Below are 135,008 nucleotides of genomic sequence, written 5' to 3'. Positions count from 1 at the left end.
CTTACAAAATCATTTTCAATACAGTGAACACTTTGTACTTAATTATAAATGGTAAGAAATAGGATGTAGCACTTCAGGGGTCACATACAATGGCTAATATGGGCTTAAATGTAAATGATTTGGTCTTGTGTGCCATACAAGACGTAAATAAAATATTTACAGGAATGAATAAACCAATTACGATACACAAAATATCCATTTATTAATTAATAAATTAACAAACATATGTCACAACCTTTTGCGATTGCTTGTTGATACATTACCTCACCTGATAGCAGCTAAAAAGTAGGACTTCTGGTCCTGGCAGGGATTGTCCTGCTCAGAAATACCAAAACAGATCTTCTGACTCACATTGCCACCTTGGTGCCAGCTTTGGTGAGTAAGTTCAGATTTGATAACACTGAGCCTAAACTGGCAGTGGTTCTGATGTCTCCTACAGGTTTCCGGCCTCAGACTGCAGCAGAAAACACATGAATCATTTGACACATTTCAACAAGGCATGTAGGATGAACATGCTAAGTGCATCATAAAACAGTTTTATCGAGGTCAAAAAAAACAAAGCAGAAGTCGTTGTCTGCATGTTGCTGTTCATATAGCATGGACACCAGCATGTGTATGATTTAATGCAGGCCTGTGGAGACAGATCTGTTATTGGACACTCACCCTGGGTGGTTATTTTTTACGCTGCTGCTGCTGGCTGTTTGCCAGGCGGAGCACATAAACATCAACGTCCTGCTTTTAGACCCTAAGGCTAAGGACAGCTGAATGAACCAGGAGACTGTAGACAATATAAAGAAGTTGGTGCCTTATTATCATAATATGCATTTGTTAGAAAAGGTAAAAAATAACTTCCAAAAAGCTGATTGATAGAGCATCATTCAGGATTTATTGAACACACAATATAACAAGTTAATAATACGTTTTAAATCAAGTTTCAGTTTAGCTAATTGAGAGCTTTTATTGCTCAGTGTCACACAGCATTTTCTTTATTTGAAGTGTCTCAGATTTTTAGATTCATTATTTCAACTGTATTAAAACCGTACATGTATATCACGTTGCAGTGAGGAATTTCAAAGAACATACAGCGTGCCACCCAGAGGCTGCATGGTGCGAGGGACTGCACTGCAGTTTAGATTATTACCAGTAGGTGGCACTATACTTTCTCTAAATCTGGGTACAACAGAAACTGGCCAACATGGCTCAAACCACACAACCAAAGCAAGTGAAATGTGTTTTTGCTGAATGAATTCAGCTTCACATTATAGGATAACGAGCGCAGCACACACTGACATACTACGCGAAACGAACACATCTTTTATAAATGTCCCGGCACAATTAGTCCAAACACTTCTCTTGTGCTTACTTTCTCTGTTTACAAGGACTCATAATAGCTTGCAATACTTTTCAGGTGCTACATACGTTTTCAATCATATATTTAAAATGTTCTAAATAGTCAAACACGAAAGCACTATAAACGAGTGACTGAAAAAAGTAAAATAAAAGGCTTTAATATACTTTTATCAGATCAGATGTATAGACCAATGGCAAATAACTATGAATAATGCAACATTTACACGTTATTATTAGGTTTTTAATATGGTAGAAACCTATGTAAATCATCATCATGTTAAATCAACCTCACTGCTCTACTTCTCTTCTCTCATAGGTTTTACAGCGGTGGAATGTTACCAAATACATTTACACAAATACTGCACTCCAGCAAAAATATAAGGTACTTGAGTATTTGTTAGTCCTATACAGAAGAAAGAACTGTACTAACCTGTAGCATTACGCTGACAACTACAGTGACGTGTTACTTTAGATTGTTGCATACAAAACATATGAAGAGCTTATAAAATTACAAGTTGCATTCGTAAGAATTATCTTATTATATAAAATATAACAGTATAACAGTCACAGGGGACATGTTTCTGCACTGAGAACTTTACCTTAAAATACTGTAACTAACGCATCTTGTTACTGAATATTTTCTACAGTGTGCCAATCGCACTTTTACTTTAGTAAAAGATCTGATAGCTTATTACATTACCGATATTTTATCTGGACTGATTTGGATTTCTCTCCCAGAAGGTGACAAGAAAGGGAGGACAGTTCAGGACTGTGTCCCCCAGGACGTCCTCCAGGATGCCAACATGTACGCAGAACAGAGTCCCCACCGTCTCTCTGCTCAAGTGCTGTGTGACGTCGTAGCGGAGGCCACAGCTCTCCGCGACCGTGGTGGGGCTCCTCTGTGCTTGCAGTGGGGTGGCTGTGGGGCCAGTGGCTTTGACGTCCAGCATCTCATGTTTAACTTTAGATACATCCACGGGAAACACCACATATGCACGCTGAAAGGTCTCTCCAACGTTGCACTTTAGCGCTGTAGACCAACAGTATTCTCCCAGGTCTCCTGGGAAAAGAGACAGGGAGGCCTTCTCATCATCTTATGTGCAACATAAAAAGGTCCCTGTCACTCAGGCAGATATGAATTTACACAAAACAACAAATTTCCCTCTTGACCATGTCTCAACATTCAGGTATTATTTGTAGGACATCCTGAGCTTATGATACTTGATTTTGCAGCATCTTAAAGTTGAAAGAGAGACAACTTACCTTCTGTAGAATCTGTAAGCCGGATATTATGGTGGTCCTGCAGTTGCAGTTTTTTGATATACATCATTCCTGTGCACTCCATCAAACAGTCTGTAAGCTGTGCCACCGTCCCGGCGTTTGGATTTAGCAATGTTTCCTTCTCTGAACACTCAATTGCATCTACATTCATCAGAAGCGGGTACAGTATGATCAAAGACACCCACACAGTGAAATACTTTGACATTCTGCCCTGATCAGTAAAAAACAGCCAGCTATGTACACGTATATCCCCCGTCCTCTTGCAGAGTTGTTGTTTCACTGTAGTCCAGGATCAATATCTTGAGAATCATAAGTTAAGATTTCACGGTTGCCAAAAAACATTTAGAAAGCTTCTGTTTAATCCATGAACAGCAACTGAAAATGTTGGAGACCTCTCAGAAGTGCGCAACATATTGCTCTTCCCCTCAATACTGTGCCAACAGTTCCTCCTCTGCTATTTTCCTCCCTCCACACTTAACACCTAAGTGCCTGGCAGGCTCAGGATCCTGATAGGTTGGCAGGAAAATAATATTCATTTAGTCCACAATAAACATTGTCAGGAGAAAAACAGAAAGATATAAACTTTAGTTTTAAATGTTTATTCAAAGACTTGTGAGCAAGAAATCAAGAAATTAGTACACATGATTAAGACGGTCATGAGCACAATAAAATCTTTTGTATTTCATGTAAATACATAAATGAGGTTATATATTAAAAGTTGACGTGCACTTGGGAAAAAATGGTGAGAAAATGGTGAGGTAACTTTGTAAATTGAATCAAAGCATACAACAAAAATAAAACATAATACATGTGAAAGAAATGAAATAAAACATTACTGAGAACTGTAACCGATCATCACAAATGGTCAAAGGGGCAACTGCTGTTAAGAGTTCTTATATAAAAGGTACGTCAATAAAACAAAATGTTTTGGATTCATACAAAATATTTTTTTTCTGCAGACACAAAAAAATACTCTTAAATAAAATAGTCCAAATCTTTGCAGTCGGCTTTGGTCTGCCGAGCTTTTGTATCTTTAATAAAAACGTTTAATTAAATCATTTTAAGGGCCGTGGTTAGTCACACACAACAATAAAGCAATAAAATGTTATATACAAAAGTATGTTTTTAATTTTGTTCTAATGCTGATTTTTTTTGTGTGGCAAAGCGTGTCTTCCATATACCAAAGAAACAGCTTAGTCATCCCTTATTAATGTTACACTCCCGGGTGAAGGTTGTCACTTTTATCGTTTCTGCCAGTTGACACTTGAAAATGGAGTGCGGCCAGTGGACGTGTGTTGGAAAGCACAGAGCTGATGTTCCTCTTACACATGACGGGAAAATTTAAGCTTAAATAACAGGGAGTTTATCAGGTGAAACCAATCTTCTAAGATTGCTTTCCCCTACAAATAGTTTGACCCTCAACTCAACAAGCGTATAAATAATTATTTATTCAAATTAAAAAATGATCTGTTTTGTTTGACCTCAGTTTGCTTGAAGGGATTAAAAAGACTTTTTACCCATAAGAGGAGGCAGTCGTTTGTCAACTTGCCTGTGAGAGGATTTGGCTCGGGACAGTCATTTTTGAAAGGAACACTCCGTAACAGTTACTAGCTTTAAATAGCACTCTGTACTCATGGGATTTATTTAAAGATAAACTGGCTGCATTTATCACACTAGTGTCAGCTACACTTCACATCAAGCTCTTAGGGCGAGAGACATTTACTGACAGAAATGCATTTTTCTTTTTTTTATCGCCCAGAAACAAAAGTTAAATTTTAATTTGAAGTTAGTAATGTTTTATTGAGCTTGATAATGTCAAATGTTTTAGCTCAAAAATAATCCGATTTATGATGCGTCATGTGCCGGCACTTGAATCTTTCAACCTAGCCGAGCGGAGAGACAGGAATGCAAAACTGAGCTTTTAGAGCGCCTTTGCTTTGGTTCCCACGCTCAGTGTAGAATACACGTTGTAAGAATCTGTGATAACACCTAGAATAAAGAGAAATAGTCTACAAAATTAGCATAGGTGTTGGTGAGAAACAACAGGCCTGCATATATTTTAGTTTATGTTTTTGTGTGTGTGTGACAGGTGTCACGTACTCAGGAGTGTAAGTCAAGCTTTACTCCTCGCTGGGCGGCTGGAGGTCTCCATGTCCACAGCTGCAGCTGCTGGGTAGCTGCATGGAGGAGAGGACGACGGTGCCGGATTCATCCACATAGATGACGTGCACTGTTTGCTGGGAGGTTGGCTGACAACAAGGCACCTGGTCCTGCAGAGGAGCAAACAAAGGAGGAGTCAGGCAAGGGAACACAGATGATTATACAGCTGGAGCAGGCCGAAAATAGTTAAAACGGGGGTATTATGCTAATTTAAAGCGTCATATTTCACACTGTGATACCTGTGGAGTAGCTTAGCATCAGTTACAGTTTAAAAACTCTGTGCAGGCCCTCATACAGCCTCTGCCTGAAACGACTTAGTCAGCTCTTTCCCTTTAAGAAACCCGCCCCTACAAGCCCACTTTCTTCTAATTGGCCAGCTCTCCGAAGCCCGCTAAGGCCGCACTTTGTGACGTCACAAAGTGCAGCATGTAGAAAAAAATGTGTGAAACCTGGCGTTCAACCTCGGGATTAATCCAACGTACTTTTACCTACAGATCTGAAGCTTCACCCATGTTTAGTGTGGACATCCAACACTGTAACGTTATATATAAAATGTCTTAAAATGTGAAACAGCTTAATACCCCTCTTTAACAAAAGCTGTTTTAAAGTTTTTATATCAATTTGTTATTAAAGTAACTTTTTTCTGAAGATGAAGTTATATTCATTTAAACTGAATGCAGAAAACATTTATTTTTAGTCATAATGGTGATGTTACAAGCAAAAGAAAGAAAGATAAGACAGATAAAATCATTTTAACCGAAGCAATGAAATAAAGAAAAGTGAAGAAATATATAAAATGACAAAATCTTTATTTCAAAAGATGCAGGCTTGAATGTCTCAATAAAAGGTGTGCATAAGATTGCCCTAACTTAAAAACAGATGTACACCATTTGAGCAAGAGGGGAATCAATTTGGACCAGGAAGTTCTTCATAGTTCGTTTCTTGATTTAAGTCATGCACACTCTTTCTGCCACAGTTAGACCATCTTTTTTTTCACAATGCCCATCTGTTACCACACTGCATTCATTTCTGGTTGAGCAGCTTTAGGGAGTGCCTTGCCTTGTTAGGTAAAGGTATTTGTTGGCAGAAGGAGAAAAAAGGCTTATCTCCTGGCAGCTGTTTCACCTCCAGAACACACCGAGCTAAACTATGCTACATGTTGAAGACACGGAAACTCAGCTGCAGCTGAAAGTAACTAAGATAGATTCAAGTACTGCAGTATTTCAATTATATGCAACTTCATACATCTTTTACTGACGGTTTTTAATGACTATTTTAATCACATAATTTCATGCATGCAACAGAAGGCCGTTTTAGAACATCACACACACCTATGACAGCTTTCAGGTCACTTAACTGGATGTATTTGCACTTAAAGGAGAATTTCTATAAATGTAAAAAAGTATGTAAATGTAAGAAGCTCAATGTAACTGTGTTTTTATACCTGTGAGCCAGCATCCGGGACACTGGACCGGGATGATGGACATTGCACAATGTTCCCTTCTGGGCTGCAGAGTGCACACTGAACGATGGTTACGCTGACAGGGAGGATCACCCAGCTGTCCCATCCCAGATCTGGTGAACATAAGAATGGATGTTACATGCAATTCATGTCAACTTACAGTACATAAACATGCACAAACATCGCTGCACACCTTTCATGAAGATCTCAGAGGCCATGGAGCAGCACTTCGGGCTCGTGCTGTTTCCAGCGTCAGGTGATGCAGGGTTGCCAGAGACGGCTGGAACTGGAAGCACGCGAAAAAGATGGAGAGAGAGAGAGTGAAGTTTGAGCTGACTTGAAGCTGCTAACTCTAAAAGTAATAATATTTTTTGATTCCACCTACCGGCAGCATCCCTGGTGCTGAGAGCAATATTGCTGAAGGTGGTCCTCCATTGCTCCCTGACGATGTCCAACCCACCATTAGGCAGCCGTGGCTCAATCTGCAAGTTGAGAGCCCTGAGGAGACCCTTCCTGATGGACTGCAATGACTCACCCTGGCACCTGAACATGACAATATGTTCACAATATTAATATGGCTCAACAGAAACACAAGAAAATCCTTTACAGAAATGCCTCAAAAACAACGTAATCTCTTTACAGACACTTTGTTGACATAGGTGATTGATAACACTGCTGAAGCTTTCGCAGTCTCTGCACATCATTCCTAGAAAACCAAGCGGGCGAAGTGACCCTGAACTATACACAGAATCGAGTATTTTCCTTCTACCCACATGGAAAGGCCTCAGCAGGCATTTCAATATATATTAATAACACAGTGAGCTATAAAAAATGTCCATAATGCATTGCAAAGTATTTGAGTTTAAATGTTCACTGCATGAAAAGACAAGACAATACTCGCACCTGTGATTGGAGACAGCAGAGTTTGCAGAGGCTGCAGGTTCTTCCCTGGATGGCTGCAAGACAAATGCAATCACCACTGAAGAGCTCAGAAGCATCGTCATGACAATGAACGCACAGGACATGGTGCAGAAGCCGGATGGTTGCTCAATAAGCTTTCGAGTTAGATGCGGCGGACGAAGGCTGCGGTTGGTTCGGTGCCTCTGACTGGTTGGAGGAGGAGATACGAGTGACCGGTTTAGTGATGCTGCGCTAGGTACTGTTTGTCAGGGCTTGGGAACCTGGGTTTTTATCTTTCTGTAACCCAGCTTGGCCTTGAGATACTTAACATTGTTGTCTTGTCCACTATTCTGTGTGAGAGAATATGGGAGGGTGATCCGGCGGAGAAAGAAAAGGAGACTAATAGAATCCAGATAAACAGACAGGAATGAGAGGTGGGAGGGAGGCACAAAGGAGAAGGTATATGTGCATAGGCTTTCATGTGGTGATTAGATACGACACTGGTGAAGCAAAAGATCCTCGGATGATGCATAAAACTTGAGCACCTGTGGTAGTGTGTGAACGCACTTCAGCCAAGCAAACTAAATTAAGATTGTGACCACATTCCTTTGATAGATGTATTCCTTAAACATATAGATTTAGTCTGAAAACTTGTTGTACTTGAGATGTTGTACAATGCAACTTTACATTCAGAGGTGTTTCCATTTTTTGTCCTCCCTGTGACCTCATGCTGAAAAAATACACTCTTCAGCCACTGCATCAGGTGCACTTGTATGATGTAATGTGTTCCAGTCAGCTCTGCCATCAATTCTGCCTTTACAAATATAATAATGTTCATTTTCCTTTGACCATCCCATTGACTGAACATTTTTTTTCACCTGTCAATAAAATGCAGACCAGTACAATAACACCACACAATATGAGCTCACTATTATAGCAAACTATTGATTTATATTACCAGATTGTAAACATGCACCTAAAGAAATGGCGGTAATTCTAATGAACACCTGAGACAGAGGTGAAAAAAGTGAACTTAGGAATAATGAAATTAGCCTTAACAAGAGAACAGTTGTATTAGATTCCATGTGACCATAAAGGTATATTATAGAAAGGGGATACCGAGTGCTTATTCCATATGAGCTTCTGTTCTCTCGGGCGCCCCTTAATGGCAATACATGGTAATTACAGGAGGACACTTACTCTTTAACTAGACGTCTACTGTTGGCTCCCTTTGTCACGGTTGTAAGTCTTGATTTTCCTCGCTGACGGTCGCTATACTTTTTAGTTTGCCTTCATCTGAGCGTCGAATTCGTTTCTTTTTCTTTTGATTTTCACTTATTTTTGAAGTTGAATCTGTAGTCATCGATCTTTTCTTTGTTTTTTCAGCCATAGTAGATTACTGTTAACTCGCAATATTCGCAGAGACCGGAAAAGCAGCCGCTTAGCTCCGCCTACCCTCTCTAGCAGACCAATCACTGCTGGGTGATTGAAAACGCGTCACTAACTGGGCGCCACTTGTGATTTTTATTGCAAAAGTCGCCACAGACACCCAGTCTGTAATAATACTATATACTGCAAATACAAAGGCTTTCATCAGTGGGCCATAGGCTCAATCACCATTGTGTTACCTCATTCGGCAATAGATAGTGACTTAACAGACATTTTATTTACATGAAAATCTTCAAGATTATTATTTTAAAATCAAAATTTAATACTAAATATTAAAAAAAAATGTCTATGCTTCTATGTTCATCAAATATAAATATTTCTTGTGCTTTATTTTATAAATGTCCTCACACATATTGCTTCAGAGAAGCATTGGAAGGAAAGTGAACAGGAGATTCTGTTGTCAGGATTCCATAAAAGTAAAATCATTCACCTGGTTGTTTTTTATACACAGGCGCGATCAGACCCAAAGTACCACCAAAGAACAACCTCAAGGTCTGCAGTGAGAGACCCTAACCCTTCATACTGTGGATGCAAAGTGTTTAAAATCACAAAATCAGTAAATAATATCATACATAGGAAGAGCCAAAGTACAATTGTTCTTGTCCATAACAGGAAAAGCAAAGCCTCATACCAAATGTAGTTCTTCTATCCGTCCTGCAGCTAATCAAGGGATCCCATGGTACCGTTACACAGAGACACATACACCTGGCAAATAAGGAAATAGCAGCATATAACTCAAACTTATAAAGACATATAAAAGATTTAAAAAGTGATATGGAATTAACAGTACAGAATAGTCCGAGTCATTATACAAACAAGCTGTGGAACACAAAGATATAAAGATATAACACACATGCTGCTCATTCCTTCTGCATTACAAACGCCATACTTCTGGCCTGACATTAAAGGCCGAAATCTCAGCTGGTAAACATAATAATAACAAAATGATTCCCCTGCAGTGGTCATTCATTCATTCAAGGACGGGATCTGAAGGGAAAAATGCAACACAAGCTCTAATTGGTGCTGCAGGTGATGGTTATATCTGAAAGCCCGGAGCAAAAAGCTTGACTCCACTGATAGTTATGTGGACCCACCAGGGCCAGAGGCATGCAAGGAATGGTAACTCGAGTCCTCAGGTTCCCTCTCCTCTGAGTCCTCACTGAGGCCTTAACTGGGTCACAACAATTTTTTCCCATGCAGTCCAAAATACACAATTTATCTGCTGCAATGGATATCAAACCATATTTCATCAACAGTGCCACAGGAATTCTTGGTACAAGTTGATACAAGATTTCGCAATGCTTTTTGTAACCAGTAAAAAATGATGATTCTGAAGCGAATATGCAAATTATGGTTGCTAGAAAATAGAGTTATAATATCTTTGCATATCAACAATATGATAATTTTTTTTTTAACAGAAAGTAAATGCAGAATCCACTGTTCTGATTGCATTAAAAACTTATTTTTAACTTTGATCTTATGCATATAGTGCTACATATTTCGTGTTTCTAAAACATATTTAAAAAATTGCATAAAGTAAAATGTACTATGTATGTAATATATGCAATGGCACCCTGTATTATCATACGTATCACATTGTCAGACTCTTTCCAAACAGCCCTTGTTTAGATTAAACAAATGTGAAGACGTGACCACAGAGGCAGCTGTGGCTCAGAGGTAGAGTGGGTTCTGGCTCCTCCTGTCGACATGTCGAAGTATCCTTGAGCAAGATACTGAACCCCTACATTGCTCCTGAAGGCATAGCCTCCGGTGCGTAAATGTATGTGAATGGTTTTCTGATTAGTGACCTTGCATGGCGCTAAAATTAGAGTATGAATGTGTGTGTGAAAGGGTGAATGTTACATGTGGCGGCTGTGGTTCAGTGGGAGAGTCGGTCGTCTTTCATTCGGAAGGTCGGAGATTCGATCCCCAGGCTACATGTCGAAGTGTCCTTGGCAAGACACTGAACCCCAAATTGCTCACGGTGGCAGAGCCAACAGATATGAATGTGATAACTGATTGACAGTTGTGCACTTTAGGTAGCAGCCTCTGCCAATGGGTGAATGTGACATGTAGTGTAAAAGCAGCTTTGAGTGGTTGCAAAGACTAGAAAAGCGTATATATAAGTATATAAGTACAGTCCATTTACATATAGTGTAAAAGGGCCTTGAGGGTATAGTATATATAAGTACAGTCTATTGAACACGTCTACTGTTTAGTGTAGTGTGTACCTGTCAGAAAAAAGAAGAACTCTTCAGAAGGACGAAAAAGAGAAGAGCAGGTATAATCCTAAACATTTCATTACTACTGCTTCTCTTCGATTTAAATTATAAGCGAAATATTGCAAGCACAGTTACATGAGAGCTTCATTTACCAATAACTTTTCAGACTTCGGTTTTAGGTCTAAAAATATGTCAATAGTCTAGCTGAGGTCCCATGTCACATTCAGGTGTGTATAATTGCGCTTTCTGAGCAGCGTGAAAACTGTATTGGCCTCCCTTGGAGTGACTGAAATTAATAATGCTCTTTCATATCGGGGAGAAAGTTTTTTGTTAGAATGGGAGATTATGTGTCAGGGAAATATGAGTTATCTTTGGTGTTCCACAGGGAACTTACTTGGTCCCCTTCTTTATTTATTATGTGTTTCCTTTGGGTGATGTTATCAGACAACATATTAACAGCTACATTTAAATGTATGCTGATGACACACAGCTGTGTATTTCTACTTCTTTGGTACCAGTTGCGGCTGGTGAAAAATATTCTGGGTGGGGCTGTGCTGTGCCATACTCAGTTTTTAACAAGTCCATGCTGTATCCGTGCCAGCAGTTTTAAAAAGTAAACACGGGAAGCAAAGTAGTGCATTTACATGGCTACATCCAGCTAGCCAAGCCTTTCTGGTGTACCAGTTGCGAGAAAATCCTCTGGTGTAGGTTTTACCTTTTTCAATCGCTTGTTGGTTGATTTTAATATCTGGCTGATCCGGTCCAGTTTCTTTAATCCGTAATTTTTCACTTAAACTTCTCCTCTTGAACAGATTTTGAAGAAGAGAGCGTACAGAGTTGTTTGCGGTGTCAGCGCCCATCATTGTCATTTCTATCACTCGTAGACTGATCAGACTTCAACCACCGAAACTAACCGATCTCAGAATCACCCTTCTGGGATTATTTTCTACGACGCTGATTGGCCAAATTCACGTTGATATGCGCGTATCTTGCCCCAGCAACAGTCCCTGATTTGCTACTCGTCTCTGCTTTAGGGGCGCTTCAGCCTAACGCTTGTTTCCCACATTTCCAATGAACATTAATTAATGTATATATTTTTTATAAACATATACATATTACATATTTAAATACGTAATTTTGTTAATATTCATTTTTTAAAATAAAAAGAATAAAAATAAAAACACACTCTCCACTAGGGAGGGCGGCGCCCTAGCGCCCTCTATTGGCCAGCCGCCACTGTTTGGTACCAAATGATGACCACACCTTTACTATTTATCAACTGGTTTGGCTGTAGCTAATCTTTATTTACAGATTCTACATAGAAATGTCATCTGAAGACGATTAAGCTTCTTATTTATCTCTATAAACAGACACCTGCATGCTAACAGTCAGTTCTAGATCTAAAATTCAACTAAGATAAATTCCCTTGACGCCTTGTGTTCAGATTTCCCAACTTCCTCGAATGCATCAGATATTATCCGACCTCCATTCAACAAACAAGCATTTTAAAAGTAGTCTTCGTCTCCTCTTGAGGACAGACCTGACAAAGCTTCATTTTTTCTTTTTACTAATCTGCATCATGACGTTGAAATTTCGGCAAAGTTAAGACCCGTTAAGTAACAGTGCAGCATGTGGAAAAGGAAGTCTTGGCTGGAAGTTGTTTATCGCTAACTGCTGGCTACACGCCCGGCATGTTCACTGTTGTTGTTGGATCTGACATTGGGCGGATTGGATGAAGATCAACTCTCTCCAAACTTGGCAAATTAGCCCTTCAGGTTCAATCAGAAGTCACAATCGTAAAACGCAGAATTGCAATTTAAATCCCATATAAAGGTCACCAAAGTTTTTTCTTTTGATTAGGATAAGCTGCCCTATCCTAATAACGTGCCATTGTTCGTTATTCATTTGATTGTTTGAGTTCATTGCACAGTGTTAGCACGTTTCAAGCACATAGAGTTACTTCCCCCTGTTTAAAAGATGCTAAAAAGAGTTTTATTGTTAATATAATTATTATGAGACTGTTGATACTTTTAATTAAGATTGCATTGATGTATTTTGACAGTGTGATATTTTTTCTTTACTTAAGTAAAGGTTCTGAATACTCAGTAACACAGTAACCCATCTGTCATCACAACACAAAAATGTGACACGCTCTTGCCTAAGATCTTCTACAGGTCTAAACACGCAGTGAAGATCTCAATCTCTGGTGTTAAATTATTGTCAGGTCTCGACTTCTCAGGTCTGGACCACTTTCAGATCTGACAAACCATAACTCAAGTTTAATCGGTGAAGCAACGATTGTTAGGACATGAAAATGCAGACTAAGAGGATTGTTTGCATATGACCATGAGCATCTCCAACACATGGATTGCTCCAAAGATTTTGCCCCGTCACCTTTTTAATCTTAAATTTAATTTCTCTATTTTACAGTTTTTCCCTTCTTATCTTTTTGATTTTATTTCTATATTTTCTTTATTTCAGTATTTATGTATCTATACACCAATCAGCCATAACATTATGAAGTGCATAACATTGATTATCTCGCTACAGTGGCACCTGTCAGTGGGTGGGATATGTTCGGCAGCAAGTAAACATTTTGTCCTCGAAGTTGATGTGTTGGAATCAACTTTGACCATGGCCAAACTGTGATGGCTAGACGACTGGGTCAGAGCATGTCCAAAACTGCAGCTCTTGTGTGTGCAAAGGTCAGCACCTACCAAAACCAGTGAACTGGCGACAGGGTCATCGGTGGCCAAGGCTCATTGATGCGCGTGGGGAGTAAAGGTCTGCCTGTGTGGTCCAATGCAACAGAAGAGCTACTGTAACTCAGCTAGTGCTAAAATAGTCAATGCAGGTTCTGATAGAAAGGTGTCAGAACACACTGTGCGTCACAGTTTGTTGTAGGGTTTTTAGCACGCTGCGTGGCCATGTGGATGGCTGGGTGCGTGGGCTTCGCTTACCTGGGGAAGACACCAGGATGCACTATGGGAAGAAGGCAAGCCGGCGGAGGCAGTGGGATGCTTTGTGCAACCTTGGGTCCCGCCATTCTACCTTTACATTAGTGACTTTAAGCAGCGAGGGTTAAAGGGACGGCTACGGCGTTTGAAAAAAGTTCTACTCCCACACTGGTTTGCTGTAAACAATACAACGTCAGAGTGTAAGCAGGTAATTATATAACACTCTGGACCTGTTCATGCTCAATTTTAAGGGACATTGTAGCAGTTTTAGTAGCCGTTGTTACAAATCATCGCTTAGCGACATTAGATTTCCACCACTACGGCAAGGTCTCTTTCAACAGGCCGCACTGCAGAAATTGTTCAGGAATGGTTTGAAGAACTCGACAGCGAGTTCAAGGTTTCGACTTGGCCTCCAAATTCCAATTGCGCATCTGTGCGCTGTGCTGGACAAACAAGTCCTATCCATGGAGGCCAACCCTCGCAAATTACAGGACTTGAGGGATCTGCTCGGTGCCAAACCTCAGCACACCTTCAGAGGTCTAGCGGAGTCCATGCCTCGACGGGTCCGGGCAGCAAACGGGGGACCTACATGATATTAGGCAGTTGGTCATAATGTTATGGCTGATTGGTGTATATCCGTATGTATACTTTAGTTTGCGTCTATCCCATGTGCACCATAAAACGCCCCTGTTAAATGCCATTATTCCCCTGTATAAGTGACTTTTGCTAAAAAGTGCACTGCATTCTGTTGTAGAAGTTTTACATGACACTATATTTCAGTGCGTAAAGAAAAAACGGGCTTGGGGTCGAGTGAGAAAGTCATTGCAGGGAAGTCATTAAGTATTACCGATAAAAAATGTGTTGGTTTTAGTCACCTCATGAGAAGCGTCGAGACTAAGTTTATAATATTGTCATCGATATCCTTCAAACACATACACAAGCGCACACACACCTACACACACACAAACACACACACACACACAAACTGGAGGTCAGTGTGGGATAGTGCAGCTTCTGACGTCCTAAAACCGAGCATGAATGAGAAGAGTCCTTGAGCATCAGACGTCTCCCACAACTTCCTTGTTGTAGCAGCACTGGGAGTCACACCACCGACAGCTGCTCCTGCAAGGGGCCTCACAAAGGGCCTTTATGCAAGGATGAAGGATTGTGGAGGATGCAAGGTGCAGCTTTTTCACAAGCAACAAGCTCAGAAGATGATTTCAACACACGGACAAAAGATAGGGAGTGTTTGTTTTTTTACTTTCATCAATGTGTGAGCCAATATGGATTGATGAGAAATGTAGCAGGGTTTAATGTAGCAAGATGGAGCAGCTACATTAACAGGGATTCACCTGTGGGAGATGGTACTCTTTAGATACATGTAACAGTGTAATACAGTCCCAAAGTCTTGTAATGAATTCTACCTTTGTAAGCACACAATCTGTGTTTCCTACGTCAGTGGAGGCTGCAAGATGAGCTGCCCTAAAACGTAGCTCACGAGCTGACTGAAATCTGTCATCAGGTTATATGAATGAGTTATAAACAATGGCGACGCAACTTGAAACTCTAAGAAAGTAGTCGGCTTTTTTTTTTATGGAAAAACACATCTAATACAACCAAAACCTACCAGACACATGTAGACTGATATAACATACGGAGGCTTGGTGAAATAAAGGAGCAAATAGTTAAAGGTTCATAAGCTCCATAAACACACGTACTTACATGAATATATACATAGTTTTTGAATTCGAAGCTTAATCCAAAAGGCAGCTGGACTTAGTTGAAGTTCTTGAAGACGTTTCGCTATTAGTGTGCGAATAGATGTGTAATCATATTACATCTATTAGCATACTAATGACCTACAGAGGCTTATGTTTCTAGCTCCGTCCACCAGTCAGTCTAGAACTGAAGAAGCCTTTCGGATAAGAGGTGAAACGTCTTCAGGAACAAAAGAATAGGCTGGTCACTGTGATATTACAGACCAGGACATGCCATGCTGCCCACACTAGTGAGCTAAGTTAAGCCTATTTCTATGTTTGAGTTATGATCATACAACGTTACGGTGAGGCAGCATTGTTATTTCGAGATAACAAGATAAACAAGGAGGAGTTTGTTAAAGTATGGACTCTGTAAATGGCAGAAAACTGCCAAAAATAGGCCTTTTTTTTTTTAAATTCAAGGCAAAATGGCTGACTTCCTGTTGAGTTTGAGGTATGGGTGCAAGAGAATTTTTTGTAAGTCTTGACATGGTAAATATGCATACCAAATTTCATACATGTAGGTTAAAGTAACATCTATGGGGAGCCCTTTTTGTAATTCTCTAAGGGGCGCTATGGAGCCATTTTGGCGATGTCATGCCGAGGCTCACAAAATACCACCTTTTTCGCCAGAACTGACACGTGTCAAGTTTCCTTGAACAAAGAAAAATAATAATATTAATAAGAATAATAATAATGCCTTGCAAAACAATGGGGTCCTCTCACCCGTTGGTGCTTGGGCCCTAAAACAACCCAGAAATGACTCATTATCACGGGAAAACAGAGTAAATAAAATGTGTGGATGCATGTCCGCTTTGGGCTTCCGTACATGCGTATATGTGTTTGTATATGGACTGCACTTATATAGCGCTTTTCTAGTCTTGCGACCACTCAAAGCTGCTTTTACACTACATGTTACATTCACCCATTCACACACATAAAGTGCCCAACTGTCAATCAGTTGGGCACTTTGATTGACAGCTGCCCGTGTATACTGCACACATATACAGTATATATGTATACTGTATGTGCAGAACTTATGTGTATGTATATATACTGTACTTACTGAAACATAAAACAATATGTGGGCTATAATAAATAATTTTCTGTTACTTAAGTAAAGGTAGAAATATGTCTTTATTTCTTGAGAAGAGATTGGTGCAGACAAGTCAGCGATCAGTCAACAGACAATAGTGAAATAGTGATCATGAGTTACAGCGATGACTCAGCTCCTGAGCCGAGGAGCTCCTCAACCTCCCTCCTTTGAAACAACTGCTGCCCTTTATCAGAGCCCTCATCCGTTTATTAAGCATGGTATAGTAAGGTTTAATCCTAATCCACTTGCATCTTGTTTTGTTTAAGTGATCACGGGGCCTGTCCGAGACACTCGGCTCTGCTGTTCACAAGCTCAACCAGTGTGTGTTTGTGACCGCCGTGTGCGTAGAGCTGCGGAGAGTAGTCATCCAATTACAACATCGCCAACCACTTGGACGTTTGCTGCTGTGCCGGGGAAATCGAATTGTCTAAGAGATAATTATTTGAAGTTGTAACAGTGTGGCTGGCAAGTTTGTAGAGAAAGGAATGGCAGGGTTTCTTGCTCTGCATGTGCTGAAGAAGTGAGGAGAGGTGATGAAAGAAAGTGGCCAGGTAAGGGCAAATCTAGCGACTTGCTTTTATTAGACTGTGGATTGTTGTGTTTTATAATATGATCAGTAGAATTAACTTTAAATGGGCCCTTCAGACATCAAGGGAAATGCTGTTTATTGATAACAAGAATTGAATGTTGGTTTCTAACGAAAAAAATTTCTCATGAAGTACCAGTAGATAAAACAAAAGAAAAATGCGTCTGTTATTGCAATATTGCCAGGTTGCAAAACACAAGGTCAGATATCTCACACGGACTTGCATGTGAAAGTATCTTTGACAGAGAAACCAGCAAAGGATCATGGGATGTGGCATGGGAAAATCAGAACAGCAGCTGAAGAAATGTGACAGAGGTACTGAGTAGTAAAAGCTTCCAGGTTTTAGGAAGAAATGTTCCATTTTATTGCACAAATTAATCAGTGTGTTTACTTTGTTTCATTTTCAGTGAGCATATCAGTTCCAGGTAAATGTGTCATTTATTCCATCACCTCTTTACGCTTGTGTTTGTAAACTCTGTAAAATAAACTCTCAGTTTAATATCATGTTTGCAATCTCCTATCAATATTTCATGCACTCTGTGAAGCTGCCACTGGTAAGTCTTTCAGTCTAGATCATTACAAAAAAAATTCAATGTATTGGTGGTGGAAAAGAGAGAGATTACCTCAGCGTGGTTATGATGTGTCTCCGTCTTCTTCAGCGATCAGAGCAGCTCTGCTGATCCAGCGCTGGTACCGTCAGTATGTGGCCCGGCTGGAGATGAGACGCAGGTGCACGTGGAACATCTTCCAGTCTATTGAATATGCAGGAGAGCAAGACCAGATCAAGGTGAGTGACATAATGACAGAAACCATGTTTGAGAAACATTTATTTGGCGTGTATTTTGATTTTATAGTTTGACTCATGTCCCATCTGTTAACATGGAGGAGGCGGGCTTTATGACCTATACTGCAGCCAGTCAGCAGGGGGCGCTCCAAATGTTTTGGCTTCACTTTTAGGGAGCTGTCATGTCATCCATCTTTTTATACAGTCTATGTTTCAAAACTAATAGTTACTTCTTATCATGCTGATTTACGTCCAAGTGTTAATTTTTCTGATACGTTAGTTTAATTAGTTATTTGATGCTGTAAAACGGATGATTGACAGCTCTGTTGACAAATACGGCTCCTGCAGCCGATTAGCAGAGTAGAGGAGGAACGGAGAGAGGAGACGTAACTAAAACAATCGCTACAGTCATTGAAGTTTCCATACCTGTGAATGTCCGCTTCAGACCAACACAAGAAGCTGTTCTGCTGTTAAATACACTGATATGCAGGACCCTTGATGTTTTTTTCAGTAAGTTAAGTGTGTGTTTTGGTTAACGGAAGTGGCTATGCTCCACCTGCCGATGTCCACTGCGCAACTCTGACTCCAGATGACGTCCCCATCACTGCGGCTATTTTGGCATCAATTTCGTACAATGAGAGTAGATGGAGACTTTTTTCTCCAGCACCAACACGAGGTTTACGCTTTTGGTTTGGAGGGAATTACTATGACAACTGTTGGATAGATTTGGTTCAGATGTCTCTCCTGACTTTTCCTCTAGTGCCACCATAAAGTTGATACTTTCGGACAGTATTGAAAATGTTCATTCCCAAACTAATTGCAAAGAAGTTTGACTCTTCATGGTTGCCGGAGGATAAACTGTAATCATTTTGCTCGCCCCCGAACTATTAATTATTTGTCCGAATCTTTGCTGTATGACTAAATAACTGCTGGTGGAAATCCCAATCAGACTCAGCTGTTCTTTCTCCTTAGTGCCAATTAGCAAACGTTAGATCGAACGCTAGATCTTTAAAATAAGATGGTAAACAAGGTTTATAATATTCCTGCTGAACACAGTTTGTCTTGGAATCTGCAAGTTTTTAAAAAATCTTCCTTTCCTTACTGCAGCTTTACAATTTTTTTGGCTTCTTGATGGACCACTTCACGCCAACCAGCAGTGAAAGTAAGACTGACTCTTAGTTATTTTAGATAACCTACATTGAGCTCATTATCCGAGCTCACCTCGTCTACTTGCAGCTGAAAAACTAATGTCGCCTTCCTTTTACCTCACTTTTCCACCTCCTTTTCTTTTTCCCTCTGCGTTCTTTTGTAGGAAACCTCATATCTCACATCTTCCGTAAGAATGAAATCTGTCGCGATACAGAATGGGAGAGATATTTTTGTTACAAAAGCATTAAGGTACCCGACAGCTACACTGGCCCACATCTGGCTTTCCCTATGACCTTCTGCGGGGTGTCGAAACTGATGGAGGCCTTCAAACACAAACAAGTAACTACAAAGACACGTAAACCACAATCACAGCTGATACGCAAAGCAGACAAGAGGACACAAGTAACTAATGGTTGCCTGTTTCCTTCAGCACCCTGTTTATTACTCTTTTTTTCCCCAGTAGCAGCTCCATGCCCGATACGTTCTGCAGCTTCTTGGAGAGACTTGGAGACTTCTAAGAATCCTTCCAAATATCAATCAAGTCTCGGCCTGCCACACCAAGGAAATAACAATATGCGGTACAGAACAGCAAGCCCTTCCTGGATATATTTTGCTCTAAAAAATCTCTCGCACATTCTTTTTTAATGCCCTTACCTTACACACAGCGCGCCCTCAGATAATATTGCCTTATTCATCCCTTCGCAGGAGATTTACATGGACAACTTGAAGATCTGCTGTTGATTTTCTATAAGGTATACACGACATGCAAGTTATCATATTGTCAAAAAGGGAATGTCATTTTAATAAAACTTTTTACCCAACCTGTCCAGAATGGTTTGCCGTCCTCGGAGAAACCATACGTCTTCAATGGAGACTTTGTGGATCGTGGCAAAAGCTCCTTGGAGATCCTGCTCATCCTGTTCGGGTTCCTGCTGGTCTATCCAAACGACGTGCATTTAAACAGAGGGAACCATGAGGACCACATTGTTAACCTAAGGTAAGCATATAGCGCAAATTAGTGTTTATTCAACCTACAGCTGATGTACACTGCAGTGTATACTAATGTGGCTTTGTACTTGTGTTTTCTTCAGATATGGTTTCACTAAGGAAGTTTTGGGAAAATATCGGGTAGGTCAAACTATTTTGTTGCTCTGCAAGTTCTGCATACTTACTTCAGAATAACACATTGGCATTATTAGTAAAACTAATTTATCAAAAGTGAAAATATAAAACATGCAAACAGATTCTGTATGTGTTATATTGTAACATATTTGGGTCTAGTCATGTTATAATTTGAAAGCTCATCATTTTAATTTTGTAACTGAAATCATAACCTTTAAATGAATAAATCTAATGTAGTAAAAAGTGCAAAATTTCCCACTGAAATGTGATGAATTAGAAAGAAAGCTTCAAGTTTGGTGCGAACCGCATGAACTTCTATTTCACCTCATTCAAGCCTGCATGTGTAAAAGTGACCTTCAGATTGTAACTTTTGTATTTCGCGTGATGTGTGCGACTAAAGCCAACTCTTGGGGCCAGAATTCTGTCCTAAGAGCTGTGCCAGGAGCACTTAGATACACAGTATCTGACTTACAGCTTGGAGGTTATGATGCTGCTAAATGCATTTCTATAAAACCCTTCTATATGTATCTGGACATGTTAGTTAGCTGGTTCAAAATACAGTTGTTTTTGTAGTCAACAGATCTCATGAAAAGACAGACGAACAATAAATTGCTGTATCTTATTTGTTTCTCCTTCTCAGCAAAAATCAACAGTGACTAGTATTGTTAATAAATCCTTAGAATTAAACTAGACCCCTCTGACACACTTTTGTGGAATAACTTGTTCCGGAAGAACAAATGCCCTAAGGTCTGGGAGCCACAGACAGGCGAGTGAGAAAAATGTGTTGATTTTGGGCTCCAGCCAAGCTAGCTGCACTGTGAGACTGTACTTAGAGCATTATGCTAATGTTATGATGCTAACACGGTTACGATGACAATGCTAACATGCTAATGCTGAGCAGATCCCTTTAATCTAGCATGCTAACATTTGCATCATTCAAACATTTCACCCTTGGCAACATTGCCCAAATGTAAAAGATAATTAGATCACTCTCTTATTTTATGTGAGTCACCATCAGCTCGTCTTCTCTGCAGCTGCATGGGAAGAAGATCCTGAAGCTGCTTCAAAAGATTTTCAGCGGGCTGCCTCTGGCCACAGTGATTGATCACAAGGTGCTGATTGTCCATGGTGGGATCTCTGACACAACAGACCTTGATACGATCGCTAGAGTGGACAGACACAAAGTAAGAGAGGCCCTTAGCATCAATAAAATGTGTATGTTTAGGGCATTTTACAAGCATCAAATCCAGAAATATTATAATGATCATGACATAAAGTACATTATATTATGTATTTTTGAATGTGTGCAGTATGTCTCAGCCCTGAGGCCTCCCCAGCAGACCCACCATGGAATCCATGGCACAAAGTCTCAGGCATTGAATAACCGGGAGGTTGGTGGACCAGCAGAAGGGCGGCGTCGGGTGTGTTCTCTTACTTACCATGATTCAACCTTGGCTCAAAGGCACTACCTCCCACGGCGCTCGCTCAACTATCCGCCCACTAGCAGTCATCTCAACAGTTCAGTGGAAGAGGAGCTGAAAAGGAGGCGCAGGATGGCCGGGTTTGACCAGTCCTATGGAGAACCGCAGAAGTCTGACTCAGAATCAGACCCAGAGTCTGGTGAAACGACAGACACAGATGAGCAGGAGTGGAAACAAGTAAGGGACAGGAAGGATATTGAATCACAGTGGTTATTGTTTTTGAAAAGGTTCTTCCATATTTACGATCTGTCATGGGGTTAGTTCACAGCACGGATCTTTTACAGTGATTCATTTGGCCTCCCAGATAGTGGACATGTTGTGGAGTGACCCAATGCCTCAAAGCGGTTGCATTCCCAATGAGGTGCGAGGTGGGGGCTGCTACTGGGGACCAGATGTCACTGAGGAAGTGCTGGGAAGACACAACCTCCTGTTGCTCATCCGCTCCCATGAATGCAAACAGGAAGGCTATGAGTTCTGCCACAACCGCAGGGTAAGCACGGATACACATGAGGTAGAGTTAAAGGTGGAATGCTGATAACGGAAACAAGAAGTTTTTGCTTTGTCAAGAGACACTGTAATCTGATAAAGTAAGGGGATGAATCCTGTATCAGTTCTGAACGGAAAGATGTGGGCTTGCAAGCAGTGGAAAGCAATCACAAGTTCCAAGCAGAGTTCTACAATAGCCAAAGCAAACCAAATGGGCAAAGGCTAAACTGGGCAGCAGTTGTGGTCAACAGCCGGCAGACAACAAACAGGAACAAAGGCTGGACTGCTGAGAAGGTAGTGGATTAAAGGATCGGGCAAATGGTTGGACAAAGAGGGAGGGATGGTATATTAAATATGCAGGGGAGATACCCGCCTGATGCTCTGATGGGTGAGGGTATCAAGTGACTGGGATTGGTAGGACCCTTATTCAGGGCAACTATAGGGGAACTGGGGAAGGGAAGACATATCTGAAATGAAAGATGATGGATGGATGAAAAAAAGTTGAAAGAACAAGAAGGTCCTCGAGGTAGCCAAGTCTTTCAGCAATCAGGAATAAATGAATCTGATACAGTAAGCAAGTCTTAAGAAACTTACTATCCGTCTTCTGTTGCATCCAGGTGCTTACTATATTTTCAGCGTCTAACTACTATGAGGTGGGCAGCAATAGAGGAGCCTACATCAAAATGGGCGCTGATCTGGTCCCACACTTCTTCCAGTATCAGGCCAGCATGACCAGCAGAGAGCTCACACTGAGACAAAGGTACATATACACACTGCCACACGAATTGCAAGGTAACAAAAAACTATAAAAAAATTAAATCAAACCCTTTCAGTTGAGGGATTTACGGGGCAAATTGGGCAACGCAAGGATTGGTGGGAATGCATGATCAAATTTTATTGGTTTGTTTCCCAGTGATTACATGAAGCAAGAATGTTTTCTCTTCCTGTTCTTTGTCAGTGTCGGGTGGACAGAACGATCAGCTCTTCAAGCTCTGAGGGAAAAACTGTTTGTACATAAGTCAGTTCTCATTAGTGCCTTCCAGGAGTTTGATCCGAACCACACAGGTAAACACGTGATCACCAACTAGTGGCAGTGAATCAATATGAAAAGTGGTTAAAAAAAGAGTATTGATAAGAACTCTGGTGTGTATTGTTGTCTGCCTCAGGGATGATCTCTTTAAGTCACTGGGCCAGTGCCACAGAGAGAGTACTGAAGCTGGGTCTGCCTTGGAGGGTGCTGCGCCCTCAGCTTGTCAGCAGCACCCAGTTTGGCATGGTGGACTACCAGCAGTGGATAAGGGAGCTCTCCATCACTGATCCCAAACTAGAGGTCAGTCTTGTACAATTGGAGTGTTTGTTTCTTTCTAACTCGTAGAGAGTTGCAAAATCTTGATCAATTTGTCTCTTTCATCTCAGATCTCAGATGACAGTATTTTGGAGACTATGTACAAGAACCACTCCAACTTGGAAACCATTTTCCGAATCATAGACGCAGATCACTCCGGTGAGTAAGCAGCTTAACCTGGATCCCAGGATCTTGGACAATGTCTTCCATTTCCTCAATTCCAATGATTGGTGGATGGATGGTCAAGATGGTTATTAAGGTCTTTCTATGTTTGACATACTCTCAAACTGGGGCGGCTGTGGCTCAGTGGTAGAGTCGGTCGTCTCTCAATCGGAAAGTTGGGGGTTTCATCCCTGACTGCTACGGTCACATGTTGAAGTGTCCTTGGGTAAGACACTGAACCCCAAATTGCTCCCGGTGGCATAGCCATCAGGTAAGAAAGGGCTTAGACACTTAGGCCTCTGCCATCAGTGTGCGAATGTGTGTGTGAATGGGTGAATGTGACATGTGGTGTAAAAAATCTTTCAAGTGAAAATGAATCTTTAAAACGCATCGCACTCAGACCCAACTCCGACTTTCTGTGCTGCAGATTTTGTAAGTGAACGGCTACATCCTCCTCTTCTGTTTCTTTCTAGGTTTAATCTCCTTTGAGGAGTTCCGTCAGACCTGGAAGCTCCTGAGTTCTCATCTGAAGACAGAGATCAGTGACAAGGCCATCGCAGACCTGGCGCAGAGCATCGACTTCAACAAAGACGGGAGCATCGATATCAATGAGTTCATGGAGGCTTTCCGCCTGGTGGACCTCTCTGCACATACTAGACAACCTGGCGCCGGATCTGTAGATGAACCTGCTGATCTTCTGCATAGAGAATATCATCTTGGACAGACCTGTTGAACTGGGTGTGTGGAATTCAAATGTTAATATTATCTCTTGATTCAACACAGTTTTGTTGTGCAACCTAGAATTTTGCTACGATTATTTTTGCCTCATTTTTAAACACTTTGGATTTGAGACGTAAAAAAGATTTAATGGATTTAAAGGATTTTAAAGTTTTTTTGACGTTGACAATGTTCAGCCCAAGTAAGAATCAATTTAAGGAGCCCTACTGACTGTACACATGCAAGTATGTGTACAGGCCTGACTGCATAAAAGTTGAATTCAATCTCCAGGGGGAGCTCAGTGACATCATTCGAGTCACATATTGCTTTTATACAACAGTTAAACAAGCGGCAAATAGTAAATGATAATAATCAACATATTGTTTTTGCTCCACCGGCTTAACCGAAACTGGACTATTGTTGCCAAGCAACACAAACAGTGCCCTGCACTCTGCATGGTGCTTGATGTATTTTGATCAATAAGAATGCAGCCCTACAGAAGGAGTAACTGTCCAAATATTAGTGATGAAATGTGCATTCTGACAGGTCTGTATAGGACAAACCTCAAGCATCAAAATGTGTTTATCTATCTGAGAATTAAAATAGTCAATAAAGCAAAAAAATTTGCCTCTTCAGTGTCTTTTTACTGTGATATCTTAAAGGCTCACAGCGAAGAATGTAGCCTTTAAAATATATTTCATTAAAAGTCAGGTAAAGAGAATTGTTTTTCTTTTATGGTGTACATGAAGTATTTCCGTAATGTAACATTTACTGGACATGTGACTACAGTCATCTGTCTTTCAGTTGGAAGGCAGTGTAGCTAAATTGTACCTGTGCTTTGAAAAACAGTGTGTAATTCATTCCCTTGGTGCGTGGGTGTCAGTGCTCTATGAGGGGATATAATCTGTCGGAAAGCTGCTTAATCAGTTCAACTGCCAATCAGCCTTTCATCCCTGTGGGGTTGTGAATCCAGGACATGAATCCTATCAACCCAAGCCCTTCTTTGATGAGATGTTGGAAAGTTCTTGTGTGAAGGTAAACATACGAGAGGTGTCCCATATTACCTCTTAGGGTCAAACAATGATAAATAGGGTCAACAGAAACACTCAGAACAAACAGGGAAAAACAGGCTAACTAGAGAGAGAGAGACGTCGCACGTCACTTGTTTTCAATTTAAATGAAATTTATTAATTTTCCAACAACAGCATAAAAAAAGAAATACAAAGATGTATTTACAATGTATTCAATCACAACACACGCTCGCTGGTCACGTTCATAGTCTCATATCCATAATCTGATTTTACATAAGGGAAGCCAGCTATTATTAGGCGATGTTAAGTCTTTCCATATCAGTCCAGAAAGCACAGATTAACCAGTCATTGTCAAGATGAATCCAATACCATGACCGAGAGGATGTGTTGCCTTGTGTGGGTGATGGGCATGCCACTTTTTCGAGGACAGAGTCAGGGCATTTGTTTGTGTGTATGTGTAAGATGGACTCAGCTCAGGATGCCTCCTCTAATGTGTCCACTGTCACTGAGCCCGTGCTCTATGAGTTTGATGTCTTCCAAGTCATCTTTTATGACGCTGATCAAATGACTTAAACCCTCCTGCTGCTGTTTCAGGTGCTGAAAGTGAGAGATAAGAAACAAGTGTTTGAGTTCATGCCAAAAGTCTCATTCAGAGGTCTGGACGTACAATTACAGGGTACAGCCTTTAAAATAAGATGCACTGTGTAAGTGTGCCGACTAACCTGTTTAATTTCTCTGAGAAGGTCTGCATCAACACTGTAGCGCTCTTCAGATCTCACAGCTCCGAAGTGATTCTGCATGCGGATTTGGGACATTAATTCATTCAACCGACCCTGAAAGAAAAACAGCACAAACACTGTTAAACATCTTTTAGAGCAGTGGTTCTCAAACTTTTTCTGTCAAGCCCCCCCTTGGAGAAAAAAAAAAGTCCAGGCCCCCCCCTCGACCTCGTGAAGGAAAGCAAAGTGATCAGATTAAAGTAGATTGTGAATTAAAACTTCATGAGGTGAAGAAAAGAGAACAATTAGAGTGTGGAAGTCTACATGTAATGTGCTTCTCACAGAGATCATTGAAATATGCGAGTGCAACGTGTTTGTGTACTGTGCCACCCGAAAATGAGTCCGGGTTGTCCGACGTCAAAACATAGTTCCGCCTGCTACATTTTCCAAACGTTGGCGCGCCCCCCCTGTTATTGGGCGCGCCCCACAGTTTGAGAATCACTGTTTTAGAGCATTTGATAGTAAACACACAAGTTTAGACATCTACCTTGAACTGTGTGGGGGCATTGAGCTCTGACTGAATGGTGTCCAGCTGCACCCTGAGGTGCTCCTCATCCACTTGGATAGCATAACCACTTTTCCTCTGAATCTCCTGTTTGATCAGCACCTTTCAGAAAAATGGCAAAGGAGAGGCGATAAATAGACAGGAAATACTGGAGCATAAATGATAAAGCAGGGAAATCAGACAGTGCCAGGGCACTCATTCAAAGTCTATAAAATGTACAGCAGGTGCTCATCACTGGGCATTTAGCTGCTCTCTGAAAACAATGTTAGAAAGGTGAGGCAGCTACCTGCAGCACCCTGTGGGAGAGGTCCATCAGCTTCCTCTTGTACTGGGCAATCTTGGCCACTGTGGTCGCCTGGTTCTTCTGCAGTTCGCTGATGTCGCTTGAGATGATCTGCAAGACCATACGTGATTTCATTTCATTTCCTCCCTGCCCTGTGGCCTTAACTTGAGGTGTGTTATTTGCATCATATGGTTATATTAGTAAAATGTTTTTGGCACAATCCCAATTTAATACTGTGTTCTGAAGAAAATTCCCACACAGTTTTTTTCCCTGTGTGTAATGAGTGGTGAGTGACCTTCACATCTGTCTCACATAATAGATATGGGATATAAATATCCAGAAATCCAACCCAAGGTTACGAGCAATATAAACAAGTTATTTTAGAACTAGAAATGCAGCATTTGCAAAAGCTTGTTGGCAGCTAGCATGAACTGGACATCTGTGTTCTCCGTCCTTGACACAACAAAATCTGTTTAAAAATTCCTTTCTTTGTAATCGGACTGCGCTGTGTCAAGTACAGTGTGTCTTTTTTTTTTACATTTAAAGAACTTAGACTTACATCCACTCTGGTCTGGTGCTGTTTGGTCATCTGCTCCTGGATCTGCAGTCTGCGGAGCAGCTCCTTAAAACCCACCATGGGCACTGGGATTAACCTGAAGAAAGTTATGACCAATGACCAAAGTTAGGCTGTACTTTGTTTTTTATGTCTGTAAGAAACTAAGGCCTGGTAAAAGCTGTGGTCAAACTTCTAAACATGTTGTATTCAATTCACTTTATCATATTCCAGTTATGCAATATGACTTAAGGGCACTAGATATGGTCTTAAACCCTTTCCCCCAAAATTTGTGCGTTGACGCAGGTTTTTCAGACCCGGGAAGCCCCACTTATAGATGCTGATTGTCTCATTGTCAGTGGAGTATAACTCGGTCTCTTTTCTGCTGCGTCACAAATGCGCCTGGAACACGGTTAGTAAACAGTGAAGATGTTACGGTGGTTAGGTCTTTATTGTATCTATTACTCATTCAGTCTGTGTGTCAAAATCGGCGCCGACAAATTTGGAACGATGTTCGAGCGCCGCTCGGACGGAGGATTTGTAGACAGAGCACAGCATCGCGCCGGAAAGGGGGTGGAGATTAGCATGTCATGGGTTTCGTGTTCCCATCAATGTCAATTGGAGCGGAGGCGACAACTGCCCGAGTCTACTGCAGAGTCATTTGACTCGGGTCTGAATGCCGATTGTAGCCTTTCCCATTAAGCAAGCCGAGTGTTAGTGGGTTTTTAGACCAGTTGGAAAAGGGCTTTAGTCGTGTTTGAGACACATTGTTTGGTCATGGTGGGGTAACTGTGTGCACCTGCTATAAAGATGGGTAAAAAATTTAAATGCAGCAACTGGACAGTCTTGATGATCGTGCAGTCTTTTGGTACTTCCCCCCCCTTCCTCGCCTAATCAAAATACCAGCCCTTTTAGAAGTCTTGAACAGATGTTCTTAACCAGCTTACTTCTCTGGATCAGGGTTGTCCACTTTAGCCTGCTCCCAAATGATGGGGTCCACTCCTGTTGGGAAGAAACAACATCCTCAGTTGCAATTCAACATAATCAGATCACATAACAATTTATTGATTTCAGCAGGCGGGGGGAGGGGGGGTGGGGGCGACACAAACATTTACCTGCAGGCGCATTTTGCAGCAGCTGTTTGAGCTGCGCCGGAGACAGCTCCGTGCGTGTGACAGACATGGCCACCCCGATCTGTGTGAGCTGGACCTTGATGTTGACCTGCTCCAGAAAACTGAAGAGGGTGGTGGCTGGTATCCGCTTGGAGGTGCCATTAGGAGAACGCTCCACCAGGTAAATGATCACCTCCGTCCTGAAAGACAGAAGAAGCCCCATGATTTTTAATGATGAATTTGTATATTATCTGTTACAATTCCTGACAGCTATAAACCTTTTGAAAGAAATGATCAGAGCATGTGTTGGAGTGGTAAGGTATGGTGTGTTATAAAAGCTTACTGGTCACTGGAAAGGGCTTTGACCCCGTCTACATTGACAGTGAGTGACTGGTTGCTTCCCAGGATCTTGTGGATGGATTCGACCAGCGCCTGCTGCTGCACTCGCACATCAGCTTCCTTTTTATTGAGAACCAGGACCACCAAACCATCCTCATCCTTACTCACGGGGACGCAGCTATAGCCCACCGCCTAGAAAACAAAAGACAATGAGGAAAACCATTTCATACTCAAAGTCGAATAACTCTACAGAACCATCGAACTTACCTTGAACCTGCAGAACGGATTCTCCAAGGTGAAGTCAACAGGCGGGTTGTTGTTGCTGAAGTAGCCCTTCCCAGTGCCCCAGTAAGCCTGTAGTTGGTTCCATTTTGCTAAGATGGAATCACGCTCATCCCCTAACAAGGTGGGAGCTGACAGAGCAGTGACCTGCTGGTAGAGCTGGGTGGGCTGAGGCTGACCCGGCTGGACCTGCTGGCCAAACAATCCTCCTGTTAGAGGGAAGGAAAGGAAAAATAAGAGGAGAGGTGATAGTTTCTCATTCTTTACTTATTCATAAACATCTTTATGTCTGTGTTGACGTGCGAAAACCACTCATTTATGTTTGGTTTTAATATGAGGACTATCATTTACTCTTTAACAACTTTTTATTTATTTTTTTACTGTTTCATTTAACACCGTTTGATTGATGATGATGTTGAGGCTGAAATCTGTAAGTTCCTGCTTGCTGTCACCCTCTGCAGTAATAAACGGTGTACAGCACAGTGTTAGAGATGTTGTGTAAGCCTGCTGTTTATCTTCATCAGTGCAAAAAATTGTTTTCAACTTTAACTTTATTGTCTCAGAGGGGAAATTCGTTTTGCAGCCAAGTAAGACAAGAAACATTCAGAAAACACAGACACAAAGACTCGGTTACGAAAAACATTAAAACTAGAATTAATTAAGAATGCATCAAGTGACAAAGGAGTGTGCATCATTCAAACCACCATTAAAACAAACATTTAAAAAACAAATAGTTCCTGGAAGTGAACAGGAAAGTATTTAATCTACAGGGTCGACATTTAAATTGAGTGATTAAAGAATTTCTCATCCTGTTGGACTTTGCCATTGGTAGTCTAAATCTCCTGCTGGACGGCAGGAGCTCAGCTTCGAGGACACTGTAAGATGTCTCAAGCCTTAAGTCCCTTTCCCACTGGTCAAAAAACCTGCTAACACCCACAAACATCCGGCCTTTTTGCTTAATGAGAAAGGTTACAATCAGCATTCAGACCCGGGTCAAATGACTCTGCAGTAGACCCGGGTAATTATCGCCTCGGCTCCGATAAGCGTTGATGGGAGAACAAAGCCCGTGTTGTCACGCTAATCTCCGCCCCCTTTACGGCGATATGCTATGCTCCGTCGGTAACTTCTGCGACTCCTTGTCATCTCAGCTACGAATTCCGCACGTCAGAGACCGAGCAGCGTTCGAACATCGTTCCAAATTTGTTGGCGCCAAGTTTGACACACAGACTGAATGAGTAATAGATACAATAAAGACCTGACTACTGTAACATCTTCACTGTTTAGTAACCCTGTTTCAGGCGTGTTTCTGATGTCAGACAGTGACACATCAGATAAGAGACCGACAGGAGTATACTCCACTGGCAATGGGAAAAGAGACAAAAAAACCCACATCAACAAGGTAAATTTAGGAGGGAAAGGGGTATTACATGTTACTCTCTTGGAGAATTTTTATGATCCACTGTAACCTGTTCTTGACCCCTAATGAGAGATTACCAAACCAGGAGATTATGGCAAAGGTGAGGGCAGACTCATCATTCATCAGCCTGCTGCACACTCCAAACCAGTTGAGTTTCCGAAGAGAGTGCAGTCTCTGTTGTGCTTTTTTAAATACTTCTGTATTTTCTTTAAATGTTCGCTCGTTGTCAATAAAAACACTACTTGTAACACTAGACTTGGTCGACCATCTCACCCTTAATGCCGTTTAAATTAAGGCTGCCTTCTAAAATCAATGCACGTCTTTAGTGTTACTTACATTTAATTTAAAAAAAAAAAAAAGAGTTATGACACTACTCTATAAAATCGTCCTCCACTGCACCAGGTGCCGTGTCCCTCCCTTGTAACAGGCTCACTATGACTGCATCGTCTGCACACTTCAGAATGAGTCTTCCTGGCTGGGAACTTCTGCAGTGTACAAAACGTACAAGACAGGTGAAAGGACGCAGCCCTGTGGCGAACCAGTGGAGGAGAACAACGCGTCAGACTAAGAGCCATTAACCCTGACACACTGGGATCTGTCCACAACAAAGTCTAAAATCCATCCAACAATGCCAGGTTTTTATTGTGCTTGTCATGTTTCAAACAGACAATGTGGGCATAATCATCCAGGACAGGCTTTTTAACATTTCACTAATGTGTTCATACATTGAGACTCACCTTGCTGCTGAGTTGGTTGGATATTAAAGCCTCCAAACCCACCCAGCCCAGTCGTTCCTAATCCAGTTCCAAATCCTGTTGTCCCAGTAGCTGTCCCAGCGCCGAGCCCAGAAGAGAACCCAAACCCTTTGTTCTGCGTGTTACCAAACAGGCCTCCTAAAAAAAACAGAAGAATGTGCGACCTCAGTGAGAGAATTTCAGCTGCATTAATGCAAATGGAAGCTGGTTCAGGCTACAGGGTTGGGAAACGTGCTGCCGGTTTTGCAGAAGAGATTACTGTAGGAGTGAAAGGAAGGACACATGCACAGCGTGGAGCGAGTGAGACATCTTGTGGTGTCAGTTTGCAACGGCACAGTTTCAGGAACAAGGTTTAGAAAACGGATAAATAAACGTCAAAGAAAACCAGTTTACAAAGCCTTCATTTTAAACATTATGCGACTCAATGATTACCGCAATTTACCTCAAGCTTCCTATAGGACCCCACTCGAGGGTTTAAGTCTCTAAGCGTGGGTTCACACCAGCCTTGTTTAGTCCGATTGAACCGAACCCTGGAGCGTTTATGCCCTCGGTGCGGTCCGTTTAGGGAGGTGTCAACGCTGGAATCGAACTCTGGTGCGAACCAAACGACGGGACCTGGTTCGCCAGAAAAGACGGGTTTCGGCCTGTTTCTAAACGAACAACAGTCCGGTTTGATTCTGATATGAACATAAATGGACCAAATACAGGAGGCAAACCAAAAACAACAGCGCATTGTGGGTTGTTAACGGGTGCTGACACTGGCAGAGTCGGCCACGCAGGACAGAGGACAGGAAAACTCTGACTACCAAACATTTAAGTCCGCGATCCCTCTCTCTTTGTTTACTTCATGGAGTTTTACCACATGGAAATTCGGACCAATCAGAAAGCAGTTTCTTCGCACCTCAAAACTTTGGGTCCGCTGGTAAAAGCTGCTGCGTGAACACAAACCAAACTCGGGGCAAAACGCACGCATTTGGTCTTTGATTTATTTTATCTCGTGCGCATAAACAAAAATAACAATAGAAAAAAGGGAAAGGTCACATATTTTGTCAAGACTGAATGAAGCCATACTGCTGACCTGTGGTACTGGCAGGAGCTGCAAAGCTAAAGGTGGACCCAGTTGCAGGGGCGCTTGTTGCAGTCGTCCCAAAGCCGCCGAACGTACCTGAGAATAAAAGCAAATAATGCCAAATGAGAAAAAGGGGCGACACAAAAAGATGTGAAAAAAAAGGATGAAATTACTATTTGATAATAGAAAATTAAAAAAACAAACATGATTTTGCTTTTAGAATTAAACCAGAATTTTATTGCCATTTAGCATTTTTTATCTTTTAACTTTATCTGTCTTTCAAAGAAGGTGAAAATGTGGGCTTGAACAGGAATCAAATGATAGAAGTGCATGATGCAAATGTTATTCTCCTCATGCAGATGGAAACAGCAACGCGTGACATTTCATGAGACAAGCATGTGAGATGAGAAAGAACTGCACCATATAGACGTGAAAATGGATGGAAATGTGTATTTACAGACACAGACTGTACTGATTAGTTAATCACAAAGTCATCTACCTGTGCTAGCCAGGCTATTACCAAAATTGAAAACAGTGCCAGTGGTGGTTGCTGTACCAAAGCACCCCACATTAAAGCTGACTGCTGCTGGGTTGGCATTTAAACCAAACCCCCCAAAACTAAACCCACCAGCCGTGGTGTTTCCAGCTCCCAGCCCCCCAAATCCTGCAGCCAGCAGAGGCAGGCAGCGAGAAAGAGAGAATGACATGGAGGAGTTAAATGGTAAAAGGTCAGGCTTAGTATGGCCTATAGACTGTATATAAGCATCAAATATGTTATCCCTTGTCTACAGATTCGGTATTCATATGCAAAATCTCTTTATAGATATAACTGCTGCATTAGCTTTACATCTAAAACAAAACCTGCTTCTTATATACAGTCTACGGTATGGCCTCATAAAAAAAATCTACATGCGTTTTCCATCACGTGTATCTTACCAGTGTTGGTGGAGCCAAAACTAAATCCTGTGGCTGGTGCAGCAGCAGTGGTGGTGGCTGCCCCAAAACCAGGGGCTGTAAGAGCTTTGAAGAAAAAGTAGAAACAATATAGGCAGTAAGTTAAAAGGGCACACAATAAGATTAGAGCAACACAACGAGGAAACAGAAATTATATGCATGTCTTTTATCACATATTGAAGTAGTCCCAACAATAACAGCAGCAGAGAGGCAGTGCTGAGGAAAACTCCCAGGGATACAGACTTTGACATTATAGGTTAGTCCTGTTTGTAGCTGTCTCATCCCCTGTGTGGGAGACATTCTCAGATGTTTCTCATTGAACAAGCTTGTGCACTGTGCTTTATTTGAGGTGGGGAAGATGCTTGTTGTTGCCTTGGGGGACTTCATACGATACACCGAGCTCCTGTCTCCATCTGTATGCATGATTGACCCATTAATACATGTTACTAACTTTGTAACTTCCCCACCGTTGTTATGCTCTCTTGTCTTGCAGGTTTCTGCAGATACTTGTTGCCGAAAGCCTGCTGCCATGGACCCGCTTGACTCCCACTTGCTACAATCACAGTTTCTGGAACAACTTGGTCAAGTGGCAGATGGCTGTGCACCAATGAGTCGTATTCAGCCCAGGGTTTCTGTCTGTTAAAATGAATTTTCTCCTTGCCACTGTTGCCAAATGCTTGATCAATGGATGATTAATGTTGTGTCTCTAGAGACCCGCTTTATATGTAAAGTTAGACAGTATAGTTGCGACTTGACGCTAAGTAATTAAAAATTGCTTGCTTGCTTGACATGCCAGAAACAACCAGGTTCATCCCTGAAGCTCATGCAGGTGGATGAGACATTCTTAAACAAGGCTAACAAGAGGTATAAACTGGTGCAACGACTATGATCGACAGTGCAGCCAAGCAGCTGTGATTACTTCAGGTGACGAGCGAGGAGAGGTGCCCCTCTTCAGTGAGGATCAACACCTTGGACTTACTGCCGAATCCGGATGAGGCGGTGGCGGTGGTGGTGGCTGCGGGGCCAAAGCCAAATGCGGTTGATGCAGTTGTTTTGGGACCAAATGAACCGAATGAAAACCCGGACGTGGCTTCACAAGAAGATAGAGAGTGCTATGAGTGTTGGGTGGGGTTACAATAACGTTACAGCTAGAGAGTACTCTCACTAGTGTCGAGCAGGTGTTAGCTAGCTTGTGAGTATCCATTAGCCAAAACAGCTATTCGCTGGGAGCAAAGTAACGGACATTAGCTAATAAATGAGCGCTATTCATTTAAGCGTACTTTAATACTGAAACGAGTAACAACATATCTGGCTAAACAGTTAACTATATGTCTCAGAAACAAAACAAAACAAAAAAAAGAACATTTCACTACAGTTAGCATACATGTACCGTTAGCCGGTAGATGGGTCCACCTAACTGACAGAAGCTTGATGAGCGCTGCCAGTTGAACGTTTGAATTTAATGGTAACATACGTACAACAAAATTATTTTGACATAGCACAAGTGTCATATTTCTCGCGTCATTAAAAAATCCGCAAATTAATTAAATAAGGCACTTACTTGCCGCTGTGTTACTCGTGGCACCGCCAAAACTGAACGCCATGTTGACTATCACCACCACAAACACTACTTCTTCTTCTTCTGTTGATTTTGCGGCAGACTAATTCTTCTTCTTCTTTGTGGTGTTTCATGGCGGTTGGCAAACAACGTTATGGTGCATTACCGCCCCCAACTGGTATGGAGTGTAGATCAGGATTCTAACTACTGTATTCAATACTTAATATTAAGAAAACAAAGTGAGAGAACCTTAACAAAAAAAAGAGCAAAATCATTTAAACATATAAAATAAAAAGAATAATAATAATAATAAACATACCACAAACACTTCTTCTCTTTCTTTAATACAGGCAGTCATCATCCAACTTAACGGCACATTAACGCCACCTGAAGTCTACATCAGAGATTGCCAGCTACCACTGCAGAGATACCAAGGGGAAGAGGGAAAGACCTGATTTCAAGAAATCTGATTACATTTTTGATGTATTACATTATTGAATTAATCTGAGTACAAGTTATCTGATTTCATCTTTTAAAAGTAATCTGATTACATTTTTGAAAACGTAATCAGATTTCTTGAAATCAGATGATGTTTTTTAAAGTACTACATTACTGAATTAATGTGATTACATGTTATCTGATTACGTTTCATAAAGTAATCTGATTACAATTGCAAGAGTAGTCTGATTACATGTCATGTGTAACAGTATATTGATTACAAGTATTCTAATTAAAATTTTACAAGTTATATCCAAAAAATTGTGAGATTCTCAAACTATACTATATGATTCATTCAATGGCAGAATCATGGATTTATTTTCTAGTGATAAAAACAATGCTCGCGTTTTACCTTTGATTACACAAACTGAATCTTTTTGTTGCTTCTTAATTATTTTCCTTTTAACTTTGACATTGGTCGAACAAAAGTGCAGCCCTTACTGAATCTGAAATAACATTTTTATGCTGGTATCAAGTTTGAAGAAAAAAAATTCAGGTCCTTAAAGCATAAAAGAATTTCAATATCCAGCACTCAGTATTCAGAGGCTTTATTGACTTCTGTCTACATTCTGCAATGCTGCCCAGCTCTGCCTTTAAGAGGACTGTTAAGTGCTAGAGATACTATGCTGGGGCTCAACAGCGTCTCTTCTGCAGTCTCCTTTTTCCCATATCGTTCACTCTTACTTTCTTTGTTTGAGTCTTTCTATCTTTATCTCCCACTCCTGTCAACTGTCTCTCTCTTTGTGTCATCTTGTCACTGTTACTCTGACGTTCCCTTCTATCTTTCCTCTCCCATTCTCTCTCTTTCATCCAGTTAGTACGACAGGAGAAGTGCCCTCGCCTGCCATGGACAGAGCACGCTCTCATCAGGCATTCCTTATGTTGCTCCACTCAGCAGCAGCAGCAGCAGCAGCCATAGTGTCCTCCTTTCCCCTCTCTCCACTGTGGCTGTGCCTCTTCCTCCTGTCTCCAGGGGTCGTCGGTCTGCCATCTGCCCCCTCTGAAGTGGTGAGCCACAGAGATTACAGTCTGATCCCTAGTGACGCTGAGATATTTTTAAGAGATGATGTTAGACATGTGAAATAAAGACTCGGCCACCTCTTAAATCGACAGGGGAAGAAATGCGGAAGTGTGAGATTAAGACATTAGAGATGGACTAATCCTTGAGCTTTTTATGTGATACAGGTAGATGTCTGAAATAAAAAGGCCAACAGTAATAAATTAAGTGGAAACAAAGCTCTTTGAACCAGCCGATCTAAGCTACTTGTGGTAGCGAGAGCTGCAGCATGCCTGTATTTAACACAAAGATGTACACAGCACACACTCAACTGGCATTTGGTTTGTGGTTTTAGTCAGCAGTGCTCTTGCAGGGTGTGGAGTTGAGAGAGAGAGAGAGGGGGGCGAGAGAAAGAGAAGGGTGGAAGGGTGTAACACAAAGTGAAGGCCACTGAGATGCCTTCTCAGCCCAAAGCTATTTCCTGTGGACGAGCTGCCGGGACTATTATTGGTTGTTCCAAGGGCCTCGGTGGACATGTTACAAAGGAAATCCTATATGTCGCTACAAATGGGAGACATGTCGCACAAAAGCCAGGATGGATAACCATGAAGAGATTTTACAAAGAGTAGGATTAACTTTAGAGGAAGGGGAGGTGTGAATTGCTGCATTATTTGGCCATAGATGTTACTGTTCAAAGGTTGAAGCTAGGGCTGGCCAACATGGCAGCTAATATGATAAGAATAACAGACCTGTTACATAAAACCAATAAAAACACTAAATAAGGCAGTTGTGGGTGTCACAGTGAGGTTGGTTCTTGCCAAGCTGCCACAAATGTCTGTATAAATGATACCATTTTTAAAACAAGTCCTTATTAATGGACTGAACTTTAAACTTAGTTACTTTTGTGCCCCTGGTTCCACTCTTTTTGTCTCTTTTACAGCAGACTTAATTTGCCCCAGCTCAAACAAAGTTTTGCAGAAGAGAACTGCAGACTAACTGAATATCGTCTCTATTTCTGGGATCTAATCAGATCAGGCTGTTTGATCTAACCATTAGTGCGTAAAAAAAAAAATCCAAAGTTTATCATCGTCATGGAAATAAATGTAATTTTTTTGGGCTTTTATTTACAGGACAGCTGAAGATAGACAGGAAACGTGGGGAGTAAAGAGTGGGGGATGACGTGCACCATATGATCAACAGATAGTGAGTTGAACCTGCGATCAGCGCGTCGAGGACTGTAGCCTCTGTGCATGAAGCGCCTGCTCTGCCAACCGAGCCAAACCAGCGCCCCATACGTTTTACTTTGATCCACTATGGAGATCTGATGTGGTGCTGGTGTCCTTTTTACTCGCTAGCCATCCAAAAGAAATGAACAAACATAATACTGGTGAAAGTGGGGACGTGTTTTTATCCATGCAGGTATACAAAATAAAACGTAAACTCTACATTCACTAGATATCGCAATGCATCCCGAGGGGGACGGGAATATCTGCCTCAGATTTGGTTACCATGAATGTGTGCACAAAATGTTCAGTATATTACACAGTATAAGTGATAACTTTTACTCACTGGTGGTGCTAGAGCAGGGGTGGGCAACCCTGCTCCTGGAGGGCTACCTTCCTGCATGTTTTAGGTTTCTCCGCACTCTAACACACCTGATTTGAATGATCTGCTCGTTATCAACCAACTGAAGCGTCTCAGGGGATTGGTAACGAGCGAAACATTCGAATCAGGTGTGTTAGAGTGCGGAGAAACCTAAAACATGCAGGAAGGTGGCCCTCCAGGAGCAGGGTTGCCCACCCCTGTGCTAGAGCAATACTCAAGCAACTACTAAAGTCATTGGGAGTTATTTTCTGGGCAACCTGAATTTATTGTTGCAAACTTTTTGCTAAGCAATAGTTAGTAGGATATTTCAATCTATACCAAAGTGGTGGATCAACGCAGGAACCATGTGCTTTTAGGATGGCTTCAAAATATCATCAACTCAGAGATTTGCTAAAGAATATATCTTTAAAAAGTGAAGACTGTCTCCTATCACAGCTTGTTCCTTTCCTAGTCCTAGAGGAGCCATCAGATGCTAATTTAGCTTATTGTCAGCCTTTCCATCTGACGCACGTCAAGTTCCTTAAGGGGAAGTTCCTGGAACTAAAGGTTCCTGGTACTTTTGGTTGAAAAGCACCTTTAGATTGCTTATCTGCTCTTTTTTGTAATGAACGATCAGATGAAGCAGTTGTGTCAAACTTTAAAGTGTTTGGATTTTTTGCATTGACTGGATGAATAAAAATACAGCGAAGACAATAAAAATGGAGGCCTCTGCAACATCGTGCAAGTGACGACAATTAAGTTCTCACTATTTGTTTTACATTGTTTCCTAAAGAAAAAGGAATTAAAGGCATCTCTTTGCCCTTAAAGCACCACAGTTTTCACCTTATTCTCCATTTGCTCTTCAGGAAGCTTATCGGTGTTGATATGCTTAATTTTACTGATGTAGAGGGCAGCAGAAGTTATAAATCACACTTGAGGTTAGTTATTTAACAATGTAGACGTGCAGCAATCCTACAATTCCACCTTTAAATGATCACTTATCACAAAGATCTGTCTTGACATTTATATAAATTCAGTTAGGGCTCTAAAATGGGACTTTTCCATGCTTAAAGTAATAATCTTTAAGTTCTCAGTTTCGTTTATTTGGCGGCACCTGATGGCGATAACATACAATTACGGGAGCAAACGTCCCAGATATTCATATGTCGACGGTTGGCTCCAGTTGTAACTCTTGATTTTCCTCGCTGACGGTCGCTTTCCTTTTCAGACTGTTTGCCTTCATCTGAGCGTCCAATTTGTTTCTTTTTCTTTGGATTTTCACTTATTTTTGAAGTTGTATCTGTAGTCATCGATCTTTTCTTTGTTTGTTCAGCCATAGTAGATTACTGTTTACTCGCAACACTTGCAGAGACCGGAAAAGCAGCCGCTTAGCTCCGCCTACCCTCTCTGGCAGACCAACCACTGCTGGCTGATGGAAAACGTGTCACTAACTGGGCAAATGTCGCCACAGACACCCAGTCTGTAATAAAACTATATACTGCAAATGCAAAGGCTTTCATCAGTGGGCCATAGGCTCAGTCACCGTTGTGTTACCTCGTTCAGCGATAGATAGACTTAACAGACATTTACTTACATGAAAATCTTCAAGATTCTATCTTTAACTAAGATGTTATTTCTGTACAGAAAGATAAACACAATTAACCGTTATCTGATAACTTTATTATCAAGTTAAAAAAAGACAATGAATTACAATATTTACAGAATATCCAGAGATAAATGGAATAAAATTGTAAACAATCATTCTAGGCAACATCACAACCCACCATCAGGTAATCAGATTTATATGGGAAGAAAGGCAAAAAGGAGAGATTCTAGTGTCAAACTATGGAGACAACAGTCTGAAAAGAGAAATGCATCGGAAAACAAACTAAACATATATACAAGTATCCAGTGTGTTGTCAGCAGGGGCGTAACTTTGGGTAAACTGGGAATAATACAGTCAAAAGACTGCACACAGTGAGGGATTCATAGTCATTTTCTATTCAGATGATCACAGAACAACAAACAGTTTGGGGTTGACAGCTTGGTTACCCAGAACATCCCACTTTATCATCTGGTTAGCACTAGGTTTTCAAACTGGGCGACGAGCTGCCTCACAAAGCTTATTTCTACAACAACAGTTTTACTTTGAAAGAGCTACAAGCTGGTCCTGAACAGAAAAAAAAGGGTTCAGGGATTCAGCACCAACTCAAAACGGATTTCTCAGGTGTTACACGGACTGAGGAGCAAAGTGGGGCTGCTACAATCCCACCTACTGTTGACTGGGTAGACTGTGGGCAGGCCTAGTAGACGCTCCTGCCCTTAATGGTCATGGATAGAAGATACTGGAGTGTCACATGTTGGATTTTCATGAGTGAGCTAGATCTCTAACGGATCGATAGGTTGAATCCATTTGGTTGCCTATCCAAGAAAAGGACCAAGCAGTTTGGGTAAAACCCCCCGGAGGATCTGTTTTTTTCTTTCGTCCTTTACTCTGCCGAGTTTATATCTTTCACAATAAAAGCCCTGGCAGTTAATTAGTAGAAAACTGCATCGTTTTCCATCCTGTGTTTTAATATGGTACAACCACACTGCTCTTCCTTTCTGCTCTTTCCCATTACAGTACAAAAAAGGAGATATTTTTCATTGTAATCAGACATCGTACGACAGTGTAATAATGTTGAATCGGGGACTCAAAAAGCCCCTTAGGGTCAGCTATCATCTTTAGATTTGTTTTTTTTTCTCTTCTTTTAAAATGAGAACACCTAAAGGAAAAAAAAGGGTTAAAGTATCCTTTCTGAAACACCACAGTTCAAACACTTAACAAGTAGTTTTGTTTTCTATACATGGCTGCAAGTATGTTCAACTGGGTTACACACGAGAGACTCTAATTCCAAAATGGTTCAAACCCAGATTTCCCAGCTCCATGGATGGTTTAATGCTCATGAAATACAATCACAGCAGCAAACACAGCAGGCTTGGTAAATCTCGGTACCAAGAACACAGTTATTGTGCTCCTGGACTAATTCAATGTGGTATTTATGAGCCGTTTTATTTTCGACTGTTTGTCTTATTTGGATTGGACATTAATTTGACTTATTTGCTATGTATTATCTCATAAGGCTTTAGGGCATTCGAGCAGCAACTTCCAACAAATACAATCTCTGCCTTTTGTCAGTATCAACAACAATGTAACGACTTTCTAAAAAGTAGCACACAAATACAGGCGAGGACAGCTGTGTCAGTACAGGATAAATCTTTTTAAAGGGGTTAAAGTCGGGGGGATTTGACACCCTTAAAGAGTCAATCTTTAACATGTAGCCCCACTGGCAAATTTACTAAGTACAAGTTGGAGGGGGGGAGGATTTTATCTGGGGCCTTCTGAGCTGGTTACACTTGTCTTTCCGGTGTACCTCATCACATCACTGCACGAGCCGCACGTTTTTAAAGACACGGTTCAAAGCCTAAATTTGAGTTGAATCGCTGATGTCAGACTGTCACCATTTGGAGCCTAAACATACAAACTTGGCCAATGTGGAAGGAGCCTGGATTAAGTTGACGTGCCGACACTCGTCAAGCAAACAAACAAGGAGAATTTTTCTGGCGTGGAATTTCATTTGTGGTGCTCAAAGCATTAAAAGAAGATACTTAAAAAACAATAGCAGCATTTCTAAAATTTTCACTCCTTATAATAGAGCAAAACACACACATCACACTGTCAACAGTTTTCATGAGGACTATTTATTTGGTAGAAAATAGTGCTCATGAAAACGTCTAATATTTTTCAATGCTATGAATAAAACAAAGAAAATTCCAGTCGCTTCTATTGCATCGGCAGAAAGCCGCTCGGCAACTAACCAAGCTGAATCCCATTTAATCTAATTTGATCCTAATTAAATAATTTTAAACACATAAGAAGTAAAATTAGCCTTTTCTTTTTGAATGGGAAACAATGGCATATAGTGGCCATCAGAGGAACTACATTTTAAGGCACTTGCTGTCTTCACCACGTGGTCCTTTGACATGAAAAGTTCCTGGAGCTTTTGATCCGAGGAACCACTTTTTCAACAGTTTGTCGTCAGCCCGTTGTCTGCATGGCCACGACAGTGTTAACTTTTACTCTTCATTTTTGTGAGCAACTATCTAACAACAATGATGCCATAAAAAGCTGTTTAAAGGCATCATTATTTGTATTAGGAATGCACAATATCGGCACGTTATCTGCAGATTATGGCTTGAAAATGACACATCGGCATCAGCAGATATGTCATTTTTCTGACAATATTTCCGCCGATAAAACAACGCTTTAATGATTCCCTAAAAAAACCTTGACGTAATGCGATGACATTAACTCGGCACGAGTGTGCACACGCACTGCCTGCACCACACCTCTTACGTCAAGCGTGAAGAAGGGTGCAAGATGTCTGCGGTATGGCAGTTTCTGGCCACTACAATAAGAGTAGGCATGATATCAATTCCACTACAGGGGAAACTTGATGTTCTCTGCTGTTGGTGGAAAAAAGCATGTGCCTAATACATCGATATTAAAATCGGCAAAAAGGGTTGGAAAATATCGGGAAAAAATCGAATATTGTGCATCCCTAATTTGTATGACACTGCAACAACAGTAAGCATGGAGGAGCCTGTAGCCCTGCTGCTGTTGATCATATGGGTCAACAACTTATTGGGTCAATGAAAAACAAACATACTTTGTTTTTTTGCGGTTGCAGATTAACAGAAATGGCGACTGAAATAAAATACTGCAATTACTTGACCAATCAGAAATGTTCAGCGCTGCAAGTCCCTCAAAAGCTCCTGTACTGTAAGAGGGGAGTACTTGTGGTTAAAATAAAGTTCCAAGACCTTCATTTAGACCCTAGCTGCGGTGATGGAGTTCCCCTGATGGAGGAAAAATTCAGCAGTTTTAGGTATTATTTGTGGATTCATGTACAGTATGCTGACAGTGTAACAAAGTTAGCACTGAAAAGACAAGTGTAATCTCAGTCTGTTGATCATGCTTATAAATACTATGCCACGGTTGTTAATTAAAACTTGTAGTTATGTTCCAGGTAATATTGTTTAACCATGACTAACCACACAATGATCTTTTACAGGGTAATGGAGACTTAAACTACCCCTCTGATTTCAGTGTACTCATCAATGAAATAACTGGTCATTTATCACAGTAAAAGGTTAAGGGTGCCACAGGGTGAAGGCTTATACGTAGTATAATATTAAGGGACCTAAAATATAGCAATTTGCTACAAACATTTGGGGAAATTCTCAGTATTTCTATCATGAAGAAAACACGAGTTATGATTTTACTAAAATAGATAAGGTGCAACTCTTCCTCAAGGAATACTACTACACATTTAACAGAAGATGAAAGAAGTCTCAGATTTCATCAAGAAAACAAGGAAGGTAGCTCTACAGCGGGCCTGGGTTGTCAATGCTTTCAAATCTTGTTTGTTCCTTTTTCAGTGAATTTACAGAAACCCTGATTTGGACGAGAAGGGGGAGTTTAAAAAGTGCTTGAAACAATGAAATTTAGTTTCTCATTTTGGACAACATTCTTACTAAATAGCTTCATCTAGGTGGGATCTTTCACTGTAGATTTGACCAGAATGTCAGCAATAAAGAGTTCTGTTCACTATTGGTTACCAATATATTAAAATCTGTCCTAGGGGACTGCTCATTTTAAGAGCTCAGCCGTTTTATGCAGCACAACCTAATACTTAAATATGTAACACCTAAAATCTAGTAATGCGCCAACTCATAACAAGTCACTTTTTTCACTTTCAATCTTTTTGATCCTTTGACGTCCTATTTTTAAGATCCAACTCAGTGCTGATCCTACTCAATGTTTTCAGTTTTTAGCACGATAATCAAGAGGCCACAGTCAGTTCAACCAAACTGTTGATCCTTTTTGGTGTCGAGCGTTTCTTTGTCTTCCACATACTGGCTTGGACTGCTCAGTGATAGTTTAGCAGGGTTCTCTTCCTCATTTCTGATGCCGGACAGGTCCAATCCTGCGTCCATGAGGACCGAGGAGCCGGTGGAAGATGAAGCTGAGGCCTCTAACGTGGAGGTGTTGCTGGTGTCCATTCGACTGTTGTTAACCATCCTAAGACAAAATGGAGACAAAATAGATGACAGAATGAGCATAGTTTTAAAGAGGGGGTTTTATGCTGTTTCACATTTTAAGACATACTGTATATATATAATGTTACAATGTTGGATGTCCAGACTAAACGTGGGTGAAGTTTCAAATCTGTAGGTAAAACTATGTAGGAGTAATGCCCTGCTAAAACAGTCTAAGTCTGCTGTGAACGCTTGCTTCTCCAGACGCTTCACTTTGTGATGTCACAAAGTGGATGAACTCTATATTTGGGCATCTGCCTGAGACACAGCAGAACTTCCTGCCCCTGGCACAGTTCAAGGACACGCCCACCCAGCAGCTCAGTCTGCCTCGGAAATGTTTTTGCACTCCACCACTCTGCTCAACGGCTCTGTGCATCAAGTGTTTCTTTGGAAAAGTAAATACTGACATCTTTCCATCACAGCCAAAGGACAAGAGCACCAGATGTTCATCTCAAATTGAAAAAAGTGAAGTTTACTCTTTGCCGACCACTCTGTATCAGTGCCACAGGGTAGGAGGCGTGCGTCAAACACTGAGATCTGCCCCTCGGCTTCCGAGAGCTGGCCAGTCAGAAGAAAGCGGGCTTGTAGGGGCGGGGTTTCTTAAACAGACAGAGCTGACTGAGTCGTTTCAGGCAGGGGCTGTATGAGGGCCTGAGTTTTCTAAACTGTAAATTATGCTAAGCTACTCCACAGGTATCACAGAGTGAAATATGAAGCTTGAAATTAGTAAAATACCTCCCCTTTAAGTATGCAGATGTACAGTACAATGCTCACAGTGAACATGTTGATGAGGAGGTATGTTTTAGACCTTTTAGGTTTTAGCATCTTAGCTTAGATATCAGCATGCTAACATTTGCTAATTAGACTAAACGCAAAATACAGCCTAGAAGAAGAAAAAATATATATACTTAATTTATTCCCATTATTATAAACATGCTACACAAACGTAGGCCTGAAATGCACACATGCACAAAAAGGACCCTATGGACATGTATTATAGGGGAGATGTCAGAGTGAGGGGGCTGCACACGGACATGCGCCCGGTGCCTTCGGTGCTTTGCTCAATGATGATAGATGCACTTTATTGATTGCAAACTGGGAAATTGAAAAACAAAGAATGGGACGTTTTGTGAGTCTGACATAATGATGGTGCCGGAGAAAAAGAGGATAGCAAAACAATTAATTCTTTGGGGAAATTAATGTCTGATCTGAATTTTTTGACTCTCCAACAGAAATCAAGATCATAAATGTCAACCTCATGGTGTTGCTAGATAAAATGTTGGGCAACTGCCAAAATCATTAGGATACATCCTCTGGGGATCACATATCACAATGTCAGCCCGATTCTGGAGCCACTGTCTGCTGTCTGCCTTTTTCATCACTTTCTGTCATTTCAGATCCTGCCAGTCCTTCCGGCCCACGCTCCCAAGACGTGGGCAAGGCTTGAAGCCAATTTGACATAGTGACCAAATGATGTAATTACAACCGTACCGTCTCGTTATGCACACAGGCTAATAAAAGATGGTTTATAGGTAAAAGACCCTTATAAGTCCTTAAAAGATGCTTATCAACATTAAATGTGTTAAAAAGACTAAATACGTTCATAATAAAGGGTTTATTAACCTAAATAGGGCACGGTTCTCCAGTAGCGGCAAAAAAAGCATAATTAACTGTTAATAAGCGCATAGTTATTTGCTAATTACTGCATAATAAAGTATGTATTATCTCAATAAAGCAACTATAAAGCTTATAAGTAAGTGACTAGGACTCAGCAAATGATAAACAGTTATAACAACTTATAAGGCTTTTATTAACGCTCTTAAGCTTCTATAAATTGTTTACAAGTGCTTATAAATGTCTTATAATCTAAGAACAAACATGATTATATACTATTATTAACACTTACATAGTCTTACTAACAAATATTTAATGTTATTAAGCATCTTATAATGTCTTATAAGGGTCTTATTACCTATTAACGCTTATTACAAGGACCTTAATATAAAGCATTACCAAAAACCTCCTCCTCAGGTTCTTTAGTCACTAACAGCAAAATCCAGAATTATTTTCCGCGGCATAAAGCATCAGAGCAAAGGGGGGTCCGGGAAGTGGGCCTAAAGCAAAAGCTATTGCATTTGCTCTATGGACCAAATAGCAGAAGCTATCCCGAAGATCTGGGTAATCTAACAGACAGTTTTGGCAGCGTGCCACTTCTAGCAGCTTATATTGGAATAAATGGGACCCACCACCCAAAGCTCCTTAAAGAGTTCCTCCAGTTCTCCTTAAAGATCCAACCTACCTGCCCTACAGTAACCCCTGCATTCCTCCCATTACCTGATTTCTGCCTGTTTTCTGATCCATGGGCAAATCTTAACTCTTAAATCTACCTGTTTTGGTTGCAAACCTGGTTTTAATGAGGCACTACACCATGAAAGTCTGCCCCAAATTTCATGACAATCCATGAAGCGCTACTAGGCTTAACACTGTTCCTTGCAGTACAGCTTTAAGAGAGATTACTCACTGGATGTTTGTCTGGATGCCTTTTCTACCTTAAAGGACCATATTGTTTACACAAAGACCAGAAAGACTGGTAGCCAGGACCATGGTGGCTTATGGTGTACTCGAAGGAGAGCACAAAAGCTCTGACACAAAGAGACAGAGAGGAAGACAGAAAAAGAAATTACTAACATGCCATGTCGAAGGACGTGCCGTTCCCACTCGAGGCTGTTGGTGAAGCAGCGGCCACAGAACTCACAAGGGAGACGCTTCTCTGCGCCGCTTGGCCCAGAGCTGCTGCTGGTGCTGCTGGTGGGGGACGCAAGGACCTCTGGGAAATAGAGTTTAAATGATGAGAATACAGTGATTGCAAAGTGTTTATTTCCTGTTGGTGACACTATTAAAAAAACACAGATATACATATTGCTGTAATTTATTGATTAGTTGGCAATGAGTAGTCCGTTCATACTTAAACATCCATCACAGAGTAAGCGCTGAAAGAGCAGTTTGCAGGTTGCTACCTTAATACTCAATCTTGTCTGAAAATGGCTGTTAATCCTTAATGTCACATTATTTTCAAGACATAAGGGCACAAAATGAGAGGAAAAAGTGGCTGTTTTCAGTAAAGCGTCAACATGGCGTCACAAGAGGTACTTGCGGTGTCCAACTCTGCCTGAGCTCAACGTGCAGAAGTAGGTGGCAGTGAGTCTGAGCGGTAATACCGTATTGTGTAGGTACTACTTTTGGTAGTCGAACATTGCGTTTCACCAGTTCTTATTGTTAATGGATGGTTAATTTTTGCATTTGTGCCGGTTGCACAAATTCTAGCTTGATGGGACATAAAGCTGCCGTTTCCAGACAGGGAGAGGAACGAAGCGAGCTTTCCTGCCTGGGTGTGTTTTGTGCAGGGACTTCCCTACGGGATACACAAGCACCTATCAAACAAGTTTATCAGGAAGCTGTCACTGCTCTCTCTCTCCCTCTCTGTCTCTTTCTCTCTCTCTCACACCGCAGTGGCACCTTAAAACCATCACCGCTACCATTATAGAAGGCAATACGAAATACAGCTGATACAAGCCGACACTCGCCCATTAGTAACTGTAACGGGTAAGTATTAATGCTCCCACTTGCTACTACTCATAATTTGTTATAGCCTGTGGTATGTGATAAACTGTTGTGATGCGAGATGAATGCTTACACCCCCTTCCCACAAAAATTAGCGTGTTGACGCAGGTTTTTCAGACCCGCACAGTGGACCATCTGACGTCACAAACGCGGCAGAAACCTGTCGCCTTATTTCTTCTTCCCCTCGGATCAGGAGAAGCTCTCTCACCTCGCTGTCGTGCCAGTGTTGCTGCATCTTGCATGAGACAAAGAACAACTTTGCTGTTGTATGTTGTTCTTCTGCATTTAAGCGACAGCGGCTAGATATTCAATGCGCTCATAGCATCGCGCCGGAGAGGGGGCGGAGATTAGCGTGTCGAATTTCTTCATCTTCACTGACAAGACGGGCATTTAGATGCATATTTTAATGTTTAAAGATGTTTAACCCGTCATGAATCGGCAGGACTCCCGCATCAAAACAGACAACCAGATGTGACGGAACATGAGGAAGTGTAAGTAAACGTACACATTGCTTCACTGGGGTCTCCAACCTGCAAGTTTCTCTTTAAGAAATGATTGTTGTCTCGTCCGTGGAGCAGAAATGATTAGTAATATTCTGCTATCAAATCTACTTTTTCCTTCAGTGAGCAACCAATATGAGTCAAGTACACTCAGTGAATTAAAATGTAGAAGAATGAAATGAGAAAATCAGTCCAGAATTACAATGAGACCTTGAGTATTTTAGGAGCAGAACTCGGCTCATGAAGAATAGCTAAATCACAGTGAAAAGGACATGTATTTAATTTCCAAGGTGAAAAATAGTCCTGACGTATGTGTGTTTTCTTACTTCAAAGCACAGAGAGAGCAACAAACATCACTTTGTCTGTATTTACCTTGCAGGGCAGGCCTCTCTTCCTCCACCTCCTTAATTTCCTCTTCCTCCTCCTCCTCCTCTTCCTGCTTGATGTTGTCCTCTATGTCTTCGTCATCCAGCTCTCTTTGCTCCTTCACAATATTCTCCATCATATCCATCCCTTCGTCCTCGTCGTCCTCCACTGCAGCAGCTAATGTCCCATCCGCCACCATCTCCATCATTTCTTCCTCCTCCTCCTCGTCCTCCTCTTCCTCTTCCTCCTCCTCTGCGCTGCTCCCGAGTTCCTTTATCATCTCCAGCTGGTCCAGGTTGACTCGACCCATCAGCTCAAAGTTACGGATGACCTGATCAGAAACATGAGGTGTTAATCTGACTGGTTCAGCGGGTTTTGTTTGAACAGACCTATCTTGCAGATCTCCCTTTTTTCACGCTTAAAAAACATCAACAACTTAAAAGAGGAACTACATTTAAACTCAGCCTCACTTATGTGTTCAGGTCTCCATTTCTTCTTCTTTTATAGAGCGAATTGCAACTAAACATCCATCAATCCATCCATTACTCTTTCTCACATCATATCATGAGTTATCCCTATAACAGGAGACTCAGAGATGAAACCCTTCTCTTCTGGTTGTTGTAAGAAGATACCAAATCGTGAGCAATCTGATAAGTATGCACAGCCATCTTTTTCCACTATACCCTTCAGAAGGAATCCTGCTGATATTTTTATCTTCTTATCTGTTCAGGCGCAGCATTGAGTTTAATTTTAGCATCATGAGCCTTGATAGCTGTCCTGTTGTTTTAAAATAAGTCCACTCTGTGTGGTCACTTTAAGGAGAAGTCATAAGACAGTTGACATACTTTACTTACTGTGTCGTCCAGTGTAAATAGCATTTCTAAATTTCTAATCTGATAAGGTTTATTACACGTTGAAACCATGTACCTTATACCACATACAAAACAACTGGAGTTGCAAGGGAAACACTGACAGGGGGTTAACATAAAACTGTTTTCACTGGTAGTCCCTGGGGAGTAGAGTAATAACTGATGTTGAAACTATTTATTATTTTAATTTCATTTCACAAGTTTTAAGGAAAAAGCTTTTTGGGCAATAGTGCAAGAAACTGAATCTTAAATCACTAAATAAACAACCTTTCCCTACTTCTTACTCTTCCCACCTGGCATCACTTACACATGTGAATACAAGTCATGGTCGTTATCTAATAAGTTGTCTTGTCAAGTGCTACTATTCTTAAGGTGTTTATATTTTACACGTAGAGGAACTATTTTTATCGCCTGGTTCTAAACATTCTTTCTTTAAAAAAAATATTGGTACTTTTTAAGTTCTGGATGTCTAAAGCTGGAGATATACTTGCTTTTAACGACTCGTTCGCGTGCGCATGATGGCTGCCGCTTGGAGCGTCAGCTGTTCACGTCCTCAAAAATTCGCTGAAACGCTACTTGCACGCGAGATGCAGTATGAACAAGAACGGTAGAGACAGTAGATACATCCCCTCTGTAGAGACAGAGGTTGACCAAATCCGCAATTATCCACATCTGTTCAATGTGTCATTGTCGCTACACAGCGACAAACATGCCTGTCAGATAAGTTCAGGTGACTATGGCAAGCCGTTTTAACATTTAATCGAACCACGCTCCTATCTGTAATTACATTTTAGATAGCCATAATAGCATTTCTCCTAGTCAAAATTGTATTCTCACTAGTCAGAATGGTAATTAAAGATACCCGCAATAACATTCTTACTAGTAGAAATTGTATTTCAAGATATCTACAACTTTGATTGTACTAGTCAAAACTAAATTTAAGATATCTAAAAATCCTTAAAAAGTATAAGTGGCCGTTTTAACATTTAATAGCTAGACTGGATATGTATTGCAGATATCTGTAATTCAATTCCTCCTAGTCAAAAAGAACATTTCAGATATCCACAATGACATTCTTCCTATCCACAATTGTCATTTCAGATATCCACAACGCCATTCTTCCTAGGACAAATGACGTCACTTTTGCCATTCATGTGTATTGGGCTTTCAATTTCAGATATCCACAATTACATTCTGGATATCTAGAATGAACATTCTGGATATCTGCAATAGAATTCTTACTAGGAAAAACTCCCATTTCAGATATCTTCAATCCAATTGTTACTAGTCATAATTTTCATTTCATAAAATGGCGTCCTGTCTACCCGTCAACAGATATCAACAATACTTTTATGGATATCTGCAATTGTATTGTTTCTAGTCATAATCCTAATCGTAGATATCTGAAATTACATTTTTACTAGTCATAATATGAATTCTGGATATCCATAATGACATTTTTACTAGTCACAATGTATTTTGGATATTCAAAATTACATTCTGGATATCTGGAATAGTTTTTCATTTTGGATATCTGAAATGAAAATTATGACTAGTAACAATTGAATTGAAGATATCTGAAATGGGAGTTTTTCCTAGTAAGAATTCTATTGCAGATATCCAGAATGTTCATTCTAGATATCCAGAATGTAATTGTGGATATCTGAAATTGAAAGCCCAATACACATGAATGGCAAAAGTGACGTCATTTGTCCTAGGAAGAATGGCGTTGTGGATATCTGAAATGACAATTGTGGATAGGAAGAATGTCATTGTGGATATCTGAAATGTTCTTTTTGACAAGGAGGAATTGAATTACAGATATCTGCAATACATATCCAGTCTAGCTATTAAATGTTAAAACGGCTTGCCATAGGTGACAGAAGAAGTTGCGGGGAAATCTGCAAAACTAAATGAAAACAAGTCTGGGGCCGTTACGTCCGTGCACAGAGTGTGACGGCCTGTTCTGTCCACCAAACACGCAAAAGCTTTCGCTTTTTTCTGCCCTGATCTCAGAAGTAACATAGCAGTAACCTCCTTGAGTGTCGCCATCTCTGTTGTTTACATCCCGCACATACGGCAGTTGCATACAGCCTGAGCTCTCTGGTGCGCCCTCTAGAGGTATCCTCCAGTAACACGCGTAGTGCATAGACAAGTATGTGAATGTGAAAAGTATGTGAATAATTACGTTCATGACGCAGCCGTTTGTGGTTAAAAAGCAAGTATATCAGGCCTAAGAATCAAATCCTTTCAGGATACTTTTTATTATTATAATTTTTTGTATTCTTTCCAGCAGCTGATTACTGCTAACCCGTCTAATTTAGAAGTTTTAAATTTGATTTGTTATAACATCCTGACACTGTGGGAATACACACAGTTTATTGGCCCAGGCCTTCTGATTATCTCCCATAAAAACAGCATGGGCTTTATGGAATTAATTGAATGAGTGTTTAAGCTGTAAACATCTCATGTTACAGCCATTACGCAGATTATTAAAACCCCTTCTTGTAAGTAAACCATGCTGAATATAACTCTCATCCAAATGAGGCCACTGTTCACAGTCGTCACTGCTTCCTGCTTGCATAAGGTAAATCAATTTAAGGGTAGTTACACAAAACTTCATGTGCTTCATATTCGGACTGAGTCTGACCTTGTGCTCAAGGCGTAGATGCTCCTCTAGCTGGCTCCGCCGACTGCTGTCATAGTAACAGAGCTGGCACTGGTACGGTTTGATCTCAGCGTGCTTCTGCAGGTGCAGCTGCAGCGCCTGGTCGCTGGAGCATGTGAAGGTGCATTTGTGGCAACGGAACACCAGTCCCTGAAGGTGGCGTGACAGCTTGGAGCGGCTGACCTCCAGCGGACCCACGCGCTCCTCTGAGGGAGATAGAGGAGAGAGTGATGAGGATTATAACGTAGGAGAAGAGGAAGGGAAGTAATGGTAGAGCAGGGGAGAAGAACAGCGAGACTGGAAAGAGGAGATGTGGGGGTGCAGGAGAGGTATCACATGACATTTGTCACATATACACGTTCTAATGTGTGTATTTGATAAGCCCTTGATTTGTAGAACTTCCTTAAACCATTTAGTCACACAACATTACAACTGCCAAGTGTAGGGTTGTGAGGTTTTTATTTACCTATGACGGGGTTTAATTTGTGGAAATGTATTTAGTCGTGTTTATCATAGACTGTATAAAAAGATGGACGACATGACAGCTCCCTGAAAGTGAAGCCAAAACATTTGGAGCGCCCCCTGCTGACTGGCTGCAGTATAGGTTATAAAGCCCGCCTCCTCCATGTTAACAGATGGGACATGAGTCAAACTATAAAATCAAAATACAAGCCAAATAAATGTTTCTCAAACATGGTTTATGTCATTATAGTTAGTTCTTATCATGCTGATTTACATCCAAGTGTTCATTTTTCTGACAACTTTATTTTTAGTTAGTTATTTGATGCTGTAAAAAGGATGATTGACAGCTCTGTTAACAAATACGGCTCCTGCAGCCGATCTGTTCCCGATTAGCAGAGTAGGGGAGGATCGGTGAGAGGAGACGTAACTAAAACAATCACTACAGTCAATGAAGTTTACATATCTGTGAACGTCTGCTTCAGACCAACACAAGAAGCTGTTCTGCTGTTAAACACGCCGACGTGTGCCGACATCTTTGATGTTTTTTCCGTAAGTTAAGTGTGTGTTTTGGTTAGTGGAAGTTGCTCCACCTGCCGATCTCTACTGCGCAGACTCTGGCTCCAAATGACATCACCATTGCAAAATGGCAGCGCCCATTAGAGAGAGTTAGAGACAGTTAGCTTAGCTTAGCATTAAGGGGGAAACAGGTTATCTTGCTGTCTAAGAATGTTAAAAAATCTGCCCATATGTACTGAGAACATGTTCCTATTCACATATTTTGAAGTGCATAAATGACAAATGGTGATTTAACTGAAGGCTACGTGACTTTCGCGACATGAAAAAATGCTAACATTAGCCGCTCACTTGTAAGAAGTAATAACTGTATTTTCTTACAGTGTAGGTGTCGCCAACCTGGTGAAAAGAAGTACAGGAATTGTTGACAAACTGATGTCAATATGGCTTCAAGGCCACTTTGCTGACTATCAAATCAAAATAAAATCCAATAGTAACGCTAATACACTATCTGTGGCTAATTTAGGAGGACTTATACCCCTGTTTCCAGTCTTTCAGCAAAGCTCGAGCTTGTCATGTAAATGTCCTGAAAGGTAACTATGTCCCTGGTTGTATTTTGCATCATGTGTACCTCTGTGCAGGACAATGTGGTCGATCATATTGCTCTTGTGTTTGGTGTGGTAGAGGCAGAGAGGGCAGCGCAGGTCTTTTGGAAGGTCGTCAGGTGCATTGTTGTTGTGACCAGCCTCCGTGTGCATGGTGAAAGTATTCCTGAGGACGATTCAGAGACAGAAAGGAGGATAGATTTATCCGGTGTTTATTCTCCTTGGGATACACTTCACTGTTACTTTTTACACGAATCCTTACTTGTAGCAGGTGAAGAAGGAACAGTCTTTGCACTTGAACAGCTTCTTGCCACCGTGGCGGTCTCTGTAGTGCCGACGCAGGCTCTGCATGTATCCGGAGCTGAACTCGCAGAACTCGCAAGTGAGGACGCCGTCTGGTCGATTGTCAGCCACCGTTGAGCCACCAGGTGTTGAGCCGGAAGACATTTGACTGCGGGAGGCCAGCTGGTAATGACTAAGCTGCTGACGAACATCCGCTGGCTCCAGATAGGATGGATCTTAGAGAGGGGCAGACAAATTTAAAGAAATTTAAACTTTAATTTTGAGTGTTTTTCTTTGTTCTATTTGCACTTGTACTTCGGACTACCTCTGCTGTAAAGATTATTCACAGTGCACAGTTTTGCCTATTTTATGTATGTTTTCCAAATCGATGAATCTGCCTTGTCCGTCCTATCAGTGAGAGATGTCAGATTGATTATGTCTTTCAAAAGAAAAGAATTACCACCCTGTGGTTGTTTCCTCTGCCGACCTGTGAGGTTACACTTAACCTCCTTCTCTGTCCAGACTCATAGAATATAATCAGTGAAAACTTTTAAGGAAAATAATACAAAGTTATTGGGATTACGTTTCTTTTTTTGGCATTTTAAGTACATTTTGAGTAAGTAAGGCTGCACAGCGGTGCAGTAGTTAGCACTGTGGTCTCAAAGCTAGAAAGTTCCTGGTTCAAATCCCGGTTTGGACGTAGGAGGCCTTTCTGTCTGAGTTTGCATGTTCTCCCTGTGCATGTTTGGTTCTCTCCTCACACAGTCCAAAGACATGCTCATGAGGTTCATTGGTGACTCTAAACTATGTGTCAGGCCTGTGATTGACTGCCGATCAGTCCTCTCGCCCAATGACACAAAGGATGGATGGATTGAAATGTATGTCTCCAGTGAATTATATCGAGCTGTTGACATCCAGAGAGTCTTTTTACAGAGTACAAATGACTGTTGGAGATACATTATCAAGTACGGGACGAACTGGAGGTCATAGTGACCTTGCCCTTTGACCACCAGAATTCATCTTTCAATCCAAGTTTTGCTTTCAAGAGAAAGGGGCATACAGACCCCTGTACACAGGCATTAATGTGTGGTAAACACTATTTCATTTAATTTGATCCTATAAGACATTTGTTCAATGTTGTGTTATAATTAGAGCCTAAAAACATGTTGTTTGAGGTCAGAGTGACCTTGACTTGATCCTTCCAGCGTTCGTCCTTGAGAGTAAGTGGACAAATGTGCCGGATTTAAATAAAATTTCCTCCTGGATTTCCTGAGATATAAGTTCAGGACAACAGGACGGACGTATGTGTCTACAGACTGAAAACCCAAAACCATCACTGCCAGCGGGGAGGAATAAAATGCATATATTGCGTAAACAGTACATAAGGTTTTAATAAAAGACCGTCAGAAGACAGCTGATCCTTTCCTCTCTGAAGGAGACAAATATCGCCCCTCCTAACAGACGTATAACTATGAGAGTCATCATTTGTCCCCTACTTCTCTTCCACCTCATTCCTTTTCTCAAGAGTCTATAATATCAGTGAGCAAGCTCATCTTCTCGCCCTACTTTGAGCCTCCGACACATCAATAAATAAACCACAGTGACACTAATAGAATATCTATCCATGTGAAAAATGCCTCATTCAGCAGTCGCGCGGATACGAGCAAGCATGGGAGGAAAAAAAACTTTTACTTTATAAAAATGCTTGAGATCCAATTTCTCACTTGTGCAGAGGAGGCAGAGGAATTCATACGAATCAAACAATGCCACAGTTGATTCATGCTTTTAATATCCAGTCTGCATTGTGGGGATGAGATAGCAAATTCTGTCACGAGGCGGGGATGTGTCTTCTTGAATGGATTAACGGCCAAAACTGTCTATAACACTGCATAAATGAGTGGTGAGATGCTTCTGTGAGGAGTTGGAGAAGACAGGGGAGGAGAAGGGCATCCTGAAGATATTTCAAAGATGACTTAAAAAAAGACGGGACGTGGTCAGAGTTGGAAAAAAAACCTGGCTTTATAATCACAGTTTTTGGCAGGTGCAGGTGTAACTATTAAAAATGGAAATCCAAGTTAACATCATCGCTAATTAGAGTGTTTCTAACGTTAACCTAGTCCTAACAGTCTCTCTATTCCTCTGCGTTTGGACTTTCATTCTGGACATTCAGCTGAAGGTAGCTGCTTTGGCACGGTAGAGAGACATCCAATATGTCAGCTCCGCTCTCTCTCAATGCTTCACTTGTCTTGGTAGGGCACAGCTGACGGTGGTGGTTGGTGCGTTGAGGAATGCAGCCCGGCTTCAGCTCCAGGGAAGATTCCTCAGCTCCAGCAGCAAGGTGACAGCTGCTGCCAAGAACAGTCTGCGAGCTAGAGCGGCGGCTGCACAGCCTCTGAAACACCTACAACACGGCATTTGCTGCTACGCCGACCTACAGTGGAGCAGTCCCTTTGATCGAGGGATTCAGTTAAGAAGGGTGTCGTGATCAAAATTAAAGACCGTCTAGCAGTTAGCTCCTGAAATCTTATAACAATATCATCTAGTCTGTGACACTGTAACACAGGGTTGTTGATGCTTACTGCTGATACTCCATATTTATAGCACTTCTAATGTGCTCTGGGATGAAATGGCCCAGAATATGTACAGTTTTAATCCAGCAATGTATTTTAAGTTTATAATGTAAAAGAAAAATGATGTTTATGTTGTGCTCATGCTTTCTTTTTCTTTCCTAAGAACATGTATTGTGCGGGGACGACGGTAGCTCAGTTTGTAGGGACTTGGCTTGGGAACCAGAGGGTGGCCGGTTCAAGTCCAGGTATGGACCAACCATGGAATTGGGGCTGATAGCTGGAGAGGTGCCCTTAAGCAAGGACTGCATATCCATGTGCAGCCCTCCCTCTGCCATCTCTCCATTAAAACATGCCCATGTCCTGTTTGTGCATGTGTGTATTTCAGCATAGCATGTTTGTGCTAACAGAGTGAAACATTTAATTTCCCCTCTGTGATTAATAAAGTATGTCTTCTTCTTCTTTATACATGATAAAGCTGCAATGATGAGTCGGCTTGTTTACAGGAAGTTAATCTGCAACTACTTCAATAATTGATTTAATCATTTTTAAAGCAGAAATTATCACTTTTTAATAGTGAGGATTTTTAAATGGATTTGAAGTTTTCCTTTATAGTATAACTATAATTATGAAAATCTTAAAGGGCCAGTTCGTATCATGCTATCATGCTATTATGGCGAGCTAATGCCATTATGGTAGAAAATAAATGCAATTTGGCTCTGTGCCTTTGGAGGACGCTATCCACTTCTCCAATGGGCCCTGGAAAACCTCCGCCAGACTATGTAAAACGCGTCATCTGGCGGAGGCCAGGGAGCTCGCTAAACTACACTTCCTCAATCTAAGACGCCCGCCTCTGATGTCATGGCTCAAAATCGTCAGGTTTGAAATGTAGACTGCAGACCTGATTTTTTAGACGATCCATCAGAATATTCTTATCATATTTTTTGGATTCTGTACCGCTCTGAGCCATTGCCTCGCCAAAAACGGTAGTCCCACCAGACTGGGAGTCGAACCTGCAATCGGTGCGACGATTGCTGTAACCTAAAGTAGTACATCTCTTGGTTGTGGAGAATCATGATGACTATCTGTCAGTATTTTCCAATATTTCACAGAGGAAAAATTGTAATTAAAAATCATATGTATAAAAACAATGAAATTACTCACTATCTAGACAATATGATAAGCATTTTGTGTATTAGATTTAATTGGTTTGAGGGTTTTTTAAAAATCTGGCTTGACCAGCCTATCATATGATCTTTTATTTATTTAAATGACTTTCAGCAGGATCTCTTACCATCTGGGGCCAGGGGAGTCTGCTCTGTGTTACTGGGCAGCCGGGAGGGCCTGGGGGCGATGTGGGCAGCCTGGGTAGCGGCCCGGAGTTTGGGCAGGGTCAGAGCCTCGCCGTGGTCTCTCAGTGAGTGCTCCTTCAGCTGGCTGATGGTCATAGAGGAGAAGGGGCACGACAAGCACTTGTATGTGTGCTGCTCACCTGAAATGAAGTCAAGGATCACAAGTCAACAAGTTGGTTACTAATGTCATTTACAGTTTAGGTTAGATTAGGAGTTACACGATTTCTTGAGAAGAAACACAGTGATTATAAAGCAATCTTCCAAAACAAACAAAGCTAATTCTCCTCTGAGCTGATCTGTAACAAACATGTCAACTTGTACTCTCTAAGTGCTCCCCTTGGACTAATTAGTGTGATTTTCTTGTAAACTCTAATTGTCACATAAACAAGAACTTTTGAAATACTAAAGTCAGTCATATCCTCTCCCCAACACATATATATTTTCCTTGCAGGCAACTTGGAAGTTTTGATTTATTTATTCTACAAAAAGTAACACTACAGTGCTAAACACCAGTGCTACAATTAATGCTAAATGACTTTAATTTGCTGGTATAAAAAGCAAGTATAAAAAGCTTTGAACGTAAAGACAGATAAAATGTAGTCTCAAAAGAGGGAGGAAGCTGAAGATAAAATGCTGAGATAAAATGTTACTTTCCATTTTCAGTGAAGACAAAAGCAGTGAGCAGTCAAACTAGCTAGCTAGCTAGCTAGCAAGCTAATGCGGACGATTTCAAAGATCCCCCCCAGTGACGTCCGGTATCAGCTGTCCATTTGTTCTGTCAGCTTACAGAAGAAGTGACATTTAATAAATCTAATTATGTGTAGGATATTCAGCTATGGATATAATAAGGTGCTTTTCGACCAAAAGTACCAGGAACTTTTAGTTTCAGGAGCTTCTCTTTAAGGAACTAAATGGTTCCTGTGGCCGATCGTTGTCTGCGTTTCCACAGCGGCCTAAAATCCCAGGAAGATTATGCAAATCAGGCCAATGACGTATGGAGACGCACTAAAAGTAATAATAGTAGTAAATAATAATAGTAGTAATAGCATATAGTAATAATAGTAAATCGGTGGCGGTAAGAAGAAGATGAAGACCATAAGACAAAGATGATGACATATAACGCAAAGAATGGGCCAGTATCATCGTTTGTGCGACACTACAGGTAGCCTGTTAGCATGGAGGAGATTCAACTTGATCAGTCCATCTGTCGTAGGCTTTCTTCTCTGACTCCATCACAAAGCACGGTGATAAACGATCTCGAAGCACGGTGATAACAGCGAGCTTGCAGCTGCAGTCTTATAAACATGGCGGGTGAAATAAAACGCTGCGAGTACTCGACCAATCAGAAACGATCAGCACCGCAGGCCCCGCCCTGAAAGTTCCTGGACCTTTGAAAAGTACTACCCTCTGAGCAGGGACTTTTTTAGAGGGTAAATTAACTACCCCGGATCTAAATTTAGACCCTGGATCCTCAAAACGTTCCTAGTTCCTGGGTAAAGTTCCTGCTGTCGAAACGCACCTATAGTAATGATGCTGCTTTGGCTACTATTTGTGTTAGCGTTGGTAGTTTTTCAATGTGCCCATGGGTGATTTTCAGCGTCTCGCTTCCTGTAGCTGCTTAACATTTTTGCTTAACAACTTAGTCCACTCAGCATCCTGAGGAGTGGCGCCATTACAACCAAATCTGATTGGACTGAAACGTATTCTTACCAGTCGTGATTTAATAAGGAAACTACTTCCCCGGCAAAACCATGTTTGGAACACATCGCTGCAGGCGGCTCCTCTTTACTATCTTTAGCTTGTTGGACTGGCAACCAAAGACACTAAAGGATTCACTGATGACATGTAACGCTGATTGTTTTCACAAAGTGTACCAAAACCACCAAACTTCAATTTTTCAAATATAAATCACAACTAAAAAGTGGCGACAATTATCCGCAGCAGTAGTTATCTCTTGCTCCTGTTTCTTGCTCTCTACAATCAGACAGTTGAGGGAGCACTTAAATGCCTTCTGAAAATTGGCCTTTCTGGTTCTCCAGTCTTAAGATTGTTTCTTTTGCTCATGTATTGATCGCTCAGGTGGGGCTTTTCTGCATTTGCTTGAATGTGTCTGGGTTTTTGTCTGCTGTCTGGCTCCCACAAAAAAAATAAAAAATCACTGTCGACAAATCAGATTGAACCAGAGTGTGTGCGTTTACCTTTGTGGCGTGCTCAAGGTTTCTGACCATATTCCCAAAGAACAAATCTTATAAATTCAGGGACTATTTGTGCTATAATCTGCTTTTTTTATGTGTTATTATGTGTTTTTAATGTACTCAATTAAAGGTAAAGCCGCTTCTCCGTATAATCCACTGCTTCCATTGTGCTCCATAAGCTAAATCAAGCACAGTATCTTTATATGGAAGGTGATAAACATGAGGCTGCTATTCCGGCTTGGGAATACCTTGTTAGTCATGGATACAGCTGTAAGATGTGATTAAATGTATGTGTGCGTGTGTGTGTTTTTACCTGTGTGTGCCTTGTGCAGGTGGCTCTTCAGGCGACTCACGTAGGCAGATTTAAAGGGGCACAGTTTGCACTTAAAGGGCTTGTGGTGCCCGTGGTGAGACTGCACATGTCTGTCCAGACTGGTGAGGAGACAAAATATACAAAAAAAAAAAACATAAGAAGGGAGGAGACAAGATAAGAGGATAAAAGAAGCGATGAAATGAGGACAAAAGGATAGAAGATGTAGAGAGAGAGAGTGACAAGGATGGAGAGCAGGAAAGAGAGCTTCCACTTTGATGATTCAACAGCGGGCTTTTTCTGCAGCATCTAAAGCGCTCCATTCTGTTTACCCCACAAACAACACATTTCCAATGACTACAGAACAAGGAGCCGTGGGGTGAACTCATCTACCCACAATCCCCTGGTGGGACTGAGTGCGTGTGTGCCTGTGGGGACGGTGGCTGTGTTTTTAATGCCAGCCTCCTAGGTGGCACGGGAATGCAGCTTGTTTCTGGGTCAGGGCACATACAGTACAGAGGGATTACACCTGGGAGCTCAGAGGAGATGAGGACTCTCTCTTTTTTTTCCCCCTCTCGCTCAGTGTCTCTGTGATGGATAAAACAAATCACCCTACCAAAATCTCTGCCTCGCTGTAATGTTTGTCTTGCTCTCCTAGGAGGCAGGAAATCTTAGAGAAGATTGAAGATTCAGAGGGTTTGTGAGAGGGTAAACAGAATAAGGTGTAAAAGTGTGCTCTGTGCAAAATGAGTTTACATCCTGGTGATTTGTAGAGCAGCTGGTGTAAGACAGACTGGTAAGGTATAGAACAGCAAGAGTTTCAAGGGCTCCATACTGCACAGATTGTAAATGATAAAACATTGTCAATAAATGATTTCTTATCGATTAGCCATTGTACTTCTGCTTCATAACGATGGCTGAAATGTCCAATGGTAAATGGACTGTAATTATATGGTGCTTTTCTAGTCTCCCGACCACTCAAAGCGCTTTTACACTACATGTCACGTTCGCCCTTTGACACTTACATTCACACTGATGGCCTAAGTGCCAACCTCTAATCAGCATCTATACTCATTCATACAGGATGGGGTTGGGGTTCAGTGTCTCGCCCGAGGACACTTCGACGTGTGACTGTAGCAGTCAGAGATCGACCGACTCTACCACTGAGCCACAGCCGTCCAACAAGTCATCCCCCTCAAATCGAGATAAAACCTGATCCTATTTGTGGTCAGTGTTTTTCAACTAAAGCCATCAGTGTAATACAATTGTATGATGATCTTACTATGTTGTAGTTTTAGTTGAGTCTGCCATTGCTGCACTGGATTTAAATTTGACTTCACGTGCACGAAGGATTCACAAAAAATGACGAATATAATCAAGTGGTAATCAAGTGTTAAAAATTGTAATTTAATCTTATTATTATCAGCTTCAAACTTCTCTGTTTCCTCACATGACTTTTCGGTAACTGCTGATACAAGCCAAGTACTTCCTCAGGAAGTTCTAAGCCTAATCCAACAGGCAACTGGACTTGGTTGAAGTTCTTGAAGACGTTTCACCTCTCGTCTTCAACAAGTCCAGCTGCCTTTTGGATTAAGCTTATAGTTACCATGACCTGGATGACTGAGAAGCTTCACAGACATCTTCCTCAGGAAGCTGCTTCACATTAAAAGCATTCAACTGGCAAACCAAAGGCTGTTATTGTGGAGCAGAGACAGGTCAGATCTCACTGCAAACAAAACTGCATTTTAAAAACAACTTTTAATGAATTATTTTTGTCAACAAAATGTGTTTTTAAAAGGGAGTAAAGTAACAAAGTGCAGCAGCCTCAGTGAGCTGATATATGAAGTGGGAAGCCTTGAAATTGTGCTGCTTTTGCAATTATTTTCAACTTCTTTTTTTTTGTTTAATCAGAAAGGGTTAGATAAAATATATATAAATATATATAAAAAGAAACACGAGTTGCTGTTGTTTTCTGGAAGAGAAGCTGCTCAAATGTCTTAAGAGTAGTTTAAAACCTCACTCGCTGATGGCCCCGGTTACCATGACAACCGGTCACCAAATCAACCAGGACTGAAATTTTAAGGATTTAATTGAACTTATTTAAAAGCAGGAATACGAGCTTGGACGGTTAGAACTGATCAATGTTTAAGGATAAAGATCAGTGGATCAACACAGTAACACAGGTAAGGTTACCCAAATTAGGTAAAGTCACCCTCTACTGTAGAAACTGTAAGAGGTGTCAATCACAGACCCTGCTGCTCCCTACTTACTTGTGTCTGAAGGGTGAGACGAACTGGCAGTACTGGCAGCTGTATTTGTCTTCTCTGCTGAACAGCGCCATGGCTGAGTGGCTCCTCTCATGGGACCTCAGTCCCTGCATGGACATGAAGACTCGGTCACACTGGGCACACGGGTGACCCCCCCCTGCTGCTAATCGCTGCTTCAGTTGATCCTCCGCCACGACGGCCCTCGCCGCAGCCACGAGGGCCGCCGCCCGTCCTTCAACAGGGTCCGTCTCTGGCTCCATTGTCTCCTCGGCGACACCGCCGGAAGCCGTGGAAACCAAAGAAGCACTCATCATCGCGGCTGAGGGGCTCTCGAGGCCGTCCGCTTCAGCTGCCTCATCCCCCTCCAGGTCGCCATTAGTTAGGCTCTCTGAAGGCAGCGTCAGGGGGACCTCGCTGACTTCCTGCTGCAGAACAAAGAGGAGAAGTGTCACATCTTCAGTTACCTGTTTGTCTGTCAAAGCCTTTTCATTATTCCGATGGACAACACAATAAAAAAAGGAACACAAACGGAAACATCTATTTTCCTAGTGTTGACACTCAACCAACGACCAGGCTACAACAATAGCTGCTAACCGAAGTATTACTTACAGTCTGGCACCCCTTTTTCCCTCATTGGGCAAATCATGTCAACATCACAGAGGCAACAGTTAAGCATCTGACTCACAACTCTGCTGGTATCATTTGTATTAAAGTGACAGCTGTCTCAGACACCATCTGCAATGTGGACAGAGTACACCGAGGCTGAATAACTGAGTACTTAAATTTATAAGATAAACAAGTCGTATATCGTCGCCTTTGTCCTAAAAGCTGACGTGAGATCCTATATAAGGGGTCCAAGAACAAATGAGTGAATAACATAATTTAATTGAGTCTAATCTAGGCAAGCCTTAACAGTGACCTTAGGCCAGCTCTAATCTCTATTTACAGATTCTGCATGGAAAAGTAGAACCTGTAGGCAGGGACGTGGATTTTAGGGACGGCAAGTGTTCTTGTTTCCGTTTGTAGTACGCTTGTAGGCCGAGTTGTATTGACCAATCACATTTCAGCACCTATCTGACGCTGATTTAGCTTCTTATTAATCTCTATAAACAGACATCAGCATGCAAACAGCTAACAATCTGTTCTAGATCTAGAAATCCAACTTGAGATAAATTCCTTTGACGCTGTGTCACGAAAGCCGTTCAGCGTTCAGATTTCCCGACCTCCTCGAATGCATCAGAAACGATCGATCCGACCTCCGTTCAACAAACGAGCATTTTAAAAGTAGCTTTCTTCTCCTCTTGAGGACGCACCTGGGAAAGCTTCATTTTTACTCGTTACTAATCTGCATCCTGATGTTAAAATTCCCATTAATTTAAGTCAATAACAAGAAAAACTCTTTTTCTGTAAACAATGCAGCACGCGGAAAAGGAAGTCTTGACTGGAAGTCACTTATCACTGACTTCTAGTTAAACCGGACACGTCTGCCATGTTCGTCGTTGTCCCCAGACGCTATATCCTCGGCGGACTACAGCCAATCAGATCCGAGATTGGGGCAGCTCTAACCCTGACCTGAAACTGCAGTTTGACAGTATTTACTGACACACCACATTTGCTTGATGTTGAATTGATTGCACTGTCCCAAAGGAATGTGACATAAAAATTTAAGTCCAAGAATCCTTGAATCTGTCCAGGCATGTTGCTACATATTCCAGACTGTCCTCCATGTTTTCTTTTTATCTATCTCAACAGCAAAACTCTAAAAAATAAGGATACATTCAATTGTAGTCTTAAAAGAGTCCATCACAGTAGGACGCCAACATCTTCATACCACAACACAAGCATGAATTATTTGTCTGCTTGGCTACTGGGTCAGCTTCATTACTATATCCTTCTGATGCTAAATCACTCCAAACAGAATTGGGATGATACAAAACTACTCATACAACAAACCAGAGAGCTAAAACAGCACAACTGTCAACAATAACACCATCCAACTGCAGAAAAATAAAAACCCTTCCTTCATCTGCTGGGTTGCAGGCTGGTTTCTGTAGTCATCACAAGTGGACAGACAATCACCATGACTTTTTTATAGCCCCGAGGAAGCTCATTCTTTCTGAGGAAGGACCTGACCCTGCACTTCATGCAGCCATAAATAAGATGTGGCATCCACTGGCCCATCCTTGCCATCCAGTCTGCTCTGACTGCACTGTCAGCCTGTTCTTCATCCAGCTGTGGCAGAAACCATTGCAGTTATTGAATTAAAAGTGTATTCATGATGCTATATAAAGCAACATTTCTTTTCACCGACTGTTGTGTCTAAAAATATTGTATATTCAGTCTGGTAGAGGTGTCGTACATTGTCAGGGCCTCTGTTTTGCAGGCCATGTAGCTTGCAGTTAACCCTGGCAGGGAAAAACCATTAGCTATTTCATCCCATATACTGAATATGCTTTACTCTCACACTCAGTGGCCTTAAACAATGTGATCTTAAATACATTAAAGGCAGGCCGAGTGTTTGACAGAAGAACCCGGTTGGATCCTTAGGCCTGTTCCCCTCACTGGCAGCCTCAGTGGAATACTAATGTTTGAATGGTTACCCGCCGCTGCCCTAAAAGTTATGGCTCACCACTCTGTCCTCTGCCCCCCCCCACTCCCCAACCTCCACTGCAATGGGACAGCATTGCTTGTTTTCTCTAGAGGAGAAGCTGACAGACTGTCTACCCAGAAGCCTCCGTCACTAATAAACAAAACGGGAAACAGAACCCAAGTCCAGTAAAACAGATCACACAGAGCGAGGAGGAGTTACATTACAAGGCAGAGACACTGTGGGCAGACAAAGTTGATCTTTGAAGTGTTTAAAAAATATAATGTTGATATCACTCAAGCAGAGTAGGAGTCAATATGGTATTCCTTTACCATATTAAGAGAACAACTCTCTTGGCACTGTCTGAAGTTAAAATCAACCAACCAGCAGCCTTTAATTCTGATCTATGTTTCCCCTGTTATTTAGGCTGTATGCTATGCTAAGCTAAGCTAATCAGCAGATATGAACATGATATACAATTTATAGGAAAGCTCCAGCTGACTAATTTAAGAAAGTAAATCATTTACCTTGACATGTCCCTCTTTGACCTCTCCGTACTGGACATGCTTCCTCAGGTGGTTGCAGATGGCTCGGAGGGTCGGGTGCACCTCTATGCAGAAGTTACACCTGAATCCAATGGGAGCTTTATTTGAAGGGTTTTCCTGTTCAAAGAAAACGAATGACAAAATGATGTTTTCGTAGTATTTACCTCTTGTAATTAAGGTACTTATTTTGAATGATGTAACCTTTTCAGGAACAGTATCAGTGAAGTTTACACAGAGCAATTATCGCCTTTGATTTTGAGAGAATGACACTGTTGTCAATTAGCTCACCTTCTCAAGTTTGGTCTCAGGTAGTTCTGTGGCCTTCTGTTTGCTGAGAAGCTGCCTCCTCCTCTCCTGCCTCATGGCCCTCTTCTGAAACTCCTCGTTGTGGTTTAATAGATGTTTGGCCAGAACTGGGAGAGCCAGGAACTTCAGCTCACAGTGAGAACACTGGTACAACTCAGAGTCCTCGTCCCCAGGACCTTCCGATACCACAAAGTCCCTCTTCAAGTCGTTGCGATGGTGGTCATTGTAGTGCATAGAGAGGAGCTCACCTGTGCTGAAGGACAAGCGGAAGCATTTTAGACATTTGAATGGCAGCCAATCGTCATCTCCGTCCTGCTCGGGTTCAAGTGGAACCTCCAGCACTTCCTTGTCTTCCTCTGCCATTGAACTGACAGCAATCTTCTCAGGTTCTTTGGCATAGATAACGGTAAAATAGCGACCAAGCTTGCTGGCATGCTGCTTCTTGGGGAAGACACCTGGGTGGCGCTTAATGTAGTGGGAGACAATGCTCTTCCTGCTGAAGGCCTGGAAGGCGCAAAGGGAACACTTTCGGCTTTCCACAGCCAAACGCAAGTCTTCACTCATTTCTGAATTCTCCCCCTCCGTTGGCGGGGGAGGCAACACCTTGTTGGGCTTTTCAGTCATAGTCTTGGAAGCTGCCAGACAATGGGTGTAATAAGCATCAATATCATGGCGCTTCTGGTAGTGTGCTGCCAGGCCTTTGCGTATAGGGTTGGTGTATGAACAGAGAGCACATTTAAAGACATTGTTTTTCCCCTCTGGCTGAGCACGGACGTTGTTGTGCTTGATACGGTAGTGGCGAGCGATGCCTTTCCTGGTGGAACAGAAGTACTTGCAGAGCTGACACTTGAACACAGCATGTTTCTCTGTCTTATTGATAGGTAACTGGGAGAGGGCAAGGTCCAATTCACTGACCTCCTGGACTTTTGCTATGCTTGACATGTTACCAGCACTACATTCAGCGACTGGCTCTGTGTCTTTACCGGGGCAGAAAGTTGCCAGAGAGGGAGTGAACATATCAGAGGCAGACTGATTGTGATATTTCTCATAATGGATTTTCAGTTTCTCCAGTGTCCCATGTGTGTACGGGCACATTTTGCATCTATATGCCCCATAACCCTGCCTCTGAGTTTTGCATTTGTCTTCTCCTTCATTTAAGTCGGGGATTTGCTCTATATCATCTGCAAAGTCCTCTGCAGTGACCTTCACTAGCGGGTGTCTTTTCTGATAGTGAGTCAGGACACCGTGGATTCGGGAGTTTACGTAAGGGCAGTGACGGCATTTATACACAGAACTGGGGTTGATGTCTGCCTCCTGTGCAAAATCTGCAGCCTTAACTTTCATGCCTGGGTGCTTCTTTCCATAGTGAGTGAGGAGGCCATGGAGACTGTTGTACTCCGACAGGCATACAGTGCACTGATAAGGATTGTTAGAGATGGAAAGACGTGGGTGGGAAGGGTGGGCATTGCTTTCTTGAGGGGGTGTAGCAATGACGAGAGCTCCATCATCTTCAACAGAATCGCAACTGAAGGACATATGATCTTTGGTGACCTGCTGGTGGATCTTTTCCGCTGAGCCATTTCCTTTGATGATATCCAAAAGCACAGATTCATCTCCTTTTATGACCCAAGGGTGGACTGCCTGATAATGATTAGTGATGTCCCATATTGTACAGGCCTCGAAGGCACAGTCTCTGCATTTGTAATGTTTAGTTTCCATATTGCCCCCTTGTTGAGTTGTCTCTGGACCCGCCCATAGCTTGCTGGCCATATACGTGTAATCAACATTGTGCTCAGGATGGCGTCTTTGGTAATGGAGCAGCAGGCCTTGGGGTTCAGCATGGGAGTAAATGCACCACTCACAGTGGTAGCCTGCCTCTAGAATGCCGTCTTGGTAAGCCCAGTGTAAAATGGTCATGGCTGTGGCTTTAACAGTAGGGTGCTCTTTCTTCAGATGCTTCTTCAGGGCATAGACGTACGGGGATGTGTAGGAACAGTGTCTGCATTTAAGGGAACGCAAGGATGTAGCATTTTCAGCTTCTGGTATGGCCGGTATCATGGCGGAGGAGACACTGCTCGACTGAACCATCTGTGCACGCTCGCGCTGACTCCGGACAACCGCGGTGTGACGACGTACAAGATCAGCGTTGGCCTTGGTTTCCCTGTGCTTCTTCTGGTAGTGAATAAGCACTCCTTTTACAGTGCGGTTGCCATAGTCACACTGCTGACAAAAGAACAGCTCATCTTCACCTTTTTCACCACTTCCTGGTTTAGGGCTTGAGTTGTTGGATCCATCATGACCATTGTTTTGGAACTGCTTCAAAAACTGTTTGGGAGCAGCAATTTGCAACTCATCCATTAGTTTCATCAAACCAGGGGTGGGAGCACCATGTTTGATATATTTTGCAGTCACTTTAACCTCTGGATGTCTCTTTTGATAATGGACCAACACGCCAACAACTGATCTGTTGCTGTAGACACAATGTTTACAGTAGTACATTTCTTCATCTGATCCATACAGTGCTGCGCTTTGTTGTTTTGGAGGCGTAGCCATGCTGAGGTTGAACGAAGAGTTCGCAACAGGCTGTGGTTGATCCACGGAGATGACCTTCATGGTTTTCTGTATGCGGAAGTAAGACGCTTTCTGCTCTGGGTGTTTCTTCTGGTAGTGAACCAAAACCGAGTGCATGTTGGGACTCGCAAACGAACAAACATCACAATCATAGACAACAACATTGCTGCCCATAGATTCTTTGAGAGAGTCGGTCTCAGAGCTCACTTCAGGGGTCTTGGAGGCAGTTTTCAGGACTGGACTGGAGGACGACCTTGGGGTTGACGTGGCTGAGTTAAAATTCTTGGGGCCAGAGTTTAATATTTCCCTCAGAGTTTGCGATTCACCGCTTTTGTGGGACTGCTCCACCACATAGCTAGAGAAGATCATAGCATTGTTGATTTTCACTGTTGGATGCATTCTTTGGTAATGGGGCATCAGGCTCCTGACATTGGGGCTCGTGTACGAACAAAAGCGGCACATGTATACCAAATTTGGTTGGTTGAAGTTGAGCACATTGCTCGCTTCAGGGTGGTGATCCATGTAGTGTTGGTGGAGATCGTTGTAGTTTGTGTATTCGATGTAGCACTCCAAGCAGCGAAAGACTGCACTCTGGTCTTCAGGGTCCAGGATGTACTTAAAGCTGAACTTAATGTAAGGATGCATCCTCTGGTAATGAGTGCTGACGCTACGAGCGGATTTGTTGTGGTAGTCACAGTGTTTACAGTAGAAACGTGTTGTTCCTGGTTCCTCTGAATAATCAGCATTCTCTTGAATTGTACCGTCACTGGGGTCAACGGAGATATTTTCGCTATCATCTGAGAGGGTCAGTGATATAGGAATGTTTCTAGGCTTTGACTTGGGGTTGCTTTTTCGCTTCCCTATTCTGCCTCCTTCGTTGGAGATCATTGATTCTCTTGCATGAAGCTGCTGGGTGTTGTAAGTGAAGACAGGAGTTTTATCGTCATGGTTTCTACCATCTTTATCAGCACTGTCGTGATTTTCTCCTGCATCTTCATCATCCATGTCGTCTAGGTTTATAATCATGTCCTGTTGACTTTGGCTTATCTTACTTTGAAGGTTACTGGCAATTTCATCAATTCTAGTTCTCTTCTTAACCGAGGACAAATCCAAAGGCAAGTCGTTGATGGACTTCCTGGCTCTTTTCCCTGTTACTAAGGGCTTTTTGGTGGCGAGTCCTAAAATAGAGGTCTGGGTTTTTTGCAGGAAGATCGGAGAAGCGTCTACTTCCGAGTCCGGCTGGTCAGTCAGCTGGCTTTCAAAAACAGTAGAATCCAGGTCATCACAGTAGGAATGCTTATGCTGCTGGTGAACCCTCAGACCTTTCAGAGTGGTGGTGGAGAAGCTGCAGAGCGTGCAGCGATGAGGATTCTGCTGGTCATTTGGTGTGCTGGTTATCTTTTTCCCATTGACTTTGGAGGTTACACTGCCCCCATTAACTGGCTCTGCGGCATTTTCATTCTGAGGTTCTGGGCTGTCACTTGTTAGGTCCATGGTCTCTAAATCTGAGGAGTTGTGGGTCTGTTTGTGCGTGCCTAGTTTAAGAGGGCTGGTGCAAATAAATGGGCATTCGTCACATTTATACACTGTGGTTTTACCGGAAAGGTGAATGTTTTCGATGTGGCGGGAGATACTCCGCCTGTGCATGGTGAGAAAGGAGCAGAAGGGGCACTGAAAACGGTTCATGTACTTTCTAAATGGTATCCCTTTTGTCTCTAGTAATTTATTATCGTCATCAGTTAAAAGCTGCTTTGCATCTGCTGACAGGGTCCCTGTATAGCTAGGATCGTCATCAATATCGCCCAGCTCCTCGTCGTCATCGTCCTCCAAGCTGCTCCTAGAGTCGTCCTCATTGAGCAGATTGGAATCCATCTCTCCGGCACTCTTTGAGACGTCGGATGAAGCGAACCTCTTGGACAAAATTGAGGAACCTGTGCTGTTGGGAGTTACAGCGCTAATCTGTGCAAGCTGAAAGGACGAGATCTCCGGGACTGACCTCTCCAACGCCTGTTTTGCTGATTTTCCTACCGATTCTACCTTTTCAGAAACATCGCTAATTTTTGATCGACTTGGGCTTTGGGAAGCAGAGGGAGAATCTGGTTTGGGTGAGTTTGCAGTCGCCTCTCCTTCAAGGTCTGCAATGCTGGAAACTATTTTGACCTTGTCACTGTGTTCTTTAACCACGTGATTAGTCCAGCTGTCCTTCTGGTCAGTCTGATAGTCACACCATTCGCAGGCAAATGTTCCCTTCATAAGTCCAATGGCTGAGTTGGATTCCTCTCCAGTCTCAGCATATTCAGGAGGATCTCCAGCACCCGCCGAGGGAACTTTGTTATGATACATCAGTTGGTGTTTCAGTATCCTTGCTTTGCGTGGAGACTTGTATGTGCAATACTGGCAGGAATACACTTTAGAATTGTCCTTGTGCATTATAACAGTGTAACTGGGCTGCTTCGTTGTCTGTAAGGAGATGCTTGCATCGGAATCATCCTCGACAACATTATGCACTTTTTTGGTGTGGTTTCTTAAGAATGATTTCGATCTGAAGTAACGGACACAGAACTTGCACTGGTAAAACGGCAGGTGAGTTTCAGCTGTCGGCTTCTGTGGTGTTTGGTTGGAGTTGTCAGTAGAGGTGGGGCCTAGAAAAGATGAGAAAGTGTGTGAGATGTCTGCGTTTGTCAATAAAACCAGCAATAACTCAATTCATTTTTACGCTCCATAATAAAATATATGATCATCCCACTATGAAGGGTTCTTTGTAACGGAAATGTTTTTTCTTTAACCTCAATAAATTTACTGTAACATCTGATTTAATGTGGTCGGCATACTCATTCCAGCTTTAGGAGGCGTATAATCCTTGTCATCCTTATCCTCCCCTTCCTCCTCCTCCTCATCCTCGTCCTTCAGAGAGTCAGACTCGTCGGCATCTGCAGGCTGCAGGAACACAGTGTGTACTTCCTGAATGTGGGTCTTCAAGTCGTCATATGACTCGGCACGGAAGTCACAGCCATCACACTGCAGTACCTCCATCACTAAAAAGAGGGAGCACTCCCTGGAAAATCAGGGAAACCTGCAAGAAAAAAAACCAGACAGAAACAGTCATGAGGAGATGCGGCATTTGTCACTGAGTGAAGATTGAAAGTGAGACTTCTGTTAAAGCATCCATAGGAGTCATGAGCTTACAGTGCATGCTAAAGGGTGTTTTTACAAAGCTTTTATACTGAGGTCACTTCAGGACTTCAGGACTAAAGCTATCCTTAATAACTCTTCAATATTCTCAGTAGTGAACCTGCCCTTCCATAAAAATAAGCTTGCTGATGATCTGGTATGATTACCAATGGACCTTCCTGCTGTGAACAAAGAATAATCAAGTTCCGGATGGATGACGCATCTTTTCCACATAACAGATAGGACAACGGCGAGGAAAATGATACGATGTTTTTCAAACGGTCATGATTATGTGCTTGAAATACATCCTCCTAAAGCAGAGCCGATCTTTTTAGAGGCTCTTTAAGTTGCAATTATTTGCTACAAAATGCAGCACATTGGTGTAGAAGTGGCGCTGGAGTGACTAGATTTGGTGTTGGGATAAATTAAGACGCAACATATTTTGCTTTCATTTTTTGATTGCTTTAATGTTGGATAATGTGTGAGATTTAAGATGGTAAAATTAGGTAAGGAAGGTAAATTGATGCTGCTTTGATATGAAGACTAAAACACACAGATAGAATCTCAAAAATTGATATGAAAATGAGAACATTTTCAATCATTGAAATGCTGGGAGCTGTCCACAAGCCGCACAAAACATGACAAATAGGAGATTTCAGCAGATGCTGATGTTACTCCGAATACTAAGAAGGTCCCATTTTTTAGCATAACATCATTCCAAGAACAATGGAGGGACTGAGGAGGGATTATGGGCTGATTTGTCCCATTTTTATTACCTTGGGATAAGCAACAGCTGGAGAGCAGCTCCACAGCTCAGTATTTAGAGCAGACTATTCCATCAGATTGTATCAACTGCTCTGAAATAAGATTGAATGAATCAACTGAGGGATGAAGGCTTTGTGTCTCTGGGCTTCTCTGCAGTTTGGACTTGACCAGAGGGATGGGTGCTGATGATGTGGCACAGCTCTTTCATCATGGCTTTCCAATCAGTTGTCTTTTTTTTGTAATAGGTGGTTAAAGGGCAAACCTTGACATTTGAATCAAAACACAAACAGTGTGATTTTTTTTCATACTTTCTTTGAACACAATAACGAGTGAAAGAAGTCAAAAGGTAAAAAAGACTAAAATACAGCGAGTTTGTGTCGGGTTTAAAAGGGTTGAATGGATCAATAGTCAGTTAGAGAGTAAAAGATCAAAATACAAGTGCCGGCATCAGTCACAAACACTGCTTCTTACTAAATATGAACAAACTGCATCAACCAAAAGTACCCCAGCTTAAAAGGAAGTAAAAGGAGTAGACGCTTAACAGGAACTGAATCAGCACCTCTGTGACCCAGTCTGTACAAGACTGCACATGTGAGTTTACAAAGCTGAGGCTTCTAACAAGGCTCCCATTCATATTGGAAGTGCTCAAATCCAAAGCCAGCACACAAAGACTCAAGTAAAATTACAATGTTATCAGTATATGGCTATGTTGTGGGATACATCAGGTCTGTAAGTTGCTCTCCATAGATTGCTGATGGACTTAGAGTACATCCCCGGTCACATGACTCTGCAGTAGACCCGGGTAATTATCGCCTCGACTCCCATCGGCAATGATGGGAACACACAACCTGGGTCGACGCGCTAATCTCCGCCCCCTTTCCGGCGCGATGCTATGACTCTCCTCGTCATCTCAGCAACAAATTCTGCCCATTTCCATCCGAGCAGCGCAATACAGACCTAACCACTGTAACATCTTCACTGTTTACTAACCCTGTTTCGGGCGTGGTTGCGGCGTCAGACGGTGACGCAGCAGAAAAGAGCCTGAGTTTACTTCACTGGCAATGGGAAAAGAGACAATCAGCATATTAGTGGGTCTTCCTGGGTGTGAAAAACCTGCGTCAACGCGCTAATTTTGGTGGGAAAGGGGTATAAGAGACCAGTGGCGGTACCAACTCTTGTCCCTTGTGCTATTTCCATATATGAGGATAACTACACCCACAAACCACTTAGCAGGTTTTAATAGTGGCTTCATGAAAACTATGGACACTTTGCAGGTCTGAACACATTTCAACACCAATAAAACAAAACCTTCTATGCAAGCGTTTCAAGTTGGATCAAAGCTCTTCTGAATACACACGAGGCCAATTTCCTCATTAGCTTCTTGATATAATGCCAGGCGTTTCTTTATTCTATCCACCCTGCCACCTCTGCACGACTATATCAGACTCAAACAGTTTACATATGGACAGCACACACCAGGTGTATGCACACGAACACATTGTGCAAACTGCATGTCAGCTCCATTTGCGACTGTGGCGGCAAGGACAGCAGCCTTAGCATGCGACAACTCTTCCGTGTTTTTGTATTGACTGCAGCGCTCCTTTGCGTACTGACAAAGTAACAGACCCTTTTGCATTTTAAAACATGTCTTTACCTTTACTGTGCATCTTGACATTATAAAATTATAACTTGGGAGACAAAGAAAAGCTGACTTGCAACAAAGATCCACTCAAGCTAATGACATCCCAATTATGTTCTGCTCCGTCCTGACATCCCAGAAGACAACTTTCATTTGAAATCAAATTAAATGTAACACACTGACGTGAATTGTTCTTGTCAATATCAGCCATAAGAAGCAGGTAATCTGCTAATCTGTTATCGTATCAGCTGGGGGAAAAAAAAATCCATACTGTGAACCTCTCAAGTATTCATTTGTGTATTCCATTAGGGGAAGACAGAAATATTTTGCATGTATTCAAAGAGGATTAGTGGTTCACCCAGCAAGCATGACCCTTTGTAGATCCATTTGTTCCATGATGAAAAACAAAATCACAATACATTATGATTTGTGTCGAGAATCCAACAAAATCCAATCTTACGATAACAATCATCTTATATTGCTGCCAAAATACCGCAGGATAAGGATGCTTCATCGATGGCTGTAAGAATGTACCAATATAAAGATGAAAGGAATATAGTTCCATCATTATCGACTCTAACTGCTTCAATTTCTCTTTAAATCTTTATTAGGTTACATTATAGTCTGTATAAAAAGATGGACGACATGACAGCTCCCTAAAAGTGAAGCCAAAACATTTGGAACGCCCCCTGCTGACTGGCTGCAGTATAGGTCATAAAGCCCGCCTCCTCCATGTTAACAGATGGGGCATGAGTCAAGCTATAAAATCAAAATACACGTCAAATAAATGTTTCTCAAACATGGTTTCTGTTATTATAGTTAGCTCTTATCATGCTGATTTACATCCAAGTGTTCATTTTTCTGACAAGTTTACTTTTATTTAGTTATTTGATGCAGTAAAAAGGATGATTGACAGCTCTGTTGACAAATACGGCTCCTGCAGCCGATCTGTTCCTGATTAGCAGAGTAGAGGAGGAACGGAGAAAGGAGACGTAACTAAAACAATCACAACAGTCATTGAAGTTTACATATCTGTGAACGTCTGCTTCAGACCAACACAAGAAGCTGTTCTGCTGTTAAACACGCCGACATGTGTGATCTTTGATGTTTTTTTCGGTAAGTTTAGTGTGTGTTTTGGCTCCACCCACCGATCTCGACTGTGCAGACTCTGACTCCAAATGACGTCACCATCGCAAGATGGTAGCGCCTATCACGGGGGCTATTTCAGCATCAAATTTGTACAATGAGGTCAGATGGAGACGCGTCGTCCATCTTTATATACAGTCACTCCTACAACAGCAGCATGCTAAGCTGCTTTAGAGCAAAAGTAGCATAAATTCAGTGTTCCTTTATTGAGCATTAAGCTTTACAAAGAACAAATATTAACTTTTTGTTCGTCAGCCTGGTGTTGTATTTAACATAGACGATACTGTATCAGTACTTCAGACCGAACTATTACAAACACATCAATAAGCAGGTCCAAAAAGTAAGCTATTTTACTAAATGTACACAATCAAACAAAATGTGTGTGCTGACATGGCCATTCCAAACTGAAAGGTGGGCCTGTATCATAGTCACACAGCAAAGTCTCTTTACAGGTCTGAGGGACGACTGCTTGAAAAAAGCTGTATTAAGCGGTTTGTGGCTCCAGAGGGAGATCTGATATAAACGTGATGTCACTTGAGTCGGCATGTGGTTCTGATGAATAAAGTACTCAAGACCAAAGGCTCAAGACCGAGCTGCAAAAAAACAATAAACTGCCTCAGGTGATGTCACTTGAGTCAGCATTGGTCGGGTCTGGCGACTAAAGGTTAAAAGTGAACAATGTGCTAATGTGGAGAACTGTATTAGGCCTTTTGTGGCTCCATAGGGGGCTGCAAAAATCCAGTTAAGTGCCTCAAGTGATGTCACTTGAGGCTGTTATATTAGCTGCAACTAGCATAATGCGTGTGAAGTAGCTCAAAGTGCTGACATAGATGTAACTAAGTTAAATTTCAGCCATTAGTTCGATACTTTATTTTCTTATCAGTTGTAAGACTTTAATTTGGAGAAAAGTTCCAGTGTAGTTTATTTTCACAATAAAAGCCAACAAAAAACATTTAAATACTAAAAAAAAACACTGTTACAAAGTCACCTGTGATTTAAAAAGAAGAAAAATCTTTAGCACAATGGTCAATTTCACTCCACTGATGTGCAACCAAGATATTTCAAGTGACAGTTGAGAATCTCGCCCTGCTTTCCACACCCAACCAGCCAGCCGAGGAGCTCTGAGCAAGCCAGCCAAGCTGCCAGTATGTCCCTGAGCAACCAGGGGATCCATTGTTGTTCAGGGTCAGGTTACAGCCTCACCACGGGGCCCCACCCTGCTCTCTTGGCAGTTCACTGCTGTTTTGAACAAAGTTGCCTCCTAATGCCAGGTTCCTTGACATGGATATCAAGAGAATCCTTTTGGAGAGAGAAGGGGAAAAGAAAAAAGCCTCCTACACAACTACCATCTGCCTTAGAGTTGGCTGTGTCTTTTCAGCCAGTCAGTCCCTGCGACACCCAAGTTAATGGGTGAGATTGTGTAGCTGCTTTCATCTAGTCAGCCGGGGCTCTAACAGGCAGCGTCTGAGCTGCTCAGATCCTCCTCTGAGCCGAGCTTCAAGGGCAGCCATTTTAGGAAGCTGACTTAGGTGTTCAGCCAGCACACAACATGGACCCACAGATCTGATCCTCTTCCTCAAAGGCAGGCGGCCGACACTGGAGAGCTGCTGACAGAAATCTATCCGCCAGATGTACCCAAGCCCTCTGCCCACACAGCTCAGCAGAAAACATCTCACACTCTTGCTTTGCCCGCTCCTTTCATTTCTCGGGGATATTATCTCTCGCATGGAGAGATTTTCAGAGAAATTATGGAATCCCCTTTCAAGAGAAAGGCAGAGTAGGTCAGCGCAGGCAAGCCGCGGAGAGAAATACAGAATTTTGGTGGAGCTGCCAACTATGTTCCACAAGGGGGTCCAAAAAAAAAATGCGAGGCATGTCTGAACTTCTTTATCTGCGAGTTCGGAAACCTAGAGCCCCGAGGAGGAGGAGAGAGAGGGAGCAGAAGGGGAGAGCCCGGCCCTGAAGGGGAAGGGTGGGAGGAGAAGGGAGCATGACAGAGCCACCTGGAAGACCAACAGAGGACAAAGCCATCAGACTGGGCTCCCCAGATTCCAAAGTCTACTGACATTTGTTAATCACCAACCGGTCTCTCTGCATGGGCGAGCTGTGCCAGCAGTCACACCCTCTACTCAAACCGTCTGACAGCAGCTGCTCTGTCTGAAAGAGGGCCTTTGAGTAAGCCACCATTAAGCTGATTAGGAGTACAGAGGTTTTGTCCTTAACTGTTGGTTAGCGCTACCATCTCGGCCTGCCGGGGGAGAGAGAGAAATCCACTGATGTGTTGTGTTATTATTATACGGCGAGCATCCTGGCTGCGGATAATTCATCTGACAAACAAGACGGGACGTGCATCTTGTCAACCTGCGCAGCCTCAATAATGAATGACCCATTGATTGAGAATGACAGACTGCTTTTTAAAGGGAAAATACAGCGGCAATAACAGCAGATAGACCGAGCCCGGGGGATTGATTTTTTCGCAGAGATGAGATGACAACATCAGAGAAAAATCGATTCATTTTTCTCAGTTTTAGGAGGGAAAGAAGCCCATAGATAATTGTATAATGCTTCATACTCTGATCTTCTCAGTCCGCAGTCTCCAGCAGGTTTTACCCAGCGGAGAAAGATCTCATTGTGTCTGCAGAGGAGCAGAAAAAAAAACGTTGCGTCACAGCACCAGCGAGGATTTGGCCTCTTGCACAAACAGGAGACAGAGGGAGCTGAAGATCAAGATGGCTACTCCCATCCTCTGATGTCATCGGCCCTGGAGATCTCAACTCACAGGATCTGATAGTGTGCTCAACACAAATAACACACTGCTTAATGTAATGACACACAATTTAAGCTCTCCAAATTTGGATATAACCTCAGATGGATGCTGGTAGCAGGGCTATTCTTCTGGTTGTTATTGATATTATTGATCATTAGGGTCAAACAGGCAGATAAAAACAGACCTTACAATAACTGTCAACCTGAGAAGTGAATATCTAAAGCAGCAAAACCGAGTTTTTAGATGTCAACAAACTTCAAAATCAGGTGTTGGATCTTGACCTCACTGGTACAACGTTGGTGCGATGGGAGATTTGTTTACCTGGAGTGTTTTCTCATACATATACTGTCGACACAGGAGACAAGAAGTCTGCCGCACCCCACTGTGCCAAAGCAAACAGGTTCATAACCAGCGGCTTCTGCACGCCAACACACCGGCTCTCTCTGTGTGTGCAAATAACTAATAATCAGATTCTGTGAGGAGCTCGTCAACGCCAAAATCTGTGCCTTTCCTTTTTTTCTTACTATTCGCCACGCTGACATTTTCTGCACAGTGACAAAATGCCCCAATCTTTTGGGCACATTATTCCAGGTGTTTCTGCCATGAAACTTGTGACAGGATTCTGCAATCGATGAACGTCTGAAATAAAAGTTTTAAAGAGGCCGACAGCACAAAGGGACGTTTTCAAATTGCAGATCAAGACTTCAACATCCATTATCTGTAGCGCTTATCCTGTTCGGAGTCACGGGGGAGCTGGAGCCTATCCCAGCTGTCATAGGGGCGAGAGGCGGGGTAAACCCTGGACTGATCGTCAGTCAATCACAGGGCTGACACACAGAGACAGACAACCTCACACCTACAGGGAATTTAGAGTCACCAATGAACCTAACAAGCATGTCTTTGGACTGTGGGAGGAAGCTGGAGTACCCGGAGGAAACCCACGCATGCACGGGGAGAACATCTGCACCACCTTGCAGCCTCATAATAATACATATTTTAATCGGATCACGACTGATCATGTCAGGTGATTACTTTGCTCCTGATTCACCCTTGTTTTGATTGCTAATGCATTCACAGAAAATGTTGTAAGGACCTTCCGGTCGCCTCTGACAGACCTCTGTGCAGCCGCTCAGTAGCTTTGTAACTGGAGGCTCAAATCATCGTTCTGAAATCCAACATCTGCTGATGCAAGCGTGAGCCAAGTCGAGCAGCAGCGAGCAATATTTATTTTGGCACCAAAACTTTAATCATTCTCTTTACCAGATACAACTGAGGGATTTTGAAAACAGGAGAAACCCGAGGTGAAGCTTTAGTTTCAAAGCCAAAGTGTCTTTTATTTTCCTCAGCCGACACCTGCTTGACTGCATCATTAGGTGTGAGATTTAAATTGGTGATTTGAGATCATTCCCAACGCTGCTGGTTTACCATGAAATATGCCGACTTGTGACAAGATGCTGCAGATTGTAATACATCCAAATGCGTAGTTCATTGCATAACATTTATAGTGATGGGTATGAATATAAGTGATAAGTAGAAATTAGCATTTAAAGAATTTCCAGCATCAGGTTCTGCGTTTATATAAACTCAATGGGACTGAAACACAGAGGCAAACTCAAAGTGGTACAACAGTGGCAGCAGTGAGGCCGCTGCAGGCAAGTGATGTTCCCTGACTTAAGAATGCAGCTTCCAAAGATTCTATTATTCAAAAGTTTAAAACAGTTTTTGTTTTCAGTCCGACCACGGAGGCCCCCGACCTCGTATCTCACAGGACTTACAGGTTCTGTTTGTAACGTCCCGGTGCCAGATACCACAAGAAGTCTTCACATTGCCTGCATCTACGGGTCAGAGCTGCTTGAGGGCGGCCTTTACAATATTAGGTCGGTGGTTTTAACGTTGTGGTTGATCAATGTATAGAATTTGGTTTAAAAACTGACATAAGTGGATACAAAACTTCTGAGTCACAGTCATGTAACATCTGAATGGACAGAATTTCAGTTTCCTTATGTGGTGAAGATCACCAACCAAACTGTTTAGTTGATAAATCAAGTAGTGGAACAGATTTTTTTGATAGCAATTACTGAATAATTTCTCCAAAAAATGCCAAAGCTCCTCAATTTAGAGGATTGAGAGTTTCCCTTTGTCTCATGAGCAGCACTTATTTCTCCGTCTCTTTAGAGCTACTTCAGAGCATTCACCAGCACCAATTTCCATTTTGTCTATAAAAGACGCCAAAAGAATGTGAAAGCCACATTTCAATAAAAAAAACAACATGCAAAATCTCCGTAATTCATTCAAATGTACGATAAGCTAAAGGGATTACTCAATCCATCGAATGGGGACAATAAGTGTAGCTCCACTTGCCAGTTCTTCCTGCATTGGGCCCGGCTCCGGATAACAGGTTGAAAAACGCTCTGATGGAACACCAGAACCGTTCAGTGACCATCAAGCTGCCCCCGAGTTGTAAATAGAGCCACCACAGACGCTGACTGGAGGCTCAACTGAGTCACTCCTTCCATGTCCATGCGAAATCTGAGCACACCATTTCTGGTTTAGCTGCAACAGACTCACTTAACCTCTGCATAAACCAACGCAAAAAAAACCAGTTGGTTCCCTGTGTATCGAGAGCGGCTCTAATATTTGAGTGCCCCTCATTGTCTGCTAACTTTGGACCTCATCCTACCAACAAATTCATCTATCAATTGTTTTAATGTTGCAGTTTTATTTGGTTTGGTATGAGCACTAGCTCACAGCAGATCATTTTAGCTAATGTTAGCTTGAAAATAGCTGAAATAGATATCATGGATCTTCCCTACTGTCATTAATGTTTCAGAACTAAGAATGACCCCGTCACTTGTGGCCACAGCGGCCGCTATTAAAAAAACATAACTTCTGGAAGGAAGACCCGTGAACCGTCGACAAGGTCATTGGCGGCCAAGGCTCATTGATGCGCTTAGGGAGTAAAGGAATGGACCATGTGGTCCGATCCAGCAGAAGAGCTGAAAAAGTCAATGCTGGTTCTTATATTAAGGCGTCAGAACACACAGTACATCAGTGATATTTTGGGCAATGTTCTGCTGGGAAACCTTGGGCACTGCAATTCATGTGGGCGTTACTTTGGCACGCACCACCTACCTAAACAGACCAAGCACACCCCTTCATTAAAACGGTATTCCCTAATGGCGGTGGTCTCTTTCAGCAGGATGATGCGCCCTGCCACACTGCAAACACGGTTCAGGAATAGTTTGAGGAACACAACAACAAGTTCAAGGTGTTGTCTTGGCCTCCAAATTCCCCAGATCTCAATCCAATCAAGCGTCTGTTGGATGTGCTGGACAAACAAGGCCCCACCTTGCAACTTACAGGACTTACAGGACTTGCACCTCGATGGGTCAGGGCTGTTTTGGTGGCAAAAGGGGGACGTACACAACATTAGGCAGGTGGTCATAAAGTTATGGCTGATCAGTGTATGTGCGTGTGCCTCCACAGAATCTTTTAATACACACTTTGGGAGTTATTTTGGTTCAATTTAGGAATTGTGCCCAGCCCCCCCAAAAAAGCGTCTGGTTTGTTGTGATTCTTTGGCCTGCATGCAGCTTACACATTTGCTGGCTCACAGTTAGGCTTTTATCTGTCAGCAATGTAGCAGATAACAACAGTAGTTCAAAAGCTGGTCTGACCTGAATGACCTTCATATTCCAATACTGTGCTGCTGCCTAATCCCTTCACAGAGGAATAACATATTGACAGATACAACCACAACACTGCATGGAAGCCTCATATTGTGTTAGCAAGCATGTACAGTGGAGATAGTCTACATTTGAGCTGTGCAGATTTTCATGAAAAGCAGATCGATTTAAACCGATTTCTAACACAGGTGTTTTGTCACCTTTGCACCAGGAAGTGTTGAGAGTGTTCTGCTTCAGGAAGGCACCAACGTTTACAGTAAACACAGGTTTATGCAAAGGGACAGTTCAGACGACGCAGAGAGGGGAGGAAAATGAAGAGAAGAAAAAACTGTGTTCATCATTTCTATCAGAAAGTCCTGACAAATGTCAGTTTCTGAGAAAGAGTGTGATGTCTTTAAACTGCACGTTATGAGCCACCAAAGGCCGAAGCATTGTTCACAACAATGTAAAACAGAAAAAAAAAAGCAGCAAAAGCTCACATTCCAGGAACTGCAGCCAGCAAAAGTTTGGCAGTTTGGGCCACGGTCACTCAGTTGGTCCACAACTTTGGTGCAGAGGCAACATTTCTCAACCACTTTCTCATGGATTACCATAAAATGTGGGGCGGATAAATGATGTGCCCAGAGGATGAATCATGATGACTTGGTTTAACATGGAGTTTATCTAGCTTCACTATCAGGTCAAGACTAACTTGGGTGTGTGACAAAATGTTTTTAAATGCAAATGCTAGCTTGCTAACATGCTAAACTAAGCTGGGCAGCCTGGCCTATATTACATCTGCTTAACATTGGCATGTTAGCATTGTCACTGTAGGGATATTCGTGTTTCGCTAATGCCTCTGTGCCTAAGTACAACCTAACAGAGCCTAGAGTTAGCATGGATGAAATAAAGAATATAAGAAATTGATAATCATAAAGGTATTCTTTTGGTTTAACATGGATTTTATCTAGCTTCACTATCAGGTCAAGACTAACTTGTGTGTGTGACAAAATGTTTTTAATTGCAAATGCTAGCTTGCTAACATGCTAAACTAAGCTGGGCAGCCTGGCCAATATTACATCTGCTTAACATAAGCATGTTAGCATTGTCACTGTAGGGATATTAGCATTTCACGGCCTAACAGAGCCTAGAGTTAGCACGGATGAAATTGCTAATCACAAAGGTATTCTTTTTCTGTCAATCATTTTATCCATTTTATGAATGATAATTTCAGCACTTAAGATTAATTTAGGGGCGCTGGTTCAGCTCAGTCGGTAGAGCAGGCCCCCCATGCACAGAGGCAACAGTGCTCGACGCACTGATCGCAGGCTCGACTCCTGATTTGCTGATCAATTGGTGCATGTCATCGCTCAAATTGACATGGTTGCACCTAATCTAACTTTCACAAGTGTTAGCTGTTGTTTTGGCCTCTGATTTTACATATAAACTTTTACTAATAATCCAGTTTTATATAACAGGAAACCTAAAAGATTTTGCCATTGAAATTACTTTTCCACAATTTAATCGCCTTAATCTGACAGATCAATATCCTGGAGTTACTGTCGTCTTGATGAGCATATAACAACAGCCTTTCAGCTCCCAGGTGATAAGAACAACAGTGAGCGGGACAGTGACCTCACTCCTGTCAGCCTGTGATCAGAGCAGAAAGCTTCCTTAAATGATTTGATCACATGGTGCTGCTCTTTTGAGGAAGTCTGAATACACAAAGATGAAACATCGATCCCACCTGGCTGATCAATGGACCAGCCGTTTTTCGGAGATGTGAGGAATCAATACTGTTTGGTATGAACGTTTTGTCACAACATTCATCAGACATCTACGGGAATGGAATGAAAGGGATGTTAATGGCGGAAAATACAGCAGAAATGAAGCTCTGAATATAATAGCTGTGCCAGAAAACTGTTGGCATCCATTTTAACTTTAAATATTTTAATTATTAATTATAAATTAAATTACATCCAATCGTACTAGGATACTTTCAAACTGTTTCAGTCTTTATTTTCAAATGTCAAAAATCTGAATAAATATGTCCGACTGAGCAGCAATCATCTTTAAAGCTTAACAACCAGATATGCAGCCACACGTGGATCCAAATGCTGAAACCATTTTATGTTAATAAAAAATCAAGCAACTGTAAATTGGCAAACTTCCTTAATAGACAAAATCCTCACCAAATTTCCAAAATGTCAACATTGTCATAAGATATGACCAGCCACCTGACCAACAACAAAAAAAAAAGCTGTCGTTAATCTGCCAACAAATCTGTTTCAGGAAGCATATGGGATTCAGAAAAGTAGGTCAACCATTAACCAGCTAACATGGCCCAGACCAGAAACATTCTTCAAGCACTCCTCCATCGTATCCCACGAGTCCATCTGAAATATCAGCGGTGAAGCAAAAAAACAACATTATGTATTTTCTAAATATGAAATGATATTATTTTCCTTTACAAATTAAAAGGCGAAGAAATAAAAGGCGCCTCTGCTCAGTTATATGCAGTCAGTGGCTTTGCTGTTGCAGCCTTACTTGGTCTGCTAGACCATGAGCTAATGGTTGCTAGTGTTAGCTAAGGTTAGCAAAAGTTAATGCTCTGTTATTGAGTCAGTTCTCCGAACTTATGACTCTTAACTTGTGCTGCTGTTACACTACATTGAGTGTGTCGCCTCTAGTGTCTGTTGAGCAGCAGAAGTCACATTTAAAGGATCGTTTTAAAAGCTAAAGGAGCTAAAGCTAGCAGGAGCTAGGAGCAGCAGAAAAGGGTTTCCTCCCAAGCATTTAATGAATTAACTTGTTTAAAATACTCTTTTCACATTTGATTCTAATTGAATATTTTGTTTCCATTTCATAGATTTATTAAAATGACTACAGATTTTTTTGTTTGCTGGAAAAATGACTTTAAATGCTGTTTGGATTTGCTGTCAGAATCATATCAAATACCACCTTTTCTTTTCTGCATATGTGGATTTGGAATATTTTTCTTTTCAGCCACAAAAAAATATTTGCTACCCCTTTCCTACCATTTTTTTTTTACTGTGGAAACATGACCCAAGAATATCTTAAACTCTTCCCTTTCTAACAGATGCGTAGTATTATGGGCCTCATGTTAGAGAGCCTAAGAATCGTCCTCGGGGTATTAACCTGTTCAAAACATTCTACCTTGGTTTTTATCAAATCACATTTCCTGCCATGGAATAAACCGCACGCCTGAAAACTCCTCTTTGATTTTTGGTAAGAAGTAGTCTTCATCTAGTTGCCCCTCAGCTCTGAAGTGTTCAGAAGACATAAAACTCGAGCATGTCGTGGAAAGACTCTGCTGCACAGTCCTTCGGTTATTTTTAGCTTGCTGTTTGCCTCTTGGAAGTTTTTCCTTTAGAACTTCCTTTGTACATGACCATCCATTACAGAAAGATGACCTGATCTAGATAAGGTCCGGGCGGTGCGAGACTTCCTCTACGGCATTTTAAGTCTCAAACCTGATTTTATATCTGCATTTTAATCTGGATTTTTCAGCATCTTAAAAATGTTGCGTTAGCTCCTTGCTGTCCATTCCTGTCGTATAGTTTTTGACATTTCCTGCCAGTCTAGTTTTATTTGATCAAATTAGAATCACTTCCTTTTTTATACAACTGACTCCTGACGCAATTAAAACCCTAAATTAATGAGGTATGCGCATATGTTTACCCATTCTAAGCACAGGGGGACTTCACAAAGCAGCCTCTCGTGTCTAACTTTCCTTACACTTTAACAGACTGAATAAGACAACAAAAAAAAAGTCTGGATATTTGGTGAACATTTGGGGAAACAGCTCAGTAATCCCAGATTGTCTCAGAGGATTGGTAAATACAGGTGCAGAGCTTTTCAGACACTGCAATCCAGCGAGCTTTGCTGATCTGTCTGCAGCCTGACCTTCGCTGGTGTCACATTCAGAGGGCGTTAAAACGGAAACACCTCGCCACTGCGGGCCCAGGCGACCCTGGAGGATTCTGAGAAAAGGAGAAGCTCGTGCTATCATGCATCATGGTTTTTAGTTGACTGTTTCTTATTTGCAAAAGACCATATGTCTGCAATTAAAACTAGTTTACTTATCAATATCATGCTTGGAGCATCATCCGATTCGACAGCAAAGCTAATGAGTAACACGATATGAACATCTGCCCCCCCTTGTGTAATAAAGGACATCGTCTGGAGGCCTGAAGCATTTTGATCTTTGGACCTCAAAGCACTCTGCTGACTGAGGCCTTCAAACAAGCAAGTCCTCACATCAAAAAGAGGGACAGAGAAGCCGTTAGAGAGACAGGGAGGAGGGCCCTTAGCTTAGCATCCAGTTGCAACACTATGCTAATCCCAGGAAAGAGATGATTCTATTTTATGTGTGTGTCGTCCATACTGCAAGGTCAGACAGCGCCTGTGTCAGCCTGTCTCCCTCTGACAGATGGTTACCTGACATCACCCACCCAGTCAGACAGCCTTTAATACTTAATATCACTGCGCTCTCTCTCCTCTTTATCTTCTCCCCTTGCAAGCCGACACATTTCTTTTCCCAATCGAAGATATCCAACTTGCTAATTACATGTTTCTCTCTAAAGCTGCACCAAGCTGGCCATCATGATACGAGTAACCTTGCTCCAAGGGTAGCCTTTGTGTTTAGCAAAATGCTCAGATTGTTTCCGTTTGAAAAAAAAAAGGAGGATGGCTGCAAAACAGAGAAGTCAGCGGCAACGTTTGACCTCTTTTGCGCAAAATATAATGACCAAGCAGATTAGGAGGAGACGAGCATTAATGGCCGTCTTCCATGTTGGTTCAGTCTTCAGGTTGTCATGGTGAAAACTCACCACTAAAAAAATCCTACTCCATTCAAAATGTAGCGCTTGAAGCCTTTTACATCTCCCGCATTTACCTTTTAATCATAAGCCTTCAGAGATATTTATGTGACCTTCAAGCCTGAAATTTTCACAAAGCAACAAAACAGAGGGCTGGTAAATCCCTCAGCTAAAGCCTGCAGGGTGTGAAGGTTAGATAATGAATGCCCTCACACAGTCGCTCTACTCATTCCTGTTAACAAAACCAAAAATGGATCTTTTCATCTTAGCTGATCTTTTATTTTTCAAGCCACTGCTCGTCCGTTCAATGCAAAAATGAAAAATTTAGTTAATAACAAGAAGTCAGAAGGCAGTGAATCATGTAGTTGAGTGAGGATAAGAGCTGCAAGCAAGCAGACATGCATGGTTTGAGTTCTCTGGAAGTCTCAGATCAACCTTCCCTCGGTATAGTCACCTCACTTGGCTGCTCTCTCGTCTCTCCCTCTCTCTCTGGGGGCTGACAGAATTATCTTCTGCATCAGAGCTGAGGCTGGGCCAACGCTCCACACACAGAGGGACTCCATTTCACACAGCCGGCCCCACTGTGGCCAAGGAGACACAGCCAATCATTGCTGGAGTATCAGTGGCATTGGCCGTCCACCATTTTGTAGCTCCTCAAGGTCTTCCTGACTGTCCTGCTGGAGCTGCCTCTGCTCGCTCTGCTATCTTGTTACACAGATGGAAGTGTTTAGCTTTAAGAGCACGGACCTGAGCGAGCAGCTTCCCCTCCTGTCTGCATCTCTGCAGACTGTCGTGGCAGGCAGCAAAAAAGCAGAAGCGAGATGTGTGGTTTTTGTTCTGCAAAAGATGGCCACCTAGAGTGCGGCTCGGCTGTTCTTCAAAGCAGAAGACATCGTCCTAAACAGATCTGAGGATTGTGCCTCTAAAAATGGAGCTTTCACTCAATCTGTCACTTGAAGACTATATCTGCAGACAATATTATCAAAAACAGGTGACCCAAAAACATCTGAACATGTTCTAGTGCTTCAATAAAACAGGTAAAAATCATTTCTTCTGGACTAAAAAGCATAAAAGATACAACTCAAGGCAACCCTGAGCAACATGATTAAATATTCCATCCAAAAATGATTAAGTGCACAATTTAATTAATCGCCTTAGGCGTGATTATTTTTACAATTTTACATGGGAAGGAATAGGTAGATATATTTGGTTATCTCAGGAGGTTACTTCCCTCGAGCTTGAAGAGAAAAAAATACCCATAAAAGAATTCTATAAAGTGCTGCACACATGTAGGCGACAGCGGGAAGCTCCACACACAGTCCATACATGTTCACATGCTGCAGAAATAAGCTTCATTCAGATGTCCTAAAACTGAAACAGAGGGTTCAAAGGTTAAATAAACACCTGAAGGATGTTCAAGGACAGATCTTGGAGAGAAACCAGGAAGTGTTTTTTTCCCCCACAAAGACAATCACTCCAGGAAACCTTACATTCCATGCAGCCTTGCAGTCCATCTCTCCTAGGAAACCATTTCCTGATGCAATTCAATCTGCAGCCATCTCAAATCAATTCTGTATTATCTCAGAAGACATACGGGAACAAACACAGAATAAGGTAAGCTCTCAAGAAGCCACAAATACAGACTACCTTCTCAAAAAAAGCAAAACCTTCTTGCACTGAAGGCTCTTATCTTAATCCAAAGCAACAAACCTTGATTCCTTCCTGTTTCCTTTGATCAATTAAAATGCCTGTAGCAGTATCTAATATCAACAACAAAAAAGAAACAAAGAAAGATTAAAAGAAAAGGCAGCGAGAAGCACTGAAGGTTTTCTTCAAAGTGGTGCTCGGTGGACAACTGCCAGAAAACACTGCAATGCTGACTTCCTCGTAAGCCTGACATGGCAGTTACTCCAGTTACAGGCAGTGGGTGAGGTTACAGGATAGTCAGAATGGAGGATTTCAGAGTGACCAAAAGAGAAGACACTGAGGAAAAACAGCAAAAAATATCACAGTCGGTTTGGTTTGATCAAAAAAGACAACACCTTTGGGCGGTTTTTAGGATCTCCTCTCTTTATCTAAAAGGAAAAGAGGTGAAGTTCCTCTCCATGTTCACCAAACCAACCGCTCCATGCAACTCAACAAGTTTAGGAAGGGAAAGATGAGAGACCCATCAATATTAACTTACCACTGAGACCTCCTTTCCAGGCTCTTAAATATTTAATCGTCCTTGGACAGCTCTGTTGCTTGGTAGGCCGAGCCAGAGTGGATCCCTTCTACAAGACCACTCCTGTTCCTGCTCAATGAAGGCCTTGTGCGATGGCACCACACTGCCCAAGGAACGGGCGTCTCCAAAGAATTCAGGATTTTTTCCACCACATGCAGACAGAGTAGTCTCACTGTGTCTTATAAGCCAAGGAGGAGGCCTACAGAAGCGGGGATGTGGTCCTGTACAAGCAGGCCAGGAACACACTGATAAAAGGGCTTTTTACACTGCCAGTTCAAGGCCGGATTATTACGTCTCTGTTACGTTCCGTCTTCTATCTAAAATGCACAGAGGCCGAATGGTGGGGCGAAGTCGTTCCGCCTCTGAGCCGGCATCGGAGGTAGTAACAGAGGCGACAGAACTGCAGAACCGGCAGGGCAGAACAGCGCCATGTGTGTGTATTTGAAGCTTGTGCTGTTTTGTTTACACCTTGCACACGTTTTGCTTCCGCAACGCCGGAACGCTATTTAAAAACACACACTGGGGCCGCTTTACGCCGGCGTTGCGTGGTCCAATGTAGAACGACAATGAGGACGGAGCTTCGTTACGAGGCGAAACCGCAGTGTTAAAAAAGGCTAAAGGAAATCAGGGTAGCAAAGAGGAGCTACACTGAGAAGCTAAAAAGCAGCTTTTCAGCCAACGACCCTGCATCAGTGTGGAGAGGCCTGCAGAACATCACCGACTACAGGAGACCATCCCCCCACCCTGTGGAAAAACCCCAACTGGCCGTCTACCTGAACATCTTCTACTGCAGGTTTGAAAAGAACCCTTTCACACCCCTCACCCACTCCAACATCAAAGGACTACCTGCACCCCCTCCCCCTGACCCCTCACCTGTGGAGGTGATGTGTGTCAGCTCTTTCAGAAGGCAGAAGATCAGGAACGCTCCAGGACCTGACAGCGTGTCTACCTCCTGCCTTAGAGTCTGTGCCGACCAGCTCTTTAACAGATCTCTGGAGCTGTCTGAAGTCCCCCTCCTGCTTCAAACCCTCCTCCTGAATGACTACAGGCCTGTCGCCCTGGTGTTGAGTCACCTGATGGACATCACAGTTTTTAGTGTCTAAGTTTCTGTGTTACCTTGTCTAACCTGTCCTTGTTTAGTGACTGTTTAGTATATGTGTCTGTTCATTGAGAGCAAAGAAAACCCGGAGTCAAATTCCTTGTATTTGCCCACACGCTTGGACAATAGAGCCGATTCTGATTCCGATTATAAGAGGACATACATCCTGAATTCAAGCTGGAAACCTGAAAGAGCCGTCTGGGTGGCTTAATTTATGTCACAGGACAGACTGTTTCATTTACACGACTACCTGACATCTTCCTTTTCTATAAAACTAGCCCCCCATATGTATATGCGCTGAAAAGACTTGCAGGGACAGAAACAACTGTGAGCCGTTTGTGTTTTCAGGAGGGGAAAGGTGACGCCTGAACTGTTGATGTTCTGATGGAAAGCAGAGAGGAGGAACCAGTTTTACAGCGCTGTGAGTTTGCAACTGACAACAGAAACTGGAATGACACCTACAGCAAGACACTTCCTTGTTCCATTTAAACCCTTACTTTGAAAAAGGCCTGTGGCCTACCCAGTTGCTTAGCCATGGGTGGATTATAAATCAATGGGCTTTTGGGCACAGATATTTAAATGCCCCCCCACCCCAGCCCCCACATCAGAGAATGGCTTGTATTTAGGAGGCATTAGTGTCTGTTTGTGGTTGTTTTGCATCTCTAAAAGTTGTGTTGTGTCTGTTGCGATTGTGTTTCTCTCTCTGGTTGACTTGCTGATATGGTCAGTGTTCCCCTGTAACAAAAGGGTTGGGCACTCACTTTCAGTCTAATCTGTAATCTTGTGGTCCGTTTTAGTTGACTAGAGTATGTTAACTTGCCATGGTAGCAACAGCGGTTACATAACCCTCAAACGGGACAAAGCTGAACTGAGTAGACTGAGAAGTCAATAGCAGAGGAAAGTAAGCCCTCTACAGATGCTGAGGGTCATTGGAGAACGTCTTTTCTTGTCCGTCGTAATCTACAACTCGTGTGTTGCAAAGTATTGATTAACTAGCGGGATAATTTTCTCTCCGTGGCATCCCGTCATTCTGTGTCTCTTTGTAGCCATTTGTGTCTCTTAGTGGTCATTTTGCATGTCTTTGTAGTTGTTTAATTGTATAAATAAGGTTGTTTTGTGTCTCTTTATAGTCGTTTTGTGTCTCTTTGAAGTTATTTGTATCTCTTTACAGTCGTTTCGTGTCTCTTTGAAGTTGTTTGTATCTCTTTACAGTCGTTTCGTGTCTCTTTGAAGTTGTTTGTGTCTCTTTATAGTCGTTTTGTGTCTCTTTAGATTCGGTTTGTGTCTCTTTATAGTCGTTTTGTGTCTCTTTGAAGTCGTTTCTGTGTCTTTATAGTCGTTTTGTGTCTCTTTATAGTCGTTTTGTGTCTCTTTAGAGTCGGTTTGTGTCTCTTTGAAGTTGTTTTATATCTCTTTACAGTCGTTTCGTGTCTCTTTGAAGTTGTTTGTGTCTCTTTATAGTCGTTTTGTGTCTCTTTAGATTCGGTTTGTGTCTCTTTATAGTCGTTTTGTGTCTCTTTGAAGTCGTTTCTGTGTCTTTATAGTCGTTTTGTGTCTCTTTAGAGTCGGTTTGTGTCTCTTTATAGTCGGTTTGTGTCTCTTTATAGTCGTTTTGTGTCTCTTTAGATTCGGTTTGTGTCTCTTTATAGTCGTTTTGTGTCTCTTTGAAGTCGTTTCTGTCTCTTTATAGTCGTTTTGTGTCTCTTTGAAGTTATTTCTGTCTCTTTGTAGTCATCTGTGTCTCTTTATAGAAGTTGTGTCTCATTTATTTCTTTGACTTTCCAAAAAGAAACTGTAACGGTCACACAAGCAGAGTCTCTGGTCTAGGGGCCCCCTGACCCCTTGGGGCCGTAAGCCTGTACCCAGTAGGCCCTTTCAGTAATCCACCCGTATACACAGCATTTAATTATTCAAAGAATCCTGGCAGGTTCAACTTTAACAGTGGCGCACTTTCACGTCAAAAATCAAATATCTAAAACCAAAGAGAATGTGTTTATGGAGTGAAGAAGGTCAGAAAAATGCAACAGAAAGTGGTTAGGGTTTTTTTGCTGCACTGTAAAGACTATAGTGTTTTGAACTGGGGCCAGTGTGTTCCAGCACGCTTACAAGTCTAGCAGCAGGGCCAGGCTGCATCTCATGAGCCATGCATCATGTCAAGAAAGCACTCACTGGAGCATTTCAATTTGCTTTTGTGCGTCTCCCTGGCCTTCTTCACTGCCCCAGGTAGAGAAGAATGGAGGAGTGCATCACCCAATGTGAGTGAGTGAATGAGAGAGAGGGAGGGAGGGAGGGCGGGCGGGCAGCTGTGTGTGTGTGTGTGTGTGTGGGAGAGAGAGAGAAAGAAACGCAGAAAGAGTATCCGAAGGAAAGGGCTTCACAACCACTTCCTTCCAGCATTCGAACCATCACAGAAGTCTCTCTTGTTTAATCCTCTGTCAAGCTTTTAAAGAGTAATCCTGCAGTACCTTGCAGTAGTCCAGTTATGGAATTCTACACTTAAAGTATCCGCCATAGTTTAGTTCTGCCCTGTCACCTTAACGCTGAATTCCAGTACCAATGTTGAATAAATATATAATGAAGGAGCAGGAGTTCAACCAGTTTGCTTTGATAGCCTGCGCAGCAATCCAAACACGATGCACATGTTTAGTCGGTTAAACATCTGGAGACGCATAACACAACTAAAAGGCACAAGGGTCCATACTGTAAAACTGCTTAATATACAGCATTTACTTACATACATTTAATACATAGAGAATATTTAGCAAGTTACAGCCAACTTACAAACGTGAAGCTGTTAGAGGAAGGGCCGGAAAAACCTGCTCAACAGTCCCAGGGCAAAACTAAGCAGTGGGCCCCCATTGGGCCCCCAAAGCAGTGTATTCAGGTGAAAGTCCCATGTTTCATGCTAACACGTCTTACTATGCTGAATCTAATGTGATTACTTATTTCTTTATGTATCTCTTTGTGTCAAAAACGAAAGATACATCCATACGTCCAAAATCCTTCATATGACAAAGAAAAGCCGTAGACTAGAATTATGTCAGTTTACATTTATAATAACAGAGAAAAGCAGCTTATCCTCACACTGGAGACACTGGAACCAGGAAAATGTTTGGTATTTTATCTCGACTGAAACCCGAAAACAATAAATACATTTTCTATAAATAAAAAAATCCACATATAGCGTAAGATCTAAATTCAAGATGAAGGCCGTCTTTAAAACAGGGCTTCAATACCGGTTAGAAATGCACCTTAAGGTCATGAGCTATTCAGTTATTAATCTGGTGGTGGTATATTACCAGACAATTAATCAAATTATACCAAAATAATTGCCACAGCGAGAACGTGGAGACCTTGTGGGCCTCTGAGAGTCTGGGGCCCCTGTGCAGTTGCCCCTGTTAGTAATCCACCCGTGTTTCACCACAACACTAACTAGTGGAAATGCCACCTCTGCCACAAGCGAAAGCAAACAGGCCTGACCTCAGATGGTGAGTTGATCTGAAACCCCGAGCACGCAGATTAGCTTCTAGTGTTTGAATGAGCTTTACAAACTGAGAACAAGTGAAGAATGTGCTGAAGACTTGAGAAAGTTACTACAGGAAGTCTTAGCGCAGAGAGACAGCAGTTTCCCTGAGACAGTCTGAGAGCTTTCCCCCAGAATAAAAGGACATATCAAAATCACATCCAGAGTTAAATCACTGAGCTCATTTGCAGAACATCCACCTTCCTCCAGACTACATCCACTGCACCCGTCTGCCAGACAAATGTGTCGACGGCAGCAGATTCCTGCCCGGCCGTCCTCTCTCAGCTCCTCCTTGAGAACCTGTTTGCCCTGCATGCCACGCCGGGGAGAAGGAGCATCGCCACCATTTTGATTGCTCTTCTCAGCCCCAGCATTGTCGCAGCACAGTGTGTCAAGCTCACAGTCTCCTTGTCAGCAAGATTTCACACAGTGGCCAGGGGAACTGCAGAGCGTAGCACAGACACACACACAAACCCACACACACACACACACTGAGAGGAACACGCTACTGCTTGCACACCTCCTCTGTCAGGCTGGCCAACAGACACCTTTAGGATAGAACGTGTGAAAAGCTACCTCAAGCTGTACAAAGGTCTTAATAATAGACGACCAAAAAATAAATATGCATCCTCTGCAGGAGTAAGACTATAAACCAGAACATTAAAAGCCATCAAATAGTGTGTAAATCTACATGTGAGAACTTTCATTTCACCATAAAGTCCTTCAAAACAAAAGCAGAGAATCATCTTGAGAACTTCCTTTAAGAAACTGCACTTCTCACACGCAGAAGAGAGAGAGAGCAAGTGTGTGTGTGTGTGCTGAGACCACTTTGTTATACATTAACTACCTGCACGACCAAAACACTGCATTATTCAGCATTAAAATTCCTCTCATTCATGTGTCCCTCAGCCCTCACAAACACATCCTGTCCACAAAAAAAGCAGCAGACCTTTCAAAATAAAATAAATCCCGCATATTCTCAAGCCAAATCGTGTTCAATAATTCTCATTAAAGCAGCAAGTTCCTGTTAAGAGTTAAAAGTCTGGAGTTAACCTTGAACGCCTCACAGAAAAGGACCTCACTTTTTCAGAGTTCTTCTGCTTCCTCTGGCTGACTAAACTTCCGAGCAGACAAAAAAAAAGAAGCAGAAGAAGAGGAAGCAGAAGAAGCAACAGAAGAAGAAGAAGGAGAGGAGGAGGTTATGGTCGATTTTTTTTTCTGAACACAACCTTTGTTCCTCTGCCTGTCTGACTCCAGGGCTCTCCTTGGAGACTCATCTGCTTTCCTCCATTTTATGGTGAAGCCCTTCTAGAGTGACATACCTGACTTGAGACCAGTGACAGCGACTAGACATCCACAAAAACAGAGCAGGGGACAACAATGTAGCCATAAGCACCACGAGCAAAACAAATACAGGAGAATAAAAATATAAAATCAAGCCATAATGCGCGTGCATTCATTTCAGAACCATCTAGAAGATATGTAGCTCCAACCCTGTGGAGTCAAAATCGTCACCAGATAAGGTTTCTTTTAAAATTGAGAAGCAGAGGAGGAGGAGGGAGCACATATATCCTCCTCACACTGGACATGGCTTTCATGGTGAGTGTGTGTGTGTTCGTGTGTGTGGATGCCAGCTCCTCTGTGTCGCTAATGGAGGCTTGCTTGGGAGAGGAGAGCAACCCGTGCAATGGCTTCTCCCATGAAGCTAACGCGCAGCAACACGCACGCACGGCCGGCCGGAGAGAGAGAGGGAGAGAGGGGGGACGCGTGCACAGCCGGGGTTACAGTAATTCCCCTGACCAGACATGTCAGAATAACAAAACACTCCGCAAACACGCAGGCGAGCCCTCGTTTTTACACCGCCGCCGTCCATTTCCTTGTGTCACTTTGACAACAAACCGACAGGCGACATAGCGAGGAGGAAGCGGTACGTGGGTTAGGATATTAACTGGGAAAGCGAGAAGACCCACTTGACTTTGGCTGCATGGAGCCAGCCGGAGCGCCCACCCGACTAAAAAATCTCGCCCCGGCTTCCCTTCCTCTCCAAAAGGACCTGGACTAAAAGGAGACACGAAGAAGAAAGGGGGGTCAGCTCTTTCCAGGTCATTCACGAGGCGCTCTCCAAATTATATCCCATGATCTACCATAGCGACGTTCTCGCAGACCTTGAAAGCCCAGCCGAAATCTTGGCGAAACTGGAAATATAGTGCAAGAGGGTGAAAAAAAAACTCACTGGTACAATCTTCTCCTCAAGCGATCCTCCCAAAAGTTGTCCTCGTATTTCATGCGTGCGCCCGGTCGGTCTAATGGATGATCGCCATCTTTCCTGCTTCTCCTTTGCTGCAGCTGCAGATGACCTGAGATCCGTCTGTCTCTGAATAATGAGCAACCACACAGACAAGGAAGACAATCTGCAAAGCAGGCTACACACAAAGAAGTTTGGGAGACTAGCAAGCACCAGAGGGTGCACAAGAGTTTACGATGAGACGAGGGAGCATCAGCAGGATGGACAACGTCTCTGTCTGAGAAGCTCATCCTTCATCTAGACTGAAGTCAGATCGCCTGCAAAGCCCTTATCAGCGGCTCAGACCAGCAGCAGATACACGCGGGCTCTGTAGATTTTATATAGGCTTTCCATACTGTGTGTGGGTGCCACGTCATGGGGTTATCTGCAGTTCACTTTGGTGGTGATGATGCTGCTGCACACTTCTAGCAGACAGATAGATAGATAGATAGATAGAAAAGGAAGAATGTACACACATCCCTGATTTAAAAATAATAATAATTAATAAATACATTAAATAAATTAAAACAAATGTATAAAATATATTAATTAAAATTACCTACAATTTGATCCCACTCCCCCAAGGTGTATCATCTTAATTAAAATCTAATCAAAACAATAAACAACATATTTGCATTTTTTTTTAAACGTGTTAAATCATGAAATAAGGCTGATGTGTTGCAGTCACGCTGTCATCAACACTGTTAGCGTAAACATGCTGCTGCTTCTGCAGGCTGCAGCTCTGTCCACCAGCTGCTAACAAAGAGGGAGCCCAAGACAAAAGGTGCAGGGTCCTGCTCAGATGTATGTCAGAGTGAGGGTGGGTGGGTGGGTGAGAGAGGAGGGAAGGAAGAGGAGGAGGGTGGGTGGGGGTTTGAGCGGTAAGAAGGGGCACACATGGGCGGGTGGGTAGTGATGATTGAGCACCCACAATGATGCGTTTATGGCTTCTGTTGAAAATAATTAAACACATGTTGGTCATGTTTATGACCACAAACGTTCGACTGTAACATATTTAGTATAATTACACATATGTTCTTGTTGCTGCACTGTAAGATATTTTTCATGTGACACTTTCATAAGAAGTGTTTATATCAAGAGCTCTTATTTTTTCTGCACAATATTAGGATTTGAACGCATCGTATGATGTAATGCTCACATTTCTTTTAGCGCTGACCTTAGTTGATCCTAAATTCTTGCAGCTAAAGTTCACAATAAAGCATTTTGAACGTTAGGTTGTATTTTCTTTCGTGTCTTGCAGATGATGAAGCTGATAATAAAAACACATACTTAAAAAAAAAAGGCTATATGTCGACTTTGACTGCGTGTTTATTATTATTATTACTGTGATCTGAGAGTGAGATGCACTGTGTTTTGTCTTTAGCAGACAGTAGATGGCAATAACAATGTCATCCCTTATTATAATAAAGCATCTAAACTGTTTTGCACACTTTTTTAAATGAAACAGTGAGTTTTTTATTCCTGCACAACAACAAAAAGTTGCATCCCAGAATTGTAGTTCTTCTTTTTAACTCCCATGTGCGACATTCACACACCTGACAAACCTCAGCCACAAATCCTGCGAGCGCGCTGGCTGGTGATTGTTGGCTGATTTACAGGCAGAGACACAGAGAGGAATTAAATTTGTGTAAGATACAGACATACTTAATCATGTTTGACAAGTGTTGGTGTTGCCTCTTGCGAGGTTTTCGGTTATGAATTATGGATTGTGGAACACGTTGGGGTTTTTTTTTTCTTGTGGAATTTAATAGAAAGCTCGGTGTTTGTGTCGCCAAGCTGCTCTTTGTGTCACATGTGCTACAGTAGCACAGGGTTATGTACAGTGCTGTTAAACTGTGATACAAAAATATGTGACACCTGGGGGTCTGAGTTATGTAAGGATATTAAATATATAATGTGAAAGCATAAGGTGGCAGATGGAAAGAGGAATGAGCCTTTTTTTAAAATGCAGGTCAATAGTGCCAATTCTCCTGTTGCAGTGACGTACATAGCTGCGTGTATTTCCCAAACACTGTGGCACACAGTTTTCCGGCCCAAACATGACTTCCTCCTCCTTCAGCTTTCCCTCCAACGCCTTTCAGTCCATTCATTTTAACTCAAAGCGTCTTTAAGGGAGTAAAAACACACCAAAATACATATACAATTTAATCCTGAATCATTTTTGATGTCTCATTACATCCTTGAAGAATAGTCTCAGGAGGAACGACGTGTGAAATGCACACACAAACTGTGTTGACAGTGCGTCCTGTGGGTGCCAGGTAGCAGCCGGGGTTTATCACGCTGCTCGGACATATGGCTGCTGCGGCAAATCTGATTAATATGGGAAGGCCAGGAGTCCGGCGTACAGCAGAGGACAGGCTGCACCGGGACATCCCCACTGGTCCGGCCTCCCCCGCACACCATCCAGCACGGCTAAAAACAGAGCAGGCGACAGGGGGGGCTCAGATGGTCTGAGCGGCGGGAGAGCTGGAGGAGTGGGGTCACTTTACAGATTTAGAAGGTGGCCGGTGACTTTATGGGATGCATTAATATTAATATAACCCAATTTCTCTTGGAAAATCTGACTGTAAATGAGAAACAAGCGTCCTCTTTTAGTCTTTAAATGCATGCTAATGAAAGGCTTAAATCAGTGGAATCTGAGAGGGGGGCTTCAAATTGAAACCTTTCCTTCACTGCATATTCTCCTCCGTGCTGGTCGAATACACCTTCTTGAAAACTTCCCCAAGATGGGAATTGAGACACAGCGGAGTCCTGCACGGGTCAGCAAACATTACAAGAGGTGTAGCGTGTGCCAGAGGAGAGAGGACAGAGGAGATAAAGATGATCGTCGCACCTGATAGTGGGCGATTTCATGGATCCTCAGGTACAAGTCTGATTAAGCTGCATGGTGCTGCTTTTGACGTTTCTCCCTCATAAAACACAGAAACCCACATAATGATACATAAACATAAATAAGACGCATCAATTCATACGGATTTCTTTGTATTCACGAGTAAGACAGACAGCTGAGCGAAGGGATTCTTCCAATAGCTGACGTGTCTGCTTAATTGAATTATGATGAAACAAAAGGCAACACATATTATTGTTTCTTCTATCAAAATCTACACCAGCGCCCTCGAATAGCTTTTACTCCCAGAGTTACGCTGCAGCTTCTGCATGAGGAGTCACCTGAATTACAAAACACGGGTATCACAATGTGCATGAAGAGGAAATAAAACAGATGGCTGCTGTGAGCGAGGACTTCGAGGCAGATATGTTACAGCCAGCAAACTGTTACGGCAGAAGTTACCATTTCATTTAGATAAGCCCTTAAAGAGCAACTTGCAGGTTGGAGACCCCCAGTGAATCAATGAGTAGGAAAACTATTACAGTTAATGTAATTATTAATACACTGCTGTGACTTCTGGAGCCTTTTTTTTGTACGTTTTCTTACATTTCCGCATCAAAACAGACAACCGGATGTGACGCGACATGAGGGAGTCCCGCCGATTAATGACGGGTTCAAGATTAATACATATGCATCTAAATGCCAGTTTTGTCTGAAGAAATTGTAATTCATATGCATCCGACGGACCACAGGCTTATAATTATGAGTCTGTTAGGCGTCAAAGACACCAGGAACAAGCCAGGATGAGGAGAAACAACGGCCACAGGAGAGGCATTGAGCTGTAGTGCGACGAGAACTGGGCAGCTGTCGTGATGAGAGACCGGCGTTAGCAAGCGATATCTAACGCTGTGCTCACACCACATCGAAGGCAATAACAAATCATGAGCAGTAGCAAGTGGGAGCGTTAACACTTACCAATTACAGTTACTAATGGGCGAGTGTCGGCTTGTATCGGTTGTATTTTGTATTGCCTTCTATAACGGTAAATCCCTACTATGTTTTACGGTGCGACGCCGGTGAGTGAGAGAGACACACCGCTGTGGCACCGGGTTTACCGTTGAAGGCACAATAATGAACCTAGGCACAAATGCTCGCTTCGGCTCGATTCCCCATCAAGCTAGAATTTATGCAACTGGCACAAACACAAAAATTAACCATCATAGGAACTGGTGAATTGCACTGTTAGACTACTGAAACAATATCTACACAAGACGATACGTCCGCTCAGACTCACTTAGACTTCTGCACGTTGAGCTAAGGCAGAGTCAGACTCCGTGAGTCCCTCTTGTTGCGTAATATGATGCCATGTTGGAATAAAAGCAACTAAAAACGGCCACATTTTCATCTAAATTTGTGCCCTTATGTCTTTTCAGGAGCCATTTTCAGACAAGATTGAGTATTAATGTAGTAAAAAATGTAACATGCCAGGTTTACCTCATATCTGATCTGTTGTGCGTAAAGTGTGCGTGCTTGTTCTTGTTGTGTTCACTCTTGTCTTCCAACAGTTAAAAGATGCAAAGCAGGTGAATCTGAGGCCTTAAGTTGCCCAGAGGTGCGTTTGAGTTTTGTCTGTGTTTACCCTGCAGACCGGTGACCTGCTTAGTCTGTTTCCCTGCTGTCTTCTCCATGCATGCCGGCTCCAGCTCTCCACGACTCCGAACGGAAAAAATGTAAATACAGAGAGGGAAAAAGAATGAGAAACTTGTTCTACTGCAAGCAGACTTTTGAGCAGCATCGCAGGTGTGTGTGGAAGAGGAAGCGTTTCTTTCTTTCAGGCGTCTCTGAGCTTTTATTTGGTTGGGTTTTTATACCTCGTGTAGTTTCAAGTCAAATTCTCCTCCGAATCAAAAGAGAACAAGCAGTGCAATCATTACGCCGCACTTACAGTACATATCAAGGCGGCACAATGAACAGTACATATGCCTGCTGTGTAATGTGAATGCAATTTTCAGCAGTCTAAACTTAAAATGCTCTTTTGAATGAGAGCACTTTATACAAATTGTGGAACAACTCTGAGAGCAGACAAAGAAAGGCAGAATTTCATTTGACTTTCAATATTTAAAAAACAGTTTCCCTTAAATAATGAACACTGTAAAAGCTTGCGATCATCCTGTTTAGAGTGCATCTTTAGTTATTAACAGCAAATTGTTACATATTGTTGAAACAGAACACAGCTTAAAACATTTCTTTTCCTCTGGCCTTCACTGAAAACCTCAATTGACAGAAGTGAATTAGACAAAATGTGCATTTTCACTTACTTAAATAAGCCCCTAACAAATCTAAAGCCATTCATTCACATAGGCATAAAGTAAGATAAAGGTATTTTTTAGCGTTTGAGCTTGTGTAACAGTCAAAGGAACAGCCCAAACATGACAGAACCATCATGGGTTCAGACATGCAGCAAACTGCTGCCGAGTGATTTGCATAACCTTTCCATGGCTCATTTGGCTATCAGCTCTGATCTGTAGATGTCACTGGATGTATCACCTTTCTCAAGGGCTAAGGGATTGTTCTGCCACTCCTGTTTTTTCCCCGTGTGCCTCGTGGCTGACTGGCTGTGACTGCTTCTGATGGTGCTGATGAAGAGTACAAGCAAATGTACACTCGGGCTGTATATAGATAAATGTCTCCAAGCCATTAGTGTTTACTTTTCTTGGATCATCAACAAGTCGATTTTTTTTAAATCCAGGAACAAATAGATAACCAGTTACCTATCCCAGATGTCATTGGGCGAGAGGCAGGGAACACCCTCGACTGAGCGCCAGTCAAGTCAAGGGGGGAACATGCAAACTCCACACAGAAAGGCCCCCCTACGTCCGAACCAGGGTTCAAACTAGGAACCTTCTCACTGTGCGGCTACAGCGCTAACCACTGCAGCACCATGCAGCCAGATATAATATAAAGAATAAATACTATGTTCATCAACTTAATTTCACATATTATTATGCCAACATTTGCTAATTAGCAGAATAGTAATGTCATTAGTTTTGACAAAGATCAGGACTTATTCAAATTTTGACCTTATGGTGGCGCTATTTGGAAAGTTAAGCAATCACCAAAGTTATTGTTATTCATCTGGCGGTGCGACATTAATCAATGAAGCAAATGTTAAAGACCCCACATCTTCACTCAGATCTCTCTGGAGCTGTGTCAAGTCCCCTCCTGCTTCAAACGCTTCACCATCATCCCGGTTCCCAAGAAACCCTCCATCACAGGACTGAATGACAGGCCAGTCGCCCTGACGTCTTTGAAAGACATCACAGGCCCCCTGCAGTTTACCTACTGGGCAAACAGGTCGGTGGACGATGCAGTCAACATGGGACTGCACTACATCCTGCAACCCCTCGATTCTCCAGGGATGTACGCAAATGATTCTGTTTGTCGACTTCATCTCGGCATTCAACACATTCATCCCTGAAATCCTCAATCACAAACTCACCCAGCTCACAGTGCCAGCCCCCACCTGTCAGTGGATCACCAACTTCTTAACTGACAGGAGGCAGCAGGTGAGGCTAGGGAGAATCACATCCGACACCTAGATAATTAGCAATGACGCCCACCAGGGGTGTGTGTTCTCCCCACTGCTCTTCTCCCTCTACACTAATGACTGCACCTCAGGGGGCCCCTCTGTTAAACTCTTGAAGTTTGCAGACGACACAACGGTCATCGGCCTCATCTGGGACGGTCTTCTGGTGCGGTCAGAACCTCCTGGAGCTCAACCTGCTCAAGAATGTGGAAACTACAGTGGACTTTAGCTCACAAACCTCGACAGCACCGTGTCTACTGTGGACAACTTCAGGTTCCTGGGATCCACTATCTCCCGGGACATCCCACATAGACACCGTCAGGGAAAAGGCCCAGCGGAGGATGTACTTCCTGCATCAGCTCAGGAGCTGCTGATCCAATTCTACTCCACCACCATCCAGTCTATTTTCTGCACATCCATCGCTGTTTGGTTTGGATCTGCCACCAAACAGGACAGAAACAGACTACAACGAACAATCAGGTCTGCAGAGAGGATAATCGGTACAGACCTGCCCTCCATCCAGGACTTATACCGGTCCAGTGTCAGGAAACGGGCAGGTAACATCACCCTTGGGACCCATCACAACACACGTTACAGAACACTGTACGCCAAAACAACAAGACACAAAAACTGCTGCTAGTGCCTCTTGTAAAAAGTCAGAGAATAACCATTGAGGTTTGTCTTCTGGGCACCATGAATATCTGACCAAGATTTCATGACAATCCAGCCAAGTATGGGTCAGACATTTCACAAACAACAACGTCAACCTAATTAGGACAGGGAAAAGTCTGGCTCTTTAAGATTTATCCTCAGGGAACCATGAATGTCAGTGCAAACTTCCATAGAAATGAATTCAAAAGCTATTAAAATACTAACATATTTCATGGACCAGATTGGAGGCCAGAACCAGTGACTAAAAATGGCTAAAAATTAGTAGCACTTACTAGTCTTTGGTTTGTCTTTAATCTGATTTATTCGGTGTTTTATATGTTATGCACGATGTAAAGACATTGTTCTCGCTACTGTTTAGTCCATATTAAAGTGATTTGCCATGTGTTCTTGCACAATAGGACTACCACTGAGTGTACGCACATGTGTGTGTTTCTGTGTGTGTGTGTGTGTGTGTGCTGTCGGATAATTTCTCATTGTGGGGAATTTTATTGCTTTCAAGTCCTCATTCTCTGACCTCACTAAAGTGATTGCCTCTGATAATGCCATTAACCACTGCCCTGCAATTCTCTGGGGCGCAGTCAAGAGACTGAGAATAGAAAATACTTTTATTTCTCAGAGAGGTGTGGATGTTTCCCACTCCTGATTTATCAAAGGGCAAAAATTGACCACATTTTATTTGCTTCCAACTAACTGAATCATACATCGATTGGTTCTCGGCTACTAAGCCTTTCATTTGTATGCCGGTGGTTGAGGCAGAGAAAGATGGTGAAATGAACGGGCAGTGACGAATGGCACTCTAATATTTAAAAGCTAGGACCTTCTTTTCTATATTTATTGCTGTAAACATCAGTAGAATCGGGCAAAACAATGGATGAATTTGGTGTTTAGTATAATTGGAAGAAGAATTGATGTCTAGACACCACTTTTCAGTCTTTCAGTTTGTCAGTCAGTCGGCCCACTTTGGCCCAGACTGATGAATGTCAACAACTAATGGACCAATTGCCGTGAAAATTGGTGGAGACATTCATGCCTCCCTCATGATGTTCCGGAACCAGACAGTGGTTGTGTTCCTTGTGGCTCGCAATGGTGCGGCAGTAAATATTCCACAGTATCTGGGGGAGATATCTGTAATTTCCTAAAGCATCTGATGCGAAACAGTCCCTGCTTTGCCTGCTTTACCCTGGAGTCTGTGGCAGCACCCAGATCTGGCCCTCTGTGATGTGCTTGCCAAGGTACTCGAAGCTGTCCACCCTCTTAACCTCTTGAAGGGGGGCGTATTACTTCCCCTACTTTTTCAAGAGTGATTTATCAGCACCACAGCCTTGCTGACGTTCAGGAGGAGGTACGCATGCTAGCATGCTAACACAAAGCGAGATAGTCAGAATAAGACGCGTTGTCATCTACTGGAAATAATCTGTTTAGTTTAGGTGAGGTGGGCTGGACGGACAGAGCAAGCAGGAGCAGGAGGAGGAGGAGGAGGAGGAGGAGGAGGAGGAGGAGGAGGAGGAGGACTCTTCAGTAATTGTGACCTTTTTTGGGCAGATATCACTACAACATGTATAAGTATCCGCAACAAAAATGCAAGAGTAGAAACCAACACACAGGCAACTGAGGCGTTAGGGCCTGTGTCCACTAACAGCGTATTTTTTGCGCTACACTCTCAGTTGAAAATAGTTCAACCTTTGGAACACCACCATGCTCATCTATGTCACTTCTCCCTCATCGACTAATCCACTTTGTCAACAACAATGGCGGAGGACAAGCTAATCCTTCCGGTGCACCTGTGAGAAGTGCTCTGAAATTGAGGTTGTGGGCACTGCCAGCTCAAAAAACGCTGTTAGTGGACACAGGCCCCAAAGCAGCAAAAACTCTGTGCTTCTTGACATGATAACTTGCTGTGAACAGACAAGTAGCTGCTGTGTTCACATTTCGGCATACTTGGACATTAACTGGACTTGGTACTAGGGTGCTGTCAGGAAAAAGTCAGCTCGATGTCTGTTTAACTGATTTGGATATTTGCGTTCTCACATGCGGCTCCTCGGATAATATCCGGACATTTTAAGGAGTGCGTTACCTGTGTGAAAGGGGCTTTTGTCTTGCCCTTTGAGCTGCATCTTATGAATGAAAGGTGTCATGCATTTCAGGCCTATGTGTTTACAATTGTACCTCATAGTTCCTGCTAAAATCTGAATCTGCTTGCATCTTCATTTCTGTCTTGTCCTCCATCCTTCCATCTACGTTTCTGCCTGCAGGCTGTGTCCAATGTGCCCAGTTGTTATCCTCATCTATGTAACAATAAATCTGCTCTGCCACAGGAACTAAAAAGTCCCCAGGTGACTCAGGTCTCCTATCAGGGAACAGCCAAGCATACAGTGGACAGTGGCATCTCTGGGATTAAAAACTGCTGCATCCACTGTTCCCCCGGCCCATTGACGGATGGATAAAGCCTTGGACTTCACCTTATTGAAAGAAGGAGAGAGTGCCCGGGGAGCCATGAAATCCATAGACCCTTCTTTAAATGGGTTTGTAAGAGGCTTCCGCCAAGCAAACCACGGCTGAAAGAGCCCATTAAATAAAGCCCGGCTCCTCTGCAAGGAGCTGGGGCAGATTCATCAGAGAGGAGAAGGCAAAGATAATGATAGCTCATGGCCAGATGTAAGACGTTGGTTCCACTCTCATGTCATGTGGGACCATGTCAATAACAACAAGAACGGACACACAAAGAGTCTTTTCTCACTTACTTCTGCCATCTCTATTTTGGGGCTTGTCTTGAAGAGTGTATTCACCTTTTTGGGATGGAAAATATTAGTTGATTCCCCCAAGGGTGGACCATTTTCTTACCTAAGCAGTCTCACTATCTTTTATTAACAACCTCTTGCTTATGTCAGCGCAGAAAGCAGGATATGAGTCATTTCATACGTCTAAGAATCAGGGTGGGGACATAAGCCCACCTTCTTTATCCCTTGGTGGTTTGACGAGACCTTCACGACAAAAGAGAAGGTGGAATGCAGCCTGGGTAAGATTTGAATATCAATGTGGTCAGATAGGATGGGAAGGTGCTGGAAGGAGGGAGGAAGGAGCGCCGAGGAGGGCCTCTGGCAGGACAGTGGGTGAGATGGAGGGAGAGAGAGGGAGAGAGAGATTTGTCATTTGCTCTCCGTTCCACCTGCTCCCCTGTCATGCATCCTGCCGGGGGGGAAATATACCCTGATGTCTGAGGGAGACAGAGGGAAGGGGATGAGTGAGGTGGAGGGGTTGAAGAGAGGGGGGGAGCAAATAGAGGAGGGGTTAAGATGGACAGGAGTGAAAAGGAGACAAAGGAACGCAAGATGAAATAAAAACAGACAGTTAGAGGAAAAAAAGGAGGGAAATATATGCGTTTTGTTGCGTATTTGAGGTGCCAGGTCCTGGAAATTCTGGAGCTAACTACAGGGGCTGGCAGGTATGCAAATAGGAGGATGTACCAGTGCGCCACCAGATTACTTTTCCTGCATTTGCTATTCATATATTTGCAAGGTGACTCACTTCAGACAAAGCAGGTGATCAAGAGCCCTTTCCTTTTTCCCTCTCCTTCTCTTCCCTCCACATCTGAAAAGCAAGGAGAAGAGGAGAGAGCGGCGCGAGGCATGATGGATCCACAGCCTCAGCAGAAGTCATAAGCCTTGCAAATGCCGCAGCCCACAATTGCATGCCCGCAGATTTGATATGTATTCCGTCAGCAAACCCCATTTAATCCATTTTGCTGTCAGCCCCCCTTAAAGGCATCTCGGCTAATACAGGGAGAGTTTAGAGTGCAGGGGAGAGACAAACAAGACGCCAACATGCATATCTAAAAATCCCACCTGAATCACTGAGAAACATCATCTTTATGCTTTTAACTTCGCTTTTCCCGACCAAATTTCCCCAAATCACTCGCTGTCTTTCAGAGATTTAAGCTTTAATATATATTTGGCTTTACGCTAAATATAGGGCTGAGTTTCCCTGATGCATCCAAGCATCAACATCTTCACTGGCTAATTGCACAGATTAAAATGCTTCTGGCAACCACAGCCCAGGTTGCAAATGAATGCGCTTGACTTTGGGAACATGCTTGGAAACGGGTGACCTGCCTCCTGCTGTTTGCTTAATGAACATCTAGTGACAAAGAGCTCAACTGCCTCTGCATACAGAGATAAAAAACACACAAAGATTATTTTCTCATTATAGATTATATGCGTCTTTCTTTAAAGCTCCAAGAGTCCAAGTAGACTGAAGGTACTCTCATCTAGACGGAGAGTTTGAAATTTGTTCCTTAAACCTCCTGAATCCATTATCCAAAACCTTGAAGATCCAAGTGCGGCCTTTCCACATCCCCTCTAGTTCCTGTCTCTGTTATTCCTTCAGCTTCTCATAATTCTTCCTTTTGATGTCGTTGCCACTTGGAAATAGTGGATATTTCCACTGCGCTGACCGTTTGTGTGGCCGTACTCACTTTACTGGATCAAGAAGTCCGACAGGAATTGAGATATACTCTTCTTAACATATCTCTCTTTTGGAATTGGCCAGATTCAAGTCATGCTAACCTAAACACGATGCTACAAGGGTGCTACATAAATTGTGGGTTTGTATTATGCACTGTGAAAGCCTTAAACTTTAATTTTGCCTATGAATGATTTTGATATCTGTCACAATGATATTAATTTTTAAGCAATATAACATGGCTAACGGCTCTGTAAGGCTAGCTAATTGCTAATATGCTGAAAATGCGATGCTGAAATGTTTACCAGCTGTGTTTTGCGTGTTAGCTGCTAACATTTGCTAATTAGCATTAATAGCAAAGAACAGACTAAATGGAATATTGTTAGTTTTAAAGATATTTGGTGCTGGACACATTTAAATTTGGTCTGGTGATGGCACTATATGGAAAGTTTTCAAGATAGTTCACTTAATTCTAAAATTGTGAACCTCAGTGTAAACCACTTTGCATTACATCCTACATCCTGATAGTTATAGCATTAGTGTGGCCTAACAGTATTGATGTTACAACTGTGGACAATCTTACTCTTTTGGACAGTATGATCGTTTTGAGTCGGGTCAAACTTGACAACCTTTTGTTTTATTATTATGCCAAATTTTCACTGTAGGTATGCCCCGAATCCATCGCCTTTGATCCTTCTCCAGTCCAGTTGGTGGCAGTAATGCAGCTCTAAGCTAATGTGCCAAGGAAATCCACTCAACTTTAGACTCTTTACCGCATTATCCATCTTCCCGTACATATGGAATATTTGACGGAGTGGTAGTCTCTTCACTCAGAGAACCAAGGTTACAATGTAACCAAGCGTTCTCTATCGTATTGAGACTTCCTCTCCACTCCGTTAAATATTCCATACGTATGGAAAGCTGGAGAAATAGTCTCTTCACTCAGAGAACCAAGGTTACAACGTAACAAAGTGTTACGCTTTACAAGACGTAGACAACCACCCAATCATCATCTACTGCTTATCCTGTTCAGGGTCGCGGGGGGCTGGAGCCTATCACAGCTGTCATTGGGCGAAAGGCGGGGTACACTCTGGACTGGTCGCCAGTTAATCACAGGGCTGACACATAGAGACAGACAACCTTTCACACTCACACCCACACCAAGGGTCACTATAGAGTCACTGTGGGAGGAAGCCGGAGACCTTAGAGAGAGAGACCCACGCATGCACGGGGAGAACATGCAAACTCCACCAACTTTGTCCAAACCAGTGACCTTCTAGCTGTGAGGCAACAGCGCTAAACACTGGACCACCGTGCAGCCCAGACGTAGATGTGTTTGGGAAAAATAAAAGCTGAACTATTTGTCACGTTGTGTAGTTTTGGCTACAGATTGTTAACCCCGGTCCCCTGAATAGAAAAAAGCAACAATGACGTGTTTATTGTGAAAGGTTCTTGAAAGGCCGATGCTTAAATATCAATTGCAATGGTCAGTTGCCAACATTGAAGGGGGATCTGTAAAGGCATGAGCCGCCATCTCATTGGAGTCTGTGGGTCCAAAGCAGCTTTATGCCCAAAGGAAGAGATAGACACATATGTCTGTATCTGCAACATATCGATCTACTGATGTACTATCAGTCCCAAATCACAACAATCCTCTCAGGGCTCTGTCTCGGTGAGATCTGAGCTCAGTTCTGCTCTTCATTTCTGCGTGATTACAGCCTTGCTCCCTGTGAACACATGGGATTGTACTGCAGGAATTACATTGTAGATTTTTCCCTCAAAGTCATGAATTTGTAACGTTGTACCGTCACATGATGGGACATTAGGCCTGCATAAGAAGGATATGTCTGAGGCACTCACAGCGCTACAAGGTGCCACAGTCTCTCTCCAAGGTCACACTTCATCTCCTCACCAAGGCTGTCATGCAATCACGGGAAATAAATGAAAAGCATGCAGCATCCTGAGGGGGGAAACCACGGCAAACACTGTGATCGTCTGAAAAACTACAAAGGGGAATTTGGAACCTGTCCATAAGGTTTCAAAAATCCTAATGTTCTTCTTTTTATATCAAGTTTATCTCTAGATTAGGCAAGAAATCTCCAAACTGCCAGTCATGCCCGATCATGATCTTTTTTTCCAGGCAACAAAGTGACCCATATTTCTTTGTTTGGCCAGTGCCATCACTTCACGCAGTTCTGGGTAATGCTCCTTTTCAGGATCTCTAATACGCTCTGGGATCTTGTACACAAATGATTCAATTCCAAACATTTAAGTACTGAAATAAACTGACATTTTAAAGAGTAGATTATTGTGCTATTATAAGACGTCTTATGGCTTTAGCTTTCCTGAATAATCTTCCTAGACAAGTGAAGAAAAAGAAAATGTAGTCTTAGGGATTGCAGCACATTATAATTAACTGGTGTTAATTGAGGGATCCAGATTGTGTGACAAATTTGCTTTTATCTCAAAAATGAGCAGCCTGCATGGATATTAAAATAAGCCAATTTAGGCCCCATCATTTCAGGATAATTGAAGGGCTCTCTTCTAAAAATGAGGAGTAACCAGTTGCAAAAGAAGAACACTTTGATAGGTTGTCTTTTTCTTTCAGTCCTTGAACCAGTTACTGTGGAGATCATAGTTGTCAATACAAAGATGTGGAAGCAGCAGGTATGAAATATTAAAGCCGGGGCGTAACTCCAGGAAGCACAGAAGAAGTTGTCGGCATTTAATTTCACTTCTTTGTTGAGATTTCTTCCTGAGACAGTCGGCGTCGTCAGCAGATTCTCGCCGCTGGCACGAAATTCATGGGACAAGTGTCCATGTCAGCACTTTCTCCCCCCTCAGCCGGTGTATAAAAGGACATCACACTTGTCAGCTGCAGTGAGCCCAAATTATAAGGACAAATAAAAATGGTATGTCTGTGAGCAGGGCTGTTCACAGAGGATGTCTTTTTGGCTAAACGATATGATAACTTGTGTAGGGTTCTCACGTTGGCCGACAGATCGTGCAGCTTCCCTGTATGTGTGTGTATAAAGTCTATGATCAACGGTGTGGATGTCGTCAGCCTGTGTGCATGTCGGCCTGTGTTTGTGTGAGCAGTTGATTTGTTCTCGTGGTGTGCATTTATTTGTGAGATGTCTACATTGATATGTAGGTACACTGACTTGAACACATCTTACTTACCTCTCAGTTGCTACTGAAACAAGATGTTTTGTCCCTTTTTTCACAAAGCTCAAGATGTATTGTCCCTTTTTTCACGAAGCTCAAGTAGCATTTTCTGTTTACTGTGGTTACATTTGTTTGTCCCTAGTGAGGCATAAAAGAAGAGGTCAACAAAAGATCAGTAATCCTCAAACCAACACAATGACATGATGGAAAATAGTGGCTTGACCAAACCAGTTAAAACACAATGGGTAAACAAGATGGTCACAACTAAAACCAAATATGGAGCAAAACTAGCTTAAACCAAATACCCCCCATGACATGGCAGCACATGGTTTGGCCCAACAAGCCAGCTCCTGGATTTAAGAGTCCTCAGTCTTTAGCCACACCTTTGCCTCACCAGGAAGTGACCTCCCCAACAACCATGGTAACTCATGACAAATCTGTGTGTGTGCACTCCTTTTACAACAATTTAAGATTAAATGCCATGTAAAGTAATTCGTGTGTCGTCATCACACCCCTTCCCAACATTAAACAACTGGTAGGACCCATGATGCTGTTAAGAGAGCAATATGTAAGATGCCATCTGGTGGTTAGGTTTAAGCCAACTAACAAGCGCTACCCTCACCCTTCAAAGTGTCCAGGATACATTAAGTTGATGTGAAAGTCATGAAAAATATGAAAGACCAACTCAAGTGCCAGTGTTTGGTTTGCCAGTTCTTGGCTGCAGTAGAAACATGGTGGTGCAATAAGGTGGCCTCTGTGGACGTGATAGGCTCTAAAGATATGAGGAGGCCATGAATGCGAAGACAAGGATTCTTATTTTCACTGCTAACTCTGCCAATAAATCCCCATGAATGTACACTGTACCTTTTAGAATTTGTATTCCAATTGCAAAGTGGAAGAGCCTCTGTTCATTTACAGAACATTCATTTTCAGAGCTAGTTAGCCTAGCTTACAAGCTTCTATTTACAGAACAGGGGCTCAGAATGTGGAAGCTAGTTAGCCTAGCTTACTAGCTTCTATTTACAGACACACAAGCTCAGAATGTGGAAGCTAGTTAGCCTAGCTTAGCAAAATAAGCACTGACTACAACCAAATTTTACTTTCAACCATGATATTGTAACACCAACAACAACATTGCTAAAAGGAGGGGGCCCTAGCTAGCTGTGTCTCTTTCATGGGTTCAGTTGAATTACAGTCTGTAACAGCTCCTGTGAGCACGGCACACTGCTTTTTACACCAAAAACTTTATCACACTACAGATTCAAACATTGAGTAGAGCTAGACCAATAAATTGTCCACATTGCTGTATCAACCATTAGCAATTTCTTTTGAAGACATACCATTACTGGTACATATGTTTGCCAATAACAAGAAATGCCTAACTAGATTTGAGGTCATTAGAATACATTCATTTTTTTAACAGTAAAATATCCCCCTCTTGGTCCAAACAAAGAAAGATAAAAGACAATAGTATTAAGATTTATTTTTACAATGTATTTTTGTAGTTGAAAGTTGTGGTGGTTGGAACTGAGATCATGGCCTATACCAACATTGTGGTGCCACAAATTCACGCCTCCCTGAGAACTGTGATGTAGGGAGGCATCAACACTGCACAAAAAAAAAACGAGGAGAAAAGTGAAGGAAAAAACACCAAAGGTGCTACTATCAAAAACAGGTTTAATTTGAGATCAACCTTATTATAAGGTGATAACAACCTTCATGAACCTGTGTCATGTTGCCATTCACACGCACTGCAGTGCTCGTTTGTAAGTGAGTGTTAGGAGGTGAGTCAGGTTAGGAATTAGTAGCTGGTAGGTGTGGATTAAGGTTCTGGCTCATTAGCCAGAGGTAGCAGAGCTTTAATCCACATCCTCCCTCACAGCACACACACATAGGCTTATATACTGTACACACACAGGCACAAACACCCAGCTCATTCCATTAAAAAAAAAGTTTGCATTCATTAATTTTGCATGACCTAATGGCAGCAGCTTCTCTTTCAGGTTTTACACATGGAGTTGCTGCTGATGTAACTGGGTGGAAATGACAGGAGGGTTGCAGCAGGTATATAAACTGAGATTGTATCTGTGGGAATGGCTGTAATGTTGCAGCGCCTGAATCTGGATTACGGCTGTGGTCTTTTTCCGCAGCTCCTTGTGAGACAATCAGCGAGGTGGAGCCGAAGCAGAGGTCTGCAAAAGTCTAATCCTCGCCCAGTTCTATCAAAATCCTCACAGGGCGTCATTATGAAGTTATTGATCTGATGACTTGGCTGCGCTGAATGTCACAGTAAAGATAGAGGCAATTTTCTTGGTATCAAATTGCATGTTTTGTAGTGCTGCAGAAAACAAAAAAAAAATCAGAGTGGGGGCGGTATAATGAGATATAATCGACATAGTACAGTATAAGTGACATTGTAGAGAAAGTGACACATGGCATGAGAGAAGGTCATACGATTAGCCAAACAGGGGTGCAGTTCCGTTACCTTATTCTTGTATTATTGTAGATCAGTAATATTTAACTGCATCTTATAGCCTTGAAAGCACCTTGAAAAAACACAATGTTACATGAATTCAAAATGTATTGGACTCTGGTCATAAAGCATAAAAAGGAGCTACCGCATTAAACATTGTTAGAATTTTTCCTCGTCTATCATTTTCTCTCTTTCTCTCTACATGCAGTATCTTTTTTTACTCTGTGTCACAGTGGCAGATGCTTTTTCACACCTTTTTTTTTTTTACACCTTTCAGGCTCATCCATCCCCATTAAACTCCATAGAAAATAACTCCACAGAGATATAATTTCTTGTGTCAAAGCCGATCCATGAATCTGTCAAAAGAACTGCACAAAAAAAATCGATGCCATTCTTTGATTGTTTATATGAATATACAATTATAAAGATTTAAACCCAGCAAGACGACGTTAATTCACTCAAATGTGCTTATTAAAGTAAAAGAATGGATTGAAAAAATGTTGCTTAATAAAAAATTGACTTTATTTGAAGTTGGTCGCGATGGATGTGAGCATATATAACAATAAGTATTCATGGAGAGCTTGACTCTTCTGTTGTTAAGGGCTGTCGCTGCGCCCTCTGCTTGTCAGGAGGTGTGGTGACTTCCTGTCATAACACTGCGGAGAAAAAAGAAGAAAAAAGAAAGAAAAGAGAAGAAAAAACATTTAATTCACAAATTAAAAAAACAAGTATTCACAAATGTTCACCTGTTTCGTTTAAGGCTATGTCCACACGAACACGTGAAGACAGAGTAAACAGCGTTTTTGCCTCGTGACGTCTGTGCGCCATTATGTCACAAATGAGGACACATTTCTTGCAAAATGACGGACGTGACGTAAACAGAGATGCTTAACAGGACTTTTTACATTTGAAGGAACAGAGACGTCAGGGTAGACTTTTGATTGGCCACGATTCTTCTTCTTCTTTGCATGACCGGGTTATATCGCCGCCTGTTGGTGTGGCATTCTCATGACAGCGTTTCTGTTGTGTTTTTGCGTTTTCGTTTGGACGGGGATTTTTTAATAACAGTGCTTGTGCGGACGGGTTTTCTTTTTAAACAAAGGAGGGAAAAACTTCTTCAATTTTTCAATAATTCCCATGTACGTGAAGACATGGCCATAATCTCCTGTGAGGAACTTTCTGTTTGTGTTGATTTTGGCGCCCTCTGTGGACCAGGCCGTACCTCTTATCTCTTTGCTGATTTTGTCCTGTACGTGCTTAAATCTTACCCTGCCTTCTTTAACAGTCATATGTATCACTCACTTTAAATATTTGCCCTGGAAAATGTAAACAAAGGCAGCGTGCTGTTAAGCGCTTTGTCTGAAGCCTACCCCCGCTAGTGGTTTCAGGCATTAAAAATAACTATACAGAAATAATCAATATTGTTGCTGATGGTCTGGTTTGCTTTTGTAGCTCATACAGAGTTATCAGTATTAATTTCAGTCTGTTTCATAACCAGTGAAAAACTCCTCACAGGAGCTTTAACTTAAGATATTCTTAGAAGTGAACATGCTGCATTGCCATAGTGAGCAGTACTTCCTTTAAACTGTGATGAAGAAGAAATTGGATGTTGCAGTGCTGCTATGCCAACACATAAAATGTGTTCAGCAATTTAAATAACCAAAAGTTCATAATCTACCACGACTGTGTCTTTTTCCAAAGTATTTAAAACATCCACTAATTAGCTTTTTCTTGAGTGGAAGGAGATTTGAATGCGAGTGATGTCAACATCAGTGCAGCAGGAAAGACAACAACATCTTAACGATCCATTTGAATTGTGAACTAATTGGTGTGCGTTTACAGTGACAGCTCTGAGTAGCCGTGGGAAACGGTGAGGTTTTTGAGCTGCAAGGTAATCATATCTACTTTAAATAAGCACAAACTTCAGCTGCGTAGGTGAGAAGTACAATATGTGTTTGCATTTGTTAACATTCATTTTCCTGCCGTTGATGGACACGTTTTCTTCTTATAAGGCCACTTTACATGCATAAAGAGTCACATTTCAGCCTCGTTTTGCATGATCGTTTTAAAAAATTACCCACATATTTTTCCACAGTTTCTGACTTTTACGTGTTGCTGTTCACATCCTGCTGTCCGCGCTCCTCTTTCCACTGCATGTAATCATGTGGGAGGGCGTAAGAGCTCACAAAAGCAGCACCTTTGAAACAGACGGGACTGCATCTGAAGGAGTATCTCGCAAACACCGGAGGCAGCTTTTTCAGGCTCGTGGTGTTTTATATTCAGGGCTAATATCCGGATTCAGATGAACAGAGGAGCCCAGGTGTATCTGGCCACTGTCTGAGCAGAATTCAATCAAAGCCAGGCCAGATCTGCTCCATCTCCCTCTCTCCCTCTCACTATTTCTCTTAATTTCACTTCAATTCCCTGGCATGAATGATAGATGAGCAGTTCTGCTGCAGCATATAACAATAAACAATTGTCTTTTTCTACTATTTGTATCTGTGTGTACTGAAGCCTACATATACTTTATATAGATGTGTTCAACAGCCAAGAGCCCTCCTTTGCATCCATCTCTCGTTTCTACGTCTCCTCCTGTCAGGTATCATAACTTTCAATTTCTATTTCACGAGTTTAAACCAGATTCACTTTTTTATTTTATTTTACGAGAATGGTTTGTTTGTCTACGGCCGTGTAGATCCTTTTGGTTTTTAGTTCCTTTGCCCCTGCAGTATTCAGACATCTAGATTTCTGCATCAGAACCAGGTAATACCAAATAAAATAGTCCCTTTGAAAACAGCAAAGAGTGTGTGCTTTGGAATATATTAGGTAGAAATTAAGACACATGGGAAGACACTGTTAATGTTGGGAAACAAAATACATCATTCCAAGCATGTAGATCCTCCAGCGTTTTAGGAGCTTCCACTTTATCATGTTTTTAAATGTTATTTTTTTAATACTGCGAGCCTCGAAAAGGCCCAAAGCTTGTCTAGACCTTCTGCATGGCTGGATACTTTATGAAGGCTGTGGTGGAAAGCAACTAAGTACATTTACTGAACTTAAAGCTCCTATAAGGAACTCTCGGTTTTTGTTAATTTAGCCAACCCTTGTGGACAAAGTGTGATCTCCATGCTGATCTGAAGATAAGGTCATTCTTTATTGTTCTCCAGAGGGGAAATTCTCATACTGCTTTCTTTTAACATTCACATGTACAGCTCGCTGTGAATCTTTGCTGTGGAAAATATAACGAAAATACGGAAGCGTATTGCTGCCATGCAGGAATACTAATTTAAAAAAGGATCAGTATCATGTTATAACTTGATCGTTAATGCTCCTGTGAGGAACTTTCAGTTTGTTTTGATTTTGGCGCCCAAATATGGGCACAAAATATAAACAAAGGCAGCGTGCAGTTATGGTGCGTTCCATTTACCTCGGAAGTCGGAACTGGGAATGACGTCACACCCGAGTTGCGCTCTAGCTCTAGCCATTGTTACCAGTTGATAACGACGCATTATGCGGTATTTTGCGCATGCAAACACCATAACAACATGTCCATAGATAGAAGTTGGACATGTGAGTATGGCTGATTTAATTGAGACACAAATAAGACAGAAGTGATAATAAACTTAAGTTAATACTACAGCTTTCATATACTGTTGATGCACGGAGATATGAGGTCGGGGTTGGTGAGGTTCCTCCGACTTTCCGAGGCGGAAATCCGACTTCAGGGGGTGTTCCAGTTGAAATTTCCGACTTCAGAGTACAAATGGAACGCACCATAAATCGCTTCACCTGACACCTACGCATTAAAAATAACCATATAGAAATAATCAATCTTGTCGCTGATGGTCTGGTTTGCTTTTGTAGCTCATATAGAGTCATCAGAATTCATTTCAGTCTGTTTCATGACCAGCGAAAAACTCCTTACAGGAGCTTTAATTACATTGTTATATATACAATTCAATTCAATTATTTTATTTCGGTTCATTTTCAATAGACAAAACAAAATACAAAGATAGAAAATAAAAGCACCATCAAAAATGTTTAGTGATGAACCGAAAGGGTGTAGGCAGAAGCTAAAGCTTATTAACACCTACCACTTTTACCTTACAAACATACACAGTACTGTGTAAATGTTTTAGGCAGGTGTGAAAAAATCCTGTAAACTAAGAATGCTTTAAAAAATAATAAGTTTATTTTTTATCAATTTACAAAATGATAAGTGAGTGAACAAAAGAAAATCTAAATCAAATCAATATTTGATAGACAAAGATTTCAAAGCAGACTGGGGTTTCAAGAAGTGCTGCTCAAGTTCTTTTGAAGAAGCACAAAGAAACGGGCGACGTTGAGGATCACAGACGCAGTGGTCGGCCAAGGAAACTTAGTGCAGCAGATGAAAAACACATCAAGCTTATTTCCCTTCCACTTGTCCAGCAGTGCTTTAGCGCAGAACTGGCAGAAACCAGTGGGACCCAGGTACACCCATCTACTGTCCGGAGAAGTCAGGCCAGAAGTGGTCTTCATGGAAGAGTTGCAGCCAAAAAGCCTCCGACATGGAAACAAGGCCAAGCGACTCAAATATGCACGAAAACATAGGAAGTGGGCTGCAGAAAAATGGCAGCAGGTGCTCTGGACTGATGAGTCAAGATGTGAAATATTTGGCTGCAGCAGAAGGCAGTTTGTTCACTGCAGGGCTGGAGAGCGCTACAATAATGAGAGTCTGCAGGCAACAGTGAAGCATGGTGGAGGTTCCTTGCAAGTTTGGGGCTGCATTTCTGCAAATGGAGTTGGAGATGTGGTCAGGATTAATGGTGTCGTCAATGCTGAGAAATACAGGCAGATACTTACCCGTCATGCAATACCATCAGGCAGGGAGGCGTATGATTGGCCCCAAATGTATTCTGCAGCAGGACAACGACAACTTTTTAAGCCTTAAAAAAAGATGGTTGCAGTTTCTTTTCAAATTTGGCAGCTCCACAAAAGCTGCATGCACATTGATGCATCAATATTAATCTAATAATTTAATCAGTGATAGTAGTCATTGTTATGCAAAGCAGCACCTACTGTTATTCATTTTTACATTGACCAGTCCTTTTAGTAGCACAAGTTGCTGACCCAAAAGAGGGGAAGCTCTACATCCAGCCGTGCTCCATAGTGCACATTTGCTTCTGTGTGTATTTGTGATCACACTTGGAGGGATTGGATTTTCTCTCTCCATTTGGGCCACCAGTGATTAGATGAGTCTATGTCTGAGGGTTTAATCCTTGTTGGAAGGAGCACCAAGTTGCATGTGGCCTGCTCGCACGCACACATTCAAACACTCACACTCGCTATTTGAGATCCAGATGTATCTTTTCTTTTTTTTCTTTTTTTTTAAGTGGAGCTGCATCTGCAGGGGCGCATGCGGCGCTCATGGCACAGGCCCAAGCTGCTTATTGATGGGCAGATTTAGCCATTCATTTCACTCAGACATTCCTTTGTTAGACCCCTCATGCTGGCTTTCTCTCACACAGCACACACACACCATGTGTCAGATGATGCCAGCAGGGGATGGAGACTTTGTGCAACAGGCCTGAACATAAGAAATGATAATGTCTTTTAAAACATACTCCAGTGTTTAGTTTTCACAGGTCGACTCTCTTTTTCTCCTCTAATGAAAAGATAAAATAAAAAAGTTGGACTAAATTGAAAGTAAAATGTGCATGAGTGCAGTTCAGTTGTAAATCTGCTTCAACCTGAAGGACAGATTGGTTTTAGCATAACAATGCAGCCTCTCTACTGTACATTAATATTCATATTTGCAGACTCTGCTGCTCCTTTGACAACTTGGCCTCTCCTGCACCTGCCAGACATCTGTGTCACACCGACAACTAGAGTGTCTTTCCACATATGCACATGGATTCATAAGTAATCTGGGTGTTCTAACAGTTACCTGAACTTTACCTGTGATTCACTGACGCAAGCAGGGGGTTAGGGTTAAAGTAGATAAGCAAATCCAATTACATGTGCAAGAACATTTTTATCCGCCCTCTTTCATTGAGTTTGGATAACTTGGCCTCCATCTGTCCCCTTGACAATGCCAGTGAAGGAACTTTGGTTCCTAAACTGTCCTTGTTTTGGGTTACTTTGTGGTCGTTTTGGGCTACTTTGCTGTTGTTTTGGGTTACTTTGTGGTCGATTTGGGTTACTTTGTGTGGTCGTTTTGGGTTACTTTGTGTGGTCGTTTTGGGCTACTTTGCTGTTGTTTTGGGCTACTTTGCTGTTGTTTTGGGCTACTTTGTGTGGTCGTTTTGGGCTACTTTGCTGTTGTTTTGAGTTACTTTGTGTGGTCGTTTTGGGCTACTTTGCTGTTGTTTTGGGTTACGTTGTGGTCGTTTTGGGTTACTTTGTGTGGCCGTTTTGGGTTACTTTGTAGTCGTTTTGGGTTACTTTGTGTGGCCGTTTTGGGTTACTTTGTAGTCGTTTTGGGTTACTTTGTGTGGCCGTTTTGGGTTACTTTGTAGTCGTTTTGGGTTACTTTGTGTGGCCGTTTTGGGTTACTTTGTAGTCGTTTTGGGTTACTTAGTGTGGCCGTTTTGGGTTACTTTGTAGTCGTTTTGGGTTACTTTGTAGTCGTTTTGGGTTACTTTGTGTGGCCGTTTTGGGTTACTTTGTAGTCGTTTTGCGTTACTTTGTGTGGCTGTTTTGGGTTACTTTGTAGTCGTTTTGGGTTACGTTATGGTTGTTTTGGGTTACTTTGTAGTCGTTTTGTGTACTTTGTGGCTGTTTTAGGTTACTGTGTTGTTTCATATTACTTTGTTGTTATTGTTGTTTTTTGGGAGGGTACTTTATGGTCATTTTGAGCCTCGTTGTTTATCATTTGATTCAAGGTGTCTTCACTCTGGCCCAAACCCTTGGAGACACCAATGTGGGAAACAGTTTTTACTGTGAAAAGTCACCCACTAAAAAACATTTCAATAAATATTGTAATGTAATTCATCAAGGTCGACATTTTTGCAGAATATGAGGGACTTGGAGTTCTGCTCTTAATTGCATGTGTTGACAAACCTTAATAGATTTTAGCACTTTGGCGAAATTACAGCCTGTTCCATTCATTAAGTTCAGTACAGGAAATGAAAGCATCAACAAATAATAGCTAAAGTGACATGAAGCAGACACTTTTTCAATTTTGTCTATTGTTGACCAACTGCATGTAAAATGACCAAGTTAAAAGATTATAACTTACCACAAGAGTTTGTTTAATAATGTCTGTTGAAGTGGTTTTTAACAAGCATTTTTTCAGATCTACTTCTAGCAATTTTCTGTAATTTGTCTCTGATAAATTTGATTGTACTTTTTGAATTTGTTGAACAGAAGCCTATTTTGGGCCCCCATGTGGTGCAATATGCTTTAAAACAATCAATCATATCAGATAAAAAAAACACCATAACAGGTGTTCTGTATAAAAGGGTAGCGAGCGTGTTTATGGCCTTGGTGTTCCTTTCCGAGCTGTCTGTGTGTGCATGTCTGAGATCGTGCCACAGCAGCTGCCATTTCCTCTGTCCTCCAGTACGACTCATGCGTCCTCTGGCTCCAGCACACATCATCATGTTACTCATTCTATCCCAGACCACACACACAACTTCTTACTCATTTCATCCCAAATGCGAGGCCTGCTCACACACACACACACACACACACACATCCATGAAATGAGCAACAAAACAGAGTTACAAAGGCCCTTCATTGCGTTTCCTTTTCTGTGAGTAGCCCATTCTTCTTGAGATTTTTCTTCCATACGTATAATGGAAAGGCCTGTAGATATAATAGAGACATGAGATACAGAGAATAAGCAGCCATCCTGCAGAAGTCTCATTGCTTGTTTTGTGCATTAAAACGTCAACATTTTTTCCATCTTCCAAACCCTTTAACTAAGGTGTACAACCCTCAACGTCTGTCCTCGGGACTGTAAGATTTGTTCAGGTCATGTGATCGTATTTTTTCTTGGGCAGGGAATAACATAACTTAGAGTATGACGATAGGAGCAAGACTGTTGAGAGGAAGAAAATAAGAAGCTTATTTTTGTCATTTAATTGAGAAACAAGGGGTGATTGTGTTGGAATCAGGACTGTGAACGGGGAGTAACAACATCTGGGATGCAGGGCATCACTGGGGGCCGAGAGGAACAAAAAGTAGAAGTTTTTCAGACAAAGAAAGGACGTGTTTATATCGCCGTGTAGACCTTTTGTCCCCAAACAATCTGCTTTTTTGCCCGTGTTTTGATCTACATCACTTCTCCACGGATGATGCAGAATCTTATTCTGCAGCCTGTCTTGGGTGACACTTTTTATTGCGACAGAGACAGTAAAAAACAGTCGGCTCCTTGCATATATAGATGTCTGCCTTGTTCTCAGAGGTGAGCGTCGCGCAATTAGTATGCAACAAAGACACCTCGATGTGGCCGCAATCTGAATGGAGAAAATGAAAGTTGCTGAAAATATGATGTGTTTTCAGAGCCTTGGGAGAAAGGAGCTAATATGCATGTCAGTCAAGCCTACTGGCAGCAGATAAAGCCGAGCGACCATTTTATGCCCGAGTGTGACTAAGATATTGGTGTGAACTAACTGACCGGATGCTGTTTTCAGAGTCAGTGACCTCCAAACAGAGATTTATGCAGAGCAGGGGAGCGAGGGAGTGCGGGAACAGTGATTCTCATTTGTCCGAGACGTCATTCAAATCGGGAACGGAGTGACACTTCAATTAACTCCCCGTCCTCAACAAAGTTTACCTTGGCCTGCAGAAAAGGCGCAGTATTTCATCTCATCCTGCAGGATTAGCCAATCATATTTCCAATCTCGGAGCTGTCACCATGGTGTCGCTGTGCGGCAGCTGGTAGTCATAATGACAATCTATTCTTCAGGAAGTGAAGAGCTGTTTCTTTCCCCTCAATTTTCCCAACCAAAGAGGAACGCTGTGTTTTTACTCCCTCATAGCTTCATCGCGTATTTTCTTCTTCATCAGGAATTGGTCCATCTTTCCTCTGTGCATCCATCTGATCATTTACACCAGCTTACTGCATGTCTTTTGTCGTCCCCACATCTGTTACTCATTCTTATATTCAGCTGGAATTGTAGACGTGTGATTTGTAGATGTTTCTGCCGACATCATGGACATTGTTGGCCCAGGCCAGTCCCCAGAAGAAAAAGCTTTCTGTAGCCAAAGAAGGTTTTCTGCATGTACACCTTCTACTCACCGGAGAAAGAAAACATCATCATGGCATTTAGGTTTCCTGATTAGATTTGAAGGAACAACCAATACGGAGAAGCGGAAACCGCCATGGTTCCAGATGTTGTAGCAGGACGGCTCTGGCCGGCATCACCTCCCTCTGCTTCTTGAAGGAAAGCACCGAGAGACAACAGAGGAATGCGAGCAGATGTTTAGCATCACTGTACGTGCGGGCCCGGCCTCGCTTGGTTGTCTGATGATGAATATCACAATGGCTGACAAGGAGCGACACTGCCTCTGCTGAAAGCAAGGACGTCCACAATGATAAAAAAAAAAAAACATTACAGCTGTCAAAACACGATTGTAAAGGACCACAGAACACATCAGGAGAAGTAGGCCAGAGATGGAAAACGCTTCATAGAAATTCTGTGATATTTAGCAATAAATGTGGATGGAGCTTTGACTAATCAAGTTTAAACAAGTTACTATGCTTTTCCGGTCTCTGCAAGTGTTGCGAGTAAACAGTAATCTACTATGGCTGAACAAACAAAGAAAAGATCGACAGATACAACTTCAAAAATAAGTGAAAATCCAAAGAAAAAGAAACAAATTTGACGCTCAGATGAAGGCAAACTAAAAAGGAAAGCGACCGTCAGCGAGGAAAATCAAGAGTTACAACCGGAGCCAACCGTGGACGTCACACATGCAACACTGTTGGATATCTGGGAAGTGTGCTCCCGCAGTTACCGTTTATCGCCATAGCCGCCGCCAAAGACAACGAAACTGAGATACTCCAGAACGGGGCCCGTTGTTCAAAGGTAATCTGATCGGATTAAAGCGCTCGGATAAGATCAAATCTTAAAAACGGGTTGTTCAAAAGAAAATCGGATAAGATCAGGTAATCCAATCTCAGCTTTTATCTGGATAAACTCTCCAGTTTGTGTTGTTCAAAACTTTAGAGTAGGATTGGGATAATCCAAAAACTCAGGATCCTCCTGATCCAAGCAGAGGGGAGGATTCAGGATGGATTAGAGGATCACAACTTTTTAAGTAGGTCAAACAAAACAACATTTTTACGATGACGTTGATACTTTAGATATTTTTTCAATAGTTTGCTCTTGAATTGCTGATTTGCTACCGTGACATAACAGATGAGGTAAATTTAAGGGTTGTGGGGATCCCCATAAAATATTTCGCCAAATAGCTGTTGATATTTAAACAGAAAATATTCAAATAAAAGCAACTGCCAGGATCTTTTATTTGTGTGGATTCTGGCGCCCCCTGTGGACAAAGAATGTAGTATGAAGTCCCATTGAGAGCAATGGTAATCCAGGTTTGGTAATCCTTAAAAGTCAGTATCTGGATCAGGTTGATCCAATCCAGTTTTCTTTGAACAACTGGGATACAGTAAAAGTAAGATGGATCACCTGATCCTGGTGGATTTCCAAATCTGTATACTTCTTATCCGGATTCAATCTTTTAAACAACCGGGCCATGGTTACGATCAAAAAGATGTGTTGAATACTTGATTCTGATTGGTCGATTACAGCATTCTAAGGTCTGCCTCCTTAGGGCCCGATCAGACAGGACGCGTTTTAGCAGCTGGGGGCGACTTTTATGTCATGTTTTCAATGAGAGGGACGCTTTTTGCACGCTGCTTTTGCTTTGCAGAGCGCCTCGCTTTTTTCCGCTCTGTGCGCCTCGCGTTTTTGAGGAAACGCTCCGAGCGCCTCGAGTTGAAAAAACTTCAACTCAAAGCAGAAAAGCGCCCGACGTCATGGGCGTTTTTTCTCATTGTCCAATCGGATGAAAGGAGAGGCGAGCCTTCTGTCAGTTTACAATGTAACGGTTAGGTTAATGACAGCTAATGATTCGGTGGTTGCCTTAACAACAGTAGGGAAAAAAAGCCGCCCCCAGCTGCTAAAATGCGCTCTGTCTGATTGGGTGTTTACTTCCACAAAAAAGGCGGTGCGCCTCGTGTTTTACAGCCTGCAAAGTGCGTCCTGTCTGATCGGGCCCTTACTCAAACTGCTGAGATGAAGCACAGACTTCACAGATGTTTGGATTAATGTGAATTATAACAGCTAAGTAGGGTCATTAAAAAAAAGCTTCAGAATTTAATGTTGCTATATTTCAAAATGTAGAATCTTACCCACAATTTTAAGGGGCAAAAATATGTTGTTTTCAAATTAATCAAACAATTTCCTTTCATTGCTATTTGTTTAGTAGCTGTTTAATAAGCAGGATAAAGTAGAGCGAAGGGGGTTAGTGGAAAGAAACCCAGACAGGGTGATGAAAGACATGTCGGAGTCTTGTCTCACTCTCAAGGTGAGACTACACCCCTCATCACATTTACGTGAGGAAATCATTTTGAGCCAAACCATCATCTTTCCCTGAATCCCAAAGTGTCACGTTTGGGCCTTGCAATGGTTTTGGAAGTCAGATAACAGATCAGAAAGCTTGTGGACAAAAAAAATAATTTATTATGAAGGAATTTAAAGAACTGAGCTGGTACTGGGAAGGGAAAGAGTAGAGTGAGTCTGGTCTTTCTTACTCTGGAATTTTACACTTTCATTCAAAGCTGCTTTTGGCGAAATCTTTGTTCACTCATTTCTTTGGAAGTACTGTATTCCTCTACTATTCAACAGTCTTACTTGTGAGGGAATATCCCCACAGAGAACAGATGCATGTTGACAATGGATTTTTTTCCGACCGCCATCAGCTATTTGTCCTTCATTTCAGCAAAATTAGAACAACTGCTGAGTTATTGTGTCATTTCATCTCTCTCTGCTGGTGGTATCTATTCATTACTCTGAAACATGTGACCCTTTGTACATTTTTTTTTACACATTTAAATAGGCGATTGCACGATAAAGCTTTTAGTGAAAGGACTTAATGTTGTATTGCTTTGCTCATACATCCAGTGTTGGTGTATTTGCATTTGAAGGGAGATTTCATGTAACAGAGACGCTGAGAATCACAAGTATTCCCTGATTTATTACCTGGCTGTCATAAATAAGGCAATCATAATGTCACACTTGAAGGCAAACACATATTTTCTCGTCTGGTCCCCTCCCTCCTTTGTCTACACTCTTCCATTCAGCTGCAGTGTAATCCTACCTCTCAGCTAACAAGTGGTTCTTATTAAATTCGATTAAATGTATACTTTAGCATCATTAAAATGCCTCAACAAATATTTTCCCTTCAAACGCTTCACCTTGATCAATTATGTAAGGGATAATGTAAAGTGAGCAGGTTGTTATCGTGGAATGGAGCGACCTTGTTTTGCCTCTGTGATAACAACCTGCTCACTATACATTATCCCACTTATTACACTGTTTTTTAATTACAAAATTAATTATTTGACACAAAATATTAATTGAGAAATAATTTTATTCCTTTTAAAATGATTATATTTCTGTTTTCCATTTAAAAATAATTTGTTACACTCACAGTGAGTTGTTACTCACATTAAAATGAGCTAAGCTAGCTGTTTTTACTCACATTAAAATGAGCTAAGCTAGCTGTTATAACTCACATTAAAATGAGCTAAGCTAGCTGTTAAAACACACATTAAAATGAGCTAAGCTAGCTGTTATAACTCACATTAAAATTAGCTAAGCTAGCTGTTAAAACACACATTAAAATGAGCTAAGTTAGCCATTATCACTCACATTAAAATGAGCTAAGCTAGCTGTTATAACTCACATTAAAATGAGCTAAGCTAGCTGTTAAAACACACATTAAAATGAGCTAAGCTAGCTGTTATAACTCACATTAAAATGAGCTAAGCTAGCTGTTAAAACACACATTAAAATGAGCTAAGTTAGCTGTTATAACTCACATTAAAATGAGCAAAGCTAGCGGTTATTTCTCATATTAAAATGAGCTAAGCTAGCAGTTATTACTCATATTAAAATGAGCAAAGCTAGCTGTTATAACTCACATTAAAATGAGCTAAGCTAGCTGTTAAAACACACATTAAAATGAGCAAAGCTAGCTGTTATAACTCACATTAAAATGAGCTAAGCTAGCTGTTAAAACTCACATTAAAATGAGCTAAGCTAGCCATTATCACTCACATTAAAATGAGTTAAGCTAGCTGTTATTACTCACATTAAAAGGACCTAACCTAGCTGTTATAACTCACATTAAAATGAGCAAAGCTAGCGGTTATTTCTCATATTAAAATGAGCTAAGCTAGCAGTTATTACTCATATTAAAATGAGCAAAGCTAGCTGTTATAACTCACATTAAAATGAGCTAAGCTAGCTGTTAAAACACACATTAAAATGAGCAAAGCTAGCTGTTATAACTCACATTAAAATGAGCTAAGCTAGCTGTTAAAACACACATTAAAATGAGCTAAGCTAGCCATTATCACTCACATTAAAATGAGCTAAGCTAGCTGTTATAACTCACATTAAAATGAGCTAAGCTAGCCATTATTACTCACATTAAAAGGACCTAACCTAGCTGTTATAACTCACATTAAAATGAGCAAAGCTAGCGGTTATTTCTCATATTAAAAGGAGCTAAGCTAGCAGTTATTACTCATATTAAAATGAGCTAAGCTAGCAGTTATTACTCATATTAAAATGAGCAAAGCTAGCCATCATTACTCACATTAAAATGAGCTAAGCTAGCCATTATTACTCACATTAAAATGAGCAGATCTAGCTGTTTTTACTCACATTAATTGGAAACATTTCCACTGATGCTGAAGGAAGACACGGTGAATGGGGCCGCATGAATCAGCGCAGCACCTGATTGAGCTTTTCTGTCTCGTCACTGTCAGAGTCTGTTTGTCTTTTAACCTTTATTGCTTTCTCTCCGCTGTTTTCCTCTCCTTTCTTTTGTTTCCCTCTGTGAACAAGCCAACATCAAATTAACCAGACTTCTTTCGGCAGATTGATATGATTATAGTTAGTCCTCCTGATTGTGTGATTAGAGCTGAAACCCTATCAACTATCTGTTCCTCATAGCAACGGTCTGCTATCAATAAATAACAGACCTCGGAATGCTGTGATTAACCAATCAGAATGAAGTCTTTAACACAGCCGTGTAATAACATTGCTCAACAACAAACGGTCTTACAACAATGGTGATCTGCCTCATATGTGAGACGTGATGATCAAAAACCACTGTGAGTCACACACATGCAATATATTTCTTTCTTCTTCTCGTCTGAGTCAAGGTGTCATCCTGTGTGTGCAACACAGGCTCATTGCAGCTGATGCAAACATACTAAATATTATTCCCTCCGAAGCCTCGTGCAGTAGGACATGACTCCTCCATCATTACACACCTTACAACGTGCATCCACGGTCATGAATATCAATTCACTGCCCCATAAAGAAACGTGTCTCTACAACGGCGTCTAATAAGAATATTCACACTGTATATCAAGGCATGCATGAATAAATATAATTGAGAGATGTGGTGGAAAGGCAAAAGAGAGGAAATGACAGACATACTGTAAGGAGAAAGAGAGATGGAGGCGTCGAGCGTTGTGAGCGGAATACTGAGCTCATTGATTGAAAAGCAAAGAAAGAACACATTTATCTCGCAACAGTTGTTTACTGTTGCAGCACATGACCCTGAGTCTGATACCTAGAAGGCTTTTACTTCCTTACCTTAGATCCCTCTTTACAGACTCATTTTGAATTCTATTTGTTCCATTTCTACCCTTTTCATTACATCAACTTTAATAAGGCTGGGATGCTGAGGGACAAGTCCACGTATGGAGGAGGAATGGGTAAAAAACCCCCCACAGAACTTTTACTCCAGAGCCTTGTGTTTCAGTTCCGTCAGTACTTACTTATTGATGCTAACTTTGCTGTTAAGTATGTTGAAAACCTGAGCAACAATCTGAGTTATGTTGTAACAAAACTGATGTGCAAAACCCAACCTAGTACCTTCTTCTAAGATTATCTAACACTCTTCGTGCCCAAACCTAACCAAACCATGACTGAACATTTTTTTAAGAATTAGTTTTTTTTTTGGATAGGACAGTGGATAGTCGGAAATATGGGAAGAAAGAGTGGGAAAGACATGCAGCAAAGGGCAGAGGACTGACCCTCTGTATATGGGACACGCGATTTAATTTATGAAAAAAGGTCACCTGACAATTTTACATGCACCGGGTCCGTCTCCGCCTATTTTTGACGGAGGCCGCTTCAAGCACGCGTCAAGCTGAACAGAGCAGATCGTTCCAAACAGGAAGTTCCAAGACCAAAGTGTTACCAAGCCTCCAACACTCTGCTGATGAGACAGCAAACAAGACAGGCCACAATTTATTAAAGCCTGTTACTGTTATAACTATAATGCATTACTGGATTTCAAATTGCATCATCGTCCTGTAAACTGCTCATTACTGAGAAAGGTAACCACATTACTTTTATAGATTACTAAGAATGTCTTTCGGCCCAACACTGATGACTGATATTGTCTGCCAAATGAGGTCACTTGCTAGAAGTATAACCTGTTCTGAAAATAACACATGGTACGACTGGCTGGAACATGTAGAGACGATACCAAAAAGCTTGGAAATAAAAGGAGTGGAAACCAGCATCAGGTTAAAGGAGCACAGAATACCTTTGGCTGATGGTCAAATTCAAATGAATCAATCAATTCTTTATCGTTGCAGAAGGGAATATAATCGTGTTAAAGTGGTTTCATAAAGTCTTCACGTTGACAGTCCTGCTCCTCTGGGTTTGTTCTGATGTCTGAGCAGGTGACACACAAACACACAGACAAAGACACACGTTTGTCGGCTCAGACTGACTCGTCCACTGTGTGAGGCATAAACCAAACTACATGTCTAACTGCAACATCAAGAGCGTTTCCTGTCTTGCTAATCTTGAGATATGAATCATAGAGCCATGGGTACATTTCCCGGAGAGGTCACAAAGGTCAACAGAGCTGTAATTGTCTGCCAAGCTCAGTTTATTTAGAATCAGTATTCAACCACAACAGATAAAGAATGAGTGGAAATATAAGATGGTAAAGCCCAGTTCGGACGAAGTATTGGTGACTCTGAAGCGCCCGTAGGTGTGAATGTGAGAGGTTGTCTGTCGCTGTGTGTCAGCCCTGTGATTGACTGGCTACCAGTCTAGGGTGTACCCCGCCTCTCACCCAATGACAGCTGGGATAGGCACCAGCCCACCCGTGACCCCGCACCATAGACTGTATAAAAAGATGGACAACATGACAGCTCCTTAAAAGTGAAGCCAAAACATTTGGAGCGCCCCCTGCTGACTGGCTGCAGTATAGGTCATAAAGCCCGCCTCCTCCATGTTAACAGATGGGACATGAGTCAAACTATAAAATCAAAATACACAGCAAATAAATGTTTCTCAAACATGGTTTCTGTCATTATAGTTAGTTCTTATCATGCTGATTCACGTCCAACTGTTTATTTTTAATAAGTTATTTGCTGTAAAAAGGATGATTGACAGCTCTGTTGACAAATACGGCTCCTGCAGCCGATCTGTTCCCGATTAGCAGAGTGGAGGAGAAACGGCGAGAGGAAACATAACTAAAACAATCACTACAGTTTCCATACCTGTGAACGTCTGCTTCAGACCAACATAAAGAAGCTGTTCTGATGTTAAATATGTCGACATGCTGGATCTTTTCCAGTTTTTTCGATAAGTTAAGTGTGTGTTTTGGTTAGCGGAAGTGGCTACGACGGCCCCACCCTGATCCCCTTTTGCGCAGCTCTGGTTCCAAATGACATCACCATTTCAAGATGGCAGCGCCTATCACAGGGGGCTATTTTGGCATCAATTCCGTACAATGAGAGCAGGTGGAGACGCGTCGTTCATCTATATATACAGTCATTATTATAAGCCTGTTATCATTACTCTGCTTCTCTTGCTAATTTATAGTATCAGCCTTTCATCATGACTCTGCCGTTCTTGCTAATCTTTACACTTGTGTACCACTGTTATGATACTATACTATATCTTAATGACATTGGCTGTATGTTTGGGGTCGTTGTCCTGCTGCAGAATACATTTGGGGCCAATCATACGCCTCCCTGATGGTATTGTATGATGGGTAAGTATCTGCCTGTATTTCTCAGCATTGACGACACCATTAATCCTGACCACATCTCCAACTCCATTTGCAGAGATGCAGCCCTCAAACTTGCAAGGAACCTCCACCATGCTTCACTGTTGCCTGCAGACACTCATTATTGTAGCGCTCTCCAGCTCTTCGGCGAACAAACTGCCTTCTGCTGCAGCCAAATATTTCACATCTTGACTCATCAGTCCAGAGCACCTGCTGCCGTTTTTCTGCAGCCCACTTCCTATGTTTTCGTGCACAGTTGAGTCGCTTGGCCTTGTTTCCATGTCGGAGGCTTTTTGGCTGCAACTCTTCCATGAAGACCACTTCTGGCCAGACTTCTCCGGACAGTAGATGGGGGTCCCACTGGTTTCTGCCAGTTCTGAGCTGATGGCACTGCTGGACAAGTGGAAGGGAAATAAGCTTGATGTGTTTTTCATCTGCTGCACTAAGTTTCCTTGGCCGACCACTGCGTCTGTGATCCTCAACGTTGCCCGTTTCTTTGTGCCTCTTCAAAAGAGCTTGAACAGCACATCTTGAAACCCCAGTCTGCTTTTTTTCAAATATTGATTTGATTTAGATTTTTCTTCACTCACTTATCATTTTGTAAATTGATAAAAATAAAGAATTATTATTCATATTTTTGAAAGCATTCTTAGTTTACAGCATTTTTTCACACCTGCCTAAAACGTTTGCACATTCATTCTCATTACTGTTAAGGTCAAAGGTCATCAGATGTGGCCGAAAGCTTGGGAGGAAATCTCGAAGGTTGACTCTGATCAAATCCTGATTTTAAATATTATGTGGACTGCATTTTTCTGCAACATGCATTTAATTTATTTACATGAAGTTATTTACTTTACGTAGTTTTCACTGTGGAAACAGACTGAAAGTAACATCAATGCCTCTATATGAGCTACAAATACAAACCAGACCCTCAGCGACAAGACTGATTATTTCTTTCTATTTATTTTTAATGCCTGTAACAGCTGCTGGGAGTAGGTGTCAGGCGAGGCGGTTAACTTCGCTCTGACAAATCAGCCTTTTTTTCTATATTTCCACAGCAAAGATTCACAGTGAGTGACACGTTTGAATGTTATGTTCTGTGTTTTTTTGTTAAAAAGGACTTCTTACACGTGCACAGGACAAGATCAGCAAAGAGATACGTGGTAACCGAGGCGCCAGAATCAGCTTTAAGTTGCATCCATAAACATGAGGAATTCACTGTTTGTCAGAACATCCTTCTCTCGCTTCTTTACATAAAAGTGTTCATGTGGTCGAACACTTGGAGAGGGGGGACTTTTATTGTGAAGTAGTCACAGGAAGAAGACACAGACCTGTGACAAATTACAGGAAAACTAAACCAAACGTATTGGTTTGGTTTATAAGCACGATCTACGCGTGGTTAGAGAACCCGGTGAAGTTTGAGACGTCTCGTGGCGTTAATAACACCCCTGATACTGAGACCATCCCAAAGTCTGACAGTAAGAAGGAGGAGGAGGCTCACATCGTTTATGTTAAGGACTTTCTGCTTTACACCTACTGACCTTTGATCGGCGTGTTCAACCAACGTTACTTCATTTCCATCCCGAACGAAGAATGCAAAAAGAGGAGGTGCTCTGCGGTGCCAGATCCCCTCGGCCTGTCCGATGGGCACGTCTGGCCCATGTATTTGAAACACAAGAAAATCCATTAGACTCTGTATGTAAATAAACTCTTAGGCCTCGATTTAAACTGCTCACATATTACTTACATCTGCTCACAACTAAATTGTTTTTTATGTTAATATGCTGCTTTTAAAATGTGTACTTTTGAGTCTTAAATTTTTGGCGTTAACGATACCAAAGCTATTTTGCGAGCAGGCTCAGACGAGTCTCCTCTTTGTTCGATGGTTATCAGTCTTCATAAAGTTTAAGTGCATAAGCTTAACACCGCCGACCTTCCCCTAGCTAATGACCCTTGTTATCACACGGGCTCTACAGCAGCACTGTACACCAGGGAGACAGTATAAACAACAGCCTCAGTCGACCGCTCTTCAATCACTACTCCATAATGGCAGTTACCTTGGCACGGTGATATCCGTCATCATCACCCGGCGTTAATTCATCAGAAAGGATGAGGCACTAGGAACTGCAGAGGGACGACACATCACAGAGCAGTGACAGGGGCTCCCTCTGGTGTGATGAAAAAAAAACACTGGGAGCTCCATGCTGTGATGGGAAAAATAGTATGTATGTCACAGACGGCACAAAACGATGTTTGGGGAAATTGAGCCGCGTTTGGGAGAAGATTGCCCGAGAATGATACCACTTTGTGACTTTGGAAAAGTCGAGTTATGCGTCTCAGAAATGTGTTGGAACTGGAAGAAGTATTTGTGCGTTTGTTTGTGTTATCGTGTGTATTTATCTGTTTCTCTGCTCACCAGGATGTGGCACAGAGCCCAGCAAAATGACACCATCAGGGTTGTGGCTACCACTGAAAAAAAAAACGGATGTCATGTCCTTAATGTTTTATTCTGGGAATTTGGACGAGGGGGATTTTGAGGCTGCTTCCAGTAAGTTTAGACTCAGTATATTTAACTTTGACTACTTTTAGGCAAACAATATAAATAGATGGATTGAACAGAACGGATTCTGCTCCACCAGAGTTTTTTTCCTGGCACATGGAGATGATTTGAAACAACATTTGGTTCTGTAATATCTTTGAGGTTTACTGGAAAGAGCAATGCACTGATAAAAGGGAAAATAGAGACAGTTTATTTTAAGTCCATCAATGGAACATTTGAACAAAAGGTGTATTGCGTCTAGTTTATTTACTTGGATGTTTAAGCTTCAATTTGCACTGAACGGCTGCTTTCATCTGTTATAATCGACAGCTGGAGGGGGGACGTTTCTCTGCACTGAAAATCTACATTACGTTCTTTGGTGACATCTGGTGAAAGTAGTTTTTGGACATTGGCCATAGTACCGGTTAACTTGTTACTCTCATTGTACAAAAGAAATTGAAGCCTTTTCTTTTACAGATATTTCACTGACAATATTTGAGATGAAATGACTTTTTTCTCTTGCCCAAGGAGACTTCGATGTACAAGCTGTGCCTCAATTCAGGGGCTGCATCCTTCGAAGGACGCAGTCTACTGAGGATGGGTAATTCGTAGCCTGTGTCGACGGCTGAGGCTGAATTGAGAAGAGACTGGTCAGGTGTAAGGAGGATTTCCTGTTTGCGTCATCGAACGCAGCTCCTGATGCCTAGCAACAGTTAGCTAGTGGGCTTAACTTTCTGTAACTTAAATTAGTTTAAAGATAATTTCTTTCAAGGCTCCCTTTGTTAACATTTGCATCGCTAGCTATTCGTCTGAGTTAAAATCAAAAACTTTTACTTTTTAAAGTGTATTCCTCGGCTGCTTAAGAGTCTGCAAAGAGTTGACTTGCCGTGTAATGAATCTCGGGATACGTTGGGTTGGACCCTGGAAAAGGGCCCGAGGAAAGGAGGTCTTCGAAACGCGACTGCCTTCGACGACCGCTGTGACTCAATTGGCCTTCAAATACGTCTTTCGAAGGATGCAGCCCCTGAATTGGGACACAGCTATAGAATGCAACAGCAGGGAATCGAACGGCCAACCTTGTGATTGAGAGACTATCAACTCAACCGCCACCTAGATTTTAAAACATTAGAGTATTAAAACGAGTCATAGGGGCAATATGGAACGTACAGAAGTGTGGCGTGAAAACTAGAAAACCTCAGTTCACAAACAGAGAATGGAGCAAAGTATTTAAACATATGTAGATGGGATCTTTGTAGTCGGGTTAGAAAGGGTGTCAGAGGGAACTCTCGACAAAAATCAGTCTGTCCTAATAATCCAAAACAAGACTTCCACTGTCTCTGTGGGACCATGCAAATCTGCTTCAGCTTACAGTAAGTAGCATGTTAGCAGTTACCCTGTTTAGATTTACAGACAGTTCCATAGGGGACCGTGAAGAGGAAGCGCTTTCTCCCACAGGAAGGGTTTCTGAGCAGATGGTTGCCTGGGTGTGCAGGCTCGGCGACAATCCTTCCTGCCCTTATTTTTTTATGCGCGTGTCACCCTGGCATCACGCAACTCCTCCGTGGAGGTCAGCTGAAAGCCATTCACCCACTCATCAGCGGAGACACCATGTTGGAGCTTGTCCTCGGTGGAGGAGGAGGCAGATTAGAACCAGATTGTGGTGGAGGATTTGAAAATGTTTTCAATCACTGATTTGTCAAAATGGAGCAGGATTGGTCAGGACGTTCCCAGAATCTGTATGAAGATTTTGTCTTTATCTTTTTGGATTTGGCAGGAGATTTTGGTGTAGCAAACACCAGACAAGAACAGAGATATAAGACTGTTCAGCAAAGTCCTGGATTACATTGAAGATGTAAGATGAAGTGAAGTGAAACACTTTGGGTTTTGGTAGGGCTGAGCACAGGACTGCAGGACTGCAGTCTTCGCCTGATAGTTGGATATGTTACACACT

At 42.1% G+C, this 135,008-nt stretch overlaps 4 protein-coding genes across 9 annotated transcripts; 1 reads left to right on the top strand and 3 right to left on the bottom strand.

Annotated features, from left to right (window-relative positions):
- Window positions 1-4,714: 4,714 nt before the first annotated feature.
- On the bottom strand, window positions 4,715-7,278 carry gsdf (gonadal somatic cell derived factor). The gene is made up of 5 exons (XM_069673638.1): window positions 7,157-7,278; window positions 6,639-6,796; window positions 6,447-6,539; window positions 6,236-6,366; window positions 4,715-4,901 (listed from the first exon to the last, which is right to left on the bottom strand). Exons 1-5 carry the CDS (start codon window positions 7,276-7,278, stop codon window positions 4,752-4,754), a joined length of 654 nt encoding a protein of 217 aa, XP_069529739.1. The 3' UTR covers window positions 4,715-4,751.
- Window positions 7,279-17,483: 10,205 nt separating this feature from the next.
- On the top strand, window positions 17,484-24,482 carry LOC138602388 (serine/threonine-protein phosphatase with EF-hands 2-like). The gene is made up of 17 exons (XM_069673863.1): window positions 17,484-17,535; window positions 17,628-17,645; window positions 17,766-18,007; window positions 19,112-19,166; window positions 19,317-19,492; window positions 19,617-19,731; window positions 19,859-19,905; window positions 19,984-20,150; window positions 20,245-20,281; window positions 21,310-21,459; window positions 21,586-21,933; window positions 22,061-22,246; window positions 22,860-23,002; window positions 23,201-23,307; window positions 23,409-23,572; window positions 23,659-23,746; window positions 24,223-24,482. Exons 1-17 carry the CDS (start codon window positions 17,484-17,486, stop codon window positions 24,480-24,482), a joined length of 2,355 nt encoding a protein of 784 aa, XP_069529964.1.
- A 1,167-nt stretch (window positions 24,483-25,649) lies between these two features.
- nup54 (nucleoporin 54) lies at window positions 25,650-35,159 on the bottom strand. 4 transcript variants are annotated; one of them, XM_069673339.1, is made up of 15 exons: window positions 35,107-35,149; window positions 34,525-34,635; window positions 33,528-33,611; window positions 33,091-33,255; window positions 32,601-32,687; window positions 31,505-31,660; window positions 29,336-29,559; window positions 29,073-29,260; window positions 28,733-28,929; window positions 28,565-28,619; window positions 27,624-27,717; window positions 27,068-27,175; window positions 26,764-26,883; window positions 26,220-26,330; window positions 25,650-26,094 (listed from the first exon to the last, which is right to left on the bottom strand). In XM_069673339.1, the coding sequence occupies exons 1-15, from the start codon at window positions 35,147-35,149 to the stop codon at window positions 25,966-25,968; spliced, it is 1,872 nt and encodes a 623-aa protein (XP_069529440.1). In that variant the 3' UTR covers window positions 25,650-25,965. The 4 variants fall into 4 exon arrangements, with proteins under 4 accessions (XP_069529440.1, XP_069529441.1, XP_069529442.1 ...); XM_069673340.1 differs by lacking the exon at window positions 34,525-34,635 and having other exon boundaries at window positions 35,107-35,159; XM_069673341.1 differs by lacking the exon at window positions 33,091-33,255.
- Window positions 35,160-39,846: 4,687 nt separating this feature from the next.
- znf462 (zinc finger protein 462) lies at window positions 39,847-96,138 on the bottom strand. 3 transcript variants are annotated; one of them, XM_069673124.1, is made up of 13 exons: window positions 95,983-96,138; window positions 71,741-71,982; window positions 66,321-71,551; window positions 66,015-66,149; window positions 62,904-63,325; window positions 60,637-60,755; window positions 58,071-58,268; window positions 54,190-54,445; window positions 53,954-54,093; window positions 52,330-52,553; window positions 48,817-49,141; window positions 47,012-47,150; window positions 39,847-44,306 (listed from the first exon to the last, which is right to left on the bottom strand). In XM_069673124.1, exons 2-13 carry the CDS (start codon window positions 71,940-71,942, stop codon window positions 44,087-44,089), a joined length of 7,611 nt encoding a protein of 2,536 aa, XP_069529225.1. In that variant the 5' UTR covers window positions 71,943-71,982; window positions 95,983-96,138; the 3' UTR covers window positions 39,847-44,086. The 3 variants fall into 3 exon arrangements, with proteins under 3 accessions (XP_069529225.1, XP_069529228.1, XP_069529226.1); XM_069673127.1 differs by having other exon boundaries at window positions 62,904-63,322; XM_069673125.1 differs by lacking the exon at window positions 95,983-96,138 and adding an exon at window positions 87,358-87,387.
- Window positions 96,139-135,008: the final 38,870 nt, after the last annotated feature.

Source organism: Semicossyphus pulcher, unplaced genomic scaffold (genome assembly GCF_022749685.1).
Source record: "Semicossyphus pulcher isolate SPU_LCO1_2020_fin unplaced genomic scaffold, fSemPul1.0.p SCAF_22, whole genome shotgun sequence".
Lineage (NCBI taxonomy): Eukaryota > Metazoa > Chordata > Actinopteri > Labriformes > Labridae > Semicossyphus > Semicossyphus pulcher.
This window is presented reverse-complemented; position numbering and strand designations above follow the sequence as displayed.

Excerpts from the sequence above, each read along its gene's own strand:
- znf462 (XM_069673124.1), bottom strand. The coding sequence starts at position 71,942 with ATGGAGGTACTGCAGTGTGATGGCTGTGACTTCCGTGCCGAGTCATAT. Across the intron at positions 71,552-71,740 it reads GCCTCCTAAAGCTGGAATGA|GCCCCACCTCTACTGACAAC; the intron begins GTATGCCGACCA and ends CATCTTTTCTAG. Across the intron at positions 54,094-54,189 it reads TCCTTCTTCACCTGCTACAA|GAATACTTTCACCATGCACA; the intron begins GTAAGGATTCGT and ends AATCGTCCTCAG.
- LOC138602388 (XM_069673863.1), top strand. The coding sequence starts at position 17,484 with ATGGGATGTGGCATGGGAAAATCAGAACAGCAGCTGAAGAAATGTGAC. Across the intron at positions 23,573-23,658 it reads TCACTGATCCCAAACTAGAG|ATCTCAGATGACAGTATTTT; the intron begins GTCAGTCTTGTA and ends CTTTCATCTCAG. Across the intron at positions 23,747-24,222 it reads CATAGACGCAGATCACTCCG|GTTTAATCTCCTTTGAGGAG; the intron begins GTGAGTAAGCAG and ends GTTTCTTTCTAG.
- gsdf (XM_069673638.1), bottom strand. The coding sequence starts at position 7,278 with ATGTCCTGTGCGTTCATTGTCATGACGATGCTTCTGAGCTCTTCAGTG. Across the intron at positions 6,540-6,638 it reads CAGCACCAGGGATGCTGCCG|TTCCAGCCGTCTCTGGCAAC; the intron begins GTAGGTGGAATC and ends GCGTGCTTCCAG. Across the intron at positions 6,367-6,446 it reads CTCTGAGATCTTCATGAAAG|ATCTGGGATGGGACAGCTGG; the intron begins GTGTGCAGCGAT and ends TATGTTCACCAG.
- nup54 (XM_069673339.1), bottom strand. The coding sequence starts at position 35,149 with ATGGCGTTCAGTTTTGGCGGTGCCACGAGTAACACAGCGGCAA. Across the intron at positions 29,560-31,504 it reads CCAACCAACTCAGCAGCAAG|GAGGATTGTTTGGCCAGCAG; the intron begins GTGAGTCTCAAT and ends TCCCTCTAACAG. Across the intron at positions 27,176-27,623 it reads AGCACCAGACCAGAGTGGAT|ATCATCTCAAGCGACATCAG; the intron begins GTAAGTCTAAGT and ends ATGGTCTTGCAG.